Source organism: Sorex araneus, chromosome 3 (genome assembly GCF_027595985.1).
Source record: "Sorex araneus isolate mSorAra2 chromosome 3, mSorAra2.pri, whole genome shotgun sequence".
NCBI lineage: Eukaryota > Metazoa > Chordata > Mammalia > Eulipotyphla > Soricidae > Sorex > Sorex araneus.
Genome location: NC_073304.1, coordinates 191654088 through 191795072, shown reverse-complemented (window position 1 = coordinate 191795072; position 140985 = coordinate 191654088). Strand labels below are relative to the sequence as shown.

At 53.7% G+C, this 140985-nt stretch overlaps 4 protein-coding genes across 4 annotated transcripts in view; 3 read left to right on the top strand and 1 right to left on the bottom strand.

Moving 5' to 3' along the window:
- RPA1 (replication protein A1) overlaps nucleotides 1–71 on the top strand; it is a 62231-nt gene extending 62160 nt beyond the window's left edge. Inside the window, exon 17 of the mRNA XM_055133544.1 lies at nucleotides 1–71. This exon is cut by the window's left edge and continues 916 nt beyond it. The gene's annotated coding sequence lies outside the window, so the exon portion shown is untranslated.
- A 36553-nt stretch (nucleotides 72–36624) lies between these two features.
- RTN4RL1 (reticulon 4 receptor like 1) lies at nucleotides 36625–124261 on the bottom strand. The gene is made up of 2 exons (XM_055132593.1): nucleotides 123834–124261; nucleotides 36625–39624 (listed from the first exon to the last, which is right to left on the bottom strand). The coding sequence occupies exons 1-2, from the start codon at nucleotides 123844–123846 to the stop codon at nucleotides 38321–38323; spliced, it is 1317 nt and encodes a 438-aa protein (XP_054988568.1). The 5' UTR covers nucleotides 123847–124261; the 3' UTR covers nucleotides 36625–38320.
- Nucleotides 124262–128702: 4441 nt separating this feature from the next.
- On the top strand, nucleotides 128703–140071 carry DPH1 (diphthamide biosynthesis 1). The gene is made up of 13 exons (XM_004605261.2): nucleotides 128703–128784; nucleotides 131268–131420; nucleotides 131502–131565; nucleotides 133154–133275; nucleotides 133538–133695; nucleotides 133795–133916; nucleotides 136803–136871; nucleotides 137212–137368; nucleotides 137474–137574; nucleotides 138676–138754; nucleotides 139073–139213; nucleotides 139351–139463; nucleotides 139936–140071. Exons 1-12 carry the CDS (start codon nucleotides 128724–128726, stop codon nucleotides 139441–139443), a joined length of 1320 nt encoding a protein of 439 aa, XP_004605318.1. The 5' UTR covers nucleotides 128703–128723; the 3' UTR covers nucleotides 139444–139463; nucleotides 139936–140071.
- On the top strand, nucleotides 139506–140736 carry OVCA2 (OVCA2 serine hydrolase domain containing). The gene is made up of 2 exons (XM_012931914.2): nucleotides 139506–139768; nucleotides 139936–140736. The coding sequence occupies exons 1-2, from the start codon at nucleotides 139600–139602 to the stop codon at nucleotides 140433–140435; spliced, it is 669 nt and encodes a 222-aa protein (XP_012787368.2). The 5' UTR covers nucleotides 139506–139599; the 3' UTR covers nucleotides 140436–140736.
- Nucleotides 140737–140985: the final 249 nt, after the last annotated feature.

The following is a 140985-nucleotide window of genomic DNA, read 5'->3' as shown; positions in this document are numbered from 1 at the left end:
GATTAAAGTTAAGTTGGAGGGAGAAGCCCTTTGTTTCTCTTGCCTTGTCTTAATAAACAGTATATTCTCCACTGTCAGTGCCACTTTTCTTTGACTGCAAAGGGTTCTGGTACTGGAAAGCAATTAATTAGGCTTCATAATAAATGTTCACTTGAAGGAGATATTAACTCATTTCAGAATTCAAGGATTAGTCCAAGGCATGCAGTTCACTCATCCTAATGTTTGCATCGCTGAAATATATCTTTCAAAGAAAGAAAACATTATGAACCAAAAGCCATTGTGCCTGGGAATTGCTGATGATCCGACACTTTGGGGTTTTATTGATGTTTACACAGCAGCCGAACACACCAAGCAGACTTTGAAATGTGTACAGACAGTGAGCTAGTAAGAAAATAGTAATTATGCTACCGGGCTTTGCAGTCAGCAAGAGCATGCTGCCTCTGTGTGTTCCTAATCGTATTCATTATCTAGCTGGTTGCTGCAACCCACCACTTTTGTCATTTGCTTCCCATCAATCCCCAAGTAGCCAGGCAGAGTTGCAGTGCCGGGTTTTCATCTTTGCAGAGGTGGGCTGGCAAGGTCCTTGGCAGACCCTCGTGCATAAATTTACATCAGAGAGGCTGGAGCGAAAGCACAGTGGGTAGGGCATTTTGCCTTGCACATGGCCGACCCGGGTTTGATTCCCAGCATCCCATATGGTCCCCCTGAGCACTGCCAGTGATAATTCCTGATTCCTAAGTGCATGAGCCAGGAGTAACCCCTGTGCATCGCTGATGTGAACCCAAAAAAAAGATTGCATCAGAGCCTGTCTGTTCAACCTTTGTGAGAGTCATCACCAGCTCTTCAACCTTTGTGAGAGTCATCACCAGCTCTAGGCAGGTTGATTTTACGCCTCAAGACACTGAGGGTCCGTATCTCAGACTCACTCATTGTTTGGACACAGTCTCAGAAGATAGTCATTGGGCCGCACTGGATTCTCTGGCTGAGGCAACTGTTTTTATGAAGCACTTTCCTGTCTGACCTTGCTTATAAAGCATTGACTAGGAAATTACAGCCTTCAACACTATCGTGGATTGACAAATTGAGGGTTGGAAGTGGTAATCTAACTTTCAGTCCAGTAACCAGTCTTTTATTGTGTCTCCTGCTCCCGGCACGCCGTCCTCGCCCTGATTCCTGTCTCCCCCAGGAAGGGGCCGGACTGGCCGTGTTGACCTGACACAACTCCAAAGCACTGTCATGGTCTCGTCAAGTTCTCAATGGCCGGGTGATGCAACCGGACATGGACATGGGATGTGATTAGAAATCCACGGGGCTGGGGGAGAGCCTCCCTCCAGGGAGGATGTTTAGCAGATTTCTCTACTGAAAAATCAGGTTGCCAGTAGAGTCGCGTCAGAAATTGGCTCCACTGTTGGTGCTTTTAAGAGATTTAGGTCCCCAAGGATTGCCTAAATAGATTCTGGCCCTCAGTTCTTAGAATTCTCCCGGATCCAGTTTACCTCGAAAGGCTGTTCAGTTGTTCTATTTCTCATCTTTCACTTAGAGATCAATGTTTATTTTGTGTGCACCATGACATCCGCGTGAAACAATTAAGAGAGAAAAATCTAATCATTTCACCTTTATTTTTGATGGTTCTTGGATTCCCTCCAGCATCATGGCAAAAGAGGTGTGGAAGGCGGGGGAGATAATAATCTGATTTCTGTCCATATTTCCAGTGTTTTATGCTTTCCATTAAAGCCTTGCTGGTCTCTCGTGTGCTGTTCTGACTTTTTGAACTGCAGGGTCAAAAATTTCCCCCTCCCTCCACTCAGTGTTCCTGAGTGGCCTGTCTTCAAAAAGTATAAATAATATTGATCGTGGTATTTAATACACTAATGAAACCCACGGTTATTGACTACATAATTAATATACTGTCTAAAAGTGAAGTTTGGCAGCCCCATATGGAAAGGTTTCTATTGACTTGTGTTTTCTTTGGCAATATGCCTTCCCAGGGTTTTATTTATAGAAACCAAACAGGTTGTTTCATCCCCTTTCCTTCTTTACACTTGTTAAGAAGGCTACTCTACCCTGGTGAATTGGTCACTTCCTTTTTTTCAAAGAGAATCTCTCCGCTCCCGACCCCTATGTCTAAGGTTTGATAACTCTTCATCTTACAATCTGCTCTTGGCCTCTTGGTAGAGTTCTGCTTTTATAAACACTTGGAAATCTGTGTTTTTCAAAAAAAATGATTTGTTTTCATTTGTTTGAGAATACCTGAACTGCAGACACTTTTTTTTTTTTTTACTTTCTGGGTCACACCTGGAGATGCACAGGGGTCACTCCTGGCTCATGTACTCAGGAATTACCCCCAGCAGTGCTCAGGGGACCATATGGGATGCTGGGATTCGAACCTGAGTTGGTCTCGTGCAAGGCAAATGCCCTACCCGCTGTGCTATTGCTCCAGCCCCTGCAGACACATTTTAAAGCTCTTGTTGAATATTGTTTGTATCTGCTTTTGAAAGGAAAGAAATGGAGACTGTTGAGGCCATTGATCATTTCGTACACAAGTTATCCATGTCTGTTGTAAAGACAAATAAAATCCTCCGTTCCTCTTGGAGAGCCCGGCAAGCTACCGAGAGTATCCCACCTGCATAGCAGAGCCTGGCAAGCTACCCATGGCATATATCGATATGCCAAAAACAGTAGCAAGTCTCACAATGGAGATGTTACTGGTGCCCGCTCAAGCAAATCGATGAACCATGGGATGACAGTGCTAAAACGTACAAATACGGAAGAAAAATAGCCACTGTCAGGAGGGATAGTGCTGTGCACTGGTGCATGTGGTACATGTGTTTTGTGTGCCGGTGGCCAGAGTTTGTAGACAGGCACAGATCCTCAGCAGCACATGGTCCCCCGGAACACTGCTAGGTGTGACCAAAACAGAAAAGAAAAGAATTGCCAGTAAGTCCAACTAGCAAATCCAGTTGAACAGCTCACTGCCTTTTAGAAATACAAACTTAGAATTATAGGTACCAGGGAGAGAGCTCTGGTGACAGGCTCTCGTGGATGAAGCCCTGAGTTTAATCCCAGCACTATGCCACCGGTCCCCAGCATTGCTGGATGTGGCCCCAGTTTGCTCAGCAGACGGCATCCCTGGGAGTCGCCTCTCAAAAACATAAATAACATGTTGGGATAGTTCTGTATGTGCCAATCCGTAACTTTTTCCTAGTGCTAGAAGAAAGATACTTCTATTTTGATAGAAATAGGTCTGCCTAATTTTAATTGATCTTTGCCTTGGTGGATATGTAAGTTTATTGAGTCACTTCCCCTTTGCTGGATGTGTATAGTTTTCTAATTGTTACTAACGTTTGATGGGCAGGAACATTGATTCTTTGTGCCACTGAGAAAATGCCTGGCTTCTGTTGTTCTGTTAGGTTCTCTGATTATTTATCTTTGTCCTAGTCCAGTGGTAACACCTCCGGCCCTCTCTACCATCACAGGCTGGCAGGTAATTTGAACAGCCTAACAATCCTGTAGAGCAGTAGAGGCCAGATTAATGTCAGGGGTAGAGGGCCGGCGTCAGCATCTGGTGATTAACCCAGCTACACGGACAGGGGTGTGGCGAGGAAGAGGCCTAAATCATCTCGAGTTTTGCAAGTGTAGTAGAAATGGCCTCTGACCCACTTCATCAAGAATCCACTTGATTCCTTTTTGGTTTTTCTTTTGTGGTCACACCTAGTGATGCACAGGGGTTACTCCTGGCTCTGCACTCAGGAATTACTCCTAGCGGTGCTGGAGGACCATATGGGATGCTGGGAATTGAACCCGGGTCAGCCACGTGCAAGGCAAACACCCTCCCTTGCTGTACTATCTCTCTGGCCCCTCCACTTGACTCTTGACCTAATGATACAGATTTTATTTTTGTCTTTGTGATGATTTTAGCTAGTTGAGAAAAGTATATAGAAAAGTATATAGAACTTACCTTTATTGTCTGACTGTCGTACCCTCTTTCAAGGTGACTTTAAAATAAAGATACCCCAGGGCTGGAGTGATAGCACAGCGGGTAGGACATTTGCCTTGCACATGGCTGACCCGGGTTCGATTCCCAGCATCCCATATGGTCCCCTGAGCACTGCCAGGAGTAATTCCTGAGTGCAAAGCCAGGAGTAACCCCTGTGCATCGCCAGATGTGACCCAAAAAGCTAAATAAATAAAGATACCCTGTCCCCCAAAACTGGTCTGTAGAGCAAGGCTTGGTGTTCAGCAGTAATATTATAAAGGAAGTTTAGCTCATAGAGCTGGGATGTGGTTCAGTGGGAGAGTGCTGGCCTTGCATGTTTGAGTGCCAGACCTGCCTGGCACTTCCAACACAGTCCAGTCTGTGTGGGCACTGGGCATGTAGCTGAGGCAGCAGATCTGCCTTTCTTTTTTTTTTTTTTAATTTTATTTTATTTTATTAAATCACCGTGTGGAAGATTACAATGCTTTCGGGCTTAGGTCTCAGTTATACAATGCTGAAAAAACCATCCCTTCACCAGTGCCCATATACCACCACCAAAAAAAAAAAAACCCACACAGTACACCTCCCATCCCGCCCCCCCACCCCCTACCTTGTAACTGATAAGTTTCATTTTACATTCTGTTTACTTTGGTTACATTCAATAGTTCAACACAAACCTCACTATTGTTGTTAGGAGTACCCCACTAGATTCAGACCTACTGTGAAGACAAATAACGTTTTGAATTTCTGTACTTTAACACTAAGTCCAGGGAGATTTCTTCCAGATATTAGATAATTGCAGGCTTGAAAACCCAATCTGTGGTCGTCTTAATATGGCGGCCACCGCGCCCTTCATCCCCGGAGAGAAAGAGGCGAGAGAGAGAAATACCTTTCCCCTCCCGGGCGGGCACGGGGCCGAGGCTTAGTTCTCAGGCTGGAGACATTCTGCGAGGAGTTGCTCACACCGAAAGAGGTTTTGCTGGTTCTGGATTCACGCTTGTACAGCTGCGGAGAGGCCACACATGCGTGCGGCCCCCGGGATCACATCTCGCCAGATCTGCCTTTCATATATGAGGTCCTGGGTCCGTGCCCCGATGCCACTGGGGGGTCCCTGGGACTACTGCGTCCCTGGGAAAGGTCTCCCAAAGAATCCAGTGGTGGGGCTGGAGCAATAGCACAGCGGGTAGGTTTGCCTTGCACTCGGCCGACCCAGGTTCGATTCCCAGCATCCCATGTGGTCCCCCGAGCACTGCCAGGAGTAACCCCTGTGTATTGCCAAGTGTGACCAAAAAAAAAAAAAGAAAAGAATTTGGTGGTGTCCTTGGTAGCTTTCATCCAGGTCGGGGGTCTGATTTCCCTGGAAGGCCTGTGATCCCTGAGACTAAGTCATTCATTCTCCTTTCATCACTGACGGCTGAAGTGGTAGATGCTCTGGAGCTGGGAGGACAGTACCAAAGAGATAGGGTTTCCCTCTCTGCCCATGAAGAGGTGTTTTGTTCTGAGGCCACACCCTGCGGTGCTCAGGCCTTCCTTCTGGCTTTGTGCTCAGGGATCATCCCTGATGGGTTCAAAGGACCATGTGTGGTTCATGGATCAAACCCAGGTTGGCTACCTACAAGGCAAGGCCCTACCCACTATACTTTCTCTGCCCCTTTCCAGAATAATGTTGGGCCATTATTGGTGCACAAGGAATTGTATTAGCTACTGCCAGGCCCAGCTCTTGCACTGGGCTTGAGCTAAGAGTTGTGGCTTGCTGGTGAGTTGGAGACTCGGGTGAAGAATCATGGTCACTTGCCCACAGCCTTTCAGCTGTCACCTCCTACCCCTTCCTTCTGAACTACTGATAAATCACTGACTATATCATTCCCTTTGTTGTCATTCTCGTTGTTCTTTCGGTGGCTGAACCCATTGGGGCTTGGGGACCACTTGGTGCCCAGCGTGAACCCAGGGCCTTACTTACTCGAGTCTGCTGCTCGCTGTCTCTATCCGTTGAGCCACAGCCCTCACCCAAAGCGTGGGCTTTTCGAGAAGACCACATTTTCTTTAGCCCTGAATGAAGGTAGAGCATGGGGTGGGGGGTGGGGGAAACCAACACTTCCTCCTCCCAGCTTCAGGAGAAATGTTGATATTCAATTCAGAAATAATCAGGTAAACTTTTTAATAATTGTGAGCTGTTCTTATAAAATCAGGCCTGCTCCCCAGTGGATTACCCAGTTGGTAATTGGAAGTTTGTGCTGGCATTAGGAACGACAGCTTCCTCAGACAAGATCCCGGCGCTGGTAACATGCAGATCCTCTGCAGCCTATATTTAATTCGGCCGGTGCAGCCGCCGTGCCAGAGTTTGCTCGCCGAATTGCTGGGTTGACTCCATGGAGCCAGCCGGGAGCAGCGGCTTTGTCTCCTGAATGCCCAAAGCTTGAAACAACTGGGATTTTTAAAAATAAGCCCTGACTGGACTCGCCTCCCTCCTCTCACTCCACCGACACCGCTGCTCCTGTTGAAGTTTATTTATATCTTCAGTCAGCCACGGAACAGAGGTCATTTCTATTGGCCTCAAAATTTTAGAGGCCTGTTTGCCTGGGAAACCTGAGCGGCTCAGCACTTGGGCTTGTAAGGCCGGGCTTGTCTTTGTGGCAGCTTTTCGAGCTCATCAGCATCCCTTACTCCCTCTCCCTCGATTTTCTTCTCTGCGATTTATTTGCAAATGCGAATAGCTGGAGAAGGTGCGTCCTGTAAATGAGCTCTCCTCTAATGGGTTCTCACCAGGCAGCAAACCTTCCATAAAGGAGCCACTAATTAAGCAGAAAGTGGTTTGTCTTGCGCAGCCACAGTTCCATGGCTCCGGCAGTCCACTCGGAAGAGGGGCTGCCTCCCTCTCCAGAGCTGTGGCTCGAATCCCACGGCTTTGTCTTCCACCCGGCGGGGAAGATGTTTTGGGTACGTCTTCTGGGCCCTGTCTTCTGCTCCCGCTTTTTCAGAAGAAGACTCGTGGCCGTGGACATTTTTATTTTCGGCGAAATCCTTATTGAAGTTGCCTCTTCAGGGCTCACCCCAGGCCTGGCCTTCCCGGTTGGAGAGCACAGCAGGAAAGCGTGTTGCTTTGCAGTGGAGGCACGCTTGGCCTTCAGAAAGATGCCTGTCCGTCGTCTGAGGGGTCTGTGCTGAGCGGCCTGAAAGGGCTTCGTCTGAGCAGGCGTCACGGGTGTTAGGTGGCTAGCCCGGGCGGCAACCCTTACAGGCAGGCTGCCGCGGTGCCGGCTGCACCGGCCTCCTAACAGAACCTTTAGCGCCTGGAGCCCAACCTCATTGTGTGTGTGTGTTATTAAAGTGCAGGCGGCTAGGAAACGCTCTTAATTAGAGAGCTCCATGCCTGCATAGGAGGAGTGTTCTGTTCGCCGCGTAATTGTCACAGCAAATTACCAGTTAGGTTAAATATTGAGCTGGTAGTTCTCGGAGCTTCAATTATTTGCTCCACCCCGCTCTGCTCTCCCCAACCCCCCTCCCCTCGCCATCACCTGCTATCCTGCACTTCTAACTTGATCTTCTGCCAAGTGGTAGCTTTTAAGGGAGGCTTAGAAAAGATACACTTTACAGCCGGAGCAATACATCTGGCTTCGGGCAAGTTATAGGCTGCCAGGAACATCTGAATGAGGGGTGCACTTTTGCTTGGGGTTTGGGGGGAGGTGGCATCTAGCCAGAAAACACCACGAGAACCCAATGGGGCTAGAGTCGTGCAAAGCAGGCAGGAGAGCAAACTCCTGAGTGCAGAGCTGGGAGTAGCCTCCAAGCACGGGTGGGGAAAAATCCCAACCAGTATAGCGATCAGAGGTGTCTTTTTCCAAGGGGGAGGTTCAAACCTCGCTGTGTTTAGGGCTTACTCCTGGCTCTGTGCTCGGTGAACACTCCTGGCAGGTATGGGAGACCAGTATCGGCTGCTGGGGATCAGCCCTACCCCTTCTACTCTCTCTCCAGCCTTCCGCGGGTCTTTAAAGTGAAACCCTGATCTGAGATGTCACAGGAATTGCAATGAAACTACCCAAATTGATCCCTTCTCTCAAAATAGTCTCTGAGAGGGGAGGGCCCACCGGCAAAAAGAACAGAAAGCGGCGCAGAGCAGATTGTGTGCTGGGTGGGGTGGGGGGAGAGGAGGGCGTTGGAGAGGCGGGAGCAGAGTCTGGTGGGGGCCGTCACAAAACGTGTGAGTTGTCTCTCGCAGAGGTGAGAAAACGATTGGAAGGGGGAAGAAAAGTCCATTTGAAGCCCGAGGAGCAACCCACAGCCGCCCGCGTAGGCAGGGAGGCAGGCGGCAGAGAGCCGGTGCCACGCGTGACCCCAGGGAGCGTGGACCTAGATCCCTGGGTGCATAAGCCTTGCCATGCAGGTCTCAGCGAGTGTCCTTGTCTCCATCGACCTTCCCGTGGCTGCTGTCCTGGCGAGCCGGCGACCGGGAAGATGGTGCCCGTGCAGCCTGCTCTGCTTAGCCAACGGAGCAGCCGAGGAAATCCTGCAGGGGATGTGATTGGAGTGTTGTACACTCGATTCCTCACAAGCTCCATGCTGGGCTGCTCATTTTCTTTGGACAAAGATAGACTGGCTCCCTCTCTTGTTGATGGAATGAAAATTCTCCCTCGCATTATGGTTCATGTGATAACTTTGGTGGCGGCAGTGTGGGGATAATGAAGAGTCTCTTAATAGCTCTGGTTAAACCCGGTAATATCACTCTGTCAACCTTCAGCCGGCTGTGGGAATCTAACCCAGTTTTGTATTCCTAAATGTCTAGAGCCTGCCACCGGCATCTTGTAAGCACTAATAAGGAGCCAACCGTCATCTGTCTGTTTCCGGGGCGTATTTATAAGCTGATTGCTCATTTCTTGTAGAATGGTGTCTCTTCCCCTCGCAGCTGCCCAGCTGAGGTCAGTCTCCTTGGGTAAACTTGGGGAGTTGAAGTCGTTTTGGCCACATCACCCTCCTTTCCCATCTCTTCGTTACTGGCATGCTGGGTTTAGTGCCCCCAAAGGAAGAGAACTCATTTTATTCTGGAAAATGGTGAAATGAATTTGCTTCAGGATCTGCCTCGGTCTAATTAGTCCTGTGTAAGCAGGGTTTGCTCGGTGGGGGAGGCAGCATGCTGTGCGTGTGGCATGTGCCCGGGTGTGCCCTTGCTTATGAGAGATAACAGGTTGGCCTGCTTATATTCTGGCTGCAAGAGAGCAGGTGGATGAGGCCAACTGCCCGCCCTTTTGCCTTCAGGAAAATGTCTCCCATTCACGGGAAGAAGTAACCGGATTGGATGTGGTGGGGAAGGCAACTTTAGAATGCACCTGAATGAGCCATGGAATGACAGCCACGTGCCGAGGCCGAGGAGGGGTGAGGGCGTGGGGGGTGAGGGGACTGGGGAGAGAGGTCGTCTGCACCTAAATTAAATAATGGAAATGACAATTATGAACAGCAATGAGAGCAGTGATTTGGCAGCCAGGACTATATGAACATGACAAATGCCTCTCGTGGGAAATGGGGTGCCATCTCCTCTCCGGGTCCTCGGGGAAGGGGCAAGAGGCAACCAGGGGCGGGAGGCAGGGCCGGGTGGCTTGCCTGATTTAGCCTGGAAGTGAAAATCACTGGAGCAGTTTATAGAAACACCAGAGCGAGCCGAGCCGTGGCACACAGTCACTAGGCGGAATCCAGAGACGATGGCAGAAACGTTTCAAATGTGCTCAGGGTAATTAGTTTTGAATTACCATGTGCATATTTTAAACATTTAAATGATCATCCCAGGTTTTCAAAAACAGTTTCACGCGGTTTGACAGCGCTCCCCCTCCCGCCGCCGTCTCCCCACGGAGAGCAGCCGGCGTGGCCGCGCTGGGGCCGGAGCCAGGTGGAGCATAGCCACTCTGCGGCTGCACGGCTGGGCGCGGCGGGAGTCGGGCTAAACCCTCGGATAAAGGGGGATTAGGCCGCCGCCCTGGGTCCTGGCGCAGCCTGCTCACCCAGGACTTTCCCTCCTCTAAGCCAGTGTGCTTTGTGCCAATTTTTCAAAAAACAATTTGTTCAGCTCTTAAGTTTTTCATTGTGCATGAAAGTGCAATTCCATTTGGGTGTTTGTATTTTTTTTTTCCCCTTATGAAGACCCGAAAAGCTGGGAAACTTGAAGCATGATAATTAACCAGGTAGGAAGGACTCCTGGTGGGGGAGGGGAGGTGGGCGGGAAGGACACCTGGTGCTTTAAAGGGTGAACACACTCCCCCAGCATACCCTAGGACACCTAGGGGGATACTCCCCCTAGAACACCTCCTTTAAAGCGACTGCCAGCAACCTCAATTTCCCCAGGTTTGGCCCAGAATGCAAACAATTTCTAAAATCCCAATTTTAGTAAATAATGAAAAGGGCAAAGATTTTCAGGTTACAGCTCCTGGAGCCTGGCGGCCTCCTACAGAAATTGATGACAGAAAGGGCCCCTCGTGTCTGCCGAGGCCCTTCCTGTCACTCAGATTCCGAAGTGGGTGTTCCCGTGCAGGTCCCTAACTTTGGGCGCCTTAGACCTTGCGGAATTTAGAGTAGTGGCTTGGAAAATGCTGCCCTGCGTCCTTTTGTCCCTGCTAACTGCTGTTTCTCCAGCAGGTGGAGCTGGGAGAATGGAAACCAGGAGCCAGGGCCCAGGACGTGGCGTGGGAGCTTCTCCGTGCTGAGATCCTGATTGAATGAAAATTGTTCATTATGCAAACTGTCTGGTTCAATACACTGAGGCAGCCCCCAGGCACACACCCCAAGTAGTTGCTTCTTCTCTCCCCAGATTAGAACATATGAATTGCTTTGATGTAATCTTATAACAAAGCCTAATAGAAATTTTATTTCTTCTGAAGTTGCCTGTCATTTCCTACCGCCACCACCCCCACCCCTTTATGTCCTATTAATACCCTTCCCGTTGAGGGTATGTGGCTGGGTTTAGCCTGTATCTGAGGATGGACAGTGCCTTCCCCTACAATGGACCGCGCTATTTAAATACAGTTACCCGGCTCGCAACATGCTTACTCTCTTGCTTCTCCCCCCCTCCCGCTGCTATTTATCATTTTAATGGAATGCTACAGAATATCACATTATGCAATGTGTTTAAATTGATAAATTATATTAGAAGAATATTGGATAGGGTTTTTTTTTTGATGGTAAGTGGGGTTTTGTAGAAATATTTTCTCATTAGTAGATCAGCTGCTTGCAGAGTAGAAACGGTTAGGATTGGGGAATAAGCTATATTTATGACCTATTTGGCTAATTAAAATTAAAGCATAATTTTAGCATGAAGTTCCTGCAAGACTTTGCAGAGAGGGTGGAGGAAGAAACTTGCCCAAATCCAGTTACTTTTAAATGTCAGTTGCCATAACAACTTCACATGAGCCATATTTTTTACTTGAAAAATTCCTTTTAGGATTCAGTTGCTATAATAATTTGCCTCCGCTCTTTTTAAGAGGCATATTTTCCTATTTTCTCTTTGTGATCATTTCCAGGCTTGCCTTACGGTAACAAAAATGACCGTGCAAAACTCCACTCTTCTTTTTTCCACGTACTGGAGCAGAGTGGCCCCCTCAAGACGGAAGTTTTGAGCAGGAATTCTGAAGAGGAGGGTTCTCCCCGGCTCGAAGGGAGCCAAGTTCTAGGGTCTGTTGCTACAAGAGCCAGTGTCCTCCTGGGTGGGAATTATAAAACCATCAGAATTTCTCTCTCTCTCTCTCTCTCTCTCTCTCTCTCTCTCTCTCTCTCTCTCTCTCTCTCTCTCTCTCTCTCTCTCTCTTTTGTTTTATAGTGTTTTGAGGGAACCCAGCCACTTCCACGCTCAAGGCCACTCTCCACATGTTCAGACAAGCCTCACGCATAAAGGAACCGGCAGAGGAACCCAGGTGTGCGGGACCCAGGGCCGAGATCTCCAAGGCTGCTCAGATCAGGACTGGGCCTCTTCCACCCAGATCCCGCATTTTCCAGTAGCTAGGCAGTCACACCCAGATACTGCCCCCAGTGCCATGTAATCCCATCAATAGCCAACATCCAGAGACTATAAAACCAAGCTCCCAGAAGTGTGTGGCCACAATGTGGCCGCGGAACATCTAATAGCCTAGTTCTCCCTCTTGGAGAACCTGACAAGCTTCCGAGAGTCTATTGCCCACTCAGGAAAGCCTGGCAAGCACCCCATGGCGTATTCATATCCCAAATACAGTAACAGATACATACATACCTTTCAGAGAGCCTGGCAAGCTACCAAGTTATTCTGTCCACACAGCAGAGCCTGGCAAGCTACCTATGGTGTATTTGATATGCCAAAAACAGTAATGATAGGTCTCATTCCCCTAACCCTGAAAGAGCCTCCAATTGTTGGGAAAGAGGAGTAAGGAGAGGCTGCTAAAATCTCAGGGCTGAGTGTAATAGAGATGTTACTGGTGCCTGCTCGAGTAAATAGACAAACAACGAAATGACAGTAATACAGTAATACAGTGATGGTGTTTTGGGGGCCACACCTGCTGGTGCTCAGGGCTCACTCCTGGCCAGGCTCAGGAGACCATATGTGGTGCCAGGGATTGAACCCAGATAGGTTGCATGCAAGTCAAGTGCCCTACCTGCTATATATCTCTCCAGATCCTCTTCTGTTTTTTATCTTTAGTTTTTTGTAGGATGGAGACACCACATGGTGCTTGGGGGACCATGCAGTTCAGGGCATTGAACCCAGAACTTCTGCATGCGAAGCTTTCAGTTCATGGAGCCATCTTCCTGGCCAATGGGAGTCTTTGAACAGAATTGTGACTGTTCTGTATTTTTGTGTCCAGTGGGGCTTGCAAAAGTCAAACATCAGCCTGAACCTCTGAAGGAAGAAGGTGTGTGTTCATGTATTATAAGGGCTGAAGTTGGCCACCGTCAGTGGAACTCCTGGCATTTAAAGGTAGGCGATACATCCCTTAAGTATTCAGTTAGAAGCAAAGAGGTGATAGAGTAAAAGTTCAGTGCTCTTTATTTCACTGTTGAGCTGTTAATCTTCATTAGACAACAGGACGTTAGAGAAGCACCTGCTTCTGAGAGTCTAACCATGGGTATACAAGAGGGACCCATTGCTGCCACCCTCCAGGTCTCTCTGAGGCCAACATTGATTTTGTTGAGGTCAAGGCATGGTCCCAAGGAAGAGGTCTTTCAAGTGGCAAGAACATTTTATTTCAGAGGCCAGAAAGATAGCACAGCGGATAAGGTGCACTTGTCTTGCACTCGGCCAACCTGGGTTCAATTCCTGGCATTCCGTATGGTCCCCTGCATCCCCAGGAGTTATCCCTGAGTGCAGAGCCAGGAGTAACCCCCGAGCATGGTGTGATGGTGTGGCCCAAAAACCAAAACCAAAACAAAACAAAACATACAACATGTCATTTCAAAACATTTTGGGGCTGGAGAGACAGTATAACGATACTGAATAAAGTGCTTGTCTTGTGTGTGGTTGACCCAGGTTTAATCCCTGGCATCCTAGCATCCTATATCTTCCCCCCAGCCTGTCAGGAGTGATCCCTAAAGCAGCAGGAGTAAGTCTTGAGCGTCACTGTACACACCCACCTCCAAGATAAAACAACCTCACAACAACTCCTCCCAAAAGAACCCACCTAGGGGTCAGAGCGATAATACAGAGAATGGGGCATTTGTCTTTCGCACAGCCGACCTGGGTTCCACACCTATCATCCCATATGATCCCCCAAGCATTGCCAGGATTCCTGAGTGCAGAGTAGGAGTAATCCATGAAAGACACCATTCTCACTTATCTCCTGCTTTTTTTTTTTTTTTTTTGCTTTTTGGGTCACACCTGGTGATGCACAGGAGTTACTCCTGGCTCTGCACTCAGGAATTACCCCTGGCCGTGCTCAGGGGACCATATGGGATGCTGGGATTTGAACCCGGGTCGGCCGCGTGCAAGGCAAACGCCCTACCCGCTGTGCTATCTCTCCAGCCCCCTCCTGCTTTTTTTTTTTAATTAATTTTTTATTGAATCACCATGTTGAAAGTTACAAAGCTTTAAGGCTTAAGTCTCAGTTACATAATGCTCGAACACCCATCCCTCCACCAGTGCATGTATTCCACCACCAAGAACCACAGTAAACCTCCCACCCACCCACCCCCACCCCCGGTCCCCCACCCCACCTGTGTAGCTGGTAAATGGTAAAGAGAAAGTAAAGTGTAATTTTCTTTTTCTTTTTGGGTCACACCCGGTGATGCACAGGGGTTACTCCTGGCTCTGCACTCAGGAATTACTCCTAGCGGTGCTGGAGGACCATATGGGATGCTGGGAATCGAACTTAGGTCGACTGTGTGCAAGGCAAAAGCCCTACCCACTGTGCTATTGCTCCAGCCCCATCCTGCTTTTTTTTTTTTGCTTTTGCTTTTTGGGTCACACCCAGAGATGCTCAGGGGTTACTCCTGGCTCTGCACTCAGGAATTACTCCTGGCAGTGCTCAGTGGATCATATGGGATGCCAGGGATCGACCCGGGGTTGGCCGTGTGCAAGGCGAACACTATCACTCCGGCCCTTATCTCCTGCTTTCCTGGTGGAAAGTGAAATCAGGTGTCTGACCTGAGCGTGCTGCCAGCAGCATCAGTGCCCCTGGCTGTCGTTCTTTGGTCCTGCCAGGCTCCTGCCTCTCCTCCCATCTTTCCTCCAACCACCCAACTCTGTGTCAAATCAGCCTATTTTGGGGGGGAACTCTGAGGTCAAAGTGATAGTGGGTTTCCCCTACTGTTTATCAAAGAGGCGGTGAGGGGAGGAGAGCTGAGCCTCCACCCAGACTCCCTGCAGGGCAAACCCTTCCCTGACATCCTGACCCTGCAGTGAGGCTATGGTCAATCTCCCCTCTGCAGAGGGCAGAAGTGAGGATCATCTGCAATGATTGGAGGAAAGAAAAAAAGAAAAAAAACACATTCCACAAGTGTGTGAGAGACCATTTGTTTGGGAGCAGGGCGGGGGGGTGGACACCTGGTTGTGCTCAAGACTTACTCCTGATTCTGTGCTCAGCGATCACTCCTGGCAGGGCTCAGGGGACTATATGTGGTGCCAGGGATAGAACTGGGGCCAGCCACATGCAAGGAAAACGCCTTAGCCCCTATGTTATCTCTCCAGCCCCAATAATAGTTCTTCTATTTCCTTCTCTGTGAACCAGACTTTGCAGGTGGAGTTCATTCTGCGAGCCTGTCACCCAAACTGGCAACAGGAATTCCTTTTCAAACCTCAGTCATGTGCCTCTGGAAGACTGAAGTTTTGCATCTGTTTGAGGCTGCTTAAAGTTGGTTTTTGTTTGTATGTTTCTGTGTTTTTGTGTTTTGGCCACACCCAGGAGTGCTCAGGTCTTACTCCTGGCTCTGCTCTCAGGGATCACTTCTGGACAGCTTGGGGGACCATTTGCGGTGCTGGGTACTGAACCCAGGTTGGCCACGTGCAAGACAAGCGCCCTACCCGCTGTTCTATCACTCTGGCCCCTGCTCGAAGATTTGATTGTCTGTACGCATCTGTGAGATGTAATTCTTGACATTTCTCCAACAATGGTTGTGTGTGTGTTGTTTAACCAAGTGTGACTGAACTATATGTTCAGATAACTTGATGAAAAACCTGATGGCTTAGTTGAAACATGAGGCTGAAGTTTCACCTTCATCCTCACCTTTCTTTGAGGTGTTTCATCTTTTCCCCCACTTCCTGGCCCTGAAGCACAGGACATTCCTTCTCACCTGGGAGAGGCAGCTGGAAGGTGGAAGGTGTGGAGACAGTCTGAGGCCTCAGATCAGACAGTCACATTCAAGGCAAGCAAATTTCCCACTGGCCTGACCTCAGACTCCTCTGCTGCAGGGAGGGCAGCCGTGCCCAGGCTCCAGTCCCCAAACCCAGCAGGGTGGGGGGGGGGCGTTTGCACTCAGGCATGTGGGACCCCTGGGGTTCCCTCCAGAGGTCTGTCTGTCCTGCTAGCCAGAGTCCTAGGACATCTTGGAAGATATTTTCTTTTTAAAATTAATCCCTGGATAGGACAGGCAGGGGCTGGAGCAATGGCACAGCAGGTAGGGCGTTTGCCTTGCATGTGGCCGTGGCCGACCCAGGTTCGATTCCCAGCATCCCATATGGTCCCCTGAGCACCGTCAGGAGTAATTCCTGAGTGCAAAGCCAGGAATAATCCCTGTGCATCGCCGGGTGTGACCCTAAAAGCAAAAAAAAAAAAAAAAAGGATAGGACAGGCAGAATCACCCAATGAGGTTCATCACAGGATGAACCTCACTCGAGAGTGGACCAGGTACGCAGGAACCTGTGACTGAGATCTCCAGGCCTGCTCAGGAGATCAAGACTGGGCCTCCTCGCCCCAGCTCCCCAGTTTTCCAATAGCTTGGCAGTCACACCCACAAATTGCCCCCGCGTGGCAGTCACACCCACAAATTGCCCCCGCGCCATGTAATCTCATCAATGGCCAAGACCCAGAGACTATAGAGTAAAGCACCTGGAAGAGAATGCCACAGAATTTTATGAAGCCTGTGGCCACATTTGTGGCTGCGCCATCTCTTAAACTCTACCTCACTTACTTATCAAAAGTATCACACATTTGTTTGGTTTCTAACAAACTTGCTAGCATTCTCTTATATTCAGACTTAAATGGCTCCAGAGTGAAATACAACAACCCTCATATACTAACCTCTTATTGTGGTGGGAAGGTGCTTGGTGGTGAGACTGGTGTTTGAATATTATCTGTAATAAACTATTGTGAACTACCTTTATGAAAATAAAATTTAAAAAAATTTTAATTTAAAAAAAGAAACAGATGGGGCTGGAGCAATATCGCAGTGGGTGAGGCATTTGCCTTGCACATGGCCGACCCAGGTTCGATTCCCAGCATCTCATATGGTCTCCTGAGCACCGCCAGGAGTAATTCCTGAGTGCATGAGCCAGGAGTAACCCCTGAGTATCGCTGGGTGTGACTCAAAAAGAAAAAAATATATATAAAAAATAAAAAAGAAATTAAGAAGAAACAGAAAAGAAAGAAACAAACAAAAAACCAAAGGGACAGGACAGTGGGTAGAGTGCTTACTTTGCATGTTGCCTACTCAGGTTTGATTGCCAGCACCCCACATGGTCCCCTGAGTCTACCAGGAGTGACCTCTGAGTGCAGAGCCAGGAGTAAGCCCTGGTGGAGTCCAAAACCCAAACTAGTAATGAATCCCCCTTCCCCAGCCTTTCCCGCAGCTGTTGCTGTGACAACAGGGTGTCGAATACACTTGCTCTGCTCTCCAGGGTCACATGTTTGACTGGAGCCAGGGATCAGAGGCAGGAGCACCATTAATAGCGTGTTCAGTGAGCGAGGCATATGGGTGATGCCAAAGGGTCAAAGTCACCATCCAACTTAAACCATTTTACCAGAGCTGAGCTAGTGGAAGCTCTTACCTTTTCTTCTCTTGTGTGTGTGTGTGTATGTGTGTGTGTGTGTGTGTGTGTGTGTGTGTGTTTGGGCCACCACCAGGCTGGAGCGATAGCACAGCGGGTAGGGTATTTGCCTTGCATGCAGCTGACCCGGGTTCAATTCCTCTGGGTCTCTTGGAGAGCCTGGCAAGTTACTGAGAGTATCCAGCCCCCACGGCAGACCCTTGCAAGCTAACTGTGGCATATTTAATATGCCAAAAACAGTAACAACAAGTCTCACAATGGAGACGTTACTGGTGCCCGCTCGAGCAAATCAATGGACAACAGGACAACAGTGCTACAGTGGTATAGTGTTTGGACCACACCCAGCAGTGCTCAGGCTTACACCTGGCTCTGTACTCAGGGATCACTCCTGAAGGGGTTCAGGAGACTGTATGGAGGGCCAGGAATCTAACCCAGATGGGTCACATTCAAGGCAAGCTCTGTACTATCTCTCTGGCCCCTAGTAGAGGGGACTTTCATTCCCTCAATAGAGTAAAATAAGGCCTCTGCCGGGTGCTTTGTAGTAACTTTCTCTGAAGGCAAATTGGGAGCAGTGGGTGAAAGGCATTAAGAAGGGTGGTTTGGAGTCAACGGAAAAAAAATATTTTCTAATTATCATGACCAAATGCTGACATTAACAGGTCACTTTCAAAATATAATGACTTTCACCCCTTTTCCACTCACAAAAGGCTAGTAAACGGGGCTGAAGCAATAGCACAGCGGGTAGGGCATTTGCCTTGCACGCGGTCAACCCCGAGTTCAATCCCTGGCATCCCATATGGTCCCCTAAGCACTGCCAGGAGTAATTTCTGAGTGTAGAGCCAGGAGTAATCCCTGAGCATCACTAGGTGTGACCCCACCCCCCAAAAAAAATCGCAAAAAAAAAAACAAAAAGGCTCGTAAACATTTGCAAAGCACCTGAAGGAGCCCTGAGTCTGGCCCTTCCATTCAGAAGCTCCGTATGAGGACAGAGCAGAGGAGGCACCCCCGGCCTGGTTCTTTCCTTCCCTTCTTCCCTCCCTTTGCTTTGCAAAGGCCCCCACTCAGGCGCCACAGGGAGGGCACGGTTGGGGGCTAAGCCATACTTCATGATGGAAAATGGTTTTAAAGGTGTGGAAGTCAAAAATCATAATGTCTCAGGGCTCTTGGGGAATTTCTCCAGCAGACAGGGTCGAGTGAGAGGTGGGCTTGGTCCAGGGATGAAATCCCGAAACAGTCCTCAGGAGACCAAGTCATTCAGGTGACCTGAATGGGGCTTTCCACCCACCTTGTCCTCCCCACAAAGATATCTCAAATAGAAATAATGAATTGTGACCTTATTTGAAAAAAAGGGTCCCCAAGGGTCAGAGAGATAGTATAGGAACTAAGGCACTTGTCTTGAATGTGGCCAATGGCAGTTCAGTTCAAAACCCAGCACCATAGGAGTCCAGGGAAAATTCTGAGCACAGAGCCAAGAATAAGCCCTGAGCACTGCCTGGTGTGACGCCCCCACAAACCAAAACTAAAAAGGGGTCTTTGCTGATATATTCATGTTAAGATTCTCAAGATAGGGGCTGGAGTGATAGCATAGCGGGTAGGGCGTTTGCCTTGCACGCGGCCGACCCGGGTTCAAATCCCAGCATCCCATATGGTCCCCTGAGCACCGCCAGGAGTAATTCCTGAGTGCAGAGCCAGGAGTAACCCCTGTGCATTGCCAGGTGTGACCCAAAAACCAAAAAAAAAAAAAGATTCTCAAGATAAAATGGGCTTGAATTAGAATGAGCTCTATAGGGCTGGAGTGATAGCACAGCAGATAGGGTGTTTGCCTTGCAAGCAGCTGACCTGGGTTCGATTCCCAGCATCCTATATGGTCCCCCAAGCACCATCAGGAGTAATTCCTGAGTGCAGAGCCAGGAGTAACTCGAGTAACCCCTGTGCATCGCCGGTTGTGACCCAAAAAGAAAAAAAAAAAACTCTAAAACTAATGGCAAATGTCCTGAAAAGAGAAGGATTTAGAGTACACAGAGAAGGTGATGTGAAGACAGAAGCAGAGGCTGGAATTCCTTCAGAAGCCCAGGGTACCAACAGCTGCTGACAGCTCTCTGAAACAGAGAGATCCAGGAACGCTCTGTGAACCCCCAGAAGGAAACAACCCTATGGACACCGTGAAACTCTGGCCTCAAGAACCAGAGAGAGGGGCCGAAGTGATAGTACAGCAGGGAGGGCGTTTGCCTTGTACGCGGCCAACCTGGGTTCAATCCCCGGCATCCCATATGGTCCCCCAAGCACCGCCAGGAGTAATTCCTGAGTGCAGAGGCGAGAGTAACCCCTGAGCATTGCTGGGTGTGACCCAAAAAGAAAAAAAGAAGAACCAGAGACAGTGAATTGCTGTGTTCAGTCCTGCAATTGTGTGTGTCTGTGTTTTGTATTGTTTGGGACGATACTCAGTTTCTCAGGGCTTACTCCTGGCTCTCTAGTGAGAGATCATTCCTGGCAGGCTGGAAGGGCCATTTGGGGTGCAGGGGATTGAACCCAGGTCAGGCGAGTTGTAAAGCAAGTGCCTTCCCAGCTGTACTGTCTCTCAGGCCCCCAGCCCCGCAGTTTGTGGGCAGTTGTTTTAGCAGCAACGCTGGTTCTGCCACCTTGTATTCTCTTGCATACTTTCATCTGGGTCAGCGTAATACCCATAAATTCAAGTTTCCATGAACAGCAGGGGTTCCTCACTCCTGGGGCTGATCCACTGGGATTCTCAGTTCTGCACTAGTCACTCTTCTCTCCCCACAAATGCTTCCTGGCTCTGCATCCGGTTCCTTCCACCTCAGGTACAATTGGGCTGTGTTCTTAGTAGTGAGAGTTTTATTGCTTAATGATGTCTGAGCCCCAGCATGAGTGAATATGCGGCCAATGGCTGGAGCCCCATGCGGGGGGGGGGAAAAAAGGCATCTCACTCACAGAAAGGACATTTCTGAAAATCTACACAACACACACACACACACACACACACACACACACATGCACACACAGAACAGAATCAGCTAGCATGTGGTTCACAGCTCTTAGCCACAGTCTGCCCGGCATAAATTTAATCTGCTTTGACCTGGACACAGCTGTTTTCCTCCTCTTTCTCCCACGTCTTATTTCAAACCGGCAGCAAGCAAGTACCCATTGTCACTGACAGTGAATTTTCGCGTTGAAAGACACTTTAATGAAAGCGTTGGCACCGTGCTCTGCAGCTCAGTGGATATTGTTCCCTCAGCAAAGTTTTCAGTTAATGAGTCTGGGGGTTTTGATCTGAAAAGCACAAGGGAAGAGAGGCTGGATGGCCCAGCAGTGACATGGCTTTGGGGACACGCTTGAACCAACACACAGTGTTTCTAGAATCTATAAGTTAGCCTGCAGGGGGTCTGGAGGTGACTGTGTGAGAGGAGCTGGAGTGCTGGGAGATTGCAGTTGCCCACCCGCCATCACGCTGGCCCACCGCTTTCTCTGGGGAGAACTCAGAACCTCTAGCCCTGAGCCTCTGTGAGCTCCGGTGGTCTGGCCGCTTCTCAGGAAGATGTGTTGCTTCTCTCCACAGAGCAGGATTAGCATGGAAATGGAGACATCACTCTTTAGGGGACCTCCGCTGACATCTCTTTCCCACATCAGTATTGGGGAATCAGTCCCTGGGCTGTGCTCGAAGGAGAGAGGACACATTTATCCTGCTCTGGGCAGCTGGTGCCCACGGACCTCTCATACTGGGCCGTGTTGCTTCAGAATGTAGAACACTGAGTGTCTCAGACTCTCCCAGCCCGGCTGGGATGTCTGAGGGGCAGTGGCTTTTCTGATTCTTGGAACAAAGAAAAACCTTGTCAATCTTTCTCACTTTCTTCCCCCGCTCCCCTTTTAATATTCTTTTCTGTCTGTGTGAAAGCACCAAACACAGAATATTGCAGAGAGTGAAGGCAGTGGTCAAAAGTCAGAGAGGTGGTGGGGCTGGAGCGGGTAGGGCGTGTGCCTTTCACGTGGCCAACCCAGGTTCGATTCCCAGCATCCCATATGGTCCCCCGAGCATGCCAGGGGTAGTTCCTGAGTGCATGAACCAGTAGTGACCCCTGTGCATCGTCGGGTGTGACCCCAAAAAGAGAAAAAAAAAGTCAGAGTGGTGGGGCTGGAGTGATAGCACAGCGGGTAGGGCGTTTGCCTTGCACGCGGCCGGCCTGGGTTCGATCCCCAGCATCCCATATGGTCCCCCAGCACTGCCAGGAGTAATTTCTGAGTATAGAGCCAGGAGTAACCCCTGTGTATCACTGGGTGTGACCGGAAAAGCAAAAAAAAAAAAAAAAAAGTCAGAGCAGAAGTGGAAAATCGAAGACTACCCAGAACAAAGGTGTGTGGGGACCAGGCCTACTCCCTGATATAGGACCCTGCACAAAAAAGGAGGTCCAGGACCCCTGCGCTTCCTTGAGGCTACGCCCACCTGTCATGGTCCACATGCCTCTTCTTCCGCTGCTTCGTGGTCAGCAAGTTTGACTCCCAGGACGTCTCTTTCAGTCACAGAAATAGTTCAAAGGTCTAGAGCATTGGTCCTGCATGCGGAAGATGCAGGTTCGATTGCCAGCACCTCGCATGCCTCCCCAAACATCATCAGGACTGACTGACCCCCTGAACAATGCACTGAGAATACCTCCCAAACTCTACTGGGTGTGTACTCCCCCCACCCGCAAAAAAACAAAACACACACACAAAAAAAAACCCACAGAAATCCTCTTTTGTCCAGGAATCCATCTGGTCATGCTCCCATCGAGAGACTGTAGAGGCTGCTGAGGAGGGCAGGGCAACAGAATGTGATGTGGAGGAGAAGCTTGTGCCAGCTACACAGGGGTGAGGCCAGGAGAGCACTGTTTCTGTTTTTCCACAGAAAGGAGGCATCTTTTGTGGAGTCCTTAGCAGCAGCAGGGGGAGGGGTGCTGGAGGGAGATGCGGGAAGCTGCAGCCTGAAGTGTAAATATGATGATTGTTGTCTCTTTCAAGGGAAGTAAATAAATCAGCTCGCTGGAGATTGGAGAGGTGGCTGGTGGTGGTGTACTTACAGCATCCTGAACCTGGCCTCTTCACAGTGCTTCAGACGTTGATTCATTACACCTTCCACCAGCCCACCCAGGGTGGGAGGTGGAGGCACTTATTATCCTGCCTCTCAACCTGGGGACTGAGCGAGGGCAAGAGGCAGGAAGTTGGGAGTAGAAGGCCGAGGTCTCAGCCACTGTCCGGTGCTTCCCCCACTAGTTCATGTTCCACTTAAGAAGCAAGAAATTGTCAGGTAACCTATTTTTCGGGGGCTAATTTCAGCATAGGAGGAGGACTTTGTCTCCTCTGTGTATTTATTTACCTGGAAAATGTATGTGCATAAGGAGCAGGAAAGAATGATTTGCTATCGTTGTTGTTTTGTTTTGGGTCACATCCGGGGATGCTCAGGGCTTGCTCCTGGCTCTGCACTCGGATCACGGGGCACCGTGTAGGATGCCAGCTATCAAACCTGGCTGCGCCACAAGGTGAGTGCCCTACCCGCTGTACTATCTCTCTGGCCCCAGGAAAGAATGATTTTAATCACACGACAAGCTTGTCTGGGAACCAAGGATCCCAGCCAAGGAGTGGGAGAGAAGCTGCGCTCAGCTTGGACGCCATTTCCTTCTGGAAGGGGTCCCTGTGGCACAGAAGGAAACCTTGGAAGGGGAAACATGTTGTGTAATCAGGAGGCTTATGGCCTAAGGCTTCTGGAAAACATGATTTGAAATGGTCTCCTCATTAAGAATCTATTGAGCCAGAAAGATAGCTCAATGGACTGAGTGCATGCTTTGCATGCAGGCAGCCTTGGTTCGATCCCCAGCACTGCATATGGTCTCCTGAGCGCAGAGCGGGGAGTAGCCCCCGGCACCACTGAGTGTGGCCCAAAGTCAAAAAACAAATAGGGAATCTGTTGGCCAAGTGCTGTAAGGATGGGCTCAGGTCTCAGCCGGTGCAGCGGCCCCAGCAGGCGGAAGCGCAACAAAGTTGCGTTTTGCAACAAAGTGGCAAGTGCGGGAGTCTTTGTCAGTCCAGGTGCAGAGTTCAAGTGTGACTGTAGCCGGGGAGAAGCCACACAGTGAGGAAGGGGTGGAATTTAGACCTGGGGCAAGCACCTGGGAGTGAATTCCTGCGCTTCTGCTGCCACGCCCTGGACCATCCTGAGCTCTCCTTGCCCCGGGGCCCTGCAGCTCTCCAGGGGCGCTTGAGAACTGGTGCCCAGAGGTGGCGAGTTGCCCGCGGAGCTCTGTCTTGTGCGTTACCAGGGAGCAAGTGAGCAGAGGAAACTGCCTGCACATCCCCAAAGACCAATTTCCTGCAGTCCCAGCAAGTGCGCAGAGCCTCTGCCAAGTCCCTGGCGTCAGGGCGGCCGCAGCTCCGGCGGCTCACTGATGGCATGGCGGGGGACGGGGATGCACACACAGCACCTCTAAGCCTCCAGAGACCTTGTGGCTCCTTCTCCAAGAGAGGGCGCATCTGGGGACGCCTTCCCAGGCACCTGCTCAGCCCCGAGTAAGCACTGTGCACCCGATGGGGAGCAGTCGGGGCAGGAAGCTGCAGCTGGTGTTTCTGTTTGTTTGTTTGGGGTGGGGGGCACACCTAGAGGTGCTCAGGGCTCACTACTGGCTCTGTGCTCAGGGACCACACCCGACGGGCTTGTGAGACCGTATGTGGTGGCAAGGATCGAACCCAGGTCCCACATGGGCTGGGCAAGTGCCCTACCCGCTGTGCTATCTCTTTGGCCCCGGGTCAGCTGAAGGGGCCTGGGAGTAAGCATTCCTACCGCCACCATTATGAATCTCAGACACTCTCTTGCTGCCACCCTTCCTGTCTCTCCCCTTCATCTTTTCTGCTCTTCCCCCCCACCTTCTCCCTCTCTCCCTTTCGCACTCTGCCTCTCTGCTGAATTCCGCATTGACATCAGCACTTCCAAAAACAACAACAAAGGAAAGTAGGTCATGGCAGTTTCAGGTCAAAACTGGGCCCTGGTGCCTGCTGAGTGAGGCCCCTCTCGCAGAAGGTGGGAGAGCACCCTAAACTCTGTGCTCGCTGCCCTGCAAATGAGCTTGGTGCCCCCTGGTAGCCGATGGGGTCTGGTGGGTATGTGGACATGTGCGGTGTGTTTGCACACTGGCTCGCAGATCGGAAAGGCTGAAGGTCCCTTACCTAGGGCGACCCCTCAAATCACTAGCAGCGACTCCCCTGACCTGTGCGCTGAGGTCCCGGCCTGCACACAGTCCTGCTCCCCGCATCGCTGAGAGCACACAGGCCCACAAGCTTTGCCTTCTCTGGCCCTGCCCTTGGGGCTTCACACACAATATTTCCTCTGCTCTCTCTGGTCACGGAACCCCCAGTTCTACTTGAAAGATTACCCAACATGCTAATTGGGACTCCTGCTATGATTAAAAAGAAATTTCAGATTAGAGCCACCAGGCCATTGAGCTCAGAAAGAAAACAGCTCTTTATAAACCCAGCAGGAGCTGGCTGGAGAGTGGGCTTTTTTGTTGTTTTTTGGGTTTTGTTTTTTTGTTGTTTTTTTTTTTTAAATAATTTTGAAAGAAAACCGCATCTGGCTGTTGTTTTGCCCACAATGAGTCAAGTGTAGATAGCCACGAGGTAAAGAGAGGTGTACTGTTGAGGAGGTAAAAATCATAACATCTCCGCTTCCCCCCTCTTTCGAATGCAACAACTGTGATGGACTTCTCTCTGTAAACCCAGCTCCTGCCTCAGCAACACCTTTGGCCTGCAGACTTGGGAGCTGCCTCGGTTCACTCGGGCTCAGCCTGTGCCCAGGATAAAGCTTTTATGAGCAGCCAAGGGTGAGGAGCACATTTCAATCACGCTCCCTGAAGCGATTAGCTCCGGAGGTCTCCAGAGGTGGCCGGGGGGGAGATTTAAGCTGTGGTCAGGAAAGAGGCAGGCGCAGAGCGAGGGCAGCACTTCTGAATGATTTTACTAGCAGGGCTGAGCACACTGCATTGATACTCTTAGATCTCATTAGCTTGGGGCGGGCAGGCTGCACATTGTACCAGGTCCCCTGGGCATCTTACCTTTTAAAGCTGCTCTTCTCGTTTCAAGAGGTAAAAAGGCCTCCCGGATCCTTTCCACCTCGATCATCAGCCCCAAGCAGCCAGCCCCTTGTTCATATTCTAAAACTTTAACATTTGGCTTTATGTAAATAAGGTGTCTCCCTAATATTGGCTTCATTAAAAAAAAAAAAAGCTCGAAAAGAACATCAATGTTTGCTGATGGAAGAGTATAATTGTCTTTAAGGATAATTGGTTAATTATTGCAGATAATTGTCTGCAAATAACTGAGAGGCAGGTAATCAGGAGGAAGGGAGCTGGGGAAGGGACAGACACAGGTAAGCAGGTCCCTAGGCCTGAGAGAAGTTAGGTTGGGACCAGGGAGTGTGAGGCAAATACTGCACAAATCAACTTCTCCAGAACAGTAGAATTCCAGAATCCAGAAAGACTTCACAGGGTCTAGCTAAGGTTAGATCTAATCCTAGTGCTCCTCCTTGCTCAGGGTCTAATGTTGTCAACATGGTATTTGGCCAACTAGAAATACTGAGAAACAAGTAGCTGCTATGCATCATTACTTTATTAAATTAAAAAAAAAATTTCCTCTTAGGAACCCTCTCCCAACTGAAAACAGGGACACAATTTCAGAATAAAGGGTTATCTTTAGATTAAATAAATTTGGCTTAGCAAAAGACTGACTGCATTAATGTTTCATTGCAAATCGGCAAAATGGCAATCACAGCTTTCCCTGGTTTTCAAACTAGTGCTGGGAAATCACAGTTCCAGGAAGCTTTGCTTCTCTGCCTCGTGCCACAGTTTTCTGATGGAAAGGAAACAGTGAGCATAGTTATAAAATGTTATTGCTGTCTCTTTATTTGGGGGGGCGGGGAACGGATAGCCTTTCAGTCCTTTGGTTAGAGCAGATTCGGTTAAGAATGAATGTTTCCACCACAGCCTTTGCAGTTTTTCATGCCCTCTTTGCCCTTACAGCCAATGTCATCGCAAATGCAGAGCGCCACCTATGGGTCAGGGTTAGAAACTGCAGCGATGCCGCCTCAGATTACTGGAATTCACTGGTGGTTCCTAAGCTTTCAGGGCATGGAATGCACAGCTCTCTAGAAACCTACCTGCACGTTAGCAGAGGCCTTCCGTCAAACTCTGGGGGTTATAGACATACTGCTCCATTATTCTCCCAACTCATACATGAGCTCTCATCAAGAGCATTGATTTTGTTTTTTATTTTTATTTGCTTTTTGGGTCACACCCAGCGATGCTCAGGGGTTATTCCTGGCTTTGCACTCAGGAATTACTCCTGGCAGTGCTTGGGGGACCATATGGGATGCCGGGGATCGAACCCAGGTCGGCCGCGTGCAAGGCAAACGCCCTACCCGCTGTGCTATCGCTCCGGCCCCTCATCAAGAGCATTGAAATTGATAAGAAATTTCATCTCATCACTGAAATTGATGAGAAATGAAATATGAGAAAGGCAAACCTTTCTCATCTTTCTTCTTTCTCATCTTTCATTTCTCAGTTTAATGATGAATTTACAGTTAAGACCTCACTAGTTCAGAAATACGCAAGATAAAAACTGGCCACTTTGGGTCAAATAGTACAATGGAATGGATAAGGCACTGTATTGCCTTGTACATGGCTGACCAGATTCAATCCCTGGCACCTCATACGGTCTTCCAAGCCCACCAGGAGTGATCCCTGAGCACAGAGCCAGGAAATCCTGAGCATTGCAGGGTGTGGCTCTCCCCAAAATGTGCATCTATGTAAGATAATATCACAGGGGAAATTAAATGAGGCACAAGGAATCCCCCTGTACCTTTTGGTAGGGCGGTGGCTTCTGTGAATTTATAAATACTTCCGAGTTATATCCATGTGCAAGGCAAGCACCCTACCTGCTCTCCAGCCCCTAGGAGTAATTTGAAAGCACTGAGATTGCCTTCTCATTTTTTCATCCAATCTACTATTAGACCATTAAAAAAATTGGAATAAAATTTTAAAATTTACAAAAATATTCCTCAAAAGCAAGATGACTTATTTGGCTGAAAATTATTATGATGATTTTAATTTCTCAAATGATCAAAAACAATGAAAAGACAATCCAAATTCTTAGAACCACCCCAAGGCTCACAAAAACACTCTAAGTCAAGGCCAAGTAGTGATTATTAAACTTGCTTAAAGCAGAAAATATTGTTTTTATTTACTAATTTATTTTTGATTTTGGGTCACCCCCTGTGGTGTTTTGGGCTCGTCCTGGATCAGGACTTGAGGGTTGTTTCCTGAAGTGCGTGAGGGTCCAAGCAGTGTTAGGGTTCAAACCTTTGACCCCCAAGTTCTGCATGAACTCATGCCCTTTGATCTATCTCTTCTCCCCACCAAAGAATTGTAGTTTTCAGGGCTGGAGTGATAGCACAGCAGGTAAGGTGTTTGCCTTGCACGTGGCTGACCTGGGTTCGATTTCCAGCATCCCATTTGGTCCCCCTGAGCACCACCAGGAGTAATTTCTGAGTGCATAGCCAGGAGTAACCCCTGTGCGTTCCAGGGTGTGACCCAAAAAGAAAAGAAAAAACAAAAGAATTGTGGTTTTGGAGTGTTTGTTGTTATTTGTGACGGTGACACACCTGGCAATGCTCAGAGGTTACTCCTGGTCTGGTACTCAGGGAACCACATGGGATGCTGGGGATCAAACCGAGGTCAGCCGAGTGCAAGGTGAACACCTTACCCACTGTACTATCGCTCTGGCCCCAACTTTGTTTTATTTTGGGGTCATACCTGATGATGCACCAGGAATCCCGTGAAGCCAGAGATTGAACTATGGATTCCTGTATGTGCTCCAGGTTCCCAAAAAGTTGTTTGGGTGGTGGCTTTCAGACCATCTCCATGATCCCAAAAAGTTGTTTGGGTGGTGGCTTTCATACCACACACAGCAGTGTTCAAGGGCTATTCTAGCTCTATGTTAAGGAATGACGTCTGACGGTGCTCAGGGGCCCATATGTGGTGCCAGGAATGGAACTGAGGTCAGCCACAGTCAAGGCAAGAGCCTTAATCCCTGTACTATCTCTCCAGCCCTCAAATAATTGTTTTTCAAAAGCAGCCACTGGGACTGAGAGTTTGTTTAATGGCAGTGCTGACTGGTAAGCAGGAGGCTGTGGAGGCAATGAGTTCACTTTCCAGCGCACCTCATGCATCTGAGTGCAGCCCCAGAAGCTCAGCACTCCTAAGGAGCCCTCCAGAGTCCTCGAAGGCTTGATAGTCAGCTCCAGGTCACCAGTTCTCCTTCTGCATGGGGAGAAACCCCCACCACCCTACTCAGGGTGGGCACCATGCTCAATGGGGCCAGAGTGCCTTCTCTGCCCTCTGTATTGGAGTCTGCTGCACTTCATGTGGGGTTCTAGGAAAAAAACGTGGGTCAGGAGCCAGAAAGATAGTACAGTGGTTAGGGCACTTGCCTTGTACGCGGCCAATCCAGGTTTGATTCCTGGCATCCCATATGGTCCCCCTGAAAACAGTCAGGAGTGATTCCTGAGCCCAGAGCCAAGAGTAAGCACGGCTGGCATGAGCCCAATAAATTAAATATAAAACAGGACCAGGAGCAGTTGTCTTACTAGTGGAAAAACAACCCTGGTCAGCATGGAGGATTTTTCTTCCTGCACCCTTACTCTTGGTGGGGAGGAAGGCAAAAAGCAGGTGTGCTGGGGGGCGCCCTCAGCTGGGTTCATGATCCCAGTAACCTCAACTGGGAACGGGGGAGGGTCAGGAGAACAGAGGGAAAGGAAGAAGGTAGATCTCACTTCCTCCAGTTTCTGCACGTCTGTTCTGAGATGAAATGCCTGTTTGTGGGAAATGGATATTGTGTCCCCAGTGTGGTCCTCCTCTCAGTCATGCCTCATGTGGCATGGTGGGGGTCCGCTCGTGACAGTGTGAACCTGGGGCTGCCCCCAGTGTTACAGTTCTAGTCGTTTCTACTCGGAAAAGGACACACAGAACTGAGGAGGGCAGTCCTCTCTGACTCAGAAGCTCCCGTGTGAAAAACTCAGAGATCCCCTTCCTTGTCTGTAGGATGAGGGTGGTAGTCAGATCTCCAGGGGGAGGGGGAGAGCTGGTTCCACAAGCATCAGGAGGTCAGGGCTTGATCTGGACAGCATCTGGCTTCCAGGAGCACTTCTGGGAGCCACCCCCAAGCAGGGCTGAGAATAAGCCAGGAGCACTGCAGTGCATGGCTTCCAAAGTCTCCTCAGGGGGAGAGTTAGGAGGAGGGAAGGCTGTGTCTATGAGGGGTTTAAAAAAACAAAACAGGGACCAGAGCAATAGTACAGTGGGTAGGGCGTTTGCCTTACACGCGGCCAACCCGGGTTCAATCCCCCGGCATCCCATATGGCCGACCAGCACCGCTAGGACTAATTTGTGAGTGCAAAGCCAGGAGTAACCCCTGAGCATTGCTGGGTGTGACCCAAAGAGAAAAAAAAACAGGGCCTGAGTGATAGTACAGCGACTTGCCTTGCATGAAGCCGACCCAGGTTCGATTCCTAACACCCCATATGGTTCCCCAAGCCTGCTAGGAGTGATCCCTGAGCACAGGGCCAGGAGTAAGCCCTGAGTGTCACCATCTGTGGTCCCCACAAAACACAGGGGACCAGGGATTGGCTCAATGATAATGTGGGTTTATGAGACCTGAGCTCATTCCCCAGGAGGAGGAGGAAGGAGATTAAGAAGGAAGAGGAGGAGGAGGAGAATAAAGAAAAGGAGGAAGAAAAGGGGGAGGGGAGGAGGAGGAAGGGGAGGAGGAGGAGGAGGAGGAGGAGGAGGAGGAGGAGGAGGAGGAGGAAGAGGAAGAAGAGGAAGAGAAGAACTGGATGCATTGAGGCCTGGGTTTGATGCCCGGCACTATGTGGGGTCCTAAGCACCACTGGGAATGACTCCCCCACCCCTTAGAAGCCAGCAGTAGCCCCTGAGTGTCCCCATCTGTGGCTCACAGACACAAACACAAGAATCCTGCCCAGCTCTAAGTAGCTTTTCCTTTCCACTGCGACTGGCCTCGGGTGAGGAGGTGGGCCTCTCCTCCAAAGTCTGAAGGAGGCAGGAGGAGTCTGCCCCAGGGGGGCAAGCAGCTTCTGTGGCTGTAGGGCGCCCTCCTCGCCCCCTGAGGCTGTGAGGCAGCTGGAACAGCCTGGGGAGGTTTCCTGCAGGTCTGCCTGCGTGTGGGGGAAGGAGGTGTTTGGGGTGCTCGGCGGGACAGCTGACCCACAGGCCTGAACGGAGGGTCTGGGACAGCAAATGTGCCCCAGCAATTTCCAGTCTCCACTGTCACCCTGTGTGGGCATGTGTGTGTGGAGGCTTCTTCCTGATGAAGCAGCCAGGAGGCAGCCTGGGGGCTGGGGGGGCGGCGGGGGGGCGGGGAAGGGGGCCGGTGTGAAAGTCAGAAGAGCCTTTTCCTTAGATTTGCAAAGTGCCAGACGCTCAGCGGCACTTTAAATGACACAGATGAAACAGTGAGAGACTCTTGGGTGGCAGTCGGGGATGAGGGGTCAGGGACCTCGGGCCTCTGAGGCTCAGGCGCTGGGATGAAGAAGAAAAACACCTTGGAGACCCCTGTGACCCCAGCGTGGAGGGAGAATGTCAATGCAGCTCGCCAGCAAGACTGGAGCCAACCCAGAGCCCGGAGGCGGCCACGGGCGGCGCGTGGCAGGGGGCGCCAGGACCCTCAAAGCCTCCAAGTGCCGGGAGCTGACAGAACCCACCAGGGTCACACCTCAGTGGGCGACACCAGGGCCCGATCTGCCTGTCACCACCCGCTCACCTGGTCCCTGGCGGCCGATCCCTGGAGCACACACCCTCTGCTCCTCTCCTCACCCCCCTCACGACCCCTGCTCAGAACCCAAGAAAGGAGTTTCCCTCCATCTGCTGCCCACTGGCCCCTGCGCGTGGGGACGGGCGCGTGCCTGGTCCCCCTGCCAACCTTACTTACCATGGTGCCCTGTCCCAAGCCTGCTCAGGCGAGAGGCAACAAGACACAGTGGCTGAGTGGTGTGTGTAAGTGCAAAGTGTCTCCCTATCATGCTCGCCTGTCTGTCCATCCTTCCGTCCGTCTGTCTGCGGGACACCCTGTTCTGCCTCTGGCCACACAGGACCCGGAGGTTTACTTTCTCTCTCCATACATGCCCTCTGGGGTGTCCCACCAACTCCACCTTCCTTTGCACCGTGGGGTCCACGTGACCATGTGCACCACCTCTCTGCTCGCTGGGGTGTGCCCTGCCGGACCCTCATCTACCAGCGTCAGATTTGGTGATGACCCCTCGGATCTCTCTCGGACCCGCATCTCCAGTCAGCTTCACTGGAGTGGGGGAGGGGCGGGGAGGGGGGAGTGCTGGTGGCCTTGAAGCCAGGGTGGGGGCGATGGCATGCAGCAGCTCTGGCCGCCACTTGTCGAGGCCCCGGGCGTGTGATTTCCTTCTTCCTTCCAGTCTACCTCCAGGGAAATGGCTCTTACAGAGATTGAAGAGCTTAATACCTTGCTCACTTCCTCTCTCATCTCTGAGGCCCTGAGCGGAGCCAGCCGCAGAAGCCAAGGCTGGAAGGCTCCCGCCCCCCCCCTCACCGCCCCCCTCCCTCCCTCCCCCCCACCCGTGCCAGCTCCCTGGGTGCAGGAGGATGGGGTGGCAAGGCGCAGGGTGGGAGGGGAATGCGCCATGACCCCAGCATACTCTGCGGCTGCAGTGTCGAATCCTGCGGCGGTGTAGACGTGCCATTAGTGTGCACACTGCCACACAGAAATCCGGGACAAAAGGCACAGCCCCTCCCTCCCGGTGCTTAGAAACTTACAGCGCTAATGAGAAACGGGAGCTGCCTGGAGAGAGGGCGGGCCGCAGCAGCCCAGACGGCGGGGCTGACCCACTTCTTGTGGTGAGGGGCTGTGAGGACCAGCTCACAGGGATACCAGCACTGCACTGGGGCTGCCTGTCCCTGTCCTGCCTTCGGGAGCTTTGTCAAAGGGGCACCCTTGAGCCTTGCTCAACCCTCTCTCAGTTGGCTTTGGGGCTACACCTGGTAGTGCTCAGGGGCTACTCTGGGATCAATACTCAGGGTTAGCTCCTGGTGGTGCTTGGGACTATTCCTGGATCAATACTCGGGGCTCACTCCTGGTGGTGCTCAGGGGCGACTCCGGGATCAATACTCAGGATTCACTCCTGGTAATGCTTAGGGGCTATTCCTGGATCAATACTCAGGGTTCACCCGTGATGGTGCTCAGGGGCTTGATACTCCCAGATCAATACTTGGGGTTCACTCCTGGTGGTGCTTGGGGTCTACTTCTCGATCAATACTAGGGGTTCACTCCTGGTGATGCTCAGGGACCTTGTGGTGCCAGGGATTGAACCTGGGGCAGTCCGTCCAGCCCATTGGGCCACCTCCTTGCTTCTCTTTCTCCTCAGGGACATCCGTGATCCTTTAGCCCAGTGAACTTTTAGCCCAGGGCCACAGACTCCCCTGATCCCAGGGGCCCTCTGAGAGAGAAAGGTGAGGAACCGGGGCAGAGAGTTGGTGGGTACCACTGCCCCCAGCCTCCCTCGTCCCTGTGCTCCTTGATTGTGCTGTGAGTTCTTTAGCCAACAATAGATGTTTCTGTATTTTTCTGAGAGTGTGTATCTATTAGTGGCCTGACAAGGAGAAGGCCGGGAGATTTATACTGAGAGTGCAGTGAGTTAAAAGGGACAATTAGAGGAGCAGAAAGAGAAATGGAGCAGAGAGTTGTAAGGGATATTTTAATGCACGATCAAGGGTTCTTGAGATATTTTCTGAGTAGACAGAAAGTAAAAGAAAATCGGTCCATTATAAGATGATAGTGGGGGATTGATGACAATGGCCTCGAGTGATGGCTGGACTCCTACTTAAGAGCCAGAAAGTGACCTAGCCAGGTCAGAGGCCTTCACGGTGGAGTGGTGGGACCAGCCTGCCCCTACCTCCCGCCTGGTCTGTTAGAAAATATGCTCAGAGAAAAAGGCTGGCATCTCCTGAGGGCTGTTGAATCAGGCGTGGGGAGTTGGGTGCTGAGGAGGGACCGGCTTGGCAGAGTGGTGAGAGCCAGGGAGGGTTTGCGGGGAGCTGTGAAGCCCTGAGGCTCCAGCCAACCCTGGCGAGCCCTCTCTGCACACTCATTTTCTTTGACCCAGGCCGGTAGCTCATCCACCAAGAAGCCGTCCTTCCTGCGCCCTGGCGGCCCCCACATCTGCCCACAGGATGGCTGGAACCCCATTTGCATGGTGACAGAGTGCTGGATGATTAGTTAGGTGACGAGAAAACATTTGCTAAATGGGATTCTTGGCTCCCCTGGTAGAAAAGAGGGAGATGTAATTGGGGATTGCAAATGATCAGCCAGAGCTGCTGGGCAGAGGGTGCTGAGAGGGTGTCCGGGCAGCGTGCTCGGAAGCCAGGGATGGGGAGGGCTGCGGGGATGGGAGGAGGCAGTGGACAAAGGAAGTGGCAGTTCCAGGGGCCTTTCTGAGCGTGGACGCAGCAGGTGTCTGGGGACGGGACTCCGGCCCAGTACCGTTTCCAGGGAGCGCTCCAGCTTGCTGGCTCTAGGGGCAGATCCGGCTAAGCACAAGAGGCAAGTGGCCCTGACAAAACCCACTGCTGAGGAACACTGGCCAGCATGCCACCCGTGACACCCGCGTGCTCAGAGAGCTGGGTGTAGAGCAGGGAGGAGGACTTGAATGAGGGACCCCATCCCTGTCCCAGTGCCTCCCAGCCCTTGGCTTCCCCGTGTTCTGTCAGACCCCCCAGCACGATGCCAGAGTCTGCCTTTTTCCTTCCCTCCCCCTGCCCCTTTCCCTTTGTTTTCTGTCACTGAAGTTGTGGTGACCTGGCTGTGACTCTCGCTCACTCATACAGGACAAGCACGGGGTGCCACACCCGCTGCCCGCCATGGTGCTCGCCAGGGTGAGCCCGTGTCTGACTGTGGTGCTGGCACGCATGCCCAATGGCGCTTGTACTTCCTGGCCATGGCACTCACTTGTCTCTTTGGTTGCAAGGCTCACCAGGGGTGATAGATTTTTTTCTGGTTCTTTGCATGCACCTGGCTATGGGGCCATTAGAAATGACTTGTAGAGGCTGGAGTGCTAGTACAGTGGGAAAATTGTTTGTCAGTCAACCTAGATTTGATCCCCGGCATCCCATATGGTCCCCCGAGCACCACCAGGAGTAATTTCTGAGTGCAGAGCCAGGAATAATCCTGAGTGTCCCTGGGTGTGGCCCAAAAATCAAAAACTAAAAAAAATTAATCTCGTGTAGGGGCCCGAGAGATAGTACAGCAGGTAGGGCGCTTGCCTTGCACACAGCCAACCTGGATTTGATCTCCAGCATCCCATGTGGCTCCCCAAGGCCTTCAGGAGTGGTCCCTGATACAGAGCGAGGGACAGAACATTACTGATCATCCCTGAATATTACTGATCAGGACAGAACATCCCTGATCACAGAACATTACCTGGTGTGGTGCCCCCCCCCAAAAAAAAAACTGAAAAAAGAAAAATTGCTTGTGGCACTGTGGATCAGAGTTTTTGGAGCTGCCAGCATCATGCTCGGCACACGTGGGCCACTGGGAGTTCAAACTCATGCCCACATGCTCTCCATCCCCATGCTATTCCTCGGGGCTAGCCTGTTGAGTTCTGGAGTCATAAGAGGAGCTTGTGATACTGAGACCACCCCATGACTACCCACCTTTCCTTTGGGCCTCCCCTGCAGTACAGGGCAGTGGCTGGATGGAAGAGAGAGGGAGGGAGGGAGGAAGATGCCCGCCTCCGCCAGGCCCTGGAGGAAGTGCTGAGCTTTGGTGGAGGCAGGATTCCCAGGGCCAGCCCCCTGCTCAGAACCTTCCTGAGGGGTCTGGGGAGACCTCAGCTCACCCCTGACTCTCCCCCCAATGCCAATGATCAGAGCAACAAGGCCGTCAGGGCCCCAGTGGCACGTGAGCCGCTGAGTGACGAAGAGCCACGAGGAGAAAGCTACTAAAAATACCCCTGGCGCCCGGGCCCCTGGGCCAGCCTCTCATCACAGTGGGCAGCCAGAGACTGCACTGCTCTCGACGGGTGCGTCATTTATAAAACATCAGCGTTCCTCCCGCCGACATCTCACTCCCATGCTAGAGCACTTACTAAGTCTTTTTAAAAAATTTACTAAGGTGCTCGGACTTTTGATTTTCCCACGGAGGCTGTCTACAGTTGGACACGAAGTACACATCACACCAGCCTCTGCTGGGAAGGAGCAGCTAGATCCTGGCGCTGGCCTGGGGAGAGTGGGCCGAACCCCGGGGAGCCTCGGAGGCCTGATGGTTGGTTCTGCCTTGCCAGGCCAGCCTTGAGTGGTCTTTTGTAATCTCTATTTTTTTCAAGGCTGGGGTGGGGGGGGGGGGAGAACGGGCCACATCAGGCAGTGCTCAGAGGTTAATCCTGGCTCTACATTCAGGAATTACTCCTGGAAGTGCTCAAGGGACTATACAGGATGCTAGGAATTGAACCTGGGTCAGCTGCACACAATGCAAACACCCTCCCCATTGTGTTATCTCTCCAGTCCCTTGCAGTCTTACGTGAGAGAAGGCTTGTTCATCTAGGCTGAAGAGCACAGCCTTCTAGCTTCCATCTGGGGACGTGCTCCTTTTTTGGGTATTGTTTATTTGGGAGGTTCGGGGTTCCATGCGGTGCTCGAGGACCAAACCTGGAGTTCCCACAGGCAAAGCATGTTTTCTGCTTGCTTCCTTTCTCTGAAGCCAGAGGAAGGTGCAGCTGGGTGGACCCTGGCCTCTTGAAACCCCTCTGATTCCCCAGAGCTGGCATTTCCCTCCCAGCCCCTAGGCCAGCAGGTCGGAAACGAGCCGGCAGAGACGGCCCTGCAGTGACGGCACCGACCCCGGTGCAGCCAGAGCATGGAAGTGAGTCATGTGCGAGGGTGAGGGAAGAAACGCAGGACGGAGACCAAGTGTGCGGGCGCGGGCGCGCACAGGCACGCGAGTTGCAGTGAGTCACCCTGCCCTGGTCCCATACAGCTTCCTCCTGCCAACAAATCTGCTGTGTTCTCAGAGCTGTGCCCAGCCAGCCTCGCCCACCCCCACCAGAGCCTGGGATCTGCCACCCCTTCAGGAATGCGGGGCAAGGAAACGAGAAAGCAGGTTCTTGTCCAAGAGTTTTTATTATTATTATGTTTCTCTCTTAATTGGATTCAGCATTTCTTGCTCCTTGCACGCCTCTCTCCGGTGGGGCATTCAGGTCCGTGCAAAGTGCAAAGGAGATGGAGCCCTCCCGAGTCCTAGACAGCAGGGCCGCTGATCTTGACCCTGTCTGGACACCTCCATCCCAGGCCTGGCCCCTGCACCGGGCCCTCTGCTTACCCCTGGCATCTTCAGGAGGGCCCTGGGGGATGCAGAGGTATCTGAGATGGCTCTTAATGCGCACTCATTCTTTCCCTCCTGCTAAGGCCACTGGTTGCTTTCCCACTCGCCACCCAACTCAGGGCCTTGGCTGGGGTCTCCCCCAAGACTCCTAAGGAGGAAGTCAGCAGCAGAGCTGTGCTGAAGGCCTGGGCTCATATTCAGAGTCTCCCTAGCCTGGCCAGACCATTGCTGGCGACATGCCAGGCTGAGGACCACGGCACAGGTGAGGGGACTAACACTGTGAATGCTGCTGCATGCCCGCCGGCCCCTGAGACCAGCAGTCTCATCTGCTTCTCCCTGCCAGGCCATCTACCTGGTCTGGCTGCCAAACACCAACGAGCGGCTTCTTGCCCTCACCCTGACACCAAAAGCTGTGATCTCACCGGGCCAGGGAATGCCAGGGGCAGCTGATGGGTTCGTGTTGCATATAAAAACCAGTGATGATCTAAACATCTAAGAACATTGGTCCCCTGAAGTGATTCCCACTGCCTCCTTCTCTCCTCCTCCCTGACCCTTCCCCAGTGTCCCCCTTGGCCAGCCCAGGTTCCATGGGGACCATGTTTGGATTCTGAACCCAACTCCTCTATCTCTCTTCTCCCTAGAAATCACCAGTACAATCCTTAGCTCCGCAGATATAGTTTTCCATATAGTTTATGAACATGAGAAGACATATAATTTGGTAAGGGTGTGGGGAGGGGTCTGTGCATCTGTGAGTGTGTGTATATATATGTATATATAAGTGGACATAGTTATAAAACTGCACCTTCTGGGAGAACTTCATTCCACGGGAAGCTCTCAATTTCAGCCTCTGACGACCTTTCCTTTGGTAACTGGTTCTCGGAGCCCAGCGTTCAGGGCCTGGGTCGGCCAGGGTTGCCTGAGACATCAGGAATGAGAGGCCTCACCCCTGAGGGAGGGACTGCAGGTGACACGTGGTTGGTTTCAGGGCAGGTGACCGAGTGGCCTCCAGCGAGAGCCCAAATGCGCCAGCTCCTTTGCACCCAGAGAGCTACTTGGCCCAGCCTCTCGGTCCGTTCCCCTCCCAGTCCTGCATCCTCCGGGAACAGCAGGGGCCCTGCAGACCTCGCCAAAGGACCAGGATCCCCCAGAGCCCAGCTCCCGGGGGCACAGTCCTGTCATTGCACGTGAAGGATTCCCTCTGCCTGCCTTGGGCCTCCTTGCCGGCTCGCTGCTGTCCGTGGGTGCTCAGCAGGGTCTGGCTGGGCCGGCTGGGTGTGAGGCCCACATCCTGTCCCTTCCGGAACTGTACACTTTGGGTTTATAATCCTCCGGGCAGGGCCCACATAGCAGCCACAGCCTCTACCAGCTGCTGCCTGAAACCCAGTGGATCCTCCACTTGTTAAAAAAAGAAAAGAAATTCTGTTCCTTGGTGGACGTGTGGCAGTGCTGGGTGTTGGCGCCCTGGGGGGGTGTGGTCAGCGAAGAGTCACCGCCAGGCCCAGTATCCAGACCAGGAGAGTGGCCTCCAGGGAGCGGCCCGAGGAGGCCTGCTGCACCCCGCTGGGGGCGCGGATGGGGGTCCTGCGGGCACACTTGCCCTTCCTCTTGGGGCGGGCCGTGGGCATCATGTCAAAGCTGAATTTGTGCTGGTAGTCGGGGGCGTAATCCTGCAGCTCGTGGGCCTGCTTGCCGGCGCCCGCCTTGGAGATCTGGTTGCGGTTGCGGTGGCTGGTGCAGTTCTTGCCCTGCTTCCTGGGGCCGTGCGGGTGGCCCTTGTCCCGGGCGGCGCCGCGCGGCGGGTGGTGCTCCTTGCGGGCCGCCCTGTCAGTGGTGGTGAGCGTGTGCGACTTGATCTGGTGCGGGGAGGCCGGCCCGGTGCAGTTCCGGAAGTCCTCCGGCTGCAGCAGCTTCAGGTCCTGGCCCTGCCGCAGCTCGGGGGTCGCGCAGGGCACGGCGGAGCTGGAGCCGCGGAAGCGCCGCAGCCAGTCCCACAGCGAGCGCGCGCGGCAGCCGCAGTCCCACGCGTTGCCGTTGAGGCGCAGGAACTCCAGGGCCCCCAGCGGGGCCAGGCAGTCGCCCTGCAGCTCGGCCAGGCTGTTGTTGAAGAGGAAGAGGGTGGTGAGGCGGTGAAGGTCGTGGAAAGCCTTGGGGTGCACCCACTGCAGCCGGTTCTCATGCAGCAATAGCCGGTCCAGGTTGACCAGGCCCCGGAAGGTGTCCTGGCCCAGGCTCCACAGCTTGTTCCCGTGCAGGAACAAGTGGCTGAGGTTGACCAGGTCCACGAAGATGTCCTCCTGCAGGTACTCAATGTGGTTCTCCTGCAGGTAGAGGTACTGCAGGCTGTGCAGGCCCCCGAAGATGCCGGCCGGCAGCGCGCTGAGCCCGCACTTGTAGAGGTAGAGGGCGTGCAGCTTCACCAGGCCCTGGAAGGTCTCGGGCGCTAGCGTCCGCAGCTGCCGGTTGTCGCCCAGGTCCAGCTCCTCCAGGTGCACGAAGCCCTCGAAGGTGCTGGGGTCGATGAAGGTGATGTTGTTGGAGTAGATCCACAGCGTGACCATGGCAGGGCTGAAGTGGCCCTGCTGCAGGAAGGTGATGCGGTTGTTCTGCAGGAAGATGCGCTCGCTGTCCTCCGGGATGCCCTCGGGGATGGCTGCGAAGTTGTGCGCCTGGCAGCTCACCGTCATGGGGGCCGGGTAGCACACGCAGTCCCGTGGGCAGCTGCCGCCCAGGGGCAGCTCCCCGGCCAGCAGCAGCAGCAGCAGCAGGTCCGCACAGCACCCTGCGGGGAGAGGGCACGGTCAGGTCAGGGCTGGAGACAGACAGTGGGCAGAGAGGGCCTGGGGCCCTGGTTTTGGTTTTTTTTTTTTTTTTTTTGCTTTTTGGGTCACACCCAGCAATGCACACAGGTTACTCCTGGCTCATGCACTATTCAGGAAATACTCCCGGCGGTGCTCGGGGGACCATATGGGATGCTGGGAATCGAACCCGGGTCGGCCACATGCAAGGCAAACGTCCCATCCGCTGTACCATTGCTCCAGCCCCGGGACCTTGTTTTTTTTGTTTGTTTGGGGGCCACACCTGGCTGTTCTCAGGGCTCACTCCTGGTAGGCTCAGAGGACTGTATGGGGTGCCAGGGATTGAATTGGATCAGCTGAGTGCAAGACAAGTGCCCTACCCACTGTACTCTCCCTCTGGCCCCTCTGTCCTGTCTTGACTGTGCTCAGTGGTCTGAGATAGTGGCACCCTGAGGGTCTGGCTTCAATGGAAAGAAGGCAGGGTTCAGGCCAGAGAGATAATACCGCAGGTAGTGTTTTGCCTTGCATAGGGCTGACTGGGATTCAATTCCTGGCACCTTTATGGTCCTCTGAGCACTGCCAGGAGTGATCCCTGAGTACAGAGCCAGGAATAACCCCTGAGCACCACTGGGTGTGATCCTCCTGCAAAAAGGGCAGAGTTCGAGCCCAAGCCAGGCCCCCATCTGGGCCTCATACCACTGCCCCCGCCATCTGACTTGATTACTGGATGTGAGTTTGGGTGAAGGCTCTGATTGCCCCCATGTGCCTTGCTTCCACCTCGCAGCTGTCACACCTGCCGCCTCCAACTCCATCCCCTTCCCCTCCCCTTGGGGTGAGGTTCAGAACCCCTAGACGGAGCAGCAGCCTCATGTTCTGGTCCCAGCAAGACCGACTTACTTGCCATTCTCTACGTGAACAAACGCTGCTTCCAACTCTTGTTCTACCAAAGAGAATTGAATCTCACATGGAGTCCTGAGGTGTCTCTTTATTTAAAAGATTCCCCGTAATAAGGGAGTCGTGCATGCGTGACACCCAAGTTCATCTCAGCAGACGTCTCACTTACAGGCCCTCGGCGTCCTCCAGGCCACACCCCTGCCTCTCCAGAGATCTGCTGACCTCACAGAGCCGTGAGACATGCCGAGGGGACTCACGAGTGCGAAGCAGGGGAGAGGCGACCGGGCTGCCAGGCCAAGGCGCCCTCCCATTTCCGTCTTCCTTCCAGCCCCCTCCCTGCTCCCCACCCCACTCTGCTCTCAGACTGGGATTGCAAACGCGGCCTTGCCTCCTGACTGTCCGGAGTATTTCCTCTGTAGCTTCCTCTAATTGGGCATTAATTAGGCATTCGTTAAATGGATCCTTAAAATAATTTATTTTCGGATGTGTCCAGCCTGTGGTCGGATAATAGCCCCATGCTCATTATTGAGCCACCTCATTATGGACGGTCGTCATTACCTGCCTTTTCCTAGGGTCGCAGCTGTCCTAGGCAGGGCGGCAGGCTCGTGGCTGGGGCGGAGACAGACTTCAGGCATGCAGACTCCCACCCGCAGGCCCAGGCCGCCAGCGTGTCCCTGAAGAGACTGGCCTCCTTCCTTGTCCCCTCGGCCTCTGGGGAGAGCCAGAGCCCCGGGGCCGCCTGACTGACTCCTGCCTTGGGCTGTGCCAGCAAGTGCAGGAGAGAGCCGGCCTCCCAGTCACCCTCAAGTGGGCTCCAAAGTTCCCTGGTCGTCTAGTGGTTAGGATTCGGGCTCTCAGGCAGGCCCCAATCCTAGGCCTGCACTGGCCCAGGCAGCCAGCCAAGTGGGGCCACGGCTGCCACGGCCCCCCACAATCGGGGCAGCACCAGCGTCATAAATAAGTGACAGCCCCCAGCTGTTGGGAGTTATGGGTTCCCAGAGAGTGGCAGCTGCTTCCCGTCCCCCTATAATCACCCAGCTTCGACCGAACGTTTCCAACACATAAAAATCATTGCACATAATTTGGTTTTTGCATAATTGGGTTCGGTTGCGATTTCAGAGCAATTATGACCTCGGCAGTGGTGGCGGGTGGTGCAGCTGTGAGGACTCTTTCTGGGTCGGGCCACTCTCTGCCGCCCCTGCGGTGCCTCCGCGGCACGGGGGCCAGGTTCCAGGCTGTGGCTTCCTCAGCCTCAGTTTCCCACTGCATGACACGAGTAGGAGGAAATGACCTCTTCCCAGTGGAGACTGGGGTCTCACCTGCCCCCACCCCACCGCAGGGGACAGCAGCTCAGTCTCAGGAGCTTGTCCTCTGCCCTGACGCCCCCAGTAGCCAGAGTGGGAGGGGGTCCACCCATCCCGGCTCCCTTCACCTTTCCCAGCTGGGGCGCTCACCCCTATCCAGCAGCACCCTAAGGCCTCCTCCAACTCTCTGGCGACAAGAGCAGTGCCACTCAGGATCTGGGGGGAGGGAGGGGGTGCTGCAAGGGCCCAGGAAAGAGGGGAGGAGGAGAGGTGGGGCGGCTGATCGGGGTTGGCTGGGGGGAAATCCCCTTGACACTCATGTAGCTGAAGGAGTTTACAGAGCACTTCGGCTCCTTCCTCTGAGCCCCACAGCTGCCCGTGTGGGAAGGAGCTGGGGATGGTTCTCCTGCACACACCCTCCAGCCCTGGCATGGGGGAAGATACCCCTTCTGCTTGCAATTGTGGCTCCGCATCCCGAAGGCCTTGGAAATGGGACTTGGGGAAATGATCCCCAAAGAAACCGTCAGGAGAAACCAGGCAAATACCCCCACTCGGGGGCCAAAGCAAACGGCATGGAATCTAGGACTTAGCTCTCAGCCTGTGGATGCACTTAGGAGGAGTCTGGGGGTGCCCAAGAGCAGGGGCCACCTGCCCTTCCCCTTAGAAGGGCCCCAGGGAGGCAGGGACTCCAGCAGGGGCCTCGAGTTGCCTCACAGATGCCAGGGGCCAAAGCTGCCCTAGCATTAGCCCAGACTCCCCCTCCTGCTGGGACGGGTCTCAGTGGGCTTCTCGTCTCCTGCCCAGAAGCTGCCCCATCTCCAGGGCCCGGGCCACCCCCACCCCACCCCACACCCTAACCACTTCTGGTACACCCTGTCTAAGCAAGTGGGGGGTCTCAGCCCTGGATCAGCCCCTGCCCTGGGAGGCTGGCACTGCAGCCTCTGGGCTCCTCCTGGGCCCCCTTTGTGGGTTTTGGGGGGATGCTGGCCACTGGGTGATTTGCTGATTAATGCACTAACAATGAGGCTGGTGTCTTTGCTGTGCATTTTAAGATGGCAAATTAGCAGGGACTGAGTTTCCGTGGCGGAGCTGTGAACCCCCTTCCCCTCGGCTCCTCCCGGCTGGGGAGCTGTGCTGAGAGCAGGGAGCTGTGCTAAAGAGGCGCCCTGTCCCCCCCCCACCCCAGCCTCCCTCTCGCTCTCCTCGCCACCCGGGACCAGGAGCACACAGCCAGAGTGCTGCTCCCAGCCCCAGCCTCCACATGTCTGAGCTCGCACAGGCTTTGCAGCCACGTTCACGCTTCCTTCATGCCCATCCACTGGGCCCACGGGTCGGGAGTGTGTGTCGCAGGGAGCTGGGGCCTGCAAGAGAATGGGGCATGTCCACAGAGGTCATAGCAGACACCTCCTCCACGAAGCCCTCTGCCAGCAGAGAGGAGGGGCGGCAAAGGAGAGGGGTGCTGTCCTAGTGTCCTTGTCCTGCCACACCTAAACCTCCCCGCCGCTGGGCAAGGGCTAAGGAGAGGCCAGAGCGTAAGCAGACCGTGCCCAGGTCAGATGTGCTTATAAATCTCAGGTCTCCAGGGGGAGCCTCATGAGATGGCTGGGATGGGTGTGCCAGGTAGAGGGAACAGTACGTGCTAAGGCACCGTGTGTCTATCTTACTCCCCGCCCACCAGCTTCCGAACAGCCAGGCCTGCCAAGGTGGCTGCATAAGGAGCTCACTGGTGGGGAGGGAGGCCAGAGAGGCTCCATGGGGTCAGCACAGACAGGACCCCTGCTCCAGGCCCAGGCTGGATGGGCAGAGTGGTGGCAGGAGCCTGCCGCTTCCGCCGGCAGCTCTCCAGGGAGGATGGGCCCTGAGTGAGTGCCAGGTTTGGGGGTTTTTTTTGTGTGTATGTGGGGGTGGGGGTGGAAGAGCAGTGCCAGAAATCAAACCCAGAGTCTCAAAATGCAAGGCAAGAATTCCACTACTGAGCTACAGCCTGGCTCAAGCACCAGGCTTTAAAATTTGGTGGCGGAGAGGGGGGCAAGGCACCAAGTAAAATACCACAGTGCTGGTCTTCAGGGGCTGCTCCTGGCTCTGTGCTCAGAAGTCACTGGGGCCATGCTCAAGGGACAAAAGGCGGAGCCAGGGTCTGAACCAGGGTTGGTGAAGGATGTGTAAAACTGTAACCTGTTCTCTCTGTCTTTCTCTCTCTCTCTCTCTCTCTCTCTCTCTCTCTCTCTCTCTCTCTCTCTCTCTGCCTGTCTTTATCTCTCTCTGTCTCTATCTCTCTGTCTCTATCTCTCCCTTATTCTCTCCCTTTCTCCCTTCCCCTCCCCATTATTCCTGTGAGATGCTCAGAAAGTATCTGGCAGAGAAGGAAAGAAATCAAGGTGGGTGGGGCTGAACCAGTGGTAGAGCAGGGAGGGTGTTTGCTTTGCACACAGCAGATCCGGGTCCGAGCCCAGCATCCCATATGGTCCCCCAAGAACTACCAGGAATAATTCCTGAGTGCAGAGCCAGGAATAATTCCTGAGCACAGCCAGATGAGCTCCCCAAAAAAGAAAGAGGAAAGAAAGGAAGGAAGGAAGGAAGGAAGGAAGGAAGGAAGGAAGGAAGGAAGGAAGGAAGGAAGGAAGGAAGGAAGGAAGGAGAAAAAAGAAAGGAAAAGAAATCAAGGGGAAAGGAAGGAGATGAGAAAGGGAAGTAATGGGGTAACAAGGGTTGTGCTTTGGTTACATGCACAACCTTGTTTGGTTTGATGATGTGGGAGAGTCGAATAGTTTAGATCCAAAGCCCAAACCCAACAGCACTGAAACATGAGATCTAAGCTGCAAGCACTGAACTTTGAAATGTGCCTGTCAAGGTGGCAAGTAAGGTGGGGACCGAGCGTGGGGAGCTGGAAGAGGGAAGTTGGCACCAGTAGTGGGATTGGTGTTGAAACAGGATATGCCTAAATCCAACATCAATAGCTTTATAAATCCCAGCTCTTTTACTAAAATTTAAAAGTTGGAGTTTTTGGGGGGGGCGGGGAGGCACACTGGCAATGCTCAGGGGTTACTCCTGGCTCTGCACTTAGGGATGACTCCTGGCAGTGCTTGAGGGACCACAGAGAATTCTGGGATTGAACCTGGGTCAGCCGCATGCACAGCAAATACCCTACCTGCTGTGCTATCACTCTGGCCCCTAAAATAAAAGTACTGGGCAGGCGTGTCTGGGGACACTGCTGACCCCGCACAAAGGTAGGACCTCGCCCAACTGACTGAAACTAGGTGATCAACACTGCATGGCGGGGGCTGGGGGTGGAAACAGGGGGTCCGCAGGCTCAGCGAGGGCAGGACAGAGCCCACCCCAAGATCTCAGGCCTCCCCGTACCTGAGAGCCATCAGCCAGCACCAGCTCCTCCTCTCCCTACACCCATGCAGGAGAAGCAGAGGACTGAGCCCCCCCAGTCCTGGGGAGTTTTGGGGGGATCTCTGGGGCTCTGGAGACTGAGGAGCCTGAGAGTCCATCTTCCAGTTCTGCAGCTGCACCCCCACCCTGCACAGGCGAGCTCACCCCTCCCCTGCCCCAGCCTGGCCAGATGTTCCCGGGAAGCCAATCGATGCTAACCCAATGACTCTGCTGGTCGGATAACAGCCTCGGGCCAGGCCAGCTGCACTTACAGGGCTACTGGCGCCTCCGGCCACTTGGCGCTGTCCCTCTGTGCCGCACCCAGGCACAGGCTGCTTCCTGGTGGGCGTCCCCCAAGCCAGCCCAGGCCCAGCCCTGGGCAAAGAAGCCAGGATCAAGCTGTCCCCATGGACAGATGTGGGCAGGACAGCTGTTTCCTGCCCAGGGCAGTGGGAGACTACAGGCCTTGAAGCCAGAGGGCCGTGCCTGCCAGCCCTCCAGCCCTCGGTGCATTTCTTTGTTTATTGACTTGGGGGTTACCCTGGTAGTGCTCAGGGCTTACTGCTGGCTCTGTGCCCAGGGATCAGATGGAGTGCTGGGGATCAAATCGGGGTGATCTGATCCAAAAGCAAGTGCCTCAACTCCTGTACTATCTCTCTATCCCCACCAGTACCTTGATTCCTGTTTTGCTTTTTGGTTTGGGGACACAATCAGCATTGCTCAGAGTGTCCTCCTGGCTCTGCAATCACTCCTGGTGGGCTCGGGGGACCATATGGGGTGCCAGGGATGGAACCCAGGTAGGCCACATGCAAAGGAAATTGCCTGACCATTGTACTATCTCTCTGGCCCCCAGATTCTCAACTGAACATAAATGTTCCCTAGCCTGTGTGAGCCTCACTCTTTGCACCTGTGAAATGGGTACAAACAAAACGATCACTGTATGACTAAAATGCAAACATGAAAGTTCATAAGTTTGTAACTGAACTGTACCTCACGGTGATTCACTAATGAAAAATTAAAATAAAAATAGTGCTGTGATGAAAAAAGAAAAAGAAATGGGTACAAACACTTCAGTGCATGTCCCCTACCTCCTCCATATCCGCATCCGTCCAACACAAGGCATTCAAAGCTAAGCCGTTGCTCCCCTCACACCCAGCAAAGCCTTCTGCCTTAAAGCTCCATCTCAGGGGATGGCGGCTCTTTGGTTGTGTCCGCTCAGGACAAGGAGCTCAGAGCCTTATGTATCATCTCTCCCCCATACCCTGTCAGTCTGTCAGCCGCTGCAATCCGAGCTGGACTCCATCTGCCTCTCGCACCAGTGCTCCCCCTAAGTCACACCATCTCCCCCTGGGGACAACACGAGTCTCCTGAGTGGTCCTGAGCCCCTCGCTCCTCACCCCTGCTCACTCTGCAGTGACCCTCAGTGCGGGTGTGGGGCTCCACAGCTAGGAGCCACGAGTCTCAGCAGGGCCCAGAGGCCTGCCCACCCGCACCGGCTGCCTCTCTAGCCCCCTCGGCTCTTCTCTTTATAGAACAGCCCGGTCTCGAGTCCTTGACTCACCCTTCCTTCTGCTTGGAGCCCCTCTCCAGAGACTGCAGGCCTTGTCCCCATCTCCAGTGTCCCCTTTCCAAGTCCTTTCTGCGGGACCTACCAGGAAAGTCTGCTTGATTGAAAATGCTTTAGTCTGGTGCCCAGGGTGCTCTCCCAGCTCAGTGTTTAGGGGTGCTCAGGGTTCCACACAGTGTCAGAAATCAAACTGGAGCTTCTGCATGCAAAGCACGTGCTCAGCCCTTTGAGCCATGTCCCAGCCCGGCCGGAACCACCTGTCTTAAATGGGCCCTTTCACAGTGATAATGCAGGGGTGAAGGCTGTGCAGGTGGCTGAGCCCAGTGCGATCCCCAGCACTGTACGTGGTCTTCACTGCACTGCCAGGAGCGACCCCCAAGTACAGCCATGAAAACAGTCCCCAGCACTGCTGGGTGTAGCCCCAGACACCCCAAATAAATCAACACATAAATAAAACTTTAAAAAGTACTAAAACGGGGGTTAGAGTGATAGTACAGCAGATAGGGCATCTGCCTTGCATATGGCTGACAGGATTCAAACCCCAACATTCCATACAGTCCCATTGAGCCCACCAGGAGTGATCCTTGAGCACAGAGCCAGGAGTAAGCCCTGAACACCGTTGGGTGTGACCCCCAAACACCACCACCATTATCATCATCATCATCATCATCATTGTTGTCGTCGTCATCATCGTCACAAAGAAGCTGACTCCTTCCCTGTCGACTTTCTCCAGTCCATGCATCTCACCCTTACCCATGTTACTGAGTGACATGCCCATGTCAGTGGTGCTCCCTGCAGCCCCCAGGGTCTGGCACACAGCTGGTTCTTTCCAGCACTGAGGCCTGGGGGTGAAATCAGGCACTTGGGGGCACGCGCACCCCCACCTCAGTCTTTGGTAGGGAAGGAGAGCTCTGGGCCAGGCAGGCAGGCTGGACACGGGGCCTCCCACCACCCCAAGATTTTCAGGGCCAAAACTGGAAGCCCCCAGCAACCTAGGACAGTCAGTCACCATATCTGGGGGCAGGGCTGGATCTCCCCAGCTTCCAGTATCTCTGGGCGAAGGCAAGAGAGGGACCGGGTAGGCAGGTGCGAAGTGTGTGGGCTTCCCAGACACCCACATCCCAGGCTGGAGCAAGTGGGGGTGGGGTGGGGGCCCCCCCCGGCCATGTGCGTGTGTCCACACATGAGACCCACTTGGGCACGCGGGGGTGGGCTATGTTTCTGCAGACCCGGCTCCAGCCCATCCAAGGAGAGAGTGTGTCCTCAGGACATCCACTCGCTGTCAGGAGCCCCCTCCAGGTCCCCGCCACAAGCCCCGGCTCAGCCGTCCTGGGAAGTGGGTGAGCCCTTCCCGGAACAGCTTTCATCTGCTGCAGCTCCTCCCCCGTGCCCACAAACCTCAGCAAGCCCAACTGGAACACAGCCTTGCTAACTGAGCCACAAGGTCTGCTGGTTCTGGGCGGGGAGGGGGGCTTGCTGGAACAACCTGGGGCTCCCCTCCCTGGAACTACCCCCCCTCGCTGTGATTGCCTGCACCCTGCAGGGCCCAGACCCAGGGGACACACAGCTCAGCAGGATAGCCTGGGACAGGGCCCCAAGCCCCCAAGCCTCCGTGTCTGGGACGTGGGGGTTGGAAACTCAGGCAAGGTGCGTGGGGGCTGCTCCCAAGGGTGAAGACCACCCTCACAGGGGCTGCGCCTTCCTTCCTCATGGTGCCCCAACCGCCAGCAGAACCTAGATTTGGCCCCACCCTATCCCTGTCTTCCCCAGAGTTGTCACAGAAGGACCTGACAGATCTGATGCCCAGTTGGGGCTCAATTCCAAAGTTCAAGGCCACCTGTCAGGCCTTAGTGGCACCTAAGACACATTCAAGAGGCAAGGGATTTTTTTGTTGCTGTAATGTTTTTGTTTTTGGGGGCACACCTAGCCATGCTCAGGACTTACTCCCAGCTCTGCACTTAGGGATCACTCCTGGCAGGCTCAGGGGACCATATGGGATGCCAGGGATCGATCCATGTCAGCCATATGAAAGGCAAGTGCCCTACCCACTGTACTAAACTTCTCGACTGCAGGGGACAAGGTCTTGACCTATTTTCTTTGCCCCCTTTCTCTGTTCATCCAGCCCCATCCCAAGTGACTGACTCTTGAGCAGGGGATGGAGGAGGACTTAACTGGTGTGAGTGAGGCCCCAAGTTTGATCCCTAGCATGGGGGCGGGGGGGGGTGGGGGGAGGCCCAAGCTTTGGTCACCAGCATTTGCAGGAAGTCTGGAGCACTGTCACCTAGTAAAGCCCTCCTTGGCTCAGGAACGATGTCACTCAAATTCTTATCACTCAAATTCCCTCTTAATTTGGTTGATTGGTTTGTTTTAGGGTCACACCCAATGGTGCTCAGGGTTGACTCCTGGCTCTGCATTCAGGAATCACTCCTGGCGGGGCTTGGGGGACCACATGGTGTGCCGGGGATCCAACCCAGGCCAGTGGAGTGCAAGGCAAATGTCCTCCCCGCTGTGCTGTCACCCTGGCCCCTCCCTCTCCAATTTGGGAGCCCCAGCACCTGCACTGTGGGAGCCTGGACTCCAAGTCTCCCAACACCCTCCCTTCTAGAAAAGTCTTCAGCCCTCTCCTGCTGAGGCTGCGAATTCCCACCCCCAAACCACAACAAACTGGGATCCACCCGCCACTGACAGTGCACGGAGACTGAGGGGGTGTCCCCTGTGTTGGGGGCCAGGGAGCTCAGCGATGTGGAGGCAGGCTCATCTGCAAGTGTGTTAAGAACCTGCTGGGACAGGGGTCTGGGAGAGATGTGGAGACCCTGGGGCAGAAGGGGGCACGGAGAGAGCCCACCCAAAGGCCTAGCAGGGCAGGGGCAAACAGGACCCAGAATCTGGCCCTGGTGAAGCCAGGTAGGAAGATCTACCAGGAGCCTTCCTTCCAGAATGTTCTCCCCTCCCTGCTCTCAGGGTAAGATGCCCGGGGCTCTGTGACCAGCTCAGGCAACACTGATCACCCACTCTGAGCCTGTCCCCCAAATCCTTCAGTCATGCAAGACACTGAATTCCATGGCCCCAAGAAATGTCTTGGTGGCTTAGGACCTAACTCCTTTAACTGTGGGTTGGGGCTCCATATTGGGGTCACATCATTGAATGCAGAGGGGATCACACAAATGTGGCAACAGTAAAAGGTTTCTGAAGGGACTGTCATCGCATTATTCCTCGATTTGCTCAAGTGGGCACCAGTAACATCTCCATTGTGAGACTTGTTGTTGCTGCTTTTGGCATATCGAATACATTCATGGGGAGCTTGCCAGGCTCTGCCGTGCAGGCGGGATACTCTCGGTAGCTTGCCGGGCTCTCTGAGAGTGACGGAGGAATTGAACCCGGGTCGGCTGCGTGCAAGGCAAACGTTCTATCTGCTGTGCTATCGCTCCAGCCCTTCTGAAGGGATAACAACCAAAACCAGAAATTAATTGGAAATCAAATGCAAAATGAATCTGAAGTGTTTCTAGCAGCACTGGCCCGTGTTGCATTTCTCTGGTGTAAAGAGGTCGCTAGTGGGAAAAGTCGACAAAGCCCTTGGCTTAGAACACCTGCCTCACAAGCATAATATTTAGAGTTCAATCCTCAGTGTCCCACACGTGCCAGTCAGGATCCTGACAGTTCTGTTCTCTGTGATCCCTGGCCCTGCCAGCAATTTTCAGCAGCAACACACAGCCAGGTGTGTGTGAGTGCTGCCAGCATGTATGTGAACCCACCACCAACAGACTGAACCTTCAGCACAGCGGCCCAGTGTGCAAGAACTCGACCTATGGCACCACCCCTGGCATCACAACCACAAAGGGAAGGGAAGGGGGAAATAACAAAGTTAAGTTTCTAATGGAGGGCACACCCAGCGATGGTTACTCCTGGCTCTGCACTCAGCAATCACTCCTGACAGTACTCAGAGTGCCAGGGATTGAACTCCTGTCAGCTCTGTGCAAGACAAGCGCCCTATCCACTGTAGTATCTCTCTCCAGCCCACAGAGTTAAATTTAAAACAGAAAAAGAAACTAAACTTGGGGTTGGAGCAATAGTACAGTGGGGAAGGCACTCACCTTTTACGTGGCTGACCTGGCTTCAATTCCCGGCATCCCATATGGTCCCTCAAGCCTCACCAGGAGTAATTCCTAAGTGCAGAGCCTGGAGTAACCCCTGTGCACTGCCAAGTGTGGCTGAGAAAGAAACTAGAACCAAGTGAGGGGAGCCTCTGAGAAGAGTGTGATGCCAGGCTGCTGGTGGATATACAAAACTGGAGCCCAGAGGTGAGACACACCTGGGAGTCATCGGCATAGAGATGGTATTTCCATCTGTGGGAATGAGTGAGGTCACCTGTGAGAGCCAAGAGAGCCTGGGCCAGGAGGATGGGGGAATCTCAGAGGGCTGAGAGTACATGCTTAGCGTGTGGGAGGCCTGGGCTCGTGCTCTGGCAAGAGACAGAGACAGAGAGACAGAGACAGAGAGACAAAGACAGAGACAGAGAGAGCAGAAGCATGATGTTATAGACTGGAGCTATAGTACAGTGGGTAGAACGCTTGCCTTACACACAGCTGACCTGGATTTTATCCCCAGCACCCCACACAGTCCCCCGAGAACCATCAAGAGTAATTTCTGAGTGCAGAGCCAGGAATAACCCTGAACATACTGGGTGTGGCACAAAAACTAAAACAAAAGCAAACTATTTTGTGCTGGAATGATAGTATAGTAGGTAGGGTGCTTGCCTTGCATGTGGCCAACCCAGGTTTAATTCCCAGCATCCCATATGGTCCCTCGAGCACCAACAGGAATAATTCCTGGGTGCAGAGCCAGTAGTAACCCCTGAGCATTGCCAGGTGTGGCAAAAATATATATATATATATACATATATATGCATATGTGTGTATATATATATATATGTGTGTGTGTGTGTGTGTGTGTGGACTTCCTGAAGCTGAGAGCATTTCAAGGAGGGAGGGGTAATCAACTCCAAGAGCGGGAGGGCTGTTCAGAACTCATGAGCAGATGGTGAGATGTCCAACCGAGTTGGCAGCATGGAGGGACTTGGTGGCACTGCAAATGGGGGCAGCAGACATACAGGGCAGTGCGGTGGCAGTGGCTGGCAGGTGGGGAAGGGCGGACAGAGAGTACTGTGCAAGTCAAGGATCTACTAGGGGTGCTGATGGGACAGGTGGCCCCAGGATCCCAGTGGCTCTTCACAACAGGCTGGGTGCTTGCCCCCGGGACACACATCAACCCTGCTTCCCTCTCACTGGTCAGCCAGTCCCATGGGCCAGCCTGGCCCTAGAGGAATAGGGAAGACTACCCCTGGGGGGTCAGGAGCAGAAGCTCCGAGGAAGCAGCCCACCCTCTTACTCAGGGAGTTTTGCTGTGACACGGTAGGGAAATGGGCAGGACCTGGAGAGGCACGGGGTGCAGGAGCATTGTTCACTTTTGCGTGTTTGGGGGCCATGCCCAGTGGTGCTCAGGGGCTACTCCTGGCTTTGTGCTCAGGAATGATTCCTGGTAGTGCTCCAGGGATCACTCCTGGTGGTGCTTTCCTGCCTCCTCCCCCTCCCCCCCAAGATCAAGCATCACAGTCTTCGGTGTTGTTTTTTTTTTTTTTTTTTTTGTGTGTGTGTGTGTGTTTTCTTTCTGATTTAGTTTGTGGCACCAGGAATGAAACTCAGGACCTCACCCTCTGAGGCATGCCTCTACCACTGAGCCACATCTCCGGCCCCTGTTAACTTTCAAAGATGGGAAATGAAAGCCTGTTTGTTTGCCCATGAGCAGGAGGACTTGGGAGGAAGGAGAGAGAGAAAATGGATGCAGGAGGGTTAGCCTCCCGTGGTTTTCTCCACTAAATAAATGGCAGTCATCAGAGGAGAGTGAAGAGAAGATAGGGCGAGGGTGGGGGTAGGAGGAGAAAGGAGAATGAAACAGGCACTGAGGACTCCGGGAAACTGCATTGCCCATGCCTGGCAGAGCCCGGGGAGTATGGATGCAGACATGGGGGCAAACTCAGGTTTTCAGGTCCACGCCGCAGTCTCAGTCCTTGCCACTTGCTGGATGATTGAGGGGCTCTGGCCCCTCCCGACAGGTCTTATCACTCCCCTGCTGAGACACATTCAGCTCCACAAATATTTACTCTCCCCCTTCCTCTGGGCCTGGCATCATGCCAGGCTGGCTCTGGGGACAAACGCTGAGTTCTCAGCTTTCTCCATCTCAGTCTTCCCCACACGGCTTCAGGATCATGTGCTGTGCGCATCTGTCCTGTGTGGGCCATCTTGCTGCTAGACCCTCTTCCTGCAGTTTGGAAATGGGCCAGTTAAGGGAGAATGGGGCTGGAAAGGTCAAAACCTCAATCTCAGCCTCCCAGGCAGGCTGGGTGAGGCCCAGAGCCTAGGCTTTGCCCCCCACATCCCCCCCCCCACACACTGAATTGGAAGTGAATGGTGCAGATAAGGGACCCGGGGTTAGGAACTCACCTTGCCTGTAGTTGACCCTGGTTTGATCCCTGGACCACCATATATGGTCTCCTGAGAACCATCAGGAATGGTTCCAGAGCAATGCTCCAACCTACTCTCCCAAAACCATCATCACCACTACCAACTTGCTTTTAGAGGTAGTACAGGGGTAAAGGCACTTCCCTTGCATGCAGTCATTCCCAGTTTGATCCCCAGTACCACATATGGTCCCCCAAGCACCACCAGTTGTGATCCCTGAGGATAGAGGCAGGAATAAACTTTGAGTATTGTTGGGTCTGGCCCCAAAACAAGAAAAGGGAGAGATAGTTCAGTATGCAATAGCAAATGCCCCAAGTACAGTGCTGAGAGTAGCCCCTGAGCACCGCCAGGACCAAGCACAATCCCAGCTTGTGTGAATGGGGCCCGTGGCAGAATTGATGGTGTTAGGGACAGTGGAGGTACACGCTGGAGGTATCTGTTTTCCTGTGGGGCATAGCTCATGCCTGGGCACTGCCAACCGTCTGGGAAATTCTGACAACTGCCCCAAAGCCGTCTTCCAGTGAATCTGCTTTTTATGTAAATCAGTCTGGTATCTGTTGCTTGTAAATAAGATTCTTCCCTGGGGTGAGGTCTCTCCAGCTGTGTCTGGCTTCAGTGCCCATTCATGATCTGGCTCCCCACATTTCCACACTGCAGTGATCAACTCAGCTCAGTGACTCCCCTCCTCCCGCCTTCCAGTGGGAGCATCTCCCCAAGTTCCCCCAAGAACCCAAGAACCCTGCTTCCCACTGGCAGTGGCTGCCAGAGTCCCAGCACGATGCGCAGACTTCCTGCAGGAACGATGGCGACCAGAGGCAGCAACTCCTCACCCTTCATGGTCCTGCGGCTGCTTCACCCAGGAGCCGTGGTGAGGACATTTGTCTCTAGCTGGGCCTTTCCATTCAAACCCCAAGCTACCCTGGATGCTGTCCTCCCAGGGTCGGGCTGTTCAGCATCTCCTGGTGCAGCTTGGGGGACCATTTTTGGTGCTGAGGACAGTCCTCCCCACACAAGTCAAATGTCTCTCTGGCCCAAGAACCTTAATCTCGAGGACACAAGTATGAAGGCCAAAGCCAGATAGTTAAGGACAACGGAGCAAAAAGGTGGAGAGAGCCCGGATCCACAGTCCACTTTCGAGTTGAGTTTAATGTTCTATCAGCCAACATGCTTTCCAATGACAATTGCTGAGCCAGCCAGAACAGATTTCTCTTTCTAAGAACTGAAGGGTAACTTCCCGGGAACAGCTCAGCTAGGAGCTAGGGCAGGAACCCTTCTCTGAGGTGGCACTCCTCCCTCCTAAGTGTGCCCCCCTCACTCTCACCCACTCTCTCCTCTGTCACCTCCTTCCACCACCTGTACCACATCACCTGTGCATACACGGTGAATGAATAAATGAAAGATTTACCTGATTGAATTCTTGGGGCTGGAGTGATAATATAGAGGGTAGGGTGCTTGCCTTGCATGTGACCAACCCAGGTTTGATCCCTGGCACTCCATATAGTCCCCTGAGCTAGGCAGGAGTGATTCCTGAGTGCAAGAGCCAGGAGTATGCCCTGAGCACTGCCCTGAGCCAGGAGTAAGCCCTGAGCACTGCTAGTAAGTCCTGAGCACTTGCCAAAAGCAAAGAAACTGGTATTATAGTTAGCCAATGTGACCTGTTGGGGGGAAATGTAGGTGCAAATTAGCAGCCCAGGTGCCTGGGTGCTACCTCATGACTAAGAGGATAAATGAGTTTACAACTTGCCTCACAGACCTTTTTCTTGAGACCCCCTGCCAGGATCCCTCCCAAATGGCCTAAGACCGCCTGCGAGAAATGCTTGAAAGTTCTCTATACTGTTTGTTTTGCTTCAGTGTGTACTGGGGTGTGGAGAGTGTTTGGGGCCACACCTGGCCTTGCTCCTAGCACAGGTCTTACGGGTTATTCCTGACAGTTCTCAGGAAACCATGTGGTATACTAGAGATCAAACCTGGGCCTACAGCATCAAAGCATGCTCACCTGTCCTTTGAGCTATCTTCCCTGCTCTAGTCTCTGTTTTCAAATGAGCAATGGGGGCGGGAAGATAGTACAATGGGTAAGGCCTTGCACATAGCCACATAGCCAGTCTGGGTTTGTTCCCCAGCACCCCATATGGCGTCCTGAGCTCCATCAGGAATGATGAGCCAAGAATAAGCCCTGCACACCACTGGGTGTGGCCCGAAAACCAAATAAATAAATAGGGAAGCAATGGGCTTCTGGGAAAGTAGTTCACAGGGCTAGAATTTATGCTTTGTACATGGAAGGTTGGATTTGACCCTTGATACTACAGGTCTCCAGCACCCAGTGGAAAACGATCCTGCTGAAAGTGCCCAGCTCAAGCCCCCTCCCCCCACACTAAACATACATGCAAATGAGCAATGGGCTCAGGGGTATTAATTTCCTTATTCTCTAAACCTTATATATACTATATGCTGATGCACGTACTTACTAATTAAAGAAATAAATCATGGGGAAGAAAGATACCCGCAGAGTCTAGCTGAGAGTCGTAGGCCCTGCCCTTGAATCACCTCCTCCTCCTGCTGGCCTGAGCACTGGATTTCCTCCAGGAGTTCCCCTGGGACTCACCACCAGTACCCACCAGCCTCTGAGCCCTGCCACGGATCTCTGACAGGGAGTGTTCAGCACTGGCTTCCCAAACCCTATTCCTCTCCAGAAGCTTTTCTTGAAAGTCACTCTTCATTTATTTCACTTTGAAAATAATACTTGCCAATTGTGGAAAACCTTGAATGGCAGTGAAGTAAAAAGAAGGAGCTATGAGTCCAATCCCACCCTTTGACAGCCACGACGAGCGGCGCCTGCTGAACCTTCTTTCAACATTTCCTGCGTTTATGTGGCGACATACAAATGTAAGTAAACTTTTTATGTAAAGAAATAAAAGTAGGATTATGCTATACAAGCAGCTCTGTATCTTGTGTCTCCTGCTTAGCTGGGACCATTCATTCATTCACCAACTCCCCAGGTGTCTCCGTCTGCAAAACCCTGCATGAAAGCAGACGGAGGGGCGTGGGGAGGACCCCAGCAGGCAGGTGAATCCCACTCTGGAGACTGCATGGATGGGAAGCAGACATTCATGCAGTGCCCACATCCACATATAACCCCACCCTGTAAGGAGGCGTGCAGGGGGAGGTCTATGTAGCTAGGAGAATGGCGGGACTCTGCCCCCCACCCCCATCCCCACAGTGAGGATGGAAAAGCCTGAGGATTGAGAAGGCTCCCTTGGGTAAGGGCTGGGGGAGGGATTGCAGGGTGCAGGCAGAGGGAACAGCATAGGCTGAGGGTTGAAATCAGAGGCAACACAGTGTTAATTAAAAAAGTGTACGGTCGGCAGGAGACATATGGCTCCCTGAGCACTGAGTCAGGAGTTAGCCCTAAGCCCCAAGCACTGATGGCTGGGTGTGCTCCAAAAACAAGGGGGGAGCTCACAGAGGTGCCATCCATGCCAGGCGTGTGCTCAGCCTGAGTTTGCTCTCTGGGACTACATGGCCCCTGGAGCACCGCCTGGTGGTCTCCATGCCCAGCCCCAGGGTGTGGCTCTGGTGGCCTGCAGCACTGCACAGACGGAACAGCGCCACAGCACCGGGCCCAAGCACTGAATCATCCGGCCCACACAGCTGGGCTGAGCATTGCAGGGAACGGATGCCCCCCATCCACGGCCCCCCCCCCGCCCCCGCTGCCCTGAGCACTGCTCCAGAGGCCCCTCCACCCTCCACCAAAAGTGTGTGGCAACAGACATAATTTTTAGACACTGCAGAGTATTGTACAATACGGGCAGTTCATAATTTATTTATCTATGAAACATTTAGATTGTTTCTCATTTTTCACTGTCATAAATTACCATGGCAAAGTTGGTAATATCAGTTGCCTCCTGGGAAGCAGAGTGAGGAGCTTCACAGCATACCTGTCAGAGCTCCAGGTTCATTACCATGTGAATGTGCCTAGTGATTTTTTTTTGCTTTTTGCTTTTTGGGTCACCCCCAGCGATGCTCAGGGGTTACTCCTGGCTCATGCACTCAGGTATTACTCCTGCAGTGCTCGAGGGACCATATGGGATGCTGGGACTCGAACCCAGGTCAGCTGCGTGCAAGGCAAACGCCCTACCCGCTGTGCTATCGCTTCAGCCCCGATTTTTTTTTTTTTTTTTTTTTGCTTTCTGGGTCACACCTGGCGATGCACAGGGGTCACTCCTGGCTCTGCACTCAGGAATTACCCCTGGCAGTGCTCAGAGGACCATATGGGATGCTGGGAATTGAACCCGGGTCAGCCACGTGTAAGGCAAACGCCCTACCAGCTGTGCTATTTCTCCAGCCCCCCCCCCATTTTTTTTAAGAGTCAGTTCAAGTGAAAACCAATGTTGGGGTAAGCTTTTTTTTTTTTAATTGTGGACCACACCTCATGGTGCTCAGGGCTGACTCCTAACTCTGTACTCAGGGATCACTCCAGACAGGCTCAGGGGACCATATGGGGTGTCAAGAATTAAATCAAATTGGCTGTTTATTTCTCTAGCCCCCATGCCTCATTCTTTTCCCAAATCATATGTGTTGAGTCACAGGCCCTTCCAGAAGTTTCTTCCAGAAGCCCTGTCCCAGGAAGCATGCTGAGATGCCCTTTCCTTTGTTTCCTCCCCCCACTAGACCGTGAGCCACTTGACACAGGAAAGCTGCCTTATGTGAGGGCGAGATCGCCAGGTGGGGAAGCAAAGAAGTGTGGAGACCCCACTTCGTGTCAGACCTGCCCATTCTGGGGCATCCACATACACCCAGAGGAAAATAAGGAAAACCAAATGTGGAGATGCAGGGGCCAGAGCAATAGTACAGCGGGTAGTGCATTTGCCTTGCATGTGGCCAACCTGGGTCCCATCCCTGGCACCGCATATGATCCTCCAAGCATGCCAGGAGTGATCTCTGAGTGCAGAGTCAGGAGTAAGCCTTGAGCAGAGCCAGGTGTGGCCCAAAAACCAAAACAACAAAACTAAAACAAAAGTGGAAATGTGTCCAAGATGGCAGAGCCACGATTCAAAGATTGCTCTGACATCCAGCAAGAAGTGAAAATTTGCATGCTGCTGACCTGGGTATGATTCCCAGCATCCCAGATGGTCTCCTGAGCACCTCCAGGAGTAATTCCTGAGTGCAGAGCTTGGAGTAACCCCAGTGCATTGCCAGGTGTGACCCAAAAAGCAAAAAAAAAAAAAAAAAAAAAGTGAAAATTTCTTTTCCTGGGGTTGGGGACTGAACTCAGGGCCTCACATAGGTGAGGCAACGCTCTGGCACCTAAGCACATGCTCTCTTGCTGCCACCGCCCGTCAGAGACCCTCTCCCAACCTCTCCTCCCTCCCGGGTCTGAGCATTACTCCCTGGCCAGTAATGTTTCCTTCTTCCCCCGGCTTCATTGTTTAGTTCCTCTCCTCATGCTTGACACTCATGAGCCTGCGGAAATGGACAGGGCAGATGGGGAAGGAAGTGGAAATTCTGTGTAATACCATCGTCTGTATCACAAAACTTGTCTTAAGTGCCAGCCCCAGGGACTTGCTGGAGTTGGCGCGACAGAGGTGGGGCTGAAGGTCAGATTAAATTGGACTGGTAACCCCAGGGGGATACTTGAAAGCAGTTGCTAAAGAAAGCCTTTCCAGCCAGAATGCGCGGGGCGCGGCGGGCAGTCGGGCCCTGGCAGGCAGGCCGGCGGGTCAGACCTGCTTAACGGTCTGGCTGGTGACAGGCCGGCTCATACGTCCTCCTCGGAAACCTGAAATTGTGCCTTTTTCCCCCCAATAATGAGTTGGTATAAAAATGGATCTTGAATAAAATTGTCTGCAGTTTCCAAATTTCAAACTGCATTAGTCAAAATATATCAAATTTCCGTGTACTGACTTACCACCTGCTCAAAATCTGATCCTTTTTCAGCTGGAATATATTGAAATATGAATCACCTTCTAAGAGGAAAAAGAGAAAAGACGTGGAGGGAAGGTCCTCTCCAAATGCACTGATGGGTGAACTGGAATTCTGGGAGAACTTGAACTCCCCAGTGTCCCCCCACAGGGGCACCTTAGGGCCCCAAACCCCTCGTCCACTTCCCTTTGATACTCAGTTTCTGGTCTGAAGCACTGTGCCGCAGGCACTATGCCACCTGGGGCTAACCAGGATTAAAGTCCTCCAGCCTTTAATAAGCACCTACCATGTGCTGAGGGCTCAGGGCACCAGAGGGGCCAGCCCCAAGCCATATCTGTACACCCCATAAGAGACTTTGTGGTTCTCATCGGCTTGACCGCCTAACAGCCTTGGATACTCTCGCCCCCCCCCCCAACTTCTGAAAGTTTTCTTCTTTTCACCCCAGAAATAGGGCTCTGCTATTTTCTGTTATTAAGAACACTTTGGGGATGCGTTTTCTTTGGACCACACCTGGTTGTGTTCAGGGCTTACTCCTGGCCCTGTGTTCAAGGATCACTCCTGGCAGTGCTGGGGGGACCGTATGTGGTGCAGGGGATTAAACAGGGTCAGTTGCAGGCAAGGCAAGTGCCTTCCCCACTGTACTCTCTCGCGCACTCGGGCTCAGCTGTGTTCTCTGCTACTCTGTTGGCCCTCCTCCTCTTCCAGATCTGTCTCTCCCCGCCCCCCACCCCAGACTCCACCCTTAGACCTTCTCTCTTCCACAGCGAGCTCACCTGTGCCAGAATGTTCAGATGTGTGTCTGTGTCCTGGTCTTGTCAGCCCACCTCTCTGTTCCCCCGACACAGCCACACCTGCAAATATCTAAGGTCCAGCTGAGTGCAAACTCAGTGCCTTAACGGTGCTGCCCACAGCGGCCTTCCTTCCTGATCTCAGCCACAACTCCATCTCTTGGTTGTTCACGGTGAAGCTGTAGACATCATTCTTCCTTTCCCTAATTTGTCTTTCCCCGTATCCATAAAATTGTCTTGGTTCTACCTTTGAAATTCTTTTCCTGGAGCTGGAGAGAGAGAGCACGGTGGGAAAGGCACCTGCCTTGCACATAGCCGACTCAGGCTCAATACCCGCCAGGAGTGATGCCTGACCACAGCGGGGTGTGGCCCACCCCAAAAAGAAGAGAAAGAGTCTTATTCGTGTCACTCCACCCCCAATGCAAACATTGTTCTCCCTGCTCTTGCAGGTGCCAGGGATCAAACCAGTGCCACACACATCCAAGGCCTGTGCTTTACCACGGAGCCAGTCCCTGGTTGTGTCTGTGGTATTGCACCCAGGTTCATACAAGGGTCACAAGGATCTTTAAACCTGGCAAGTGCTGCTATCCTGCCACTGTCCTGCTTGAAAGCACATAGTGCTTTCCCACTGGACAGAATGAGATGCAAACTCCTCAGGACCCACAGCATCCTTATGCCGAACCCCCGGCTCTGACCCTAGACTCTACCATTCTCCCCACCACTAGCTGGGCCAGCTTTTCTGTTCCTAGGCCACATTCTTCCCTTGGCAATCCTTTAAAAAGGAGAGAGAGAGAAAGAGAGAGCAATAGTACAGTGGACAGGGCGCTTGCCTTGCATGTGGTCAACCAATGTTCAATCTCAGTGCCCCATAGAGTCACCTAAGGCCTTATAGTGAGTGATCCCTGAGCACACAGCTAGGAGAAAGTCATGAACATTACAAGGTGTGATCCTCCTCCAAGAGGTAAAATACACTTAGCATAAAATAGACCATTTTTGCCATTTCAAAGTGTACAGTTCAACAGTATTTGAATTTAGTACATTTATAATGTGAGCCCGAGCGGTCGTACAGCAGGCAGGGTGATTACCTTGCACTGGGCCTGGGTTTGATCCCAGAGGCAGGGTGATTACCTTGCACTGGGCCTGGGTTTGATCCCAGAATTCCATATGGTCCTCCAAGCCCTAACCCTGAGCACAAAGCCAGGAGTCACCCCTTAGCATGCTGGGTGTGGCCCCAAAACAAAAACAAACAACAGGAAAAAAAAAAAAAGACAACAGAAAATGTTATGCAACCCCTGCCTCTAGTTCTAGAACATTTTCATATTCCCAAAGAGAAACCCTTTCCCTATTAGCAGTCATTCCCGACCTCACCCCCAGCTTCCTGTCTCTAGATTTGCCTAGTCAGGATTTTTTTTTTTTTTTTTTTATTAAAGGGATAACCAGAGATCAGTTTGGAGTGTTAGCACTGCCCCAGGCCCTTGCAGGACCGCTCCTTCCGGCAGCCTCCTTCCCTTCCCTGCCTGAAGGGAGGCATCATCCACCCTGCCACTCTGGATTATGCAAGCACAACCCCACCCCCACCCCGACCAGGCCTGCCTTTCAAAGCTTTTAACACTCTCCCACTGTCCTACTTAACTGCGGTTGTTGTCTTTTCCCTAATCTACTTGCTCCCGTGATGTGCCCAGTCCCAGGACAGTGCCAGGCACCTGGGAAGCACTCAATTATGTGTGGCACTTCTCTGGAGCCATGATGTTCTAGAAACATGGACGAGGAACTGGAGCGGTAGCACAACGAGGAAGGTGCTTCTTGCCTTGCACTCTGCTGACCTGGGTTCCATCCTTGGCAGCCCTGTAGTTCCCTGAGCCCCACCAGGGGTGTTCCCTGAGCACAGAGACAGGAGTAGACCCTGAACACTGCCAGGGAGGCAAAAACAAACAAACAAACAAAAAGAAACACGGAGGAGGGAGGAGAGAAGCTGTGCAACGGGAATGTGTAAGAGCTCTTTGACCTCCAGAGAGGAGAAGGAAAGCATTCTGGACGGAGGGACCTGAGGGGCAAAGGTCTGCAGGCTTGAGCGAGCACCTCTGTCTGTCTTCTCACCAAGTCTCTGATCTGCGATTCATCCTGATTGCTTCACCAGCTTCCCTCAGTGAAGGCCAAGTATAAGCCAGGGAGTTGAATTTGATACAAGACATAAGGTTGGGTTTGGGGGTTTTATATGTTTTTGGTTTAGGGTCCACACGAGGCTTTGTCCTGGCTCTGCACAGGAGGAATTGCTTACTCCTAGCAGGCCTTGACGGGACCATACAGGATATCGAAATTGAACCCAGGTCAGCCACAGGTAAGGCAAGCACCTGATCCACTATACTGTCCTTCCTGCTCTGGATGTTTTGGTTTTTAATTGTGTGGTCATACCCAGTAGCACTTGAGGGTTACCCCAGGTTTAGCGCTTGTGGTCCCATGCTGGGGATCAAACATGGAGCGCCTGCATGCAAAACACCTGTTGCAGCCCTTTGAGTCATCTCTCTACCCCGAAGAGTTAAGGGCTTTAGAGACAAGAAATAAGCATCTTTTTCATTTGTTTCTTTCCCCTCACCTCAGTTCTAGCCTGTACTGAACATGAGCACAGACTAGGAAAACAGACTGTTTTAAAGCTTCCCGGGGTTTTGGGTTTTGGTTTGGTTTAGTTTTGGTTTTGTTTGTGAACCACACCTGGCTCTGAGCTCAGGGATCACGCCTAGCAGGGCTCAGGGGACTATACAGGCTGCTGGGGATCAAACACCCATTGACTGTGTGCGAGTCAAGACCTACCCCTCTACTATCTCTCCAGCCCCCACTTTCTGGTTATTTATTTATTTATTTATTTATTATTCTTGGACCACAGCTGGCTCTGATTTGGGCTTATTCCTGGTAGGCTCTGGGGACCACATAGGATGCTGGGAATCAAACCCAGGCTGGCCACTTACAAAGCAAATGCCCAGTCGCTGTCTTATCTCTCCAACCCCTTTCTGGGTTTTGACTCATCCTGCAATCTTAAGACAGATGTGGGGAAGTACAGAAGTGGTAAGGCATATTACAGATGACTGTCAAAGGTGTCTCAAGGGGATGGGGGGCTCCCAAGTGGGCCTTCCTGGTATCATCTTGCCAGGCTAAGTCTCCAGCCCCTCGGGGTGCTGGGTCATCTGTCTGGGCTGTTCCCCTTCATCTCTCTTGATTGAATCAGACCCAGCTGACCCAAGCCCTGTGGAGAGGTCCTTCCCCAAAGCCAGGAGGCTCAGGATGGCAAATTCAATTGTGCACAAGGCAGGAGTCATTAACCTGTCTGTGGACTGCGGTGCCCCCCCCCCCGCCGCACCCCGCTGCCAGATGGGTCTAACCCGCCTCCTGCCGCTTCAGGGCCCCCAGCTCCCAGCTGCCCTCGGCTGCACCCACTTCCCATCACCCGGCCTCTAGGATAAAAACAGATGCAAGCTAAGAAGGAAAGCGGACAACAGGGGAGTCGGTCTGTCCTTGGAGGCAAGTCTGCCTTTCAGCCCTGTCCCACCAGGCACACTCCACTTTCAGGGGTCCTCGTGGGGAAGAAACGGCTAGATGATGCAAGCAGAGAACAGCAAGGTCTCAAGTTCTAAGTATGGCCGAAAGTAGCATTCATTTCTCAACTGGGACCATCTGGCCTCCTCTGCGCCCCCAGGACATCCCAAGGGCCACAGGTGGAGATTGTGTAATGGGGGACCATGGCCTGAGCTGCGGGCTAACCTGTAGGTCAGACAAAGGTTGAGAATCACTGTCTAAGGCCATGTGGAGTTAGTGCCCACACGTGACTCCTGCAGACTCCGTGTGAAAAAGAGTGTTGGCTTTATTGAGTATATGAGTACCTGTTCTATCAAAATGGCAGTATTTTTAATACATTCTGTTAAAGAAAAACATTCATAACTGCATGTCACCTCTGGCATTGATCTATGGGCAGAATTCAGAGATGTCCTGAGTGGAGGGCGGGGCTTGGGGTGGGCGTGTCTCCAGACCCATGACCCCGCCCTTCGGGGCGGGGAGTAGTGGGAAGAGGGCGGGGCAGCCTCCAGGGTCCCCAGTGATTGGAGGAGACAACTAAGTGTCAGGACCCAGGGACTCCTGCTGGGAAGTGTATGCCCTGTAGATTCTGGCAGCTGGGAGGGGGGAGGAGTCCTGCTGTCAGTATCCTTCCAGTACCGGAAGGAGGCACTGGCCGCTCTGCTTGGCCCCCCGAAGTGGGCAGGGAGGAGACAGCAGCCCAGCAGTGCCCAGGAATTTGTGAGCCCCAGGAGGCAGTTCTGGGCAGAGCAAACACTCAGGGGCTCTCATGTAGCAGATCCCAAACCAGGAGGGTCGCTGGGCTGAGGAAGCAAGAAGAGCAGGAGAGAAATGGGGAGAAGGAAAAACCGGGGCGGGGGGGGGGCGGGACGGGTGGAGGGCGGGAGGGGAGAAAGGAGCAAGGTGTCTGCTTGTCTGCTGGGGTCCAGAAAGGAGTTGGTTCCCCCAGGAGGCGCTATGAGTGTGCCACGATGGGGCTGCACAAGTTCCCTGGAGGTTTCTCTCTGGAGACGGGGAGGGGCCGGGGGAGAGCATGTCCTCCATGTGCCAGGGGGCAGAATGGCCTCGCATGGGGACAAGTCAGACCTGAGGGGAAAGGAAAGGGCTACAACAGGTTTGTGCAGCCCGGGGCCAGGCAGGGTCTCCTTGGGGTCTTCTCAGATCCCACAGGGGTCTGCGGAAGGGCTACCCACCCCCCATTTGCAGGGGAGGGGAGGGAGGACAGTCTTCTGGGTGGACTGGTCTGACCTCGTGACTCCACAGGGGCTGGGCTAGGGGTCCCTCCTGCCTTCCACACCACCCAGCACACAGCCAACGTGTACCTCATCTCTTGCTCTTTGGTCCAACTTGCAGTTCTCTGCCCACGTCAGCCCAGTTTATCCAGGAAGGACTGTGGCACCCGGGCGGTGGAGATAGCTCTGGGAGCGGGGGGTGGGGGGGTGCACTGTGCCTGTGCAAGAATCCAAGTTCCAGTCTTAGCATGCCAAGTTTCTGCAAACACCACCTGGTACAGCCCTGGAGGTCCTTGGCACTGCAGCAGTGGTTCCAGTGCCCCCAGCGTCCAGCCCTGAGCAGTGCCACAACGCCAGCCCTAAACTGAGCCATCTGGCCCAATGGGCGGAGTGTCGCCAGGAGTGGCCCCCGGCAGCCCCTCGAACACTGCTCAGGAGGCCCCTCACCAGAAAGAAAATTTTTCTAAAAGGGATGAAAATACATGGCTTCTCTCTCCTGATAGAGGGAACTGCCTGCTCCCGGCGCCTGCTTCAAAGCTCAGAGCACCCTTTCAGGCTCTCCACAAAGCCCCGCTTCCTGCCCAGGAACGGAGCCAGCAGGTGTAGGCAGCCAGGATGAGAACACCTCGGGAGCTAATGAATGATCGGTGCCTGCAGCTCAGGTCAGCAGCCCCCACCAACCTCCCCGGGCCTCTGTGATGGCTCATTATTCCAGCATTCCCAGGAGACACACCAAACCTTTCCCAGCACCGCCTAATTGCATTCCAGCTTGACGAGACACGATGACATGTGTCCCTGCCACACGTGACTCTGGGTAGATTGGAGGGAGGCTGGGAAGGGGGAGGCATTTGCACTAGGGGTGCTGGTGGAATATCTTCCTCTGAAGGTGTGCTATGAAGCTGGTACCTGGGGCGGCCCCAGGATGTCCCCCCAACCCACGTCAAGAACAAGCCCCACTGGGGTGACTGAAACTAGCACTCAAGCCATGGCAGGACAGACAGGAGAGACAGCAAAGGAGGAGGACGGGGCAAGGGGTTCTCTGCAGTTAAAGCAATGGGGTGGGGGGTGTCTCAGGGGCTCCCTAGGCTTCTGCCTTCTCTGGCCCTAGCAGAACTTTTTTTTTTGTTTTTTCTTTTTGGGTCACACCCAGTGATGCACAGGTAGGTTACCCCTGGCTCTGCACTCAGGAATTACCCCTGGCGGAGCTCGGGGGACCATATGGGATGCTGGGAATCGAACCTGAGTTGGCCACGTGCAAGGCAAATGCCCTACCCGCTGTGCTATTGTCCCAGCCCCTCTAGCGGAACTTCTTAACCTGGGAGTGTCAGGCAGGTCTGTCTTCGGGGGCTCTGTGTGTGCGGCCTCAGCCTCAACCACAGCCACATCCACTCACCAAGCCAAGAGACAACTGAGCAGAGAGCCAGGCCAGACAGGTGCCCCCCTGAAGCTGACACCAGTCATATGACCTTGGTAGGTTCCAGTTCAGTCTCTGCAGGCCAGTGTGTGGCTGCCCTGGGTGTATTCGAGAGGCCCTGGAGCTTCCTCTTCCCCTGCCCTCTCCGGCCATTCCTAACCCACCCTCCCTCCTTAAATCCCAACCCTTGGCCTATGGGCCTGGCCCCTCACCTTCTAGGATGTGGGCCTCAGGACTACTGTCCTCCCCCCTCTAACTCCATTTTCCTGTCTCTGTACTCAGGATCACTCCTGGAGGGACTTGGGGAACCATATGCAGTGCCAGAGATTGAACCCAGGTCAACCACACGCAAAGCAAGCACCTTAACCCCTGCACGCTCTCTCCAGCCCCCTCCACTCTGCTTTCAAAACAGAGACCTCCAAGGGCCAAGCCAACACCAAAAACAGGGAGATGGAAGGGGGAGGAGGGTTGGGGCAGGGAGCAGCTGTGGGGGAAAGTCTGGCCCAGCAGGGAGCCCCCAGGTTCCAGCCCCTGCTGCCCTGTCTGGGGGCTGCTAGATTATCAGTTGCCAGAGGTAAGAAGGAAGATTTTTGTAAGCAATTGGTTGGCAGCAAATTCAACAAAACACACAAAAAACAACACTAAGTGAATCCACACAACCTTCAGCCTGATCCACCCAAGGTGCCAGTTCCTCACAGCTGCCTTCCTGACTGGGGGTCCTTCCTCTCCAGCGTGCCCCCTGCTCCCCACTACTCCCTCTCTGCCTACAGACCCAGCCTCTCCTGCTAATCAGGGAGTTTCCTCCCCACCCTCTCCCCACTGTTCCCCTTTCCCAGCCTGGACAAACTGCTAGCAAGTTCCATCGCTGTAGCCGATGCTGCTTCCCGTTAAAGCCCCAGTACCTGGAATCCACCCTCCCCCAACAGATGCCCACTTGTGCCCCAATCCCACACTTTCCAGGCCCGGGGCCCTGGGGCAAGCACCCCTTGCAACCCCCTTGACTTGCCTAGTTGATGCCCCAGGGGACCTACTCCGGACATCCCTCCTCAGCCCTGCCCCGCTGGGCTCCTGTACCCCACACCCCTGTTCTCCTGTTCTCCTGCACCCCACACCCCTGAAGGTTTGTTCCCCAGTGCAGTCCCTGTATGTGATCTCTAGCCGGACAGCTGAACTTCTTATACGGGGGATCAGATCTATCAAAGTCACAGGAGACAGCCACCCTTCCTAGGACGGGGAGCCAGAACTAGCCTGGCCTCAGCCCGCTGGCAAGCTACTGGATAACCCAAGTCACAGGCAGGGTCCATATTCCAGTCTATACTATAAAAATGGAACTCTATGGGCCGGAGCGATAGCACAGCGGGTAGGGCGTTTGCCTTGCATGTGGCCGACCTGGGTTCGATCCTCGGCATCCCATATGGTCTCCCAAGCACTTCCAGGAGCAATTCCTGAGTGCAAAGCCAGGAGTAACCCCTGAGCATCGCTAGGTGTGACCCAAAAAGCAAAAAAAAAAAAAAAAAAAAAAAGGAACTCTGAAAAAAAAAAAAAACAGAGGGAAGGGAACTGGTGAAGGAATGAGTGCTCAAACATTGTACCCTGAAAACTCAGTCATGAAGAACTTTGTAACTTTGTATATTCATGGTGATTCAATAAGTTGATTTTTTAGTTTTTGGTTTTTTTGTTTTTTTGTTGTTTTTTTTGCTTTTTGGGTCACACCTGATGATGCACAGGGGTTACTCCTGGCTTTGCTCTCAGGAATTACTCCTGGCGGTGCTCAGGGGACCATATGGGATGCTGGGAATCAAACCTGGGTCAGCCACATTCAAGGAAAATGCCCTACCCACTGTACTATCACTCCAGCCCCTAAGTTGCTTGTTTAAAAAACCATCAATACAACCTAACAAAGGGCCAGAGAGATATACAAAGGAGAGGGCACTTGCCTTGCTCCTGGTCAACCTGGGTTGAAGGCAGCGGCAGAGGGTGGAGGTGGGGGAGCAGGGGTGCAGGGAAATGACTCACAGGACTGGAGCACATGCTTTACATGTCAGAGCCCCATCACTATCCATCCCCAGCACTGCATAGTCCCAAGCACTCCCAGGAATTACCCTTGAGCACTGAGCCAGGAGTAGCCCCTGAGCACCGCTGGGTGTGGCCCCAAAACAAAGCAAACAGAAGCAGAACTCTGGGGCCTGGAGGAATGCAGTGCCTTAGGACACCTGTCTTGCAAGCCTATGTCTGTGAGCTCAGCCCCCAGAGTGTCCCCAGGCTCTGCTGTTTGAGCCTGGCAGCTCTGATGTCTGCGATTCCCTCAAGCACAACCTATTTCTGGCCACGCTAGTCAGGAATGTGCAAGCACCACAAATAAGGAGGGTCTTGGGCTGGACTGATAGTCCAGCGGGTAAGGTGCTGCCCGTTTGGCCCCATCAGGAGTGATCCCTGAGCACAGCTGGGTGTGGCCTAAAAACCAACAGACAAAAATGGTCCCCCGCAGCCCTACTGCTAACAATGTGAGAACACTACAGCCAGGAAGGGCGACCCCAGGTGGACATGACCATAACTGTGTCCCTCAGCTAAGAGTGTGAGCCCCGCTCCCCACCCCAGCCCCCAGCACATGTGCAAGCACCACAATAAAAGGACCACAAACCTCGAAGGGAGAGCGTTGCAGAAGAGGATGGGAGCACCAACCTGACATGCCATTGACCCCAGCGAGCACCACAGCTAGCAGTGTGGGAGCGTCACAGCCAGGCATGTATGCAACTTCCCGTCACCCCAACGGCATCAACAACAATAACGAAGGGAAGGGTGCAGGGAAGATGGTTCAAAGGGCTCGAGCACAGGCTTTGCATGCAGGAGGCTGGGTGCCACATGGTCTCTGACCACTGCTGGGAATGACCTCCAGCAGAGAGCCAGGAGGCACTCCCAAGCCCCTCACACACACACACACACACACACACACACACACACACAAAAAAAAAAAAAAAAAAATTCTGGATTCTGTCCCCCAATCTGCAGTGAGGAAACCATCCCTTTTTCTATGGCAAGAGGCTGAGGTGGGGGTGGGGGTGCGGGTGGAGAGGGTCTCCTTCGGAGAGTGGCAGCCGCACATCTGGTCTTGGTCTCTGGGCCCAGGGCATCCAGCAGGAAGCCAGCGCTCAGCAAGGCTTAGGATCAAGGAAATGAGTGGGGGGTCCGCCAGCCAGACAGTAAGGCTCCCGCCTGCCTTCCCTGCCCCCGGCACACGGCGCGTTCGTCTGCACAGCGTTACTCTCTGCTGCTTCACACTCTTCTATTTTTAAACCTCTCAAGCAGTGAGTGGTGCTTAACATTTTTTTTAAAATCAGAGACCCCTTAGGGAATCTCAGGAGAACTGCAGGAGACCCTCTCTCTGGAGAAGTGTGCCTCTGCTGCCATCACTCCCAATTTTGCCTGACATCAATGACCACTGCCCTTTCCGGAGCTCTCCGCGGCAGCCACGACCGTTACCTGCTCTGCATGGCTGTTACCTGACTTGCAGGCTGGGCACGGGGCCCAGGGGCAGAGCACCTGCCTCACAGGCTGCTACGGCAGCCACCACCCTGATTCAACATACCCCTACACCACATACCGTTCCCTGAGCACCACCAGGAATAGCCAGCCCCTAGACCCACCAGATACAGCCCACCCCCCCACCCGCCCCCTACACACACACACACACACAAGAAAGTTAGGGAACAAGGGAATTCTTAGTAGACCCCTCCCATTTGATGGGAGCCTTCTCATTCTCTTTCCCTTCTTTCTTTCCTACTTAGTAAAATCTCTTCTGGTGCTAGAGAGATCACACAGGCTCAAAGGCACTTGCCTTGCTCATAGTTGACCCTAGTTCGATCCCAAATGACCCCTGAGTAATCTCTGAGCACAGAGTGAGATGTATTGCCAGGTGTAATCCAAACCACACTCCCACACAAAAATAAAAATAAAATCTCTCTCTCTTTCTCTCTTTTTTTTTCTTTTTGGCGATGCACAGGGGTCACTCCTGGATCTGCACTCAGGAATTACCCCTGGTGGTGCTCAGGGGACCATATGGGATGCTGGCAATCAAACCCGGGTCGGCTGCGTGCAAGGCAAATGCCCTATCCGCTTGTGCTATCTCTCCAGCCCCATAAAATCTCTTCTGAATTGGGCAAAAAAATAAAGATTTAATGGGCAACTAGGAAATAACACTGGGATTGAAAACAGGCAAGTTTGTACACTATTGTACCCTATAGTTTTCCCAGGTTAAAAATTCTTTCTCTGAGGGACCACCAAGTAAAGGGTTCTAGGAGGGCCCGTTCGGGATGGGAGATGCAGGCTGAAAGTAGATTATAGGCTGAACATGATGTCCACTTAACACCTCTACTGCAAACCACAAGACCCAAAAGGAGAGAGAGAGCAAAAGGGAATGGCTTGCCACAGAGGCGGGGAGGGGTGGGGGGAGGACGAAGTGGGGGTGGTGGGAGGGGTGCTTGGGCCATTGATGGTAGAAAATGGGCACTGGTGGAGGGATGGGCACTCAACCATTGTATGACTGAAACATAAGCACGAAAGTTTGTAAGTCTGTAACTGTACCTCACCATGATTCATTAATAAAAAATTAAAAAAAAAATTCCTCCTCTGTGCCCAGAGTTATAGTACAGCAAGTGGCTGCTCGCCTTGCACAAAGTCCTGAGCACCTCTGGGCATGACCCAAAAACCTAAATAAATAAATAAATATTCCTTCTCTGTAGATATGCAAATGGACAAAAAGCACACGAAAGTATTGTGCATCACTAATCAACAGGGAGCTGCAAATCAAATGAGACATCACCTCACACCACAGAGACTGGCCCTTACCAGAAAGAACAATAGCAACCAGTGTTGGTGAGGATGATGGTGAGGGAAAGGGACCCTTGTTACTGCTGGTGGGATGTCTAATGGTCCAGCCTTCTTGGAAAACAACATGGACACTTCTCAAAAAACTAGAAATAGAGCTTCAATGCAACCCAGCAACTCCACTCTTGGGAATATACCTCAAGGGCCCAAAGCAAATGCAAAATAGATATCTGCACTCCTCTGTTCATTGCAACACTAGATACAATCACCAAAGCCTAGAAACAACCCAAGTGCCCAAGAACAGATGACTGGATAAAGAAGCTGTGGTACATATACACAATGAAATATTACTCGGCCCTAAGGAAAGGTGAAGTTGTGCTATTTTGCTGCTAGGTGGATGGATCTGGAGAGTATCATACTGAGTGAAATTAGAGGGAGAAGGACAGAATGATCTCATATACAGGACATAACGAGACATAATAGGGGAATAACTAATGCCCAACGGCAATAGAAACAATGAGCAATAGACCTGGTTTACAGTAGGAAGCTTGCCACTGCGGAAGGGGCGATAGGTCAGGGAAGGAGACGGTATGACATCGGTCACTCTAAGGAGACAGAAAGCTGAAAGTAGGAATAGAGTAGCTGCCATGGAGGCAGGCTGAGGGGCAGGAGGGAAACTAGAACATTGGTGGAGGGAAAAGGACACTGGTGAAAGGACACTGGCGAAGGCATGATTGAAACTCATTCAGGAATAACTTTATTTTGAAATTTATTGAGATTATAAAAAAAATCTCCTCTGGGACAAGGAGATGGCTCGAAGAATGTAACTCAGGCCTTTCATGTGTCAGGTCCTAGGTTAGATCCCTAGAATTAAAAACTGATTTTTCAGGGCTGGAGCAATAGCACAGCGGGTAGGGCCTTTGCCTTGCACGTGACCGACACGGGTTCGATTCCCAGCATCCCATATGGTCCCCTGAGCACCGCCAGGACTAATTCCTGAGTGCAGAGCCAGGAGTAACCCCTGTGCATTGCCAGGTGTGACCCAAAAAGCAAAACAAAAAAATGAAAAAACTTTTTTCTTCAGGGCTGGGCTGGATAGAACAGCGGGCTGGGTGCTTGCCTTGCACACGGCCAACATAGGTTCAATCCCTGGCCTCCATAGGGTCCCCCAAGTATCACCACAAGTGACTCCCGAGTGCAGAGCCAGGAATCATTGCTCTCCCTGAGCATTACTGGTGTGGTCCCAAAACAAAACAAAACAAAACAAAACAAATGTTTTACTTTATTAAAGCTCCCAAAGTTTTATTTCCTGTCTTTCCTGTCTTCTAAGCTTCAAGGGCCTATAAGCTTTAATTAGCTCTTCCTCCCAGTCCCTCCCTCGCTCCCGCTGAACTTCAGGTCACCCCCGGAACATATGGATTTCTCCCTTCAATCTGGTCCCCTGAAATCCTTCTTGTCTCTGGTCCCACCCTTGAAATTCGCCTTTACCTTCTCTCTTTATTTATCTATCTATCTATCTATCTGTCTATCTATCTATCTATCTATTTATTTATTTTGGTAGGGGAGGCCACACCCAGAGGTACTCCTGGCTCTATGCTCAGGGATCACTCCCAGAAGGACTCGGGGAACCGTATGGGGTGCTAGGGATTGAACCCACATCAGCTCCATGCAAGGCAGAAGCTCTACCTGCTGTGCAATCGCTCCTCCTCCCTTGACTGTCTTCACCTGAAGGCCAAGGCTCCGTTCCCCCAAGTTGATTCCTTCTCCAGCAGAGAAGGCACATTTCTCCAGAAAGTTCTAGTAGCATCCTCTATCCCTGTGTGCAGGGATGTCCCACCCTTCCTCATTACCCAGACGGGCGCTCAGATCAACTCCAACACCTCACGGACTCCTCCCCAGACCCCTTTCCCTGCTTTCCTTCAAGTCCTGGATTCTCAAGCCCAGAAACTCCAGAGAGGCTGTCAGGCTGGAATGTGGCTCCCGGATGCTGAGGAAGAGCCAGGGCACGGCTTCAGCAGCACGCTCAGGCCCTGCCCCACCTGGCACACCAGTGGGTTGTCTGCTGCTCAAAGTTTCTTTCCTTCTTTTTTTGCTCCTCAGGGCACCCTATGTTGCTTGAGATCAGTGGCCGCTTCGCTTCCCACGAACACTAAATAAAGATGCAAAGAAATGTGATTCTATGGGTCAGTTGGAGGCTCTCGGGGAAACAGAGACCAACTTCTTGAGTTCTATGGATTCTGCTCCCCAGTACCCTCCACCTAAACCCGGCCATCACTCAGCAGGGCCGAGCTCACGGACAAAAAGCAGAGGTCAGGGTTCATGCACAGACATTACTGACTGTCCCTTGATTGTTTCCGGCTCCGAGGGCAAAGCTTACTGTCCTACAGGCCCTGGGTCAAGCACTTGGCACTCACTGCAGCCACACGAGCAAACTTCCAAAGTGAAATTCCTCTGACAGGCAAGGTTCAAGAGATGAACAGCCCAGCCCGGGGTCACTATTGGTTAACTGTCATTATATTATTTGAGGGCAATTAGATGAAGTGGCAAAGCTGTGGGAGGCTTAGGGAGTCCAGGACGATAGGGGGAAAAAAAAAAACCACAGAGAAATCACCATTACCACCCCTGAGCATAAAGTGGAGACGGAAGGGACTAGAAATCAGAACCCGGAAACTTGAAGTTGTGCAGAGGTGGGGCCAGCCTGTAAGGAAGGAAGGAGAAGATGCCCTCAATACTCTTCCCCAGTGCTCTGCTGGCTGAACTAGAAGCCAAAGGATAAAGGATAGGACCCCACAGGCCAGCCTCTGGGCATGGGGAGGGGCAAAGGGTAATCCTTAGCGTCTCTCCCAGATGGTGGTGCTGTTGGCACTCAGAGGTTGCCAAGATAGTACAGGCGTTAAGGTGCTTGCCTTGCTTATGGCCGAACCAGGCTTGATCACCGGCATCCCACCCCTGAGCCTGCCAGGAGTGATCCACGAATGCAGAGCCAGGAGAAGGCTCTGAACACAGTCAGGGTCCAAAACCCAAAATTTCAAAAGTCTGCGTTCAGACTCAGTCACCCTGCTCCGTATAGCAAGCCTTCCGGACCCCTATTTCTACGGAACACACCAAAGAGACCCAGCGGTGGGAGAAGGCACAGCTGAGAGCCTCTAGACTTTAGCCGGCTGTTAACTCCGAGCATCACAGACTAACCTTTACCTTGCTCGCTATGCAGCCAAGTCCTAAAGCGAACCTTCCAGTTCTTTCAGAAGGCACGGAAGGAAGGGAGGCCCAGCAAATACTTAGCAGAGGGGACCTGCAGGTTCGACAATTAACCTGAAAGCCTCTGATTAGCATCTTGGCCTAAAAGGCCCTAAACACCCACACAGAAATGGGTCTCCCCCACACTGACTGACTTCCAGCTTGGGGTGGAGAAAGGGCGACATCTGAGCTGTGGGCTGAGGCTTTGTAAGTCAAAGAATCAGCAGAGAGCCCGGGGGTGGGGGATGGCACGGGGAGCGGGTCTGAGATTAGGCTGGAGCCCAGCGCTGGAGGCTGAGGGCCAGCCTAGGCCACATCATCTCATTTGCTCCATTTGCAGATTTATTAAATCGGGAGCCGATTCTGACACTGTTTCTTTCAAGCAGCTCTTCCTTGCAGGTGTGTGGAAATTTATTTGAGATAAAGAAAACCATTACAGAGCGAGCACAATCTTCAAAGCCCACCTCTGAGACCAGAAAGAAATAAAAACAGTAGCCTGTACAAATGTACAATTAAGTTTCCAAATACTTAGGAGCCATGAGAAATGCCATCCCCATGGAGAACAGGTCTTTAAGGCAATTTTCTTGAACTCTATTCAGCACTCACTCAAAGTGCCTTTTAAAAATAACATATGATTTTCCTCCCTCTCCAAAGGCTCCCTTGTTCTCTCTCTTGCAGGTAAGAACGAGACAGCTCTGGAGTGAGAAATGCAGTCGCTCTTTTGATAGGAGATGATGGACTATGTTTCCAGGAAGGCAGATAAGAAAGCCAAACAAGCATGGCTGTCCACGGGTGCTGCAAGCTTGCTGATATGTGGGGAGGCCCGAGGGGCTGTCCCCTCCAAAGAAGGTCACATTTCCAGAGACCAGACAGGGCTTTGAGGAGGTGTCTAATCACAGTCCAGGCTGGGCTGGACAAATACCCATTTTCTCTGGGTGGAGGTTTGAATCGCTGAAGGAGGGGAAAGGCCCTGTTCTGCTGAGAATTCTGCTAAGAACCAAAGACTCTTCTTTCTGTGTGAGGCTGAGTGTGCAAGCGGGAGTCGGCACAACAGATGGACAAGGGACCTGTCCCTGTCACCCAGCATTAGTGTGGCCTGGGGCAGTGACTTGGCCTTCCTGAGCCGGGGCCCTGGGTTTATTTGGTTTGTATTTGTTTTTTGGGCCACACCAGGCAATGCTTAGGGATTACTCCTGGCTCTGCATTCAGGAGTCACTCCTTGCCAGCAAGAGCAAGGGGGACCATATGGGATGCCTAGAATTGAACCCAGTTCAGCCACATGCAAGGCAAGCGCCTTACCTGCTGTACTATCTCTCCAGCCTCAACCTGAGCTTTCAGTGAGACACTTCGAAGGGCTATTGGGGGCAGAAGAGATATGCCTTGTAGACCACCAACCCTGGTTCAATAACCTACACTTCATATGGTCCCCTGAACTCCAGCAGGAGTGATCCCTGAGCACCACTGCATGTGGCCCCCACAAAAGGCAAACAACAAACATAAATGGCTGTTGGTTTACCCCAGAAAGGACTCTAATCACTGCTCATACCAGAGAGAGTCCCGCCCAGCCCCTAGGGCAGGGGCCAGAGAGCAACACAGAGATCATGACTGAATGTCCAGTCCAAAAGGGGCACTCATCATTGGGGGGGTCTCTGTGCCCCTGGGCCAAAGCCTTTGACATCTCTAACCTCAGTTTCCCCATCTGCAAAATGTTAGAGCAAATCAGAATGAGCTCATCTGTGCAAAGTGCTTAGCCAGTGCCTGGCGCAGCTTAAGTGCTTAATAAGCAGTTATTTTGTTATGTTATGGCCCTTCCAGATCAGACTCCATGTGCTACAATTTAATAACATTTTCCTCTGTACTTATTTCTGCAGTTACTTTCTATTTATGGTAAGTGATATCCAGTCTCTGTTTACAGAAGTGTTATCAAGTTTCCCTTTTAAATACATTTATTTAAGCTAAAGTGGGTCAATATACAGAAAGAGAAAGAAGTGAAAAAAAAAATAGTGCAGGTGGCTCACAGACGGCAGAGACAGTGGGAAGGTGTGAGGCAGAGACTGGGGTTTGGGAAACACCCAAATACTAACCTGTTTGTAAACCAGAGCCAGGCTCCGCCCCCATCCCCCACATCCAAGACCCGAGACCTTGGTGCCTGCCCTTGCCAGCCTGCGCGTGCGCGTGTGTATTTGGGTGTGAGTGGTGGGGCTCACAGGTGGAAGCCTTCCCCCCCACCCACCGCACTCCTGAGAAAGACCTGCCCCAAAAGCGGGAAAGAGCCGCGGAGAGACACCCCAGGCCTGCCTCCCCTGGGTCCTTGGGTCCCAGGAGTGAACCACGGGGAACCCTGAGGAGGAAACCCTGGATTGGGCGGGGAATGGTGGGGGTTCTGGACTCGGGGGTCACTTTGAAGAGAGAAACCAAACGCTTCCATCCAAAACTTCTAAGGAGAGGAGAGACCTGGAACAGCCAGGAAATAAAAACACCATCCTGGTTCTCACCGCCAAGGTGTTACTACTTGGCCCCAGTTGCCTGGCAACCGTGCAGGTGTGTGATAGGGCGCGCGGCGCTCCGGGGGAGCCAACCAGAGCCCGCGGGGCCCGCCCAGATGGAAAGGGGCGGGGCGAACCCGCAGTCGCATCCCGCGTCCCGCATCCCGCATCCCTCAGCAGCCGCAGCCACTCACCACCCCCCCCCGCTCCGCCCACCCACCCCACAACCCCCCCCCCCCGGGCCTCCTGACCTCCTCTGGTCCTCTCGGAGAGGGAGGAACCATTACCAGCTGCAAACAGGGGAGGGTGAGGTTTGGGGGCCGTCACCTGGCATCTCTGCCCCTGCCTCCAGGGCTGTTCCTATCCGGTGTTGGGTCACCAGCTCAGGATCCAGTGATAAAGTGCCCTAACCCCGTGCAAGCCAGCCACCTGCACCCCCACGTATGCCCCACTCCGGCGCGCACCCAGCCTTTCAAAGAAACTCAAAGGACGGGGGCTGTGGGCACCTCCTTTTTGGGATCTGGATTCTCCTTTGGCAAGTAAATACTTTCTTCTGTCCCTGAAGAAGGTGCTAATGGAGAAGCAGCCCCTGGAGGATTTCACTGTTGGACTCCCACAATAACCATCCAGGGAGCAGTATGGGGTGGGTTCTGCGCCAGCACCAGTTGCCAGGAGGAGTAGAAATTAGACCTGCTAGGGAGCTGGGCTCCCGCTCATGACATAACCTTGAGCCAGTCACATCACCTCTGTTTGCTCCTCTGACAGTGGGGGAGAACAGCACCCACTTTCAGCACTGCTGTGCCCATGAACTTAACACCCAGGATGTTTAGCAGAGTGCTTGGCAAATCCTCAGACCTCAGGGAATCTCAGGGAAAGGAAAGTTTCCACTAGGACTAGAAGACAGTGGTCCCCAAGCAAAAGCCACGTAGATGCTGGGGAGACTCATCCGAGCCACTCGGCTTCCCCATTCCTCCATGCAGTAACCTGCTGAGGGTCAGTAAAGGACTCTGGGTCACTCTGCCCCTCGGGCCCTCCCAACCCTGCCTTTGCAGCCTCCTGGTGCTCTCTGCAATCATCCTGACCAAGGGTGAGGGGTCACTGTCTCTCCCTTCCTGACACTTCCAGGGGGTTCTCATCAGTCTGCCTTCCCAGAGGGGTTGTTGTTCACATGCAGCTTGACAGGGCCAGACCCTGGCCCCCGGGAACCCCACCTCCACTCCACCAGGAAGAAAATGGGGAAAGCAGCTCAGCCAGTCCCTGGATGCCAGCCTGGTGGGGCAACCCTTCTCAGTGGGCACAGCCCCTACTCCCCTCCTGCTTTCCTCCACCCTTCACTGCCTTCCACTTGCCGCCAGGCAGATCAAGTGTGAAAGAGCCCCCCGGGGAAGTGTGTGTTTTCTGGGAAGAGGAAATCTCCGGACTGAGGCAGCCCCCTGCACCCTGCCGGGGGGCGGGGGGTGGTGGTGGTGCGTGCCTGGGAAGCCTGGCTGAGCCCCAGGGACTGACAGCCCAGACTCACTCCATGCTCCCTGGCCTGGGGGTGCCTCCAAATCCCTGTACTTCAAATCTACTTGGCTCAGATGTATTTTCTTAGATTAATCCATGGACTCCTGAGCAGCTTTCGACATAACTGTGTACGTGGGGTTTTTCAAAGCTCTGCCTTGCAGTCGGGCCCTGGCATTGAACTGTCAGACCTGGTTGGCTGAGAATCACTGGGAGTGGCCCCTGGGCCCCCGGAGCATGGGAGGACCCCCACCTTCGAAAATCATCTCTGCCACTCAATGGAAAGTCAACATATTAACATGAATAGTGGTACCTGCCTTGATGCTTAGGCTTCCCTCACTCCTCTGCTTCTTCATAGTTTTCTACACTTTCCCCATTCTCCACAGATGGCACATATTACATATAATAATATAATATATAATAACAAAACCAAAAATAAACAAACAAAAGTTATATTAATGGGCCTACTCAGAAATTTGTTTCAATTATTATCAGAAGCACATGGCAGGGTTTCCCAGGGGCTGGAGTTGGCCCCATCCCTGGCTCCAGGCTGCATAATGGTGCCATGCGGGGTGGGAAAGGCAGGAACGCACTGAGTGGGTGCTCTAGAGGACACAGCTATGGTCAGGGTGGCCAGAGGAAGGAGTCATGACTTGGAGCCACTGGTCTGGGCACCAGGCATAAGAACCCGCCCTCTTAGGGGGCCGCAAACTAGGCTGCCTGCATCCTGGCCTCACCCCATGGCTCAGCTCCATATCTCCAGATGTTAGGGAGAGGCTGAAGAGAGAGGACAAGTGGGCAGGGTACTGGCCTTGTATAGGTCAAGTCTGGTTCTATCCCAGGCACCACACATGGTCCCCTGCAGCACTGCCAGGGATCACTCCTGAGCACAGAACCTGGAGTAGCTTGCAAGCACTGCTGGGTGTGGCCGAAAACCCCCAAAATGAAACAAAGAATTTAGGGAAGTGAGGATGAGAGAGGGTTGCCCCTCCTCTTCCCCACCGATGTCTTGTCTTCCCGCCTTGCTCAGCTCTCTGATTCTGTTCTGCCAGGCCTGCCTCCCGCCTGCTCTGCCCACATCTCAGGCCTAAACACTCCTCTCCCAGAAAGCTCGAGGACCTGCCAGAAAGGAGAGTCTCAAGGATGCTAGAGGGAATGGGGTGAGACATCCAAGGAGCAGGAAGCTTTCAAATGGGTAACAAGAAGTGAGAATTAGCGGGCAGGCATTTGCCTTGCACAAGGCCAACCCAGGTTCCATCCCTGTCATCCCATATGGTCCCCTGAGCACAACCAGGAGTAATTCCTGAGCACAGAGCCAGGAGTAACCAGAGCATCACTGGTGAGACCCTAAAACAAAACAAAACAAAACAAAACCCAGGAAATGAGGGTTTCCTGGTGCTGACCAGGGGGCTGGCCTGGGGCGGAGAGATAGCACAGCTAGCACAGTACTTGCCTTCCATGTGGCCAACCCAGGTTTGATTCCAGCACCACATACGTTCTCCTAGGCATTGCCAGGAAGGATCCCTGAGTGCAGAACCACCCTGCTCTGGGTGTGGCTCCCCTAAAACAAACCAAAACCAAAAACCACTATAGGGCCAGACTGGCCTTCCCTGTGTAAAATCCCTGCCTTTCTTAACGCCGTGACAAGGAGGCGTTAGTATCCAGGCCCCAGGTGGCACCTGAGCCCCAGAGGTTCACGGGGCAGCCACACTCACGCCCCTGCTCCTGGCAGCCATGGCACAGCAAGCCAAGCTGGGTGCTCTGAGCTCGCCTCTGGCTTTGTCGTGTCATCTGTGCAAGGCACAGCCCAGATACCACCGAGTGGGAATTGCACTAATGTTACATAAGGCCAGGACTGAGGTCAGCCCTGTTTCTGCACCCTGAGCCTCCACCATCCAGTGCTCTCGATCCAGGCCGGAGCCTGACCCAGCCTCCCACTCTCTGCTCTCGGTAGAAACTCGGGGACAGCAGCACCACAGACACTGGTGCCCTCCGAGGAGGCCCCCCCACCAGGAAGTCCCCTTTTCTCTTCCTGGATGGAGGTAAACTGCCAGGGCAAGTCCACCTTTGGGGGACCCCTGAAAGTGGGGTGTAGGGGCACCAAGCGCCTTGCTGAGCTGGGGTGAGGGGTGAGCAGGGAGTGTTAGGGTACCAGCGCCCCCACTTCCACCTCCAAGGAGACCTGTGCAGTAGGGAGGCCAGTGGGGGCCAATTTACCACCATAGTAGCAAAACCTCCAACCCCAGCCCTGCCCGATACCCTTCCTCTTGCTGGCCTTGCACTTAATTCTAGTTTCATGACTTGTTTTATTTTTTACTTATTTATTTACTTGGGTTTGGGAGGGTGGATTACACCTGGCGGTGCTCAAAGAATTACTAGCCCTGCTCTTAGAAATTGCTCTTGGTAGTACTCAGGGGACCATATAGGATGCCAGGGATCAAACCCAGGTCGGTCACATGCAAGGCAAGAACCCTACCCGCTGTACTATTGTTCTAGTCCCTTGTTTTTCTTTTTTAATAGAAGGGTCTCCAGACTCTATAAGCTTTAGGTTCTACAAACTCTGGCTCAGAATGCCCAAACCTGGAGTGCCTCCATCCACACCTGCTCCCCACGTCATGGGAGAGATACTCGGGGTAGGGCTGGGGGTTGGGGTTCCAGCACCAAGCAGGAAGCAGCAGACTTGGCAAGGCCCTGGGGTCAAGCAGTCCCCCGATCATAATAAGCTCTTGACCACCATCAAGGCAACATCTACCCCAAATGCAGGTGGGCATGGAGGGCAGCTCCCTGAGCCCCTCTCCCCCAGCTTAAAATCAGTGTCAGAGTCCAGTGAAGGTCTTCATCTGTTTTGTTTGTATTTTCATTTTGGGTCACACCCAGCGAGGCTCAGGGTTTCCTGCTGCTCTGCACTCAGCAACTACTCCTGGTGGTGCTCGGGAGCTACATGGGATGCTGGGGATTGAACCCAGGTCAGCTGCAAGCACCTTTCTAGCTGTACCATCTCTCCAGCCCCAAAATTCTTCATCTTATACCTCACACAGCCATTATTCAGGGGCATGGATGGCCGGTCCCAGAGAGGGCAGCAAGAGTCAAGGTGCTCAGCAGGCCCCTGGCACAGAGGCAGTGCCATGCAACCTTGTTCACTGGTGTCAGGCAGGAGTCTGGGACACGCCCAGCTTCTAAGTCTCTTTAATTCCTAAGGTTTTGCCTAGAATGTTCTCTAAATTCCTCCTGAATCTGAACATCTGATTTTTTGGCTGTTTTTTAGGCCATACCTGGTGATGCTCAGGGCTTGCTACTCCAGGCAGTGCTTGGGGGACCATATGGGATGCTGAGGATTGAACCCCATCGGTCATGTGAAGGGCAAGCACATGTAATATCTCTCTAGCCCACATCTGATTATTTCTGCACCTTGCATGGTCTGCAAGCCTGAGCACCCCTCCTCTCAAACCTCTGACCACTGTGGATAACAACAAGAGAAAAAGTTATGTAACCCCCCCATTTCATGCAATAAACATTTTCACAAGTTTGCTCATTTAGTTCTCTTGACCCTGTGGCGTGAATATTACATTTTTTAATTAAACTAAAAACTTTTTAATTGTAGATGAGGTAATGTGGTTATAATAGTATTAATGTGTGTGTCTGTGTGTGTGTGTTTGGTTTGGTTTTGGGGCCATACTCAACAGTGCTCAGGGATTACTCCTGGCTTTGTGCTCAAGAATGACTCCTGGTAGTGCTCGGGGGACCATATGGGATGTCCATGCAAGGTGAACGCTGCACTGTATGTCCAGTTCCAGTAGTGCTGATACTTATGCTTTTGGTTACTGCACAGGGACTGCACCCCACTACCACCAAAATGTCCAAGACTCTCCATCACTGTCTTTTTGTTTTATTTTTGAACCACACCTGGCTGTATCAGACTTACTCTGAAGTCAGGGCTGGAACTCAGGTCAGTGGCATATAAGGCAAGCACCTACCTGCTGTGCTATCTCTCTGGTTGTCACTTCTAGTCTACTTCTTCCAGATCCTTGGAAACTTGGCACTTAAGTTCTGTATTTAAAGTCCAAGATTGCCATTAAGTACAATCTGCTTCCTTATTCGTTTCTCTGCACACCACAGCTGAGTGAGCTCATTGATGTCTGTCCTTCCCCTTCTGGATGAAGATTCTTTATTCCATTTCACCTATTAGTAAACCTCTCTGAGGCCAGAGGGTAAGGCACTTGCCTTGGACATGGCCAACCTGGATTCGATCCCTGGCATCCCATATGGCTTCCAAGCAATGTGAAGAGTTAACCCTGAGCACAGAGCCAGGAGTAACCCCTGAGCACTGCCGGGAGTGGCCTAGCCACCTTCTCCCCCGAACTGTAAGAAACCTCTCTGGCCATAGAGACAGAGTACAGGATTGGAGGCCTGTTGCCACCCTCAGCACCACCCAGGCAATTCTCAAGCACCTCTGGGTGTTGCCCAGTTTAAGAAGGTCTCTGGTCAGGATATGGGTGAACTTCCCTCAAAGTTTCAAGGTTTGATGAGCCTGGACCATAAACCCACAACCTTACCTTTGCTCCTACCTTCTTCCTACCCTGGTTTCTCTGCTTTGAAATACCTCTTTTGAGGACTGAAAAGATAGTACAGTGGGTAGGGCATTTTTATTGCACATAGATGACCTGGGTTTGGTATCTCCACAGAGCCCCATACCTGACTCGTGGCAGACCCGCCGAGCCGGCCACGAGTAATTCCTAAGTGCAGAACTAGGAGCCTGTCCCGAGCATCACCAGTGGGGCTGTAGTACCAGGGGACAGGCGCTTGCCTTGCAAGCAACCAACCTGAGTTCAATCCCCGGCACCTCTTGTGGTCTCCTGAGCACTACCAGGAGTGATTCCTAAGCACCCAGGAGAAAAACTGGAGCACATCACAAAATCCCAGCACAAAACACTGACACACATTGTTTTCTTTTCTTTCCCTTTTTCTTTTTTATTTCTAACTGTAAAATTTTATTGGAAAACAAATTTTCTTTTTTTCTCTTTTTTTGGTGGTGATGAAGAGGTTGCTTTGGACCATACCCAGAAGTGTTCAGGGTGTGTATGCAGGCGTCACTCCTGGCAATGCCTGGAAGACTGTATGCAGTGCCAGGGATTGAACAGGAATCGGCTACATGCAAGGCAAATGCCCTACCCCTATCTCTCCAACCCGAAAATATGTCTTTCTCTCCCACCTCTTGTACCTTTTGGCTTCCAGCCACCTGTCTTCCACTCTCTGTCCAAGGGCTTACTAGCTGCCAGCAGATGAGAACAGAGGACCCCTTCTCCCTCCCTCTAGACCAAGTCCTGACCCATGCTGGGGTGCTGCTTTTTTTTGGGGGGGGCGTGTACCAAGATGGGCTGGGGGTGATGACTGGACACCGACACCGACTATGAAGTTCCATTCTGAAACCCAGATTAATCGCTCTGGCTGGTTCTGTCACACACAGGGATATATTTTCTTCTTGGAATTTACAAGTAGTTCCATCTGAGAAATAAACAACCAGAGATAAAAATTACATTGTCACAGAGCAGGTGTGATAGATGTCGCCGAGGAGGTGCTCTGCCGGCTGAATCCACCAGACGAGACCTGGAGGAGCCCCAGGTAAGGGAATGAGATGCTGATGGGATGTGGTGGACAGGGAGGCGTGCATCGCTGCAATTCACATCGCAGCTCTCAATCACCGGCTCCTAGGTGGCAGAGCCCAGGTGAGAGGGTGACTGGCAGGAAAGCTCCTCGGGCCCACCCACCTCTTAGTCCAGGAGAGGAGGAAAGGGGCTCCACACTCTGCCTACCCAAAATAAGACACCCCAGCTGGAGAGCCAGCAGGGGGCACTCTACATCAGCATGGCAGTTCTGTTCACCCAGACATCAAGCACGCCTCTCTGCTCCTAGTGAGGGGAGGGAACCTGTGCTCACCTGAACTAACCTGGGAAGGACACTTGGGAGAAGGCCACGGGAAGACCAGACTGTGCCCGGGGCCAGCATAAGAGTCATCAGAGAGATAGTACAGTGGTTAGGGTGCTTGCTTTGCATGCCCAGGTTCAATTCCTGGCACCCCATATGGTTCCTTGAGCACTACCGGGAGTAATTTCTGAGTGGAGAGCCAGGAGTAACTCCTGAGTACCACTGGGTGTGACCCCAAAACAAAGAGTCATCAGGACAAAGAATTACTCATGTGAAACTTATGAAGCAGAGAGCATTTTCTTTTGTGGAAGGAGCCCTCTCTATGATGCTCGGGGAACCAGAGCTGCAATGTGATGATGCCCAGAGGTTGCAGTGCTGCCTGAGCCCTGCAGTGCCAGGGATTACTGGGCCACCCTGATTCCTGAGAATCTGGTCCCAGATTCTGGGGTCCTCAGATTCTCAGGGACCATGTGGTCTGGGGATCAAACTGGGATCAGTGGCATGTCCATCTTAATTCCTGGACTATCTCTCTAACCCTGGAAGTAACGGCACCTGGAAGTGTTATGGGGTTACTCCCAGCCTGGTGCTCCAGGGGGGATAGGATAGACCATGCTGTGCCAGGGATCAAACCCAGAGTTCCTGCGGGCAACACATGCACTCTAGTAGTCTCTGAGCTATCTCTTCTGCCTGAAGTGAATCCTATTAACACCCCCACTTTACAGGTGACAAACTGAGGTTCAAAGAGGCTGACTGGGTCACCCAAAGTCCCTGGAGTGGACTGAATGGTGCCCTTGCCCTCCATTTCCCTTCCCACTGGGGAAAAAAAATGGTATGTCCGTATCTAAATCCCTGGAACGTATGAATATGAGCTTATTTGAAAAAGGAATCTTTGCAGATGTAATTAATTAAGGATTTTGTGATGAGATCATCCTGGATACCCAGATGGGCCCTAAATTTAAAGACAAATGTTCTTGTAAGCATCAGAAGACAGAAAACTGAGAAGCCTCATAAAGACAGAAGCAACACGGAGAGAAGCAGCCACAGGAAACGCCAGGCATTTCCTCCCCAGAAGCTGGGAGCAGCAGGGAACAGATTGTCCCCCAGAGACGTGGAGGGAGTAGAGCTTTGCCAACACCTGGATTTGGGAGTTCTAACCTCTGGAACAGTGAGAACACATTTCTGCCATTTTCAGCTGCTAAATTTTAGCAGTGTGCTCCTGCAGCCCTAAGAAACTACTAGAGCTCCACCACAAACAAATGGCAGAAGCAGGTCTCATTTCTGACAGACTGACCCCAGACTCAGCTCTGTCCACCGGGTGATACTGTTGGGGCCCCTGGCCTGGCTGCCTGTGCTGTCTCCACTGCTACTTAAGTGTGTGACCTTGAGAAGTGTATTCATCCTCAGCCTCCTCATCTGTAGAGTAAGGGCTCTGATGGACTGAGCGCATGCTTTGTGTACAAGAGATCTGGGTTCCGTTCCCTGAACATCACAGTTGGTCCCTGAACACCACTGGGAGCAACCCTCAAGCACTGAGCAAAGAGCAGCCTCTGAGCACTGCCAGACGTGGCCTTGAAACCAAAATAGGGCAGAAGCGGTAGGACAGAGGGTAGGGAAATTGCCTTGCATGCAGCAACCCAGTTCAATCCCCAGCACCCCATATGGCTCCCTAAATTCTGCCAGGAGTTATTTCTGAATGCAGAGCCAGGAGTAACCCCTGAGCACCACTGGGTGTGGCTCCCAAAAGTAATAATAACAGTAGCTGTTATTCAGCTATTATTAGATATTTAGTTAGGTTTTTTGGGATGGCAGATGTTGTGGTCACACCCAGCTTTGATCAGTACTTAGGAATTGGCCGCCAAACACCCTACCTGCTGTACTATTGCTCCAGCCTCCAACATGCCCCATTTTTAAAGCATCCTCACCACTTCATAGTCTGTGACCATTCATCAGATATCTCCTGAGCACTTAGTATGTGCCAGGTGGGCCAGAGAGATAGTACAGCGGGTAGGATGTTTACCTTGCATGTGGCCAACCAGGGTTCGATCCCCGGCATCCCATATGGTCCCCCCAGCACTGCCAAGAGTAATTCCTGAGTGCAGAGCCAGGAATAACCCCTGAGCATCGATGGGTGTGACCAAAAAAGGGGGAAAAAACAGTATATGTCAGGTGCAGGTAAGAGTCAGAAACATAGTAAGGGGATGGAATCCCCGTCCACATGCACTTGCCCTTCAAAGACAGGCTTGACTGATCACCGTGCCCAGTAGCTGGCAGAGACAGGAGCCCTCTAGATACCAGCCTGTCCCAACGGCCTCTCCTGTCTGGGGCTCTGCAGTGTCTCCTGCCTTCCTGGTCCTCTCTCCCTGCTTTTCCCTGAAGCTTCTTCCCCACGTGGTAGTCATGATGATCTTCCACATATATGAATCCCTTCCAGTGTAAACTCCAGGGGCTGGTTGCATGATGCAGATGGAGACCTGAGCACATGTCTTGTATGCAAGAGGCCCCCAAGTTTGACCCCTGACACCCCATCAACCCCCTCCCCCAGTCCCCAGTACTTCCATGTACAGCTTTAGTAGTCCCTGTGCACCCTGGGCCCGAGCAGCACTGCAGCATTGAAAGTGAGCCTTGGGGGGGTGCGGTGCCACCAGCAGGTTAACCTGTACCTGAGGGGCGAGTGCATCGGCAGCCTGACAGTATCAGCTGATACCATGAAGCTGGTATTATGAAGATGCATCAGCTTCCGGCTACCCCCAAATCGCCACTGTGCCTCTGGCCAAACCCAAACAATTCAGGACCAAGTTTCCTGAGAAATTAAATAGCCAAAAGTCAGGTATGTGGGAGCCATGCCCACAAAACACCTCCAGCTCAGCTATACAAGCTCATTTATTGGCCTTGCTTCAGACCAATAAATAAATCTCCAGAGAGATCAAAAGTCTCAGTTCATCTCAGACCGACCTATCAAAGCTGAACAGACTAGGGTAGTCTGGAGGGGGGGTTAGCCCACCCAAGCAGAGCCCCTGGCCTCCGCTTGCTTCCACAATCCAAAATCACTGCCATGCCCCCCGATAATCTCCACTGTCTCAGGATGACCTCATCAAAATATAATCTGCTGAAAATTCGGGTATGTGGATTTTGTGACTGAAATCTCCAGGCTCTCTTTCTTTTTTTTTTCCTTTTTGGGTCACTCCTGACTCTGCACTCTGGAATTACCCCTGGTGGTGCTCAAGGGACTATATGAGATGCTGGGAACCGAACCCGGGGTGGCATCATGCAAGGCAAATGTCCTACCCGTTGTACTATCGCTCCAGCCCCCTCCAAGCTCTCTTGGGGTCGGCTGAGCTACCTCCCCCCCTTCCATACCCTCCTGGAAGCACCAGCAGTCACCCCCAGGAACAAATGCCAGAGCCACCATGTAAGCTCTTCTACCGGCCTTGCTTCAGAGACCCATAAATAAATCTTGAAAGAGATTAAAAGCTGTAGTTGAGATCCAGGGAGAAATCCGAGCCAGGAGAGAAGCAGAGAGAGAGAATGAAATAAACTGTTAGAGCAACCAAAAAAAAAAAAAAAAAGCTGTAGTTAATCTTGATCTCGGACCTACACAAGGCTGAGCAGACCAGGGTAAATTGAAGGGGGGTGGGAGCAGTTCAGCCTGGTACCCGCCCAAGCAGAGCCCCTGGCAGCCACTTGCTCCCATAATCCAAAATTGCTACCATGCTTCCACAGCCTGACTCCACCATCTCAGAAATATTTCTTTCTTTTTTGGTCACACCTGGCAATGCACAGGAGTTACTCTTGGCTCATGCACTCAGGAATTACTCCCGGCAGTGCTTGGGGGACAGTATGGGATGCTGGGAATCGAACCCGGGTTGGCCGAATGCAAGGCAAATGCCCTACCCGCTGTGCTATCACTCCAGACCTCGTCTCAGAAATATTGTATCTCACTGACATATAATCTGCTGAAAATTCAGATATGCAGATTTTGTAACTAAAATCTCCAGGCTTTCTTGGGGTTGGGATGGGCTACCTCCCCCCACCTTCCAGAAGCCTCAGCAGTCACAGTCACGTCCACACCCCAAAGCTGCCACCCAGTTTAAAAGCTATCCAGCTTTCCCTTCCTGATAAAAATACTGAATGCCCTGAACAAACATGATAACCTCTTAGTACCTGTATTGCAAAGCATAATACACAAAAGGTAAAGGAAAAAAGAGAAAGAAAAAAGGAGAACAAAGAAAAGTGCCTTCCATAGAGGCAGGCTGGGGATGGGGGGTGGAATGTTGGAGGATTGTGGGGGGGAAATGGGGGACATTGATGGTGGGAAATGTACACTGGTGGAGGGACGGGTGTTGGGTCATTGTATGACTGAAATCCAATCATGAACAGCTTTGTAATGGTCTATTTCACTGATATTCAATAAAAAGTTAAAAAAAAGAAAAGCAATGTGGAGTTCATGCCCGCTTCAGTCAACTTAATCAGTGGCTGAATAAATAGCAGTACTCCTATATGAAAAAAGAAAGAGAGAGAGAGAGAAAGAAAGGAAGAAAGAAATAAGGAGAGAGAGAAAGAAAGAAAGAAAGAAAGAAAGAAAGAAAGAAAGAAAGAAAGAAAGAAAGAAAGAAAGAAAGAAAGAAAGAAAGAAAGAAAGAAAGAAAGAAAGAAAGAAAAAGAAAAAAAATGCGTCTCTCACAAATCCCCGCTGTGACAGTGACAGGACCAGGGCGATGGCTCAGTGGGCCGGAGCACATGCTTTGCATGCATGAGTCACATTCAATTCCTGACACTGCAGGCTCACCCAGCACCACTAGCAGTGACCCCTGACCACTGAGCTGAGAGAAGACCCTGGGTACTGCAGGGTGTGCCCAAAGCAAAGCAAAAAATTTAGCCACACCCACATGGATGATCTGACCATGCTGCTCCTCTTTGCCCTCCATCCTTGTGCCCTGTCAGCATCTTGCTGTTCCTGGAACCTACCAAAGACACAGCCACAGGCAAGGCGAGTGCCCGACCTGCTGTACTATCACTCTATCCCCAGTACCTCATTTTAAATGGCCAGTCCTCCTTTCTCAGCTCTTGCTCCCCAACCTCCTCATTGGCCCAGGTGCTCTTTTTGGGGGGAAGGGGAGGGACCATACCCAGCAGTGCTCAGGAGTGACTCCTGGCTTTTCACTCAGGCATCCCTCCTGGTGGGCTCAGGAAACCACATAGGATGCTGATGATCGAACCCAGGTTGTCCAAATACAGAGCAAATGCCCTTCCTGCTGTACTATCACTATGGCCCCAAGGTGTCCCTTTCTTGTCCCCACCCGGTCCCCCCCAGTGTGACCTCCATGAGAGAAGGCTGCAGGGGCCAGAGCGATAGTACAGTGGGGAGGGCATTTGTCTTGCACGGGTCCGACCCCCGGTTTGATCCCCAGCATCCCATATGGTCCCGAGCACCACCAGGAGTAATTCCTGAGTGCAGAGCCAGGAGTGACCCCTGAGCAACCCCCGGATGTGACCCAAAGAGCAAAAACAAAAACAAAAAAAGTTTGCCTTGCATGAGAGAAGGCTGCATCTTGTTTTGCTCACCACAGTGTTCTCAGCACCTGTTGGTGATTTTACTTCAGTTTTGGTTTGTTTTTGAGCCACACCCAGCAGTGCTCAGAGCTTACTGCTGACTCTGAATTCAGGGATCACTCCTGGCAGTACTGGGGGACCATATGGGGTTCTGGAGATTAAACCTGGGTCAGCTGTGTGCAAGGCAAGTGCTCTGCCCGCTCTACTATTGCCCTTCCCTCCACCCCACCCCCAGCCCTGCCACCCCTGGGTGATCTAGAGATGTCAGTTCAATGCATGAATAAGCACTGGAGGTTATGGGTCCATATAACTGGGAGCCTCAAAGAATCCTGACAGAAGTGCCCTTTGACCTGATCTTTAGAAGAGAAGTGACTATCAGATGAGGGGTGGGACAGGAACTCCGCAGGCAGCACGATCTGCTTGTGCGAGGACCCTGATGAGGAAATGAAATCAGTCAGCACACGCAGCAGGAGAGGCAGGCACGCTCTCCTTGAGGATGGGGCTTCTGTTCCCAGAGGGGCAGGAAATCACTGAGGAGACTTGAAGCCATCAAAGGAGTTTAGTCAGATTGCATTCCTGAACATCACGTGTCTGCAGAGAGGACCAGGGAGACAAGGAAGAAGCTCGAACACCAACAGGGACGCCAGCCATGGCCCGACCAGGAGACATGACAGCAGTAGGGGCCGGAGAGAGCTTAGTGCCCGGCAGGTGTGAGGCTGAGTGTGGGTCCTGGCACCCTCTGACACTCTGAGTGAGACCCCAGCAACTATTTGGGGATTCCTGGCCCCTGTGAGTAGCATCAGCACCACAATCAGGTGGGAGTGACCCCCCCAGCACTGCAACAAAAACAAAGGGAAGGAGGGGCTGGAGCGGAAGCACAACGGGTAGGGCGTTTACCTTGCACACGGCCCACCCGGGTTCGATTCCCAGCATCTGATATGGTCCCCTGAGCACCGCCAGGAGTGATTCCTGAGTGCAGAGCCAGGAATAACCCCTGTGCATCGCCAGGTGTGACCCGAAAAGCAAAAAAAAAAAAAAAAAAAAAAAGGGAAGGAAAGTGGGGAACAGCTTGGTTTGGTTTGTTTGGGGGCCACAGCTAGAGGTGCTCAGGGCTTACTCTTAACTCTGTGCTCAGGGATCGCTCCTGGTGGGGCTCAGGAAACCATATGCTGCTAAAGCCTAACACCTTAACCCCTGTATGATCTCTCCAGCCCATAGACAGAGACAGACAGACAGACAGACAGAAAGACAGACAGAGACAGAGAGAGACAGAGAGACAGACAGAGAGACAGACAGAGAGATACAGACAGAGAGAGAGACGTCAGGGGCCAGGAAGAGAAGGGGGCTGGGGGAGGCAGAATGTAAGCAAGAGCAGTGCAATGGACTTGATTGGCGAAAGATGACGAGGGAGAGGATGACTCAGTGGCGCTCAGCATGGAGCAGAGCAGGTAGGGCCCTCGACGTCCTAGATTTGGACACTTCTATTAATGTGGCCAGAGATGCAGAGGCCTCTTTTTGGTGAAAGGCATATCAAACTTTCTGACTCACTGTGCTAGCAGGCAAACGTTTCCTCATCATAAGTCTCACTGGGACAAGAAAGCTTTGGTGTGAGCAGCTCAAAGGAGTCCTGGGGCCTTTGTGACCCAGCGGCTTGGACTGCTGGGTCACAGCCTGGACAAAGGTGCCAGGACAGCACCAACCACTGAGAACCAGCCAGAGAGTCCCAGGGGACAAGGGCACAGGGGTCTGTTTCAAACATGAATGGGGAGGTTACAAGCAGTGAACATATACCCCCTCCTTCCTTCATGGTAGGGGATTTATGAGACAAGGGGGAAAAGGAGAGAAATGTCAGCACCATCTTACCTACACCTCCACTTCTAGAACCTTCCATGACACCCTCCCCTCATGTCTACTGGATCTCCTGTGCCTGTAGATGATTTCAGAGACCAGAGGAAAAGAATCTGCCTAAGGGAATCCACCCCAGGAGCTACAGTCTAGAAGTCTGAAGCACAGCAAAGGCCAAGGATCAACCCGGATTTGATCCCTAGCATCCCATCTGTTCCCCCAAGCACAGCCTGCAGTGATTCCTGAGTGCAGAGCCAGGAGTAACACCTGAGCATTGCCGGGTGTGGTCCCCAAACTAAAAAGAAATGGAGGGGGCTGCAAAGAGATAGTGCACGTGGTCAAGGCACTTGCCTTGCATGTGGTGATGCGGGTTCAAATCCCAGGATAGTATATGGTCCCCGAGAACTGCCATAAGAACAGTCAGGAGTAGCGCTTAAGCTCTGCTGGGTGTGGGTGTCCCCCACACACACACAACAAAACACACACAAAATGATGATTGAAGCGGATACAGCCCAAGGGGCTGGTACATTGCTTTGCATGAGGGAGACCAGGGGTCAGTCTCCAGCAGGGTCCCCCTAAGCACCCAGCTGGGGGTAGCCCCTAGAGCTGCTGGGTGTTTTCCAAAACAAACAAAAAGAAACCAAAAAGATAACTATGATTCCATATCCATGAGATTGTTTTTAATATGACAGAACTGAACATTTAAAACAGCTAACTGAGGGGCTGGATCTATAGCTCAGTGGGTAGGGCGTTTGCCTTGCACACGGCCGACCCAGGTTTGAATCCCAGCATCCCATATGGTCCCCTGAGCACCACCAGGGGTAATTCCTGAGTGCAGAGCCAGGAGTAACCCCTGTGCATCGCCAGGTGTGACCCAAAAAACAAACAAACAAACAAACAAAAAACAGCTAACTGAGGGGCTGGAGTGATAGCACAGCGGGCAGGGCATTTGCCTTGCATGCAGCCGACCCAGGTTCGGTTCCCAGCATCCCATATGGTCCCCCAAGCAGGAGTAACCCCTGTGCATCGCCGGGTGTGACCCAAAAAAACAAATAAACAAACAAAAATAATAAAACAGCTAACTGAGGGGTTGGCGCACGAGTACAGTGGGTAGGGTGCTTGCCTTGCATGTGGCCCACCCAGGTTCAATCCCCAGCACTGCCAAATCACTCCATTATTCCTGAGTGCAGAGCCAGGAGTAATCCCTGAGCACTGCCAAGTGTGGACCCCTCCCCCCAAAAATGCTCTTCAAGCCCATGTTCCTCTATGAACATGTATTTTACCCGCATGTCTCTATGTGTCTTTGCTTGCTTTTCCACTCCAGAGAAGTCCATGTTCTCTCCTGAACACATATTTCTCTCTTTTTCTCCCCTCTCATCTTTCTAAATAAATTTCAATTAAAAACTATCTTGCTTCCAAAAATATAAATATTACTAACTGGGAGCCAGGGAGATCACTCAAAGGACTAGAATGCATGCTTGCATGCTGGAGTCTCAAGTCTGACCACTGGCATGCATGATCCCCTGAACAATATCAGGACCCCCAAGTTAGGAGAGCCCCTGAGCAGTACCAAGTGTAGCCTCCAAAGTATGAAAGACAAAATGGAAAATGTGTTCTTGATAATATAAATATTAAAAAGCAACACCTAAAGCTGGAGAGATAGCTCAGCGGGTAGGGTGCTTGCCTTGTACACGGCCGACCCAGGTTTGATTCCCAGCATCCCATATGGTCCTCCGAGCAACCCCAGGAGTAATTCCTGAGTGCATGAGCCAGAAGTAACCCCTGTGCATCGCCAGGTATGACCCCCCCCAAAAAAAAAGCAACACCTTAGAGTCTATGGAGATAACCAACTACATCATGCCTTAACTTTTCCTCCAAAATACCTGCTAAATGGTAACTCCCCAGTGTTTGGGTTGATACAACAGTAGACAGACAATTCACTATCACCCTGAGCCACTTCTGAATCAGACTCTTGCCCAAACTGGACCTTCTTCTCACCCCATTATCCTCCTGTTCTGGCTTTAAGCTGTGAATCCAGGCTGTGTGATAGGGGCCGCCGAGCCCCACACCCACTCTCTTCCTCCGGCAGCTCCCCTGTGACAAGCAGCCACATCAGAGCAAGTTTTTGACTGCACGCAAGGAAAGGCCCTTTATTCAGGGAGAACCAAACTATGTGGGATTTGGAGTCTGACCTTGGTCAATTAGTCCCTTGCTCAGTGTAACCAACCGAGTCGCAGATTCAATTCCATTCAGCAAACATTTATCGAGCATCTCGGGTGCCAGCCGATTTTGTCTGTTCTGTAAGTGCAATGAAGCTCAGCCTTCACACCAGATTAGAGTTATTTGTATTCGAAGGCAAAAGGTAGGTTTTAAGTACCTGTAAGAGGCAGTAATGGACGCCTGGGGGTGGGGCAGGCATGGGCTGGGACTAAGGGAGAGGAACTAATGGCCTGAAAGCCAGGGCCTGAGACCTGGCTCAAGAAGGGAAAGAAAAAGTAGGTGGTTTTCAGAGAAAGTCAGATAATGCCTGGGGATTTGCTCTATCAAACCTCCCCTGACTGGGCAGGAGAAATAGTGAAGGGTAAGGTGCCTGCCTTGTCACAGCTGATCTAGTCTGTCTCTGGCACACGAGATGGTGCCCCAAGCATCTCTAGGAGTGATCCCTGAGCACAGGACCAGAGGTATGCCCTAAGCACTGCCAGGTGTGGCCCCCAAATCTAAACAACCAAAGCTTCCCCCACCTACTTTCTTCCACTTTTTTTTTTCCTGGTCCCAGGAAATGAACCCAGGGCCCCACACATCCTTAGCACCTCATGCCCCCTTTTTCTTTTTTCTTTTGGCTTTTTTTGAGGGGGGGGTCACACTCATCGATGCACAGGGGTTACTCCTGGCTCATGCACCCAGGAAATACTCTTGGCAGTGCTGAGGGACCATATGGGATGCTGGGAATTGAACCTGGGTTGGCCGTGTGCAAGGCAAACGCCCTACCCGCTGTACTATTGCTCCAGCCCGCCCCCCCCCGCCTCCTTTTTCTTAATCAAAAAGATAATGCATGCACAGAGTAAGAAAAATAAATTAAGGTCTACAGTGAAAAATCTTGGCCAGCCAACAACAAGTCTCACTTAGGGATGTTACTGGTGCCCGCTTGAGCAAATCGATGAGCAATGGGATGACAGTGACAGTGACAGTGACAAATAAGTCTCTTTTCCTTTGTCAGACCTCCAGTTCCCAGTATCTTTCTTCAGAAACATTCCACAGTTAACAGTTTCTTTAGTGCCTTTCCAGAAAATTTCTATCACATCCAAGTATATCTTTCTTTTTAAAACACAAATGGTCGTGAGGCATATTACCCTGCTTCCTCACTGAGCAATATGTCTTGGCATCCATGCCATGCTGGCGCATATAAAGCACCCACTCCTTGGAGCAGAGCATCCCATTGTACCGGGCGCTGTGCTGCGCCTTCTGCCCACAGGTGGAAGGGCTGTGAGAGCGACTCACTGATGTGGCACTGATCTACTCAGAGAGCTGTGACGGGCTGTGGCCAGCCAGCCCAGCAAGGAAGCTGTGGCTTCGAGAGAGGAGGGGTATGTACTGAACCACGAGCTGCCCTCCTTGCTTGCACAGAAAGCCACCCCCGAGATCCCTCGCGGACAAGCAGCCACATCAGAGCAAGGGTCAAGACTGCACAGACAGAGCGTCCTTCTGGATTCTGAAAGTCTACCTCTGCGATTAGGAATGTAGCGGAGACCTCAGATGGTGGACATGTTCCAACAAGGGGGCTGGGAGAATAAAGAAGAGGGGCTGGAGAGCAAGTACAGCAAGTAAAGCACTTGCTTACCCTGCGTGTTGGGAAACAGTTTTCCCCCAGCGGTGCCCGGACACGTTGCGCACCAGGCCTGGGCAGACGTGGGGTGAAGGATGACAGGTTCGTGGAGAAACACCCTTCGGGAGCAGCTGATGGCTGTTCACTTTATTGCCAAATACACACATATTTTATAGAGGGTCTCGGCTTACAAGAAAGTCCAATCACATGAAGTTCAGCATTATTGGCCTATCACCGCTCCTTCTCTGCTATGCCCCAGTCAATGCTAGATGCTATAGTTAGGATGACTTGCTAAGTATAAGGAACGGGGGCTGGAGTGATAGCACAGCAGGTAGGGCATTTGCCTTGCACATGGCTGACCTGGGTTCAATCCCCCGCATCCCATATGGTCCACTGAGCACCACCAGGAGTAATTCCTGAGTGCAAAGCCAGGAGTAACCTCCGAGCAATGCTGGGTGTGGCCAAAAAAAAAAAAAGTATAAGTAACAGTTTCTGTGTCTAGGGCTCATGTGACTCATGTGACTAGGAGGTCAAGTGAGGCTCGAGGCCAAACACCCGGTGTGGGCTGGCACCCTGTTCTTGCCAACTTTGCCCAGATACTCCCCCTTGCAAGGCTTCGCATTAGACCGCTTTGCAAGGTTGGGTCTTATCTGCACCAGTGTCTGTCACCATGCTCCACACCTGCATGTGGCAGGCCCGGGTTCAATCCCCGACATCATAGATGGTCTCCTGAGCACTGCCAGGAGTGATCCCTGAACACAGAGCCAGGAGTAAGCCTTGAGTTCCACAAGGTATGGGCCACAAACCAACAAAGACAAACAAAAGCAAACAAAACGAGTAGGTAGAGGGATCCAAGTTGAACAAGAACGGCTTTAGCACGGGGGCAGGCACTTGAGTGCTCCAGCGGCGGCCTGTGCGCCACTGGAATACTAATCGTGACCATTAATGAACCAGAGGTTGGGGTAATAATAATAATTCTCACTACTCTCCATACGATCCTCTCTCAGAGGGAGCCCTGTCTTGCCAGTGGCCAGGAATGAGCTGCCTCGCCCCGGAGTCCAGTGGATTCTGAAGCTCAGACTGGAAGCCTGCTCAGCATTTGGAGCTGCCGAGAGCTGAGACAGGCAGTTCCCACTTATCACTGCTTGGCATCTGGAACTCCTGAGGCTTTGCCAGGGCCTAATAAACACCATACTTCATGCCGAGCCATTGTCACCCACACATCCCCTGACACCCGCTGACGATGTCCGCCACAGCACACAGTCAGCATTTCACCCGCACACGACTCCTTCATGACCTGTTTTCTTTTTAAAGAGCAGAGTACAGCCCGAATGATGTCACTGTGACATAATGAAACTAAATCTGTGTGTTATTGGGGGCAAAGGAAAGTAGGGTAGGCACATTAGAACTCACAGAATATTAAGAGAACCAGGCCCGGGGAAAGGGCTTGAAGGCTGGCACACGTGCTTTGCATGTGGAGAATCCAGCTGGATTCTTGGTACCACATGATCCCCCAAGAGTAACCCCCACCCCCAGCACAGATTGCCAGATGTGGCCCCAAAACCAAACCAAAAGAAAGTTAACCTTGCGACTCCGCTGGGCTAAACACAAGTCCAGCACCACACACAGAAGCAGCCCCCAGCACAGAGGCAGGAATAGCCCCAAAGCATCACTGAATGTAACCCACACACAGAAAAACAAAGGAAAAGGAGAATGGCTTAGAGTTCGGTGTCAAACAGACCTGGGTTCAAATCCTGAGGCTGATACTTCCAAAGCTTTGTCACTCCCAGAAGTCATTTAACTTTCTAGAGCCCTAATTCCCTCACCTATGAAATGGGCAAAGAGCTTGTTCTATCAGGATTTCTATGCAGAGTAAGAAAGATAATAAATTATTTATGGTCTTTTTTTTATAGACTGGCCTTATTCCAAAAATGATTTCAGGCAGTTAAGATAATATATGTAAAGTGTATGGAACATAACAACAGCTCAATAAAATATCAATTCCCTTCTCCTGCCCTCTGGCGGAGGAACCAATCCCAACTCCCCATTTGAAGGTCCTGCACCCCAGAGGGTCCCCTCAGATTTTGAGCCTAAAGAAGAAGAATAAAATTCCCAGCAACAAAACAAACCTTTTCTGCAAATGGCTCATCCCCTTTACTTACAGCACAGGGCTTCAAATTACTTTTGGCCTTTTCCAAAAAAAATCAAACCCACCCTCAGAGGTCAAGGATTCGCCCCCACAGAGGCTATTAAGAGGAAAATGCTGTGAGGCCCGAAGCAATTTCCCAAGAACTCGGCAATGATTTTGAGCCAGCACAGCAGAACTGGAATTAGAGTTTGGCCTCCCCAGGCCCCCCATATACCCCAGCACTGACCCCTCCAAACTGGCCCATTCCTGGGGACACTTCCATGCAAAACCTCTTTGCCGGAAAACCCAACTCGCCGTTCCGTGGCTCACGTCGCCCAGCCCTGAAAGAAAGCAGATTGTGCTGTCTCCAACGTGTGTGTTCGCTGGAATTCCAGACGCGGGCATGAGGGGCTGGGAGGGAAACGTGCCAGAGCTGGAGAGCAGACCAGGCCTTCCTGCAGCTGTTCTGGGGCTCTGGGAGAAGCCCAGGTTCTGGCCAGGGTTTGGGGCGGGGGTGGAAGGGGGCGATAGGGCATCTCAAGACACAGAGAACAATTAGGTTCATAGGCACCCAGCCTGTCAGACTTGGCCTTCCAAGGCCCAAGAGAATCTCAGGCCAGGAAGTGCCAAAGGGCTCCCTTCGTCCTCTCCGACCCATCTCCTTTCCCAGTATTCTGGAAGAAGCCCCTGGGCTCTACCTCGTCTCAGAGCAAGCTCAGACTGGGCCACCACGTGAAACCAAATCCTGGGAGTTTGACTCACTCAGACAGCACAAGTGAACGCTACTGCTAGCCACGTCCCAGCCTCAGTTTCCTCTTGTGGCAAAAATAATGAGACTTTGGGGGCCATAATGATAGGACAGTGGGCAAGGAGGCTTGCCTTGCACTCGGCCAACCCATATGGTCTCCTAGGTTTACGAGGAGTGATCCCTGAGCACAGAATCAGGAGTAAGCCCTGAGCACCACCCAGGGGCAGCCCCCAAACAAAAACAATGAGAATGAGACTTTTGCTGGGGGTTGGGGGGTGTGGGGGAGAAGGACGGTCAAGGAAGGGCCTACAAAGATTCAGTGCCATGTGGAAGCCCTTGAGGAGTCGATGAATCCTCCCCAAGCCGGGGCACGGGCCCCACTGCCTGTCCACTCACAGGAGGACCGGCTATGCCCTGAAGCTCCAGCAGCCCCCTGGACAGTCCTGCTGTCTGGGAAAGGTGGCAGGAGGGAGCCTCCATAAGCAGAAGGGTCTAGAATGGACTCTGGGGACATGGTTCCTGGGGCCTCCTTCCCTGGCACTTTTGGGGGCTCATCCCAGAAAGAGAAGGGGCCGACTCCCAGCTGTGGAGAGAAGCTCGGGAGAGCACGGAGGCTATGGGGCTAAAATGGGACCTCTGACCCTCAGAAGCCTCCCTGCAACATCTACAGTCAGTTAAAGATAAACAAGTCCTTATCCTCTTGCTAATTGGTTCAAATCGATTGACCTTCTAAGTGGGTCTAATGTACAACTGGTAAAAGATGGCCCGGGTGCCAAGCAACCTGTGCACTTAACTAGCTGTCGCTCAAGCATCGGAGCAAGGCACAAGAAACACAAACTTCTCAGAGCACCTTCCCCGGGCAGGCTGCAGGGCTGGGGCTGGTGACGCTCTGCTGGCCTGAAGCTTGTGGGGTCAAGGCTGCCGTCCTATGACCCAGACGGGCTAGCGTCAGGGTGGGGGGTGTCCAGGGGAGGGAGAGGGAGTGCCCTGTGCCCTGCCCTGGCCTGCCCTGATTCCCAGGCCCTGTCCACACACCAGGAAGCCCGGTTTTCCTGGCACTGAAATCGCCCTACTTCCTCACTCATCCCTTCCCCAGGAAAGTCTGGGTTTGTGTCACCGTCTCTGAGCCTGGCTCACCACTGCTTAGCAGGTGAGGGCTGATGCTCAGGTTTTCATTGCTGCCCGCGTCTGAAATAGTCCGGAAGCTGGGAAAGACAAGAGACACCAGGAGATGGCCTAGAAATCGGGGTCAGCAGCTCTCTCTTCCGTCATCTTCCCCCTTCCCTGCCTTTGAGGGGTGGGGCACAGCCGGCCCCCAGTTTGCCCGACTCTGTTAATAAGCCTCCGCTGAGCTCTTTCCGCTCCCCTCGTCTGTGTGAGGCTTGCTGTTTTGCCTTATCAGCCTTGCTTTTCACAAGCACTTAAATTCATGAGAAAAGGGAAAAAAGTGAAATCAGATAGAAATGCAGGTCTGTTTGCTGTTTTCTCCAGTGAAATGGTTCTGGGTAAACAGCAGAGGCCTTTGATGAAATCCCAGCAGGCTTAAACAATAAAGCTGGTTACGAACTCAATCTGGCAGAGATATCAGATCTGAAATTGTTTCAAAAAACATGTCAACATTTTCTAATGCTCCTAAAAAACTTCCTGGACTGCCCACTGTGGAGTCTGGCCCTGGGAAGGAGGGGGCGGCTCGAGGGCTCGGCCCTGCTCCCTCAGGAGAGGACCCGGAAGCAAGAAGTCCAGCCGCTCTGGGAGCCACTGGCCAGTAGTACCACTCAGGCTGGTCACCAGTGTCTCTTCCCTCCACTCCCCGTCCTCGTCCTCACCCACCCCCTCCCAATCGGGACTTCCTGCCTTCACCCTTAGCTCCCAACCCTCCATTCTCCTCACGGCAGCCAACAGAAGCTTTTAAAAATGTAAATCAGATCAGGCCATTCCGTGGCTTAAAACCCCTAATGCCTTTGCCCTGCACTTAGAGCAAAACCCGACTCCTCCCACAGCCTGCAACCCTGCTGGAGCGGCCACCGCCTCGTTCTCCAGCCGCTCCAGACTAAATCTACTAAATCTTCCAACATCAACCCCCTTCCTGCCTCTGGGCCTTTGTACTTGCTGAGAGCCCCCTGCGCTGCTCTTGCCCTAACCCCTGGTCTCTGACCGCCCAGGTGTCCGGCGCATGATCTTCTATCCAGGCATCTCAGGATCATAGTAGAGTTGATTTCTCCACACAAATTCCAGCCCCTCTCTGAGATGACTGTCTGTGTTTCTTTGTTAACTGTTTGCCTGTGTAGAATGCAATTTCTCCACAGGCTCCGACTTGTCTCCTAGCTGGCACCCTGTGACTGGCACCCAGTAAGTGTCTGCCTCGTGGATGAGTGAGCAGCCTGCAAGGCGTCCCCCGGGCGATGCTCAGGAGGCTGGAACACAGCAGGACAGAGCAGTCTGGCTGGCCACCCACTAAATGCTCTCCATGGCTTTGGCCCAGCAGGGGTCTTGTCCCACAGGGGCTCAGGCACCAACAGGATGCTCAGATGGCCCCTCTTTTCACTGCCCTCTTCCCAGAAGTGGCCCCCTTCAGCCTCCTCAAGCTGGCACAGGGCCTCTGAAACCAATTTGGGGAGGTTCACACCCAGAAGGCTTAGAAAGCCAGGGATGGTCCAGGAGGGTCTGGGGCTGGAGGGAGGGGACAGCATACGCCACCCATCCCACTGACCCTGGCCACCATCGATCCCTGCCACTGTGTACTCATTACCAGCTGCCAGAGCAGCCAGACGCTGGGCAGGGGGCAGGGCAGCCTCTTTGGCTCCCAGGCCCGGATTAAATATTTACTATGTTTTGTTTGGCCTTTGGGGGTGAGGGTGGAGAGGGCTGTTGCATCGATCTGAGTTGCTGGCAAGGCCAGGCAGGCCCAGGGGCCCGGGCAGTACCAGGCTGGGTGCTCCACTCTTCTAGCTTGCCTGTACCCCACCTCCCAGCCGGAGCTGACCCAAACAGGTCAGGACCACCCCGCCCGACCCCTGGGGTAGATGCTGACAGGTCTGGGTTACCCAGCATGTATGGGGTCACTGCACCCAGAAAATGTGTTCCATTGGTGAGGGACCCCAACCTCCCAGCCTGTATGAAGACCCCCTTTCTCCCACCCAACTATCCTATATCAAGTGATCCAGAAAGGGTGGCAGGATCCTGACTCCACTGACCAGACCCCCCCTCAAGGTGCTAAGCTGCCTTCCTAGCACAAAGACACTAGAAAGTGTGATCCCCAAAGGCCACTGAGGTTCCCCGTACAGATGTTAAGTTGGAGATGCAGAGGGTAGAAGCAGGCCAGACTGACTTCAGGTCAGCCCCCCAAAATGAGGGGTCCTCACCAGCTGACTTGGTCCGGGGCACGTGTGCCATCAGCTTGGAGCCCTGAGCTCACCCACCTGGCAGCTCTGAGCAGGAAAAAGGGGGCTCTCGGTACCTGCTAGGCGAGCAGCCTCCTCACACAGCTCCTGCCCCTCCTTCCACCTTAGGGCAGCGCAGGTCAGACGTCACGATGCCTTGCCTGCTGCTGTCCCCGGCCACCCTCTGCTGAATATATGCTGAGAGCCCCAGAGCTCCATGGGTTGGGTGTGTGCTGTGCGAATATACAGGGAAACCCACATGTACACAGGGAACCACCCTCCGACACCCCATTCCACGGACGTACCCTAACCCCCACGAGAACCCTTCATGTCACACCCCACACGCATAAATACACACAGACTTGCCTGCCCTGGACCCCATCGTTACATGACTGTGCATGACTCACCTATCTGCATACACTCACCAACTTAGGGGTGGCTGCCCCCGCCGGCACATGCCCACAAATATAAATCCATTTATATGTATATAAATATAAATCCTCTGCCCCATGCATGCATAAGCATCAGCACACGCTCCACATGCCAAGAATACCCCCTTTTGGCTAGAGAGAGAGTGCGAGCAGTTGACGTGGGTTCAATCCCCAGCACCACATATGGTCCCCTAAGCCCACAACCAGGAGTAAACCCTGAGCACAACTTGGGTGTGGTCCCAAAATAAAAACAAAACAAAGAACACCCCTCTCTGGCCCCACAGAGCTGACCACCCCATCCCTGCACACACACGCACCGCACCCCACTGTGCCTCTATACCCAAGTGTCACACACACACACAGAGACACAGACACAGGCACACACACACACACACACACACACACACACACACACACACAGAGAGACACAGACACAGGCACACACACACACACACACACACACACACACACACACACACACACACACACACACACACTCTGACAGAGGCATGCGCCTGCGCAGGCTGGGCGGCTGAGGATGAGCTCCAGCCTCCAGCCCTGCTCCTATTTAAAGAGAAGCCTTGCTGGAAAAGGAACAAAAGCAAAGCCGGCTATAAATAGCCACCTCCCTCCCAGCTTTCCTGCCCTCCGGCCTGGCCGCCTTGCCTAGCTCCCGCCTCAGGGCCCAGAGCAGCCTGAGTAGGCCTGGGAGGGGGTGGGGGGTGCAGGCAGTGGGGGCCGAGCAGTCTCCTGGCTGAGCACTGGCCACTGGGTCAGGCCAGGGGGTCTGGCCGGGGTGGGTTCGGGGGCGCAGGGCCCTGCACCTGCAGCCCAGTGCGCCTGTGCCCAGCACAGAGGGAGAAAGGCCCACTAGCCTAGCTGCTGCCTCAGCAGAACTGCAAAGGCTGGCGGCTCTGTGGGCAGGGGGAGGCTGCCCAGCAGCAGCCACAGCTGCCCGGGCGCTCCTCTCCCCGCCAAGCCAGGCCCTCTCTGGGCTGGATCCTGGAGCCAGGGCCTGAGATCCTGGGTTCGGTCAGGAAGCTAAGAGTTGGGGCAGGAGCAATAGGACAGTGGGAGGGCTCTTGCCTTGCACTCGGCCAACCCAGGTACGATCCCCAGCATCCCATACGGTCCCGCCAGCACCACCTGGAGTGATTCCTAAGTGCAGAGCCAGGAGTAACCCCTGAGCATTGCCTGGGTGTTACCCAAAAAGCAAAAGAAGAAAAAAAAAAAAAGGAAGCTAATGGTGGCAGGAAGTGGGAGAGGAATGACCTTGAGTTCTGGTCTGCAACTTGCTGGCCCACCAGACCCTTTCCTGGGTGTTAGGAACGCTGCCTAAATGCCAGTGTGCCTTGCAGGCACGTGGGAACTGGGGCTACGTGAGACGGGGCAGGTGATGGCCAGTCTCTCTGAGGCTCAGCAGACTTGGTGAAAAAGAACAGCACTCGAGAAGAGAGCAACATAGACCGACATGCTGCAGAGATGCCCCCAGACCCCGCGCTAGGCTGTCTTCACCGGGCAACTCGGAGGGGGCAGGTGAGTTTCCCTCCCCGCCCCAACAGAGCCCCGGCAGCCAAAAACCTCCAGGACTCAATGGCTGCCATGCTCACGGCCACTCTCCACAGGCTCAGACGAGCCTCACCCAGGAGTGAATCTGCTGTATAATTGTATTCTAAATTCTAGAATTCCCGGAGCACACAGCCACATTTGCCGCTGTGAGACTTCTCATACTCTACACCACTGATGTACCAATCTCATGGGGGGAAAAATTATAATATATATACACATATAAGCATATGCGCTTATATATACATATATAAGCATATGTGTATGCTTTTATATATATATATATATATATATATAAAAGCACACAAGGCTCAACCTTTAACAAACATGTTAGTAATCTTTTAACAAGGGCTTAATGGCTACAGGATGAAATACAACAATCTTCATGCACTTTCCTCTAAGGAAATTTTATTGGACCATTTTTAGCGGATTATTCATAACAAGCAATACAAATTGTTTCGGTTCTGTTTAGGCGGGGCACGGTTTGGGATTTGGGGTACAAACATTTAAAAATATGGTGGTGGGAAGGTGCAATGGTGGTGGGATTGCTGTTCGAATATAAAATGCAATGAATTACTGTAAACAACTTCATAAAAATAAAATTAAAAAATTAAAATTAAAAAAAGAACAGCACTTATTTCATTAATAATGTTGCATTTTCTTTCTTTTTTGTTTTCTGGGTTGGTTTGTTTTTTGCTTTGTTCTTTTGGGCCACACCCAGCAATGCTCAGGGGTTACTCCTAGCTCTGTGCTCAGAAATTACTCCTGGTGGGCCCAGTCGGCCATGTGCAAGGCAAATGCCTTAGTCACTCTATGTGGCATTTTCTCTGTGCTAAGGACTGAACCACTTTGAGCTTACCTGACCCCCTCCTTGATGCTCCCACTTTAAGGCTAGAGAAACTGAGACTTGAGTATTGGCTCCCAGGGCCCTCTAGCACAAGGCCGGGGTGCCAAGCCAAGTGGGGACGTCTGAGACCCTAGCCCTCCTTTCTGTATCTTGGGCTATGGGGACCAGGGCCCTGGTTCTCAGGTCTGCCCCTCCTCGGGGGGCCTGGGCTCTCCTCAAGCGGGCCCCCGAGTCACAGCGGGAAGAACACCAGGAGAAAGAACAGCACCCCCAACACTGCATTGCGCACCCCCACCTACCCTGTCCTCAGCACTCCCGGAGGCTCCCCCCACCAAGCCTGGGGGAGGGGCAGGAAGGGGGGATCTCAAGCAGACCTACTTTCAGGCTTTAATCCTTGTTGCTTAAAGGGTTTTTTTTTTTTTTTTTTTTTGCTTGGGGAAGACTTGGCCTGATCAGAGGCAAGACACAGAGAGCTGACAAGCTGCCGAGGACTGGGGGGGAGGGGGTGTGAGGAGAAAGAAATACATATTTATTACCCTCAATTATTAAAAAATAGATAGCGCCAGATCTGAGGTCCCGGCAGACACTGCAGCGCCGTTAGTGTGAGGACTATTACCTTGCCTCTCCTTCCTCTTATTTTTTTTAGAATTTCTTTTATTTGTGGCTTAATTCCATCCAGATTGGAACGCGCCTAGCTTGTTAGTGAAAGCGTCCTGGCCAGTTCCCAGTGGATGGCTGGAAGGTCTGGGGACCGCAGGGGGCGCAGAGCCTGCAGTCGGGAGGAGTTGGTACCCCGTGCCAGGGGAGGGAGGCAGGCAGCTCGGGAAAGGCCAGTACCCTGATTCTGGGCTGCACAGGTGGGGCCCAGCTGGCAAGTATCGCCACCCCCTCACCGGGCTCTCTCAGGACCCCCCACCAGTAGACACCTCGCCCCACGTGGCTGCTCTTTTCGGGCAGAGAGAGGAAGAATCGATTTCCCTCTGCTGCTCCCCCTGAGGGGCGCTGAGAGCTCTTACCCCAGACCTGGAGGGCCTTGCCCTGGGGCACTGCCCGCACTCAGGATGCTCCTCTCCTCCCAGGACTGTACCCGCCTGTGTGAAGGGGGCCAGTCCTCAGCTTGGCGTCAAGATACCCAGACAGGGGTCGGAGCTACAGTGCAGTGGAGAGGGCACTTGCCTTTCCTGTGGCTGACCCGGGTCCCATTCCCAGCGCCCCAGATGGTCCCCTGAGGCCTTCCAGGAACAGTTCCTGAGTGCAAAGCCAGGATCGACCTCTGCGTACCATCAGGCATGACCCCCAAACAAAACCAAAAAAACTAAACTAAATATACCCACACAGTCTGCAAGAGGGCCCCAGCTCTCTGAGGCCTGGTCCCGCCAGCAGGCAGGCAACACCCCGCCTCTTGTGACCTGGGTCCTGTCTCGGGGCTAGCTGGACCACAGAGCCAAGAGTGGGGTCTACAGTGACGACAGAGGGTGGGGGAGGAAGCCATGGAGAAGGGAGTCAGCATGTCCATTTTGGCACCAGGAGTGTCCACAGAGCTGGATGGCCTTGATACATGGCTGTTGGGTCCCACTGAGGCCTGGCCACCTGCCAGGAAGACACGCTCCATGTGGTCACAAATTCTCACAACCCCGGGGCTGGAGTGATAGCACAGCAGGTAGGGCGTTTGCCTTGCACGTGGCCGACCCAGGTTTGAATCCCAGCATCCCATATGGTCCCCTGAGCACCGCCAGGGGTAATTCCTGAGTGCAGAGCCAGGAGTAACCCCTGTGCATCACCAGGTGTGACCCAAAAATTAAAAAAATAAAATAAAATAAAATGAAAACAAATTCTCACAACCCCGAGAGGCAGGTGGTACTAGTCCCGATTTCCAGATAACAAAACTGAGGCCCAAAGAAAGAAAGCACTTGGCAGAAGCCGGGCGGCTGGTAAGTGGTAAGCGGCAGCCGGGGCCCTGACTCCTGTCTGTCTGGCTCCGTGGCCCTTGCTCTCATCCACTTGGCTCCATTTCCAGAGGTGACAGGAAAACCTGAGCAGACCAGAAATCAGTTTGAGAAGAACCAGAGAAGCACAGGCCTAAAGACTAAGGCCCCGGAGGTGGGGGGTGGGAGTGGGGTGGGGGGTTGGCTTTCTTTCTGACAGGGAGACCCCATTTTTGGAGACAAGGAAAGGCCGCAGACCTGGCACAGGGCTTGAGGGACGGAGCGTCAGTGTTCCGGGAGGCCTTCAGTGTCGTCTCAAAGTCAGCAAAAAGCGCTTGCCAGAGTCCCCCTGCTGTGCCTCAGGGCCTAACCCCTGGCCCCAGTCAGGGAGCAGAGAGCTGATTCTCCTCACGCAGGGGTCCTGACACTCCAGAACACTCGCAGGGCTCAGCCAGGACACCTGGGATGGAGTATCAAAGGGCACGCAGGGAGTTCCCGCCCCGAGGACTGAGGTGCAGGTGGCATTCGTGGAGTTCCCATTCTGGGTCACGGTACAGAGCCAAGAGCTTTACCAGCCCGTTTCAACAACCTACAAAGGCAGCACCGCCAACGAAGGAGGAACCGCCTTAGCCCCAGTACAGAGATGACAGATTCAAGATCAGAGAAAGGCGATTCCTGAGACCTGAACTTGGGTCTAGCCAGAGCTAGCAAGCTCCACCACACACACAGCTGGAGGTGAAGGTTTGGCTCACACAGCACACACACACACACACACACACACACCTGCTACCGGGACGTTCCTTGTGTGGAAGCTGGAAGCCTCTACCCAGCAAGGACTGCCACGATGCCACGAGCAGACAGGACGAGCAACCACAGTGGGCCCTGCAGGGGTGAGGAGAGGCTGAGAGGGGTCCTGGATAAGGGGATACCAGCCACGTGCCTCGGACATTCTTCAGGGTGTTTTGTTTTCTTTGGGGGCCATACCCAGTAATGCTCAGGAGTTACTCCTGGCTCTGCACTCAGGGATCACCCCGGTGGTGCACAGGGGACCATATGGGATGCTGGGGATCAAACCTGGGTCAGCCTGCCCACGTACCCTGCCCACTGGACTCTCTCTCCGGCTCCACCTTGGAGTGTTTTGGCTACGGTCTTGTTGTGGGGGGCAGGGGGGGTGGCGCAGTGCTGGGCTCAGAGGCTGCTCCTGGTGGTGCCGAGAATCGAACCCAGTCCTTTGGGCCATCTCCCTGACTCTGAACATGTGGTGGAACCATGCCAGTAGCTCCCAGTGCTGAGACATGGGACACACCGGCACGTCACCTGGGCCTTCAGGCTTCTCAGCTGAGCCCTAAAGTTCCTTCTCGCATCAAATTTGAAAGAGCCTGGAAATCTGTCAAAGTCACACAAATCCCCTGGTTCAAATCAGAAACGGGCACATGCTCCTCCTCACACTTGAGCTTCAGGAGTTCCGGGTGCCATAAGCCACCCTGATCCAACGAATACTACTGCCTCTCCCGCCCTCCCCCATACCTTCTGCTTCACTGCAGATCTAGGCGAGCTCTCATGCACACACATACACATACACGTGCTGCCACAAACCCAAACGCACACACTCGTGCGCACACACACACATGTAAACAGTACAGGCACACACACTCATCCATGTACACTCACAAACAGGTACACACACATACACACACTCACACATATAATCACACACACACACACACACACACACACACACACTGCAGAACCCTACAGCACAGGGACCTTCAGATCTGACTGCTGCTCTCTGGGGAGTGTCAAGCCCACCTACCCAAGGGCCTCACCATGCTCCCTCCCTGCTCCTGGGGAAAACCATGGTCTCTTTCCCTCTCTCTTCTCCCCACTTGATCCTGAAGCCCACCTAAACACAAGTCAAGTCTGGTGATGGCTCAGAGGCTTAAAGCGCTTTCCAGCACAAGGTTGTACATGCAACTCCAGAGCCGCTGCATGCACTGTTGAGGTGTTGAGAACCTATTGAGAATAGTCTGGGTTGGGTTGGGTTTGGGGGCCACACTTAGTGGTACTCAGAGGACCATGTGGTGCAAGGGATTGAGCCTGGGGATCCTTTACATAAGGCACTCACTCCTCTGAGCTATCTCCTTGGTCCAAAAACAGTTCATTTGTTTGGTTTTGCTTCATGTTTGGGGGCCACACCCAGCAGTGCTCAGGGGTTACTTCTGGTTTGGCACTCAGGTTCCTGGCGGTGCTCAGGGAACCATATGGGATGCTGGGGATCAAATCCAGGTCTACCACATGCAGGCAAGCACCCTACCTGCTGTACTGTCCCTCCAGCCCCCAACTTATTTTTTTGCAGGGCCAGGGACAGAACCCAGGTCCACACACATGCAAGGTAAGTGCTCTACCACTGTGCCACATCGCCAACCTCAGTCCCACTGTGATCCTTGATGAGAAGTTTAGAAGGTAGCCGAGGGCCTTAAGGTGTGGGCCCAGCAAATGCAAAGCTGAGCATTTAAATCTCAGTGTTGGGGCTGGAGCAATAGCACAGCAGGTAGGGCATTTGCCTTGCATGTGGCCAATCCGGGTTCAGTTCCCAGTATCCCATATGGTCCCCCCCATATAGTACTGCCAGGAGTAATTCCTGAGTGCAGAGCCAGGACTAACCCCTGAGCATCACTGGGTATGACCCAAAGAGGAAAAAAAAAAAACACCTCAGTGTTGTAAGCAAGCCTGAGGCCATCCTTACAGCTTGACTTGCAGAGAACTCCAGTAAAAAGAGCCTACAAGGTGGCTCAGTGGTTTAGGAAGTGCTAAGGGAAAGTGAGAGGCAGTGAGCTTAATCCCCAATTAAGTAGCAGAGGTGATCCTGACAGGGAGGGAAACATTTTTTTAAATTGTGTATTTGGGGGCCACACCCAGTGATGCTCAGGGCTAACTCCTGGCTCAGAGGACACATCGTGTAACGGAAATCAAACTCTAGTCGGCTATGTGCAAAGCGCCTTACCTGCTGTACTCTCTCTCCAGACCCTAAAATTTGTTTAAAATGCTTTGTCTTGTGTTTTTGGGTCTCACTCAGCAGGGCTCACGGCTTACTCCTGGCTCTGTGCTCTGGGGTCACTCCTAGCAGTGCTCGGGGAACCTGAGGTGTCAGGAATTGAACCTAGGTCTACTGTATGTAAGGCAAGTGCCCTGCCCACTGTACTATCTCTCCAGTTAGGACACGTTTTTTTAAAAAAAAAAAAGGAAAACAAGGCCAAGACACGCACAAATGTTAGTCAGGACAGAGTCTCTGATGGCAAAACAGCAGGAAAGTGTCCATCCACAACCCAGGGGGGCTGGTAGCCACACAATGGAGCCTTTGGCAAACATTAAAGCAGGTTTAGAATCACCACTCTGGAACTCTACTACTAAGTCAACAAGATAGGGCGCTATTGCCTGGATGCAAGAAAGCCTCGAGGGGTGCCCCAGTGGCCTGGGCGAGAGGTTTCCCCACACTCCACCGTTCAGCTCCTGGGAAAAGAAGGATTCTCTTCTTTTGTGGAAACCCATGGTTTTTCCAACATTTTCTGCATTATTTGGGAAGTTTAAAAAAAAAATGTGCTCTGGGAAGAAACGGCTGATGTTTAAGTGAGGCCACATGTAAGGATGACAAGACTATTCACAAAGCTGAGTTCTGTGCTCCAGGCTCTGGAATACAAGGGAAGGACTGAGCATTGTGCTCGACAGTACTGGCCACCTTAACAGCCGAGGACCAAAGGGGAAGAGAGAGAGCCCAATACCACAATACTGCATCCTTCTTCCCCTCTGACATGCGCTGTGGCACCCCTCCCCAAGAGGCTGGTGAACCTGGGGCTACTCCCCAGGTCTGTTCTTCTCCAAAGGGAAACTGGAAACTCCATGGGCTCTACCTCAGAAAGCCTCCCCCAGTCCCAACTGCAGAGGTACCTGGTCTTGCCTTGAGTACACTCCTGCCGCAGGACCTTTGTTCTTGCTGTCCTGTTCCCTCCACTGAGACTCTTCCCCCGAAGCGGCTCCCTCCCTTCCCTTAAGCTCCGTTCACAGGTCATTTGTCTGGGTGTCTGCCTCGCCCCTCTCTAAGGAGCAGCTTTCTCTTCTCTAATTAACCCTCTTTAGATTTTCTGCCCAGCAGCTACCCCCACTAGTGAATAGTGTTCATTGTCCATCGTCTTTCTCCCCCCAGTAGAAACTGGACACCACACAAACAGGGGACTTGGTTTTTATTCCTTGCTTGCTCCTCAGTGCCAAACCAGCAGCAGGCAGACGGGCGGTAGCTGTTAAATAAGTGTTTTGTCCAGTGGAGAGAGACTTCCCACCAGCCTCTTGGCTCACAGGACAAAGGGGGAGCAGTTCATCCCTGGATAGGTAATCCGCAGGTGAACGTGACCTAGACGAGCCTCTGACAAGGGAAAAATGGCTGGTTTATTGGAGCCTTCCTTCCAGGAAGTGTAGCTGGGAATACCAAGAATGAGGCGAAGAGCCCTGTGGCTACAATGGGCCTGGTGCTAGGTTAGCAGCTGTGGAAGCAGACAGGAGGCAGAAGCCGCAGGAGGTGGGGAGGGAGGCCAGGAGCCCCGGGAGGGACCACAGAGAGCCTGCCACTGTGGAGCTGCCCACTTCCTGGGAGCTTCTGGAGTGCGTCACACATCTTGTTAAAGCCATTTCATTTCCCACCAGCTACCCTGTCTCCCTACAATCAGGTTTGCCCTGAGGGGCCAGGATAGTATAGCAGGTAGGCACTTGCCTTGCACAGGGTGGCCCCAGCACCCCATATGGTCCCCAGATGGGATGATCCCGGAACACAGAGCCAGAAGCAAACCCTGAGTGCCATCAGGTGTGGCCCAAAACAACAAAAAAATTGCCCTTGGGAAGCCGAGCTAGCAACTGCCAGGGTCCAGGGATGCATGACAGAAAGCTGCTAACCACGCTACTGCAAGCGACCCCAGGGTCAATGGAGACCCACCATCTGGGGGTAAATTCTCCCTTTTGGCTCATGCATTCTCCCCAGCAGGGCCCTGTGAACCGCCCTGCTTCCCACCCCCCCGCCCCCTCTCTCTCTCGCTCGCTCTGTCCACTCAGAGATTCTATTTCAACCGCAGGTCTGGGCAACAACTCCCAGCCCCTCGCTGTGAGAAGCAGTTCCAAGGAACAAGTCATTTGCACAGACCAGAGACAAGACAAAAAGAGGCAGTCTTCCCACCCTGGCACCACCTGAGCTTCTTCGGGCAATTTCATCTCCTCCTGTTCAGCCTCATTTAAACATTTCAGCTCTCTGAAGCCCAGAGTGTCCACAAGAGGTTTGCATTTGCCATGGAATCGATAGTGTAAATTTTGTTCCATAAAAATCTGCCAAGTGCAGCCCAAAACTTTTCCAAGCAAGCACGCTGTCTCTTTGCACACACAGCTCCTGCCCTGCTCTGCGTCCCCCGTGGTCCAGTTGGCTGACTGGTGTGTCTTCAACCACCGAGGAAGGTGGCTGGGCTGCAGGGGTTCAGGGCAGCAGCCTGAGCTCCAAAGGAGCCATGTGGCCTCCCGGAACCAGTGTCCTTGTTTGTGACCTGGGGCTAGTCACACCTGCCTTCTCTGAACTGGCAGAGAACTCTGCACTATAGCCTCCTCCTGAGAAAGATCCTCCTAGGGCCTGGTAATAAAAGTTTTCTTTTACCCTCGTTCATGTGTGTATTGGGAGGGGTTCCAGGGACTGAACAAGAATCACACATGCTAGGCATGTACTTGACCACTGCCACACCCCAGCCTCCCTTTTTAAGCCTGAGAAGCCTGAGGTTATTATGATTTGTTCTTTGTGTGTTTTTTTTTGTTTGTTTCTGGGGGGGTGGACATACTTGGCTGTGTGCTGGGGGACCCTATGAGGTTCCAAACCACTGTCACAGCTGCAACTGCAAGCAAGGCAAGTGCCTTACCCCCTGGGTTATCTCTCCAAGCCTCCATGATTTAATTGTTCTTATGGGGCCAGAGCGATAGCACAGCGGGTAGGGTGTTTGCCTTGCACGTGGCCGACCTGGGTTTGATTCCTCTGTCCCTCTCAGAGAGCCCAGCAGGCTACCGAGAGTATCCTGCCCACATGCCAGAGCCTGGCAAGCTCCCCGTGGCATGTTCAATATGCCAAAAACAGTAACAACAAGTCTCACAATGGAGATGTTACTGGTGCCCACTGGAGCAACTCAATGAACAACAGGAAGACAGTGCAGTGCTACAGTGCTATGCTCACAGAACAATTTTAAAAATTAGGTTTTTGAACCAAAGCGCCTTGGGTTCCAACTTCAGTATACAATCAATCAACATTTCCAATTAACTCATAAAAACTCTGACATTATTGGTCCCGTACTATTTACCAAATGGCAATATGTGCTCTTTTTTTATTTAGTGTGGGACAGTGCTCCGGTTGGATCCTGGGAAGACACAGAGCCTGCTCTCAGGCTGAGTAATTTGATGGCTCAATAACACGGATGGGAACAGGGAGTGAGGAGGCTCCAGGAGATAACGCTGCTGCCTCTCCCTTCCCACAGATAGTGCAGGGTGGGCGCGGAGCGCAGAGGGCCCCCGGCAGAGCTGTGTCACAAAGGCTGTCCACAGCCCCGGCCAACACCAGCCCATTCCAAGGACAGAGTCTGCACTCTGGGCCCGAGGAACTTCTCCCACACTGGCGCTGGCGCTGGTCCTCACAGAGGAGGTGAGAAGATCTCCAGCTCTCTCACCTTCCCGTATGTGTTCTCCATTGTCCCAGGGAGACTGAGTGCTTCACCAAGTACTCGTTATGACTTGGTCCTTCTGGTGGTGGTCTTTTATTTTCTTTTTTCGGTGCTGGGGAAGGTCCCCTGGCCTCACACATGCAAGTGCTTTACTACTGAGCTACATCACTGAAACTTCTTTTCTTTGGGGGGGGGGGTCATGCTCTCAGGAGCTATTCCTGGAGTGGCATTGCTATTCCTAGCAATGTCTGGAGGACGAGGGAATCAAACCCTGGCTTCTGTATGCACATAGGCTTTGAGCTCTTTCCTGGCTTTCTAACCTCCTTCCTATCTTTGTGTGTTCCTTTGGGGCTAGCGAGGCTCAGAGCTTACTCCTGGCTCTGTGCTCAGCAATCACTCCTGGAAGGGCTACAGGGACACTGTGTGGTGCCAGAGATTAACCCAGGCTTGGCCATATGTGCATGGCCCTGACCACTGCACTAACTCTCTGGCCCTACTTCCTACCTTCTTGTCTCACACCACCATTTGTCTTCTGGCCTACTGGCACTTCCAAGGAGCCCTCCCACGACTTACTTGTAGACTTGTATTTGAATCTTTGGTTCCAGCTGTACTCTGAGAGGACCTTTAGGTGAAAGGTGGTGGAGGAAACAGAGATCCGAGGGCAATTTTTCACTGCCAGGGAGAGGAGAGAGGACATGGCCAACTGCCCACAAGAGTGAGGGGACTGAAGTGCAGCTCTAAGGGATGGAGCAGAGAGAAGCAATCTGCCTCATGGACCCCCTGGTCCAGGAGCAGGCAGCTAATTAAACTCAATGGAATTACAACGGGAAGTGGGGAGTGGGGAGCCAGGGGACATCCGGGACCCCTCCCCCATCAGAAGAGGGAGAGGAAAGTTTGCCAGGGGAAGGGATATGCAAGCTGAGTCCTGAAAGATGACAGTGGAGCTGCAGGAGGGCGGGGAAGGGAGCCTGGACTACCCCAAAGGAGGCTTTTAAGTGCTAAGGGATGAGGTTGGGGGGGGTGGGGGGGGTGGATGCAGACCTGGCACCAGGGCCTGCATGGGGTGGAGGCAAACGATGGCTGAAAAAATGGGGAGGGGGGAGGATGGCTGTACTTTGAGATGCACAAATGGGGAAGGAGCATGGGGGCCTGGTTGCTCAAACAGGTGGGGCGCAGGCCTGGGTGAGTGCAGAGGAGGGGCAAGGGGGGGCCTCGTGCCAGACAGATGGCAGTCCTGGACCTCACCCACCACATCTCAAGTAGAGATGAGCTGCGAGGCACATTGCAAATGGGCACTGCAGCCCCGGCTGTCCCAGCTCTCTCCAGAGTCCAGGGAGAAAGACCCCGCGCAGAGGGAGGAGGCTTGTTTGAGGGAGGGAGAGAGGAAGTAAATGTGGCCTAGAGGACTAAGAAGGGGCAGTCACAGAAATAGGAGACCCAGCAAGCTGCCTGCTGGGACACCAACAGGAAGGTGCTTGGGGGCTGAGGAGGGGTCAGCACTGAGCCAGAGCTGGGACAGAGGGAGGATGGGAGCAGAACTGAAGTCCAGCCTGCGGAGAGGGGCCAGGAGACTCAAGGTAGACAAAGGGCGAGGCTCGGGAGGGCCCAGAGGGAGGTGAGCGCAGGGCCTGCCCTCCAGGCTGCAGACCGTGTGGGGGACTATCAGCCTGGCCTTGCTAAGAGGGCTCACTGGGGATCCACAGCCTCCCACCCGGAGGGGCTCCAGGAAGGCCCAGGGGGCCCCAAGCCCCACAGTTCTGACCCCCTATGGATCTGCTTCCTATCCTGGGCTCTGACACTCTGCATCACTCAAAGAAACTCAAAACATCCGAAAAGCCACCAAGCCTGTTAGTCCCGGTACAGAGAGGACACTGAGTCGGGGAGGGAACATGCCTGGTCCTAGAGTGTCAGCACAGGGGCCACCTGCAGCCCCACTCTCCAAGTTTGGGGTTCTCTTCCCAACTCAGAGGGCCAGGGAAAGCCAGGGGGCACAGGGGGTACAGGGTAACAGGGTACAGGGGGTACAGGGTAACAAGGTACAGGGGGTACAGGGTGACAGGGGGCACAGAGGATACAGGGTAACAGGGGGCACAGGTGATACAGGGTAACAGGGGGCACAGGGGGTCCAGGGTAACAGAGGGGGTTATGGGGTAGCGTAGAGGAAACAGAGGGTGCGAGGTAGTATAGTGGGCACAGAGGGCGGGCACAGGAGCCCAGGGAGGCCCAGGGCAGCTGGCAGGGGCAGAACACAGCAGCCCAAGTGCACCGAGACAGACGGGAGAGCAAGCTCCACGCAGCCAGGGCCACATGCAGCTCTTGCCAACTGGCTGCTGGTAGCATGGGCACAGCCACTCTCCCCGGCACCCGGGCTGCGCTGCCGAGTGACCCCCAGGCCCCACAGCCCCGAGCCAGCCACCCGCTCCTTCCTTCTCCAGCTCCCGCAAGCCCATGAATAGAACATTAAAGGCAAACCCTTCTGAAAGAAAAAGGCGCTCCCTGGTAGGAGTCACCCCCTAAATGTCAAATGCAGAGCGAGGCTTCCTGCCTGTGTGCGTCTCATTAACAGAGGCACCTTAGCCTCCACCCCCACCGTCCAATCCCCCTATAAATAAATCATCGTAAGAAGAATGCCAATCCCCCCCTAGGGCCTCATGAATCTCTCTTTGAGCAGATATGAAGGCCCCGTCACTACGGGCTGGCTCAGGTGCTGGGCCTGATGGACCATTCTAGAGGCCTGAGCAAACTTTCTGGCCTCCTCAGGGGGCTGAGCTGAGCAGCTCCACTTTTCTCCCGACTTGGGGTGACTTCAGCTCAACTTCCTACTGACCCACACTGACCATGGTGGCACTGACTTCTCTGTTTTATTTTTTTTTTTTTGTCTTTGGGCCAAACCCAGCTCAGGGCTTACTTCTGGCTCTGGCTCTGGGTTCAGGGATCACTCCTGGCAGGGCTCTGGGGACCATATGTGATGCCTAGGATCCAATGTGGTTCCGGGGATCGAACCCAGGTAAGCTGCGTGCAAGGCAAGTGCCCCACCTGCCGTATGATAGCGCTGGCCCTGCCACTGACTTCTGGAAGCTGCCAAGTGGTACCCTCTCTGCAGGGCTCCAGTGTCTGTGTTCTGGCAGAAATCTGACACCCTTTCCTGGGCAAGCCCCACACACCCTCACCAAGCTTTGTTTCAACATGTGGTCCATCTGAGAGCTCGAGCCAGCCTACTCCTGGGACCCCCTACCTAGGGCATCTTTGTGGATGCTGGGAGCTTATGCAGGCTCTGGGGCACACCACACTTTTGCTTGGGGGGGGGCGGGAGAGCTGCAGGTGGGGACTGAGATGCTCATACTCCTGGAGCCTACCGCGTGCTCACAAAAGGGGTTCTGAGTGGGCATGGGCAGACACACACACACACACACATACATACACACTCACACACACACGGTCCACCCTTTGCAGGGCCAGCACAGAGCACCTGGAGCCAGCGACTGCTCTGAATCAGGGAGCAGCCTCCGTTTGCAGTTTGGCTCCCAACTTCCCTGACAAGACAGCAACCACCAGCTCAAAGACATCCGCAGCATCCAAAATATCAGACACCCCTGCCCCCCTCCCACTGTGTGCAGGGCAGCACCTCCCTCTGAGGTAGCCGTCTGCTCACTTACACCCTGAGATCAGCTCCATTCTCTGCTTTACTTTATTTTCTCTTTTCCAAACCACAGCAAGCATTGGCCACTCTGGAGCCCAACCCTGATCAAAGCGGCCAAAGCATCCTGCCCTGAGGGACAGCTGAGTCTTGCAGTGACCCTCCAGCGAACAAACTCTGGAGCGTGGCCCCCAAGGTGAGCTGGACTGGCCCAAGAGGAGGGTTTCTAATTCCCCTTTGCTTTACATAGTCCACCATCATCACCGTCCTGGGCGAGCATGTTGCAGGGCGCAAGCTCCATGGGAAACCACAGATCCGTGTGGGATGTGACTGTGTTAGCAAGTCCACCACGTCAGTCTGGAAGGACAGCAGGGAGAGCAGCCCTGGGGGAGGGCCCAGCCTTTCTCAAGGGCATGAAAGCAGGTAGGACAGATGCCATGAAGCCAGAGCTGAGACAGCAAGTGAGGGGTGTGTCTGCCCAGGGGGAGCAGGGGGAGAGGACACCTGAGACTGCGGCATGTGAGACCCCTGGCAGACAAACAGCAGGCAGGCAGTGAATGGACCTACCAGAAGGTGTCCTGAGCAAAGGCACCAGCAGTACCCAGCCCCTTTCGAATCAAATATGTAAATTGGAGCTGGAGCGATAGTACAGAGGGGAGGGTGCCTGCTTTGCACGCAGTCGACCCCAGCAACCCATATGGTCCCCCAAACCCACCAGAACTGATCCCTGAGCACAGAGGCAGGAGTAACCCCTGAGCACCACCAAGTGTGGTTCTAAACCATATATGATTACATAATCATATATATGTTATATATAATGCATAGTATTTATAACAAGGCATATTTGTATGTATGTATGTACATATATACACACATGTATGTATGTGTGTATATATGCACATATATATTATATATCCTATAAATCAAGGATGAGGGCCCAAGACAGTGAGGCAGAGAGACCAAAAGCACATGAGTGGCCAACAGACCCCAGAATTATATCTTGATTACTCTGTGCCACCACATGGCCCAAGGCAGGGGGGTTCAATTCTGGACCTGTTTCCTGGTCTGTCCTGTAGTTCGGGCAGAGACCTACGCTGCAGGGCAACAATGGTGAGGACATGAACTAAACCACAGACTTCCCTTAACTGGATCCACTGTTTCTAATTCCCCTTTGTCGCACGCACACCTGGTGGTGGCACTCACCGTATGGCGAGCCACGTGGTAACAATGGTGCCAGAAATCCCAAGCCGCAGAGCTGCTGGGATAGCACTTGCATGTCTTGGGTGCTAATGGGGCTCGAACTTGGTCTCAGGCTTACAAGGCCAGTGCTTTAGCCACTGAGCTATGCCTGCCTCCCCGCTATATCAGTAATTCTTTGTAACTGTTGTCAGCACCTGAGCAGGGAGGGGTAAGAGCGTCCCTGTCAGGGGGGAAATGGCCCTTTTCCCCTTTGGCCGTGCCCCGTCCCTGCTCAGGGCAGGCATGCTGGGAGTGCCTGCAGGGGCAACTCCAGCTCACTCACTCAGGTGATGGATGCCAAAGTAAGCTGTGCCTCCCCTCCCATGTTCCATCATACCTGAGTAGGCTCCTGCTGGGGGTCTCCTAGTCTTGGCGCTGCTGCCCCCTAGGTCTTCTCCCAGGCCTTGAGCCTCTCCCCTTGGACTCCCTCCTACCCAGGGTGGCCTGGCCAGAGCACCCCGAAGAAAAGGCTGCTTCCAGCATTCTATGATGCAAAGGTCCTGCCTTCTGCTGTCCCTGGAGATTCTGCTCCCGTTTCACCAGCTATTTTGCTTCCTTGGCCATCTGTTCCCTCCTGTCATCTCCTCTCTGCTTTAACCTTAACCACTACTTTGCTGCAGATGGTACCAAACAGATCCATTCTTGACATCTTTCGTGATGCGTGCCCCCCTCCTTCTTGTCTCCCGCAACTGAACTTCTGCTCTGTCCTTTTCAGGGCCCAGACTCCCAAGCCCGGAGTTGGACTCAGCCCACAAGCTTTCCTCCTGGGTCCCATCTGCTGTCAAGTTGGTCACAGGTCAGGGGGCAAACACCCACCCTTTCCCCTGCCCTTTCCTTTTCTTAACAAGACATTCTCTTTTCCAGCTTGGCTCCAAACCTCTGCTGGCATCAAGTCCACCGTCTGCTCCAGTGATTTAACTGGTCTCCATAAACAGTCACTTAACTCTCTGAAGGACTCAAGGTTGGTGGACTGAGACTGCGACCAAAAAGCTCTAGGATTCATATCTGTAGTTGGGAAGCCAGGATGCCCCTGCTGGGAGTCATAGAAAACAACCTAAAAGGCGGGGGCAATAGTACCGGGTCGGGCATTTGCCTTGCATGAGGCCAACCCAGGTTCAACAACCAACATCCCGTATGGTTCCCTGAGCACTACCAGAGGTGATTCCTGAGCGCAGAGCGGGGATGAACTCTGCAGCATCACTGGGTGTGGCCCAAAAAAGGCAAAAAAAAGAAAGAAAGAAAGAAAGAAAGAAAGAAAGAAAGAAAGAAAGAAAGAAAGAAAGAAAGAAAGAAAGAAAGAAAGAAAGAAAGAAAGAAAATAGGCCTGAATGCTTCAGTGAGAAAAGGACCTCCCAGCTGGCATGACAAGAAACAAACTCTCAGACACAATTCCACACTGTCTCCTCACACAAGAGGAGCTCTGCTTTCCTTGCTTTTATTCTGACTACTGATGAGAAAATATTTGCTTGGGTTTTATTTATAAATCCTGTCTCTCCTCTCTGATGGGGTGTCCCCTAACATTCCTCCTTTCGCTCTGGCTTCTCTTTTTGAATCTAAGGGCTGTGAGCTTTGTGGAAAGAAAAGCCCCAGAGTACCCAGAGAAGAAAGTCTTTTGGCAAGGTGGAGTCCAACAGGAACCAATTTTTTTTGCTTGTTTGTTTGGGTTTTTTGGGGGGTGTACCCCCAAATCAAGCCTGGTCAGCCAGCCGTGTGCAAGGCAAATGCCCCAGCAGCTATACTTTGTCCGAGCCCAGGAACCAACTTCTTGAGCAGGATGGAATTGGGATGGAAAGATGAAAACTCCACTTCTGCACCTGACTTAGACTTATAACCTCCTATCTCAACCCTGAGTCGGCTCCCCTCAGCGGGTTCCCCTTCTACACTTCCTTCTGAAGAGGAACCCTGGAAACTGCCTCTCTGCCTCTCCACTGTGGCTCTGGGAAAGGGTGCCTGCCCCCATGAGGCCTCTCCATTGTCGAGCTCAGCGTTTCCCCAGCTTTTCCCAGCCACAGCCCTTTCCCCATCTTGTCTCTTGGGGCTCCCCGTCCTGTCATCCTCCCACCCCTACCCCCAGGTCTTGCGCTGTGCCCTCTCATGAATGTTGTTTTCACCTGCGGTCCCTTAGGATATCCTAGTAACCCATAGGGCTGAGAACTGCTGGTGTAGGGGACCTCTGGATTCAAGTCAACCAGGCATCTCGATCTCTCTTTGCCTTTCTTCTTCCCCCCGAACAGACCCAATCCAGTCCCCAGTCCGGCCCATCTGGCGATGGAAACCAAAGAACAAAATGCATCTTATGGGGTTGCAGGCCCTAATCTAGCTCTTGCTGAATTATTCAGGGGTGGCATTAACTTATAAATGAGTGTGTTTGACTGATTTTGTGGTTGATGTACAGATAAATTCTAATGAAAGACAGCTACAAGATTTTAAATTATTAATTAGACTGCCACTTAACAAAGCCTATTTGGCACTCTATTTCCTTGCTTAACAAGACACAAACTTTAAGGTTCTGTATTAGCCCAGAGGCTGTTGATTTGCATTCTGTTTTTATAGCTCTAAAAATGAAAACCATAGATCCTGACCTTAAGCAGTCCACTTCTGGCAAAGCAAACCCCCAGCAGGCCGCCCTTCCTTCCTGGACGCTGCTGGGTGACTGGGGGCCTCGTTTACTTGCCTGCCTCTCATCTCTGACCAGAGCTTTGCTTTTTATAGCCCCAGTTCTGCCTGAGGTAGGCCAGGGGAGAGAAAAGTAGGCAGAGCTGCTGCTGGAGCCTCTAGCACTGTCAGCAGCAAGAGCCACTGAGCTCAGGACTGTTCAGGTTCACGGAGGTACAGCTGAGGCCAGGACAGCCTGCTCATTATAGGATGCAAGGCAGCACGGAGTTTTCCTGTTTTGCTGGCTGAAAGCACCCGAGCAGAAATAAGAAATGAGGGGCCAAGAATAGGGCTCAGTGGTAAAGAGCTTGGTCCTGTCCATATGAGGCCCTGGATCTGACCCCTGATGAAGGAAGTGAAAGGAAGGGAAGAGGGAAGGAGGGAAGAAGGAAGAGAGGGAAGGGAAGGAAAAAGGGAGACACATAGGAAGGGGGAAAAAAAGGAAGGAAGGAAGGAAGGAAGGAAGGAAGGAAGGAAGGAAGGAAGGAAAGAAGGAAGGAAGGAGGGAGGGTGGGAGGGAGGGAGGAAGTCAGAGACGACCCTCTGATCCCAAACCTCTCACTGAGGCTCCAGCCTCCCCAAAGCACAGCTGTAAAGGCCATGAGTAGGGAGATAGAGGTTTTCCCCTAATCTCTTTACTCCTAAGATCAAGAAAGGCTACTCTTTCTTCTTTTTTTCTATTAAATTATTTCCCAAATCATAATTAAACTATGAAACTCCCTTAGGTCTAAGACCCCATACAGAGCTCTGCACTTTATAGGCTAGAAACTGTAACTCTCTCTCTCTCTCTCTCTCTGCTCCCCCACATTTTAGTTTGGAGTTTTGGGGAACAATTCAGGGAGCAGAAACTTCAATGGCTGCCTCCCTTGGCCGAGCACCATGCACACCTTCACTCTGGACACAAAACTACAACCCACACAATCTGAGTAACTGGCCAAGGGGTGCAGGAGAGAAAAATCTCAGGGATGAGTATCGGGGCTGAGGGAGAACCCTACCCAGAAAACCCTGTCCCAGGAGCTGCCTTCCAGCCTAGGAGCCCTGCCCTGTCCTGCCCAGGCAGGGGTCTCTGTTGTCCCCATCAGGCCACTCCATGTGGAAACATCTTTGTAGGTAGAACCTTTCCTGCCTGCCATACTGTTCAGGAAGGGGAAAATAGCCCGAGTGTCAAACACACGTGACTGCCAAGCCTCCAGTGGCCACCTCTTGAGCATGGTAAGCAAGCCTGCTCCTCCGGGGAGCGGCCCCAGCATGCACTGGGCTCATCCCTAGCCAGGCCTCTGGCCAAGGAAGGGAGAGGCTGCTCTAGACTCTCTGGACACCTCCGCCCAGTACAGGCTGTGTGGGCTGCTCGGTGGCTCGTTTTTAACTGGAAACTGCCCACAAAGACAAAAGACCCCAAAGGAAGTGAGCTGTCAGGTCCTCTCTCTTCTGGCCAACCTGCATCCCTGTAGGGAAGCATCCCGGCGGGCACATTGCCCTGGAGTCTCGGACCTGAGCCTGAGCTCAACTCCCCAAAGAGGCCTCGCTGTGTGCAGACACTGACCAGCGCCGCTGCAGGCCCAGATGAGTTTCTGTCCCTTCCTGCAGGGAAAGGACACTAGGATGTAGCCATGTAGTGGTTTCTCTGGCAGCCACACAGATTCGCCGCACACCAGAGTGCCAGGCACTCAGCGTCCCAGCCCCTCACAGCCCATACCTCACCAAATACCTACACGAAGGGCACAAGTCACTCCCAAGTTTGTGAAACTGAGATGGAGGGGGAGGGGGGCTTCTGGGACTCCTCGGCGAGCCTGACTGGGGGGGGGGACCACCACAGCCCGCAGAGTGAACAAGGCGCGGCTTCTTCACGCACCTGTCCAACCTGCTTCGCGGGTTCTTTTCAGTCACCCCCACGTCTATTCCTCTCTAGTCCGTCCTGGGGGGTCCGCTTCTCCTTCTCCACCGCCGCCCCCAGCCCGCTGTCTCCTTCCCCATCCTACTGTGAGGTCACAATCCTGTGCTTACGACACCTCGGTCTGTTGCCATGGAAACAGGGGCGGATTAAGGCTGGAGCGCGGAGCTCAGGGATCAGGCCCCTCGGCTACCTGAGCTCCCGCCTCGGCCGCTCCCGCTGGGCCCGGGCAGCTCGCCGCAGGCGCCGCAGCTCCCCGGCCTCCCGGGCCTGGCCAGCAACCCAGGCTGGGCAGGGGGCGCCGCCGCCCGCCCGGAACTCGGAGGGCAAAAAGGCACGCGAAGTCGGGTCCACGGGTGGCGGGACCCGCGGGCTCCCGACGCGGTCACCTGCCCTCCCCGGGCCCCGGGGACAGTTCCCCGCTCAGCAGCCACGTGGGGGCGCGGCGGGACTTCCCCGGCGCCCGCGCCAACTTTGCAGCGCTCGGCAGCGAGCCCGGCTGCCGGGGTGGGGGGTGGGGTGGGGGTGGGGGCTCGCCGAAAGGTGCTCGCGGGACCGTCGCTCCTCGAGTCGAGCGCCGGTGGCGCACGCTGCGGGCGCGGTCACCGCCTTCGCACTCATCTCTCCGCTCCCGGCATGAGCAAAGTTTGAAGAATCGGACATCGGGCGGTAGCCAGTCCCCTCGGCTGCTGGGTAGCCCGAGCCCGGCTCTGAGGACCCAAAGAGGGGCTGCCGAGAAGGTTCCCGCGTCCCGCGGCCTCGCTGTGTGGCCAGAGCGCGCGGCGAGCGCCCCGGCTGGGCCGGGGCTGACCGCCGGCTGCACCCGAGCGCGGGTCGTACCCGGCCCCTCCAGAGCGCCGAGCTGGCGGGCGGCGTGTGCCCGCGCAGGGTCTGGAGCCCGCAAGTGCAAAACTTTATAATGGCAAAGCGGAGGTCCCAGGAGGCCGGCTCCGCTTCCACCACGGACAGCTCACCGGAGTCTCCAAACGACCTCGCCGAATCAGCTCCCGAGGCCTGGCCGCTAGATGCACGGAGCAAATTCCTTGTCTCCCAGCGGCCACCGACGGGGGCTGAGCTCCGGCAGCAACCCCTCGGCGGGCGCGTTCCCACAAAGCCCGCCTGCCTGCCTGCAAGGGGCTGCATCCCGGGCGGGCTCGGAGCCCGGGCGCCCCGCAGTTCTCTGGCGGTTCCGGGGCTCGTGGCTCGGCTCTGAGCGCATCCAACTCCAACTTGCCCCTGCGGCTCCAACTCACCTTTGCGAAGCATGTTGGCCTCGGGGCCGCCACTCCGAGGTCGGCCTAGGCGTGCTCTCTCCCCGGGTCCGGATTCAAATCCTCGGGTGCCCGCTGCAGCTAATCCGAGCGCGTCGAGGCGGGGGCAAGCCAAGAATCTGCTCGTGTCCGGCGGCCCAGCCCCGCAGGGGCATGGTGAGCCCGAGCCCCGCGCCGAGGGCACCGGCACCCACCAGCAACCGCGGGGCGAGCGGTTTGCTCCACGGAACCGGCGGCCTGCTTCTGCAGCCCCGAGCACTTTGCAGGCGATTTTGAGAGGGGACGCCGCCCCCCACGGCTGCCCGGCCCCCGGCCCCCGGCCCCCTCCTCTCCGCCCCCTCGGGCAGCCGCGGCTGCTGCAAAAGGGCGCTCGCACGCTCCGCCGAGCTCCGGGGAAAGCGCCGGGCGCGCGTTTGCAGGACCGAGCGAGCGGCGGAGCGGGGCGCCTCCCTTCCTCCCCCCGGCTTCCCCCACCTCTCGTCCTCCCTCCTTCCCTCCCTCCCTCGCTCGCTCCCTCCCTCTCGCTCCGCTCCCCGCCCCCGCTCACGGAGCGCCTCCCATACAAAATTTATGAAAGTGCTCTCAGCTCGCGGTGCCGAGCGCCGTCCTATTCCCAGGGCGGCCGCGCTCAGCCGCGCGGCGCCGCCTCCCAAGGTGTTTGCGCGGCGCCCGCCCCCCGGGACGATCCTCAGCCCGCGCGGGTCCAGGCCCCCGCCCCAGACCCCCAGCCGCTCGTCCGGCCCCTCGAAAGCCCCTCCGGAGGCCCACGGGCTTCCCAGAGCTCGCGCCCGTAGCCCAACCCCCGCCCGCTCGCCCTTCTCGGCTGGAGGTCACAGAGAGAAGCCGCTAACGGGCGTGCTCTCCGCCGATCAGCTGGGACAGGAGCCCCGCATCCCCAGGGCCCCGACCACGAGTCCACACCCCCGGTCCATCTTCTCTCCCGCCTGGCTCCCCCTTCCTCCTGGGAGGCTCGACGGCTCCTCCCTGCCCGGGAGTGCTCCCGCGGACACAGCGCCGCGCATCCCGCGTCCCAGGACACTGTTCTTTGGAGGACAGGTGCAGTGTGTCCCCAGGCGGGTCTACATCTCCCTTGGCCCCGTCGCAAATCCTGAACTGAAGGAAGGCCCACCGTGAAGAGTGGGGGTTGGGGGACTCTCGGTGCCTAGGGGACTTTCCGAGCTTCGATCCACACAGACCCGCCCCGGGCTTCGTGGAAAATGGAGGCATCGCCTAGAACGCGGGTCCCACAGCAGGTCGGTTGGGCTGAAAGGTTTAGGGCAGCCGAGATGAAATGTACATGGAGGCCAGCACCCCCTACTGGCTTGGGGAAGGAGGGGCTCTGAGAGGGGAAAATGGGCAAAATCCCTCATTCCACAACTCTTGAGGGTCCTTGTGTGTGGCATTCGCTCCTGGGATGTCACTGTCATTGTCATCCCATTGCTCATCGATTTGTTCGAGCAGGTTCCAGTAACGTCTCTAAGTGAGACTTTTTGTTACTGTTTTTGGCATATCGAATACTCCATGGGTAGCTTGCCAGGCTCTGGCGTGCGGGCGAGATACTCGAGATACTCTCGGTAGCTTGCCCGACTCTCTGAGAGGAGCTGAGGAATCGAACCTGGGTTGGCTCCGTGCAAGGCAAACGCCCTACCCGCTGTGCTGTTACAGTCAATGAGGTACATGAGTTGGTGCTTGGAAGGAAAACGAGAGAAATTCCTCTGAAGCTGATAGAAGAGTCAGGCAAGGAGCCTCTGAGCAGGCGATGTCCAATTGAAATGAGAGTTTGATCTGGATGATTCCTAGGAAGAAATATTTGGCAAGAGAGGAAGAAAGCAAAAAGACAACGGCAACATTTGTCTTTGCATTCAATGACACTGGTGCTCCAGTTTTTAGCTAACTATGCAGGGCTTCCAGAAACTTCTGGCCTAGTGGGGAAGGAAAGTCCCCCTAGCCATCTTGGAACATGACAGGCAGGCAGGAGAGATATTACCTCAGTGGGTTGGCTCTCCTGCTTTCATACAGGAGACTTGGGTTTGATTACTGGTGTGATCCCCTAAGCACCACAAGGTCCCCCAAGCAGAAGTAGCCCCCAGTCACCACCTGATATGCTGCCCCCCAAAAAAGAAGTGACATGAGGAGATACAGAGTATGGGAGGACTCTGCTGTGAAGGACTGAGAGGGAAGTTTACTCAGAAGAGATGCTGTCTGGGTTAGGTTTGGGGGGAGGGGGAGCCGAGTTATCAGACTTGAAAGGGGAAATGCCCATTCCAGGAAGGAGAAAGTATAAGCATGCTTGCAGTTTAAAAAATAACCTTGTTGGGGCCAGAGACGGGGGAGAGGGTGCAAAAAGTAGGGACCTGCAGCTGATCCTGATTCAATTCCTTTCCTGACACCACATATGGCCCCCTCAGCACTGGCAGAAATGATCACTGAGCACAGAGCCAGGAGTAAGCCCTGAGCACATACAGGTGTGGCCCACCTGCTTCTTAATAATCTTGTTACAATGGTTGAGAAGATTGCTTCATCTTGGCATGAGAACATAAAGTGAAGCATTCTTTTTGGGGAGGGGGCGGGGCATGCCTGCCAATGCTTGGCAATGCTTGGGGATGGAACCTAGGTCTTCCACACGCGAAGGACATGCTTTAGGCCTTTGAGTCATCTCCTTGGCCCAAGTGAGGCATTCTTTTTCTGTTTGTTTTTGTTTGGGGGCAGTACCCAGCTGTGCTCAGGGCTGACCCTTGACTCTGTGTACCCAGGGATCACTCGGCGTGGCTCAGGAGATCTGGGTATCCATTGTGGTGCCTAGTATCAAATCTAGGTCAACTGTATGCACAGCAAGCCCCTTCTCCTCGGTACTCTCTCTCCAGCTCCCCCAAGTGAGGCATTCTTTTCAGCTCAACCAGTGACAGGGTTGGTCTGGTCTCACACCCTGCCAGAGCCATACTGGGTGGACACTAAATCTGAGTGCCACACCACCAAGCTTTAGAGGCCTTCCACAAGTAAACTGAGGCCCAGGGAAGTTGAACAACTTACTCGATATCACACAGCAAATCAGAGGCAAAGCGTGGACCTGAATCAGGGTGTGCCAATCCTTCCACCTCCCCGCATCGCCCCCCCTGTGACTTCTTGCCCCACAAACTCCAACATCTTAAGCAAAAGTTGGCTGGGGCTGGGGGAAAGTGTGAGAAGGAAAGTTATTTCAGGCCTCAGGAGGGCTGGGTACTGATTTTGGAGTCCATCCAGGGGATGGGGGCGAATGTAGGCTGGTGGTGTGGTGTAGTGTGGGGGTGCACTGTGGCTGCCTTCTTGTCAGGCAGTAATTACTCAGACTGCTGAGTAACTCAGGCAGGGAGACCCCCCACAGACAGATGGAGGTGTTCTCAGATAAAGCTAAATGGCAGATCCCAACATCTCCACTGCAGGGTCCCAGGTACACCTTTACATCTGTCCAGAGGTCTAGTTCTCCTGAATATCACTAGATATCCTAGTGGGAAGCAGGGTGGTCCATCGGGCACAGAAACTGGGCGATGCTATGAGGAAGGAGTGGGGGGTCTTCATCATCTGGCCCGACTTCTGCCCAGGGAAAGGCCCTAGCGGCCCAGGTGCCTGCTGGCGGAAGACACTGCTCTTTTGAAACTAATCTCTCTTTCGAACTCACCTCTGAAGCCAGAGCTAAGGTTGCCCACAGTCTTGGCCATAGCAGCCTCACAGGAAAGGGGCTAAAATCAGGGGATTCCTGGAATTGAAATCCTGCAGGGATTTCAAGGAACCCTGGGCAGACAAAGTCCAAGCTGGACCCTCATTAAAGGTGTGAGGGCTGGTCCTGGGGTAGGCGACATTCCTACCCCAAAGTGAGTACCTAAGAACACCGGTCAGTGGTATGCAGTGTAGAGCACTGACCCCTTCTGGTCTTCCACTTGACTGCTCATTCCCAGCCTGCTCAGCCATTCCTCCTCTCCGGCAGCCTCCCAGGCAGGGCCTGTCCCTGGCTGCTTGTTTTTCACTTCTCCCTGCACCTTAATTAGGAGTTTCCTAGCAGGGAGGGCCTCCAGGGGAGCCTGAGGCCACAGAGCTGCCTTAAAGGGCCAGCAGTGCACACATTATCTTCTGCAGAAAAGATGGTGCCAGAGGGCTGGGTGGGCAAATAGTGATTGGGCACTGTTGGTCTCTGGGGCAGATTTTGCTGAAGGCCACTTCTATAGGTACCCGCTCTTCCAAAGGTCAAGGCTGTCTCACTGCTTGGCCTTCTGGGGGAATGCCATGAGCCTGGGTGGGTGGATGGGGGGGTGTCACTGGTCGGGAGGAAGGTGCTAGAGGCCTGAGGGCCAGCCCGTGCAGGGCAAACATTGGACATGATGCCCCACCTCCCAAAGTACCCCCTGGACTCTTCCCCTGAGATCTACACAAGCGAGCATCCCACACCATTCTAAGGTGACAAGGGCACCCCAGCGCTCTTGAGTCTGTCCAGTGTCGGGTGCAGTGGATTTTTCAAGGTAGAGAACGTGGTTCCACCTGCACAGGGTCCTCTGCTCACAGGTGGGGTGGTGGTGAGGGGCGAGGGGCGAGCTTGGGGGAGGAAAGCCGAAAGACCCCGCCGGCAGAACTTCGGCACGGAGTTGGCAAGTGGAGTCGTACCAGGTTCGGGTCGAGAGGGAGGGGAAAAGAGACAGAGTCGCTAGGCGTGTGCCAGCGCAGGGGGCGACACCGCTAAAGGCCCGCCAAGTGTCCAGACGGGTCCAGCCGAGACAGGGCCGGCTCAGAGCTCCGCCCCGCGGGACACGCCCCTCGCGGGCCGCTCGGCGATCGACCAGCGCTGCCTGCGCGCTCGGGCATCTTCCAGCGCTGCCTTTTCGGTGCCCACGTGGGCAAGCGGCGATGGCGGCGCTGGTGGCGGCGGGCTCTTCTGGGCCGCGCAGTCGAGACGGCCCCGGCACAGGTGAGCGCTAGCAGCTGGGGCCTCTGGACCTCGCGTCGCGGGAGAGGACCAAGACCAAAGCCACGCCAGGGCCGAGGCAGCACTGGGCAGCTGTCAGTTGGAGTCCGCGGGGACCGTCGCTCCTCTGCGCCCTGAGGGCGCGATCGGGAGCCGCTCGTCTTAGGAGCCCATAGTTCTTAACCCGTCCCAGATGCTCGGAGACACACGAGTAAGGTCGACTAGACGGGCAGGGCAGTGCCAGACGGGCTCCCCCGCGGGGGGATGCTGCCCGGAAGAGGCTCGAGGCCCCGTGCGCACCCTGGGTGCCCACTGAATGCGAGATGCCGGCACGGGAGTGCGCGCTTTCCCGCAGGGATCTCAGCCTACGGAGGCGCACGGATGTAAACAGAAGCTCACAGCCATGTGATAACAGAAGGAGGCGCCTGCTGGCCCTGGGGAAGAATTGAGCTGCTAAGACTAGCGGCTCCCACACCCCAGGATCACAAGGGACTTGGGCCTGTGAGAGCAGTTTCTATGAGGGGACCAGGGAGGCCGGGCTGGCAAAGCCACTGAAGAAAAACCATAGCAATGATAACATTCAGATCTGGCCTCAGAGGACTGGGAGCTGGCTCCGTGGGCAGGAGCACATGCTTTGCATGTGGGAATCTGGGGTTCCATCCCCAGGCACTGCATGGTCCCCAGAGTATCAGCCTGGAGTGGCCCCTAAGCACTGCGGCAGGAATAACCACAAGCACCGTTGGTTGTGCCTCTCCCCCAAGCAAACAACAAAAAAATCAAATCTGGTCTTAGGGCCCCTCATTTTCCATCTTCGCATCTTAGCACCATCACCACCCCCCTGCTGAGGGTGAGGCTCAGATTTGGAAGAATCTTCTCCTAGGAAGGGGGCCCTAGAAGAAGTTTGGCCACCGAGTACAGGCTCAATAAATCTATATTCAATAAATTGAATATCGTCACGTTTCCTTCTGGCTCCCAAAAAAGATACCAGGTTCGAGCTCAACTCAGTCATGGCGGTAGGATGTTGAGCTAGGGGCTGCCACCTCGTTCTTTGGGCTACACCGTTTCTCATTACTTTGGGGAGCCAGCCAAGAAGTGCTCAGGGAGCTGGGGGTCACTCTCCTGCCATACTTGACCAGTCAGGCCAGATGGTTAAATGCTCAGCTGTTGGGAACTAGACAGACAAACAGGAAGGAATGGAGGAATCCGCAGATGGAATGCTACCCCTGGTGGGAGGTCCTGTACCTGCTTTCTGTCTCTTTCCTGAGAAGAGCAAATCCTTCAGCCTGAGTCCACGGTTCCCCGAGAAATCAGGTGGTGGGGATTAACTCCCGAGCCACACATGAGTGGATGTCAGGTGTGGATTGACAGCTACCCAGTGGGGCTGGCAGGACTCAACGTCTATGCCGTGCAGGGGCTCATCACACTATCAGTATTCACAACTCAAAAATGTGTGCTGCCCAGGGACCACTAGGGCCTCAACTAGTAGTGCTGGGGATAGGGGTGGGGGTGGAGGGGAGGCGTTAGGTTCCTGGAATCACTGGGGCATCAGACGTGCAAGACGTAAGCTTCTGACCCTAGTGCTGTCTCCCTCACCCTCGTTTTCTTCCCTTTTTTTTTTTGTTTTTGGGCCATACCCAGTGATGTCAAGGATTACTCCTGGCTCTGCACTCAGGGATCACTCCTGGCGGTGCTTGGGGAACCATATGGGATGTCAGGGATCCAATCCAGGTCTGCCACATGCAAGGCAAGAGCCATACCTGCCTTACTATCACTTCACTCTCATCCCCCCTTTGATGGAGATTCAATCAAGTATTCCTGCGTTTGCTCTCACTTGAATATTAGCCCTTTTATAAAGCCAGGTAAATTTTTCTATCTTAACCTGTTTGCTCACAGTTCTGATGAGGGTCTGTTCTTTCCATCTGTCTTTGGGGGAAATGGCACAGAATAGTGAAGCTAGGGAACTTACTTCCCTTTTAAATGAGGAGAGGGAAGAGTATAAAATTCATCCATGCAGACATCGTCAGTAAGGAGAGGTATGTTTGAAATGAGTGCTCATAAATATTTTCCTCATACATTTCATAACTATAAGGCCTCAGGAGGTCAGATGCTCCCACAACTGGGTGAGGAGGGGCATTTTCCTCGACTTCGTGAGCTCTCTAGTTTTTCTCAGGGTTGTTCTCTGTCAGGGAACTGTCGTGTGGATTTTTTTCCTGTTTGCCCTTCAGTTCCGTCCCCTCTCTTTGCTTACATGAGACAAGGGGTGATCCGATTCCAAATGATGGGCTTACGTGTGTAATTCTCATAATCTCACAACACGGAAATGAAGCATGTAGATTTCTTCTTGGCTTAGCAGGTTGTTTCTGCAACTTCAGGATGAAGCTCAGTGGGCACCAAAGCTGGGCCTTAGACCTCCGGGAGCTAACCGATGAGCGGGGTCTGGCTAAGGTCCAGGTGAGGCACCCACTCAGGTTTTGTCTCTGTCGTAGGTCAGCCCCTCCGAGGCCGTTTGGCCAATCAGATCCCCCCTGAGATCCTGAACAATCCCCAGCTGCAGGCCGCCATCCAGGTCCTGCCTTCCAACTATAACTTCGAGATTCCCAAGACTGTCTGGAGGATCCAGCAGGCCCAGGCCAAGAAAGGTGAGCCCCGAGCTTTGAGCTGGGGTGTAGACGCAGAGGGCCCTCTCAGGCCACCTCTCACTTCTCTCTTCTGTCTTCCAGTGGCCTTGCAGATGCCTGAAGGCCTCCTGCTCTTCGCCTGCACCATTGTGGATATCTTAGAGAGGTGAGGCTTGGGGCCCTGAAGAAGCTGAGCTTAGAGCATCCCCTGGCCCTCCCGGACCCGCCTGTGGGCATCCGTTCACCCTTTGGAACTTCTCTGCCTTCGGCCCCCTGTCCCACAACCACATGCATAGACCTCGGAAAACCCCTAAGCAAACTCCCAGCCTGCTACGATTTCCCTCAGAGCCCCTCCAGGGCTGGGCAGGCGCCTCGCGGCTGTCTTCCGAGCAGGGCTCAAGGAGAATCCTCAGAGCTGACCTTGAATTGGGTGTGGCGGTCACTGAGGAGTCTGGCGAGGGAGAAACTCAGGCACGTGTAGGGGACTCGGGCCAGGGGACGCTGGCGCAGGGGAGAGCAGCGCCCGGGACGAGGCTTCCAGTTCCTGTCTCCGTCTGTCTGAAGTTCTTCAAACAATGAGCCATCCTGGGGAGGAGGGCGGCGGTGCTCAGCCATCTGGAAGCAGCGGGGAAGGAGGGGGACGGAGAAAGGGGAGGTCAACGCGTGATGGGAACCTCCCACCTCCTGCTGCTGCCCCGCCCCCCCCCTGCGCCTCCTCCCGCCGCCGCAGCCGCCTTCCCGCTCCCACCCTCCTGCCCCTTGGGGATGCTCTCTGGGGCGCGGGCCAATTTGCATACATTTTAATCTATAAAAAATTAAGTGCTCGGGCTGACTCAGACTGCCTGGGCTGCATTCTAAGGAGCTGGAGAATCTGCTCCCCGCACAGCTTGATTGGGGGATGCGGGAGGAAGAGGGGCTGAGGGGCGGGGCTGCTCTGCCTGCCCCACCGGAACCCCCAACCCCCCACCCTGCCCAGGGGTCAGTCAGGGAAGAGCTGGCCCTCCCCCTCCTCCTCCTCCTCTCCTGCGGTGTGTTCTGGGGTGCAGGGTCTCCCCCCCCCCACTCTCCCCAGTGATTCAGGCCTGGCAACAGATCCCAGGCAGTGTGCTGGCCACGGCCCATCTTCCCGAGGCGCCAAACAGGCACGTGGGCGGTGCCATGTGCTGCGGGGGAGCTGTGCACGGTCCCCCCATTCTGGGCACAGCCGTGACTGAGACGAGGCAGTGACCGGGCGGCGGTGTTTCCATGAGTATGTGCCGACCCCGCATCCCGTGCGCAAGCCCACCCAATCCCCACCCCCATGCACCCACTTCCCGCTCTGTGCGTGCCCAGTTCACCCCCATGTGTGTGCCCACACCCCTCCTACATGTGCATACCCCCCCTCTACATGCCCACACCCCCACAGAGCTGACTGTGGGTGGGATGGGAGGGTGCTCACGGCTTCTGGGGGGCCGACTCTTGGCCCTGGATGCCTGCTTCTGAGCTGCATGCCAGGCCGAGGGGTGCGGTCTCCCCTGCTGTCTGCGCCCAGGCAGAGGAATCTGGGTGCTGCAGACACTGTCTCCATACAGCATGGTGCCAGGAGCTGCTGCCAGAGCTGGGGGAGGTAGCAGCTGGGCCCCTCCTACTCTTTGTTGGCAGAAGTGGCAGCTGCCAGCCCCAAGGAATGAGCGGGGTGAGGAGAGCGGCCCTGGGCGCTGAGTGACCCCCTCCCTGCCCGGCCTGCGGGCCCTTCCTCCCTCCCCTGCCCACAGGTTCACAGAGGCAGAGGCGATGGTGATGGGTGACGTGACCTACGGGGCCTGCTGTGTGGACGACTTCACCGCCAGGGCCCTGGGAGCGGACTTCCTGGTGCACTACGGCCACAGCTGCCTGGGTGCGTGCCCCCCTCTTCCTCGGAGCCTTCCTCTCAGGAAGTAGTAGGGCCCCTCTGGTTCTGGGGGTGGCCTTGGCCTTCCTGCTCAGGTGGGCACTTGGTCGCCTTGGAAACCGAGCTGCAGTCCCAGGTGCAGGTTTTGGAAAGACGACTGGGAGCTGGCTGGGTGACAGGGACCCCTCAGGGACCCGGGACTCCCCCAGACTGTAGCCACCTCCTGCCTTCCCAGACTGAGTCCCCTCAAACTCCGGCTTCCTCCCAGTTCCCATGGACACCTCAGTCCGAGACTTCCGGGTGCTGTACGTCTTCGTGGACATCCGGATAGACACTGCCCACCTGTTGGACTCTGTCCGCCTCACCTTTCCCCCCGCCAGTGCCCTTGCCCTGGTCAGCACCATTCAGTTTGTGTCGACCCTGCAGGTAAGAGTAGCCGCTCCCCGGGCTGTTCCTGGGACCCCCTCCCTGCCCCCGCGTGCCCGGTGCCCGTGTGCTCCCTTCCCTTCCCCTGCTTCTCTGCAGGCTGCCGCGCAAGCACTGAAGGCTGAGTACCGTGTGACTGTCCCGCAGTGCAAGCCCCTGTCGCCCGGGGAGATCCTGGGCTGCACCTCCCCTCGCCTGCCCAAAGAGGTGGAGGCTGTGATGTAAGTGAGCCCTCGGGGGACACCTGGGACAGGAGGGGAAACTGAGTCTAAAAGCGCCCAGTCACTTGCTCAAGGTCAAACCACAGGATGCAACCAAGTGGGGTTCCAGGCCTCCTCCCCCTCTTCCCAGCCTTCCCTTCCCCTGTCCACCATCAGAGGGTAACATCCTGGGAGGGGCAGGAGTCCGAGGGCCTGATGGGGGGGGCTGGAGAGGGTGGGAATATAATTGGGGAAGATGGATGGGCGCGCCCAGGCTGCAGCCCCATTAATTTAGCATCCGGACAGCTAACAAGCAGGAGCAGCGTGTCTCCTGCTGCCTAATTATTTTAGGTAATGGAAATGCTTAATGTTGTGTGAATGCAGCCAGCCTCAGAGCCGACAGCTCCCCGGCTGAACCGGGGAAGGGAGCCCCGTTCCCAGCTCATGGCGAGGGAGGAGGGAGAAGCACTCCCTGGACTCAGTCTCCCCTCTGGGAGGTCCCCAGTACAGGACCCCCCCTCCCACTCCCTGCCATGCTTCCCCACTTCCACCCCGCCCCCCGCTCTGCACCTACCTAACTCAGAGCTCGTAGCTGAGCCTGGGGGGTTGGGGGCGCACAGTATGCGCTGAAGGAGGGTCACTCCAAGTGTCAGCTGCTTTTTGAAATTTGTTGTTGTTGTTGTTTTGCTTTTTTTTTTTTTTTTTTTGCTTTTTGAGTCACACCCAGCGATGCTCAGGGGTTACTCCTGGCTTTGCAGTCAGGAATTACTCCTGGCGGTGTTTGGGGGACCATATGGGATGCTGGGGATTGAACCCGGGTCGGCCGGTTGTTTTGCTTTTTGGGTCACCACCCAGCGATGCACAGAGGTCACTCCTGGCTCTGCACTCAGGAACCACCCTGGAGGTGCTCAGGGGACCATGTGGGATGCTGGGAATTGAACCTGGGTCGGCTGCGTGCAAGGCAAACACCCTACCTGCTGTGCTATCGCTCCAGCCCCTGCTTTTTGAAATTTGGTGTCGTAGGCAAGAGAGGAGGCACCACGATGATGGGGGCCTGCCCTGCTCAAGCCGCTCTGGCCTGGGAAGGGGCAGTGGCTCCTGGGACATGCTCGCCACAGTCACAGTCAGCTTCCGGCCCTGCTGCTTAGTGACAGAGAAACTCTGAAAACGTTTCCTTTTCTTTTTCCTTTCTCTGGGTTTTTGAGCCAAGGCTGTGCTCAGGACTTATCCCATGCTCTGTGCTCAGTGGTCACTCGGGGTGGTACCGGGGATTGAACCAGGGTCAGCCATCATAATGGGAGGTGAAGCACCTTCCCCCCTGCAGTCTCTCTGACCCTGGGCACTTTTTTTTTTCTTTTTCTTTTTGGGTCACATCCAGCATTGCTCAGGGGTTACTCCTGGCTCTGCACTTAGGAATCATTCCTGGCGGTGCTTGGGGAACCATATGGGATGCCGGGGATCGAACTCGGGTCTGCCTCATGCAAGGCAAACGCCCTGCCCATTATACTATCGCTCTGGCCCCCTGGGCACATTTCTTAACATCCTTAAACCTTAATGGTCTCTTCTGGAAAATGGGGAGACAGAAATGAGAGGGTAGTTGGAAGATTTCTGGGACTGAAGTTACATGTGGTGGGTGCTCTGCCCAGGCCTGGGACACAGGCATGAGGGCCGTGACCCTTCTACAGCTCAGGAGCTGGATGCACGCTAGTCATTGCCTCGTATCACTATCACTGTCATCCGTTCATCGATTACTCGAGCGGGCACCAGTAACATCTCTATTACACTCGGCCCTGAGATTTTAGCAGCCTCTCCTTACTCTTTCCCAACGATTGGAGGCTACGTTGCCTCATAGCCAGTGCATATTCTGAAACTTCAGGTATGGCACAGATGACACCCTGGACGCTGTACCCAGCACCAGCAGGGAGAGTCTGTCCCCCACCAACCCATCAGTGTCTCCTGAGCCCTGAGCAGTGTCGCCGTGGTCTCCGAGCTGCTCCTCCCACAGCGCAGCCCACAGACCCTGCCCTAGCCACTAGAGGCGCACGGTCTTCCATTTCAGACTCGCAACGCAGGAGGGGAGGGTGTGGCAGAGCCACTCTTAGTTGTGCAAGGGCTGACTCCTGGCCCTGTGCTCAGGGATCACTTCTGGCAGGCTTGGGGACCATATGGAGTGCTGGGGACTGAACCTGGGTTAGCTGCATTCAGGGCAGACACCCTCCCCTCTGTGCTGTTGCTCTGACCCCTTGACTTTCTTTTTTAAGTTTTTGAGTGGTTTGTTTGTTTTGGGCTTTTTTTGGGGGGGTCATATGGGATGCTGGGATGGAACCTGGGTTCATCATGTGTAAGTCAAACACCTGACCCTACCATTCTACTATTGCCCCAGCCCCCTAATTTTTGTTTTCTGAGCCATGTCCGGTGGTGCTCAGAGGTTACTTGTGGCTCTGCTCTCTTGGATCACTTCGGGCAGGCTCCAGGGACAATCTAGGGTGCTAGGGATTGAACCCGGGTCAGCCACATGCAAGGCAAGCACCAAACCCACCATACTGTCGCTCTGTCCTGAACTCCTGATTTTTCATTTGAAAAGCAGAGGCTTCAAGGGGCTGGCGCGATAGTACAGTGGGTAGGGCGTTTGCCTTGCACGCGGCCGACCCGAGTTCAATTCCCAGCGTCCCATGTGGTCCCCTGAGCACCTCCAGGGGTAATTCCTGAGTGCATGAGCCAGTAGTAACCCCTGTGCATCACTGGGTGTGACCCAAAAAGAAAAAAAAAAGAAGGTGGAAGGATGCCATGTCCCAGTGTCCACACCCTGTCAGCAGTGCCACCAGCCCAGCCCTCCACCTTCTGGCTCTTCAAGCCAGTTCCTGCTGCTTCGTTGCCTGCCCCACTCACCCCTCCTCTCCCCTGCAGATATCTGGGAGACGGCCGCTTCCATCTGGAGTCTGTCATGATCGCCAACCCAACCGTCCCTGCTTACCGGTACGGGCTGCACAGACTGGCCAGTGTGGGAGGAGATGGGGTTCCCCACCTATAAGACCGTCCGTTAGCTAGAGCTTCCTAATTCCTGAGCACTTATCAGCCCCCCACCCGAAGGCTCTCGCCACCTGTGTCCGTGTCCTGGACTTGGCGCCATGCAGCGCCCTTCCCTGCCTCTCCCTCGGCTGGAGCTTCCCTATAGCTGCTTGTGCTCCGGCCTCTTCCGAACGACCAGCCTGGAGCCCCAAAGCTTGGCCGGCCAGGGGCTGAGCTCCGGGAGCCAGGTCTAGCTCGAGCTTGTGAGTGGTCGCATCTAGGGCCTTAACTGCCTTTCCTTTTCCAGCTATGACCCATACAGCAAAGTCCTGACCAGGGAGCACTATGACCACCCGCGCATGCAGGCCAATCGCCAAGAAGCCATCGCCACCGCCCGCACAGCTCAAACCTGGGGCCTGATCCTGGGCACTCTGGGCCGCCAGGGCAGCCCCAAGATTCTGGAGGTCTGAGCGGGGTTGGGATGGCCCCCTGGGAAGCTGGGAGGGTGGGTGGATCAGGGTGTAGCCGCTTGGCTGTGGTGACATCGCTCCGCTGCCCTCTCCCAACAGCACCTGGAGTCCCGGCTCCGTGCCTTGGGACGACCCTTTGTGAGGCTGCTGCTCTCAGAGATCTTCCCCAGCAAGCTGAGCCTGCTTCCGGAAGTGGATGTGTAAGTGGCTCCATCTTCCCTTGCGAGCTTTCATGCTGGCTAAAGCAGCTTCGAATCTGGGCCCTGCTGGAGTCCGTGCGACTTGTTCCATGACCCTGAGTTTATTTGGGAGGCTTGGGGACCACATCAGCAGTGTTCAGGGGCCATTCCAGACTTGGTGTGTAGGGGTCACTCATGGTAGTGCTTGGGGGGTCTCAGGGGTTGAGTCTGGGGCTTCTGCATACAAAGTGTGTGCTCCAGGGTACAGGAGGGGAGGCCCTTGCCTGGAATGCGGTTCTGGTGGCCGAAACTCCAGTTTGAATTGCCAACACCCCATATGGTGCCAAGCCTCACCAGGAGTGACTCCTGAGCACGGAGTCAAGGGTAAGCCCTGAGCACCTCTGTGTGGGGCCTTAAAACTTTTTCAGAGCACTTCTGCAGCTGCGGCTCCCCTGAGTGTGGGTCACAGCCCTGTTAGGGCTTTGAGGCGCATTGGCCCTGATCACATCATGGTTGTATCGTGTGAGACGAGTTTGAGGGCTGGTTGCCATCTGCACTTTGCCAAGCCTGGAAGTTGCTTCTGGTTCTATAACTGAAGCTGCTCCCAGAAAACTTGGTACGTGGAGAAAACAGAAAACACTTGAGTGTTATTCAAATAGCAGGTGAATTTTTACTTTAGAATACAGGGTATGGGGGCTGGAGCAATAGCACAGTGGGTAGGGCGTTTGCCTTGCACGCGGCCGACCCGAGTTCGATTCCCAGCATCCCATATGGTCCCCTGAGCACCGCCAGGAGTAATTCCTGAGTGAAGAGCCAGGAGTAACCCCTGTGCATAGCCAGGTGTGACCCAAAAAAGCAAAAAAAAAAAAAAAAAAAGAATACAAGGTATGTATTTGGGGTATGTTGGGGACACAATCATTGTCCCTCCCCTTTCCCAGCCTCACTGGGGTTCCCAGAAGTGGGGGGATGTTAGGATCCCTTCAGTATAGGCGGCTCAGGGAGCTCAATTCCTGGCCTGAGCCCTGAAGCCACTGAGCCATCTGCCACTGCATTATTTCTTTAGCGAACTGTCCTGAGGAGGGGAGGTGCCCACCTTGAATCTGACTTGGCTTCCCTTCACAGATGGGTGCAGGTGGCATGTCCACGCCTCTCCATTGACTGGGGCACAGCCTTCCCCAAGCCACTACTGACGCCCTATGAGGTAACATCGAGTTCTGAATATCCGTGGAAGAGAGTGGGCTTTGCACCTGAGGACCAGGTGTGGCTGGGCACTTAATAGCTGAGCAATGGTCTGTGTGACCTTGGGCAAGTGCCTTAACATTCCCGGGCCTCGTTCTTCCTGTGTTATGGGGACTAATAGGGCCTTCAGGGGCTGGGGATGTGGCTCAGCTATAGAGCACGTATCTGGTATACGTAAGGCCCTGAGTTCTTCCCCAGCAGCACAAAAAATGACAGTAGGTCCTTAGGACTGAATTCCAATGCCCTGTGCCTGTATGTTATTGTCGTTTTCCTTTCTCAGGCGGCGGTGGCCTTGAGGGACATTACCTGGCAGGAGCCCTACCCAATGGATTTCTATGCCGGCAGCTCCTTAGGGCCCTGGACAGTGAACCATGGACGGGACCGGCTCCCTCCTGCTCCGGGGCAGCCCCGCGTGGGGCAGGTAGGCGGGGACTCCGGGGCCGGGCCTCTGGCAACGCGGGCCAAGGCTGCCGCCTTGTGGTCGCCGCGAGAAATGCACCAGAGCCCGGTGGAGGATGTCGCCGAGGCGTACCCTAACGAAAAAATCTGTGCCTTCAGGTGCAGGAGAGGCCCACGCGCCCCTCACCAGCCCCGGCCTGTGAGAGCTGCAGCTGCAGAGACGAGGCGGCGGCGCCACCGCCCGCTCTTTGAGACGCCCGGGGCTCTCGCAGGTATCCGCATCGGCCCCTCCCCGTTGTCGCGGCGGCACCCGCGGCTCTGAGCCCGCCCCTTGGCCCCGCCCCCGCGCCGTCGACTTCCGCTCGGGGACGGTCCGCTTCCGGTGCCCCTGGCCCCGTGCCTGGCGTGATGGCTGCGCCGCAGCCTCTGCGGGTGCTGTGTCTGGCGGGCTTCCGGCAGAGCGAGCGGGGCTTCCGTGAGAAAACGGGGGCGCTGCGGAAGGCGCTGCGGGGCCGCGCCGAGCTCGTGTGCCTCAGCGGCCCGCACCCGGTCCGGGAAGCGGCCGGGCCCAGTTCTGGTGAGAGAAGCCCTGCCCCGGAAGCGCACGGAAGCGCACGGCTGCGTGTGTCTCGCCCGGTCGCGGTCACCCCCCCATCTCCCCCCTGCCCCGGTCCTGCCCCCCCACCCCCACCCCCGCGCCCTCTCTCGCCGCGCCCCCTGAGCCCGCGCCCCGTGTCTCCGCAGAGCCCTGCCCGCCGGAGGAGCAGCCTCGAGGCTGGTGGTTTTCCGAGGCGGACGCCGACGTGTTCACGGCGCTGGAGGAGCCCGCCGCGTGCCGCGGGCTGGACGCGGCGCTGGCCACGGTGGCCCGCGCCCTGCAGCAGCTCGGCCCTTTCGACGGGCTGCTCGGCTTCAGCCAGGGCGCCGCGCTCGCCGCCTTGGTGTGCGCGCTGGGCCAGGCGGGAGACGCCCGCTTCCCCGTGCCGCGGTTCCTGATCCTCGTGTCCGGGTTCTGCCCGCGAGGCCGGGACTTCAAGGAGCCCATCCTGCAGGCACCCCTGGCCCTGCCTTCCCTCCACGTGTTTGGGGACACGGACCGTGTCATCCCCTCGCAGGAGAGCATGCAGCTGGCCAACCTGTTCCCCGGAGCCGTCACCCTCACCCACACTGGGGGCCATTTCATTCCCGCGGCTGCGCCCCAGCGGCAGGCCTACCTCAAGTTTTTGGACCAGTTTGCAGGGTGAGAGAAATAAACGCCTCAGCTTTTTCAGACCCCGTATCCCTGGGGGCGGCCACATAATTGGGGCAGCCTCTGTAATCCCTGCAGGCCCCCTTTCCCCTGCACTGAGACCTCCACTGCTGTATTTCTCATCGTCGATGAAGAGACACGTAATTCTAAGATACAGATGGTCTTAATGGATTTTGGCCTTGGCATCTGATGAAAAAAAAAGGCCAGCGGACACTGAATGAGAGATTACCGTGGGGAAACCAAGGGGCTTGCCCCACTGTGACTGCCACACAATAAAGTACTCATTTGGACTTGCACGATTTTTTTCCCCCATTGACACACAGAAAATTCCTTTAAAATGTCTGGATTCTTTTTGTATTGGAGTAACTTGGTTCCCCAGGTTCCAAGTTACTCCATCCAAGGATGTAGTGCACTGTGGTGCCGTGGCTCTCTGCATGTGCTCCAACCCTTTAAGCCATCCTCCCTGCCCCAGAAGTCTAGTTCTGACCATGTACACAGCCTCCTGGCAGCGTCATGCATAGAAATATGTCTAATTAGGTGGGTCC

Bases quoted from the DNA above. Each gene is read 5' to 3' on its own strand.
- DPH1 (XM_004605261.2), top strand. From the start codon at position 128,724: ATGGCGGCGCTGGTGGCGGCGGGCTCTTCTGGGCCGCGCAGTCGAGAC. The intron at 137,369-137,473 runs GTCTGAGCGGGG...CTCTCCCAACAG, and splicing joins GCAGCCCCAAGATTCTGGAG to CACCTGGAGTCCCGGCTCCG. The intron at 138,755-139,072 runs GTAACATCGAGT...TTCCTTTCTCAG, and splicing joins CACTACTGACGCCCTATGAG to GCGGCGGTGGCCTTGAGGGA.
- OVCA2 (XM_012931914.2), top strand. From the start codon at position 139,600: ATGGCTGCGCCGCAGCCTCTGCGGGTGCTGTGTCTGGCGGGCTTCCGG. The intron at 139,769-139,935 runs GTGAGAGAAGCC...GTGTCTCCGCAG, and splicing joins AGCGGCCGGGCCCAGTTCTG to AGCCCTGCCCGCCGGAGGAG.